We start from the raw sequence: 135,695 nt of genomic DNA on the forward strand, positions 1-135,695 counted from the left end.
TTGTTAAAAAAACGAAGGTCTGATGAGGTGAAAATTTCGGTCTGAATTTTGGAGTATAAACTGTGCTTTTGTGTTTTAGATTAACAGTTGGTGGGAGGCGGTGCTGACCTTGAGCTGCAGGTCAAACATACAATCAATCATTCACAAAAGGACATAAAGTCACATTCAGCCTTATATTCTCCCCCTTCCTCTTCATCTTCTCATCTCCATGCGCTTTTGATCTTTTCAGTTTCATACCTCTACTTTGCTTCTTTTTCATCTTGATCCATCCATATTTATGATCGGACTCTCTTGACCAAACTGTATTTATTTAATGCCGACACCGCGGCATAGTATAGATTTGATGATTAAAAAGGTGACCGTCCACCATGACGCCGATAAATTGAACGCCCTTAAAATGACAGACGATGATAAATTACGGTGAGTGGCCAGAGACTGAGCAGCACTCCCGCTCATGAACACATGGTGAAATATAAAGTCGCTTCTCACCCTTCTGGGTTCGTTAGCATAAATAACATTTCAATGGCGCGTCTCTGACACACTAGTAGACCATCAGAATTCGACACAGACGCAAAGCCAGTAAAGGTTCATAGCCAATGTTAGCGGCGACGAGCAGCTGAGCAGAGGTTATCTTTAGAGTCTCACCATATCACAAGATCAATCACAGTGGGCGAGCCGGGGTTTGTGCAGTGATGCTTTGAGCTAAGCGTTGACGTTGGCATGCTAACAGGCTCATGATGTCAAGGTGTTAATGTTGAGAGGCTTTAATGTCTACCATGTTCAGCATCTCAGTTTAATCCGCTAGCATGCTAACATTTACAACGCCGTTAGCTTCACAGGTATTTGGTCGCAATTCGAAGTTTTGTGGGAATTTTAATATTGAACTCAAGCGCGTCCTTTGGGGACCATGCATGTCTATCACGATGATCTATCCAGTAGTTGTTGGGGCATTTCACTCCAAATCACAAACGCCAATCTGTTGGTGGCGCTAAAGCAAAAGTCAGAGGATCTTCAAAATCAATAGGAATTATCCTCTGGAGGACATGACCTGTATTGACGATCCATTTTATAGTTGTCGAGGTACTTAACCCTAAACCAAAGAGGTGAATCCACAGATCGCTCGATGCTACTAGCTGCACGGTTAGATAGCGCATACTTTTTGTCCTTTGGGTGAATGACCCTTTAAAGTGCATTGAGACTGAACCCACCTGTCATTATTTATTCACCCCAAAGGGATATCGTCATCCTCCCTTTTGGTACAGAAACAAATCATTTCCCTCCACATATTTTCAGCCTAACAACTTGCTCTTAGTTCACATTGCCGCTTCCTCGTTTTGATGAGTTCACGCCGCAGCCAACTTCTTCTTTTTCTAATCGCATTGTTTTGTTTCGTGTTCGCTTCTCCCCAGGCTGAGGCTCACAAGCATAGTGTACACTATCTCAAAGTCTTTAGACTTTGTTTGCATCAATCTACAATCTAACTTTTGTGCTTTTGACAAGCACAAATATTTAGTAGAAACTGTTCCTGTGAGTACGATTAGGAGATGACTGCGTTGCATTCCTGAATGTTATCATCATTTATTTAAAAAACTAACAGATAAGGGAGGGTTGTTGTGGTCAGAGTAGGAGACAAAATAATTGATAAGTAGCTTATTCAGGCGGGCGAGGACACCAAGCTCAAGTGTGATTCTCCTCTCCGAGTGTGTGAAGTCAGAGAATCGGAGGATGAAAGCAGCGGCTGCTTATCAGAACTCCACTTGTCCAGTTCACGGTGAAGACCACATAAAAATGTCTAAATTGAGGAATATTGGTGTACTTTTTCCTTAAAATCAGTGTGACTGCTGAGCTTTCTCAGTGTGCGTGTGTGCGCGCGCGTGTGTGTGTGTGTGTGTGTGTGTGTTTGTGTGTGTGTATGTGTGTGTGGTGACTGAAGCAGTGACAACATCCCAGATACAGGAAGTGGCAGGGCTATCTGGTGAAGTTGGTTTCCTGTTGTGGTTTGTCACTTCTGCTTCTGATGTCAAACGACTTCTGCGACAACTCTCACATCTTCTCATCTCGTGAAAATACAAATAATGTAAATGTAAAAAATACTCTAACACTAGGTCCTGCAGTGAAAAAAAGTGCAGACATATGCAAACATGTACTTAATGGCTGAAAAGTGTTTGTTCTGATCTATTTCTATATGTGATAATTTGATTATTACTACTAATGCATCAATGTGTTAGTGGCATTTTACTTTTACTTTCTATACGTATTTTAGTTCAGTGGTTCCCAACCTAAGGGTCAGGGTGCTCCACAGTGTCACAATAGTTATCTGAGGGGTTGTGAGATGATTGAAGAGAAGAGTGAGTTTTCATGATATGTGCCCTTTAAATGAAATCATCTAAGGAGTTTAGAAATAAACTCCCTTTTTGATTGAGCTGTTAACAAAATATTTTTAACAATGTCTTATATCAAGATTATTAACATGTTATCTTAATATGAAAATAGTAATCTGTAAAGTATATAAACTACACCCGGCAGATAAATAGAGTATAATCTAATTTGCCTTTTTTTTTTTAAACAATGTTAATGTGTAAGATATTAAGTGCATTTTAAGTGTAATTTAAGAAGTATTTCGATTAATTTGTTGTTGTTTAGGTTTTGCAAAAAAACAACCAAACACACACACACACTATTAGATCAGCTGCTCTGATAAAAAAAAGAGCTTATTTTTCGTTCATTACTCACACATGATGTCAGCGCTTGCATTTATCCATTTACACCAACACCCACAAATTCAGTCGCGGTGACTAATGTGTTATAAGAAGCTGAGGCTACTGTTCTTCACCCTGTCTGCCCACATGACTAACCACTCCTGTACCAGAGCTATTTCTGTAGATGACATCACGCTGTATTCCTGACATTTCACATGTATCTGCTTCCCTCGTATTTTGTGACCTTTCAGAGTCACTGACAGTTGTGTCTTAATAAAGAGCTGGTGTTTGCATAGATGGAGCACTGTGTCGCTCATTTACACACAATTACTTAGACACACACACACACACACATCATTACTCCTACCCACACAGGAAACCAGCATTTGCTGATTATGTTATGTCGTGTCCACAGGAAGGAAGAAATCCTGCAGCGACACATGTTATCAGTTGGTATGACTGCAGACAATGGCTCATCCATCCCATGCATATAGATGGGATGTGTGTGTGTGTGTGTGTGTGTGTGTGTGTGTGTGTGTGTGTGTGTGTGTGTGTGTGTGTGTTTGGTTATTGCCTTAAAAGGTCACTATTGTATTTTGGTGTATTGCCTTATTTTTCTTGAAACAAGGAGTAAATAATCTGTCGCTGGGGTGAGTAACTTCCTGTTGATCAACACAGAATTTCCTGTGTTTTACTCCTTTTCCCAAAAATGCCAAGAATGCAGACTGCTGCTTTTGTATTATGAAAAGTCCAGAAATATCAATTGATTTTCCAAAGCTCTTTATATAAGTTGATTTCTGTTGGGGAGGGTAATTTCATTCCATTGGCTGATTTATTTTGCTAATTTTGCATTGGTGAAATGTTGGACTCATGCTGTGACACAATTAGTCTCTAATTTGGGATTCCGCACACATCATTGCAGTTTGTGGAGTTGGTGCTTGTCTCCTTATAAAACGACAAAATGGATCACTGGTACATTTTTATTTATACGGCCATATTATAAACAAACTGTCTCCTTATCTACATTCTCTGTCTCCTAAAACTGTGTTTACTTCCTAAACCTAGTATGACTTTGTACAGTGAGTTTGTGTGTGTGTCTGTGTATGTGCATGCGTGTGTGTGTGTGTGTGTGTGTGTGTGTGTGTGTGTGTGTGTTGTTGAACAGCGGGACTTGGCAGTGCTGTGTGGTATTCAGCACTTCCAGGCTAGGACTGAATTAGGAGACAAAGTGACAACAGAAAACACAAAGAATGCTCCTCTCCCAGTGTTTGAGAGAGAAACATTTCAGATAGATAACTAAAAGAAGTTACATTTTCTTGGGGACAACAACTGCAGTGTTTTATTTAGAATAACATGCTCCAGCTTCAACTATATATATATCTTACATTTTTAATGTAATGAGCTTTAAACAGTGAATGTGGTCCGTGATAACATTATTTGCTATTCTCTGGAGGGGAAATATGAAAGGAATACATTTATTCTAAAACAATAATCCAAAAGCCAACAACCATTCATACACTGGTGGCAGAAGCTACCATGCAAGGTGCCACCTGCCATCTGAACTAATTCACATTCACACCCTTCTACGGTTTATGATTCACACACATTCACACACCAATGGCACAACCTATGGTTTGACCTCTGAGCCACAGCCGTCTTCATACGAAGGCTATGCTTTTCAACTTATTCAAATACAGTTACAAATTATGACTGTTAGGTTGATTTCTATGCATTTTCATTTTTACAATTGAATGTATCTCTGTTCAGCGTTTAGAAGTCTTTATATAAGCTTGTATCGAAATACTGAATACCTCTCCTGCACAAGCTTTTCACACACACACACACACACACACACACACACACACACACACACACACACACACACACACACACATAATACATGTTCATAATAATTGTCTGTCGCATGTGCAAACACATACATGTATCTAATGATTTTCTTAAAATAAAACCATTGGTTTATTGAGCGTTAATGTGGTACAATTATTAAAATAAATCGTGTCGGAGCTTAAATAAAAAATGAGGCCCTTAATTAGCACACATTGACGTAATCCTTCTTACTACACTAAGTACTTATCATTAACCCTATATACCAAAGCTCATTTAGTAGAGCAGCGTCGTGAATCACGTTTCTGGGCTTCAAACAGTTAACAGGTTTGCGCGTGCACGACCATGCATCCAACGTGTATCGGGAGCGCGCAGAGGCGCACCGGGAACGCGAAGCAGAAACAGATCAGGCAGCAGGTCGGTCGGTGAGCGGAGAGACGGATCACTGAAAGTACCGGCGTTGAAACGGCAGACCTGAGCGTTTCGGTTTCTGTGGCGGCGGTTGCTTCTCTTGTGGACTAACCTGACGGAAAGTTTTATTCAACAGTTCGGACGGAGGGAGAGGGTCAGAAAATCTGTCCACCATGTCGGGGAGCAGGGAGGAGGAGAGGAGGAAACTGGCCGACATCATCAACCACTGGAACGCCAACCGGCTCGACCTGTTCGAGATCAGCCGGCCCACAGAGGTAGGGGACCACCCCAAAGTGGCAAGAGAGGCCGCGGACCCACGGGCCCTCTCCTGGGCGAATGGGAGACCGTGAAAGCGTCACTGGCCAAGACTTGGCTTGAACGTGTTGAAAGCCGAGCTGTTGTGGACAGCGTGGTTCACTTGGTTTGCTCGGTGTAAGTCCCCGGTACGTGCATGGAGAGAATGAATGCCAAACTCCATTGAAAAATCTGGCGATTTACTATATTGGCATATGTACAGCATACGGCCTTTTGACATGAAATACACGTTTGACCGTTCATGGCAATTAAACAGACACATTGGCTATTTGTCTACAGATCCGCGCCATGTTTCTGTAAAATGTCCTTCTTTAAGAAACACTTTACACTAACGTAACGTGAGCTAGCGACTAGCTACCGCCCACAGCTGTGTTTAGCTTGTAACTTAGCCACAGCAAGCTAACGTTATATAGTAGGAATAATTCTCAAAGTTGACAGTTGAGAGAACCAGTTCCTGCTTTGTACGTAATAAATACACCGAATTTGAAGTGACTTCCTGCAATTGATTGAAGATCTTCATGTGTATTTTTGGCTATGTGTACAAGTGCGATACGAGTGGCAACACTGAATTGCCACTGATTTTGAATGGAGTTTGGTGTGTTGTTATCTCCAGTACAAGAGGGAACGGCACGTATGGGAGGAGGAGGGGTGGGGGGGGCTAGCTAGCTAGTTAGCGAGCACATTACCTGTAGAGCAAACGTGAACCCAGCCGGTGTGTCAAACGAAGGAACGCGAGGAAGTGTTATTTTGTACAACGCACATAATTACTATTTAAATGACGAACCAAAACTTGTGACGTCTCGAGCTGTGCCAGTGTGCACCGGTCGTGGAGCGGGGGCTCAGCAGTGGTGCCCGCAATGGCTGACAAACCCAGTTAACACGGCGAGGTTGTTTGATACGCAGGGCAAAATAGATAAAAGCTTAAAGTATTAGCAACACGCCGGGCGGTAAATGAATGCACCAGGTAGGGCACTCGAAGTGCGGATGCTACCAGCACTTCTACACACCACAACACCATCGCCAGACCATCATGTCATGTTGCTCTGCATTGTCCTCACACTAGCTAGCTTGGTGCGAGCTGCTCGCTTGACCAGCAATGATTTGACCCTGCAACATATCGAGGGACGGTGCTTTAATTAAAAGGCCAGTCTAGACTCAGGGTTGGGGTTGTTTACTAATAACATGCCGGGATAAGAAACTCCTCCCTGCAGGATGCAGGGTTCAGATACGGCTAGCAAAACCCAGAGGAAGGCACAAGGGGGCATGGTGATGTTTCTAGTCTTTAAGGAGTTAGTCAATAACGATCCATCCTTGCTCTTTCACTGGTACATCTCACGCCTAAGTAGTTTTGATTTATCGCTGTGACTGATTGCTTCAGCGGGTTTTTTTTAGGCGGGCAGCTCCCCCCACCTCATCTTGGATAAGGGTGCAGGGGGGGGCACGGGGTCCTCTCTTCTTGAGCCGATTAATTTATCAGGGTTGAAGCTGGCCAGCCGTTGGGCAGGGATGTGTGACACACGCACACCCACACACACATGCACACAACCACTATGTCGCCATTCTTGCAAGGAACGATTAACCCAGTCCAGAAGTTCTCCAGGCTGTAATTCTCTCGCTGGACAAGGAGCCTTGCTGCTCAGAGTTGAGTCCAGCAGAACATGATTAAATGTAAGCAGATGCATGGCCTTCCCTGCCACGCCACACCCTAACCCATATGTCAGCTGGGGGAGCCCCTCAAGCTGCACAAGTGTCCTTCACACCGTCTAGCCTACTCAAGAGTGAAGCTGGGCATGAAGCACACCACATTTGTAATACTACTTTACCGTGTGATCTGTGATTCACAATGACTTTAGATTTAAACTACCGCACACGCAATCAGCGTTTTCTGATAATTTGACAATGTTTAATTTCTGTAGTTCTGACCAAACTGCCTCGGGGAGCGGTTAGATCATTCGTGTGATTAGATTAGCCATGGATGGGTGATTAGTCTGGAGCAAAGGTTCACAAACTTTTTAATCTTCCAACCCAAACTGAATAAATCCTGCTGTGGGACTTATGCTGGGCCTTGTTATAACATAACAGGTACTCGTGTCACGTGGGAACTCACCATAGGCAGACACATGGGGCTTATTGTTGCAGAATGAAATAAACATTACAAATTCAGATGCAATCACACCAACCGTTTGTTTTATTTGGATACGAAAAATTGTGGGAATGTTTACTTTTTGCTGCAGTTTTGTATTTAGGCTGTCCAGGTTCACACTGCACTATTGTAAGTCAATGTGCGTAAACACGGAGAGTTGTTCATTTATAATTCTCCTAGGTTTCTATTGTATGAGGAAGATGGACGTTGTTCAGAACAAAAACACAACATTCATAGTTGTCCTCGTATGCGTTAATGCTAATGCAGCCTCTGGTTTAATGCTTTGCACAGTCTGCAGCAGTCCTCCCAAAATACTCACGGTTTGATGTGTATTATAGTTTAAATGTTCCTGAGCTCGGAAAGCTGTTCACAATGGAAACATTGTTGTCTAGATTGCCCTGAATATAACCTGTGATATAGAGTGAAGTATCGAAAAGCAAGTTTCTGGCTTAATACATTTGGAACAAGTACTTGTACTAGTATGTGTGCACTTGTTTGTTCTAATTTACAAGCTCTAATGCACTGTCAGCTTGAGCCCAAACAAGCATTAAACCAGAGTGTTTGGGGCACATATCTAAAACAGTATGAGTCCACACTGAATCAAATTGTTCAGGACAAGCAGACCTTGTATACCGAGCAAGATTAATGTTTAGAGTAGATAATTCATATCACCATACATAAGTACTTTCAGCATTCACTCACTGTGCACTCAGGCGGTATGTAAATTAAGCGATACAATTGGGCATTATGAAGTGGCTGTGACAGTGTGCTAATGAGCAGAGAGCACTATACGACATTGTTATCCGGCACGTCCGACATATATTATGTTGACATTTTCCTTGACCGGGGCAGTTAAATGAGTTCACATACGACCTGTATGAAAGTGTGATTTGCCTTGGATAAGTGCTGACTCATGTAATCTGTATCTCTTATCAGGAAAATTTAGGCAGATCCATTGACCTCTACCATTTTATATGCTTGATGCAGGTACGACTGTTTGTAAAGCTCCTGGATTTGTCCTGAGTGCTGACCTAAGACATTACCCTCCCACCCCCCACACACACACTCAGTTTCTTTTCTGAGCAACTCAAGAGAGGCTTATTGTTCAAAACGAAAACAGCAGCTTTTTTGTCGTCCGTGCAGTGCCCGATCGATCCTGCCTGGGAATAAGGCCTTCTTCACCACCAAATAAACTACACTGGCCTCTAAAAACCTCCTAGGCTGCCACATATTATACAATATTACACTTTTAGTGACTAGTTTTGCCGACACTGTGGCTTGATTGCTTGTCAGCATGTAGATCCCACATCAAGAGGATCTTAGAAATAGCATTGGATCTAAATGTAAGACTTATAAACAAACAATAGACTTTATAGAACTTTTAAGGTGTAGGAGGGCTGGACATCTTGGTGTTGATTACAGAGTCAACGCAGTATGATCGATATTTTATCAAGTCCACTCAGCTGAACGGATCCAAACGTTTTGTATTTAAAAGTACACTGTCCTGATATAACTCCTTAACTGTATGTTGCTGATTAATAGATTCATAACCTTCATTATGCAAAAATATGCCACGTTTGTCTCCTGCTCGTTGATATTGTCGTAAAATGCGAGCAGCTCAGCCTCCAGTCTTAATTGTCTTGAATTGGTCTCTGAAAGCTGCAGATGACAAGACTATAACAGTGAAAGTAGGCTTTGCCTGGTGTGACAAAAGACTTATGATTATTGAAGTGTAGCAGCTCATGTAACCTCCTTGCACACGGCTGTGCTGCACAACATGCTGACAGGCGTGGAGGACGATAGTATCTTGAGGAAAGGGTTGATTTAAAAATGATAATAATTTCAGGAAAAGATGCTTTGAAAAGACAGTCTTTAGCAGCAGAAAACTCTGGCTTAAAATACAATCGGTGTGTCTTCGTATGGCTCTCAATACATTCCTCAACTCCACTGTGTATTGCGTGGCTGTAGGATGTCAATGTGTTAATGTACTGCGATATCCAGTGAAGGATCCTCACTGTGGCTCAAGGAGGAAAGACTGAGAAACGGGAGTTGTTTGTAACATTTTCAGGAGCCTAAAGGGTACAAATTTATGGCAAGAGTAACCACCGTCAATGGTTTCCTCACAGCTTAATTGAAAATCTTAGTGGAGTATTATAGTACTGTATTGGACCATGTACGTGTTATTGGTTTCTTGTGTGCTTAAGTTGTCATAACGTACTAAACCACAAACCTTTGACACAGTAACCTTTGACACTCAATGAAAATTTGGATAAATAGTATTTTCTGATAGTGCTGACCGGCTGAGTTTGGGGTCAAAGGCATTAACAAGGAGCTTAGCTCGTGGTCCACCTTCTTTCCCTTTGGGATGTGAATGCGGCATGTCGGCAGACTCGCTGTGACATCAGCGGCCACTCCCTCCTTTTTCCCCTGTTGCACAGGAAGCAGGAAGCCGACAGGAAGTGTGTTGTGCGTGGAGATAGTGGGTTTCCTGTGGTCTGGTTAGAATGACTGGGTTGTTTTCAGAGGGATGCGTGATCAGATTTTATTTTATCAGCTATTTCCATAGTTCAGGAATAACTCTTTAGATAGCTATGTTTTGGTGTAGCAGCCCTTATCCTGCTTGTGGATATATATTTAGTTATATTTAGTTTTTGGTTGACATTGTTCATAGACTAATACTTAAGCTTGGGTTATTTCATCGGCGCCGAAGTAACATAAAAATCAAAAATGGATATAAAGCCAACCTGTGCATTTATTTGCAACATTGCCCACAAATGCAAGGGGATACATAGTTCAACGTGAACGGTATGGCAAAGTCGTTGATGGTAGGGCTGCAACCATCGAGTGTTTGAGTGATGTTTGGTGAGAAATATCTGTCACAGTGACACTGACATCCTTGAACATCTTGTTTTGCCTGACCGACAAGACGCCAAGATTCTGTTTACTTGAATGTATGACTGGAAAAAAGCAGTGAATCCTCACATTTGAGAAGCTAGAACTATCGATCAAGCATTGTTTGGAAAAATGACTTGGCACGGGACCATCATCAGAGACGATCAATCTTCGATTACAGTTCCTCTGTCAACGATTTGTATCTCAATGTACCGCATCCTCAAATTTCCATATTACTGGAGATGGCTACTTTGGCATCAATTATGACAAGTTGTCTGATAAATCTGAATTATTTTTAACGAGAAAGTGCTTTTAAAAAGCAGACTACAGTCCATATAAAAGTAGAGGCTGCATCCTTTCAATACCACTATCTGTGTGGCACACCAAGTCTTTCTTTAAGTGCCGAGTAATCTACTTAAATGTAGGTTTATAATAAGGTTTTCACATGGCACCTCTGGCATTTTACGCTGCATGAATTAGTCCAGGAGCTGGCAGACTTTTCTATACTGATGGCTCTTCTGCTGCTGGTTTATATTATTGGTGAACAAGTCCACGGCTGGTGTTTGACTTTGACTAAAAGGTCAGTGTTGGCCTGGCGTGTACCTGTTAGCAGCAGCTGGTGATAGTAGCTGCATGTTTGGCAGCATCACAGTGGAGGCTTGGTTAACAGATTTGCTGGCCTCAGCCACAACTACAATACCATGAGGACACACACACACACACACACAGAGTAGCTGGCTGCTCTGTGCATTTATCTCTATTTGCATTGTCCCTCTGTGTGTTCATCGGCCATGCCATCTCTCCATCCCTCCCTCCCTCCCTTTTTCTGTCTATCTCTCATCATGTCATGTAGCCGCTAGCTGGCTCTGTCACTATGGTAACGCAGTGGCTGCGATGAGCTCACCAAAAGAGGCCTTTCTTTCTCACAACCACACATATTCTGTAGTTGACAGGCTTATTAAAAAAAAGTGTGTGTGAAATATTTTTGTTGTTCCGGTTTAAGGTATTCCTAATACAGGTCAAAGAGACCCTCATCAGTTAGCGTCATGGTTGGATTTACTAGACGTGGAGTGAACATGCAGTAATCTGCTCAGTTTGCTGCTGTTTGAGTCGCAGGTGGGCGGGTTGCCTGTGTGTGTATGTGTGTGTGAGCCAAAAGCTAAACTATGCGTCTTCCTCAAAGGTGCTGCAGTCCTAGATTCTATGTGGAGGATCGCACTAAAGCTAAGGCTCCATTTATATCCAGCTGACAACCACGTGCGATTTAAGACACTTCTGTTTGTACATTGTCATAAATGCAATGGTCAGATCAAACATTTAAAATTGAAGTCCCTCTAGTTTTTTCTGGGCTGTGTAAAAATTAGGCGCCGGCATACTGCAGTTCAGAGGGTCGTGGTAGGAGGCACCGGAAGCTTTTTGTTCACTGCAAAAAAATGCCAGAAGAACAACAGTTCAGTTACAGTAACTACTTACTCACCGGATGTAGACAGTGCATGTAAGTCTGCCATCGGTTGCCTATATCAGCCGGCATTCTTCTCCCCATTTCTGCCATCTGGGCAATCTATTTTGCAAGTGCACCGTCGCTGCGTCCCGTGCTTTGGGCTCAGACCATTCTTTAGTGCCGACCCAGCATCGTGGCGATGGGTTTGGCCAATGCGAGAAAGTCTATAAACTAACACAAACATGTTTGGACTACAAGCGAGGCAAAACTTAAAATCGTCCTCACCGGGTCTTGCTCGCCCATCCAGATCATTCAGCTTGAAGTGACCAGGGATCAGATAAACGCCGCAACAGCTCTGTGCAGGCGAGATGGCTGATTTCAGTGTAATTTCAGTGAGTGGCTATTACCACTGAACGCTTACTGATGTAGTTCCACTTGGGAGCAGTAAAGATTACGTTTGCGTCTTGGCGACATCTTGCAAGAACAAATCGCCTCCTGAGATGCAACAAGTGCAAATTGGGTCCGACATGACCCTCCCCCAAAATGTGGTTTTATGGAGACCACACAACTTATGATTAGACTGCTTATGCTGCTTTGTTTTTTGGTCTTTTTGATGTTTCCATATTTGCCGGCAGAGTTTGTTCACAGGCGAGACAACAGGGAAACGAATCTCTGGACTGATGAATGTAGTCTGAAAAGGTGAATGAACAACAACTCGCTGTGTGAAGTGAAAAGGGGTGAAGGCTTAGTAGGAAAGGAGCATGGACCCTTATCAGCTCTCTGGATAAATGTAAGCACACACATTGGCAGGCGTGAAAGCTAGCCTTTTCCCTGCTTCATTTAACCTTCCCCTCTTTATACTTGTATTGTTCTTAACTTGTTTGGACAATTCTTCACTGTTGTATTGCAGTGCTTGCCTTTTTCTAATCCAACTCACCACATTAAAACCTCTTGAATTCATAGGACGACATTTGTGGCACTCATTTTTTGAACTTCTAGAAGGGATCGATATATAAACACACAGTACACAGAATTAAAAAAACGCGTGTGGATATCGTGTTCTTTTTTTAGGGGGCGGGGGTGGGTGGGTAAAATTATATTCAGTTTTATCGATTTGATTCCGATAAAACATTCAATAACCAGCTATTTACATGAATACATGTTAAAAATTAAAAAGGATTTCCCAGATGTGCAGACGAAATTCCATCCCGGTCCCCTGGAAAAAGGGCAAAGAACACACAAACATCCCCAAACAAATCATAAGATAATTGATTGGCTGTAGAGCTACTAGAGTTTTCAAGAAAATCAAAGACATGAACTGGTCTTGGTGAGTTGTTATGGAATGACCCGTATTTACCCTCAACTTGACCCTGTGTAGCCCAAGTTTTCTTCCCACCAGCGTCAGCATCGTGGCTGCAATTCCAGCCTCACTAACCCTCCGTAGGCTTCAGATAACTTGAGCACCACTTGTGTCTGAGAGTCCATGTCCACAAGTGTCCGCCTCACCAGTCCAATCAGTTGCAGCTGCAAATGTCACATTCCGTGGGCAATCGGTGCGTTCGTGGTGCGTGTGTGAGCGCAATCGCTCCGCAGCGCTTCATTACGAAGTAGGGCAAAAGATCACGACCGCAAGTCTTATAGCCTGTGCAGCAGAGTTATGGCCCGTCTCAATCTCTCACACGCATGTACACACACACACGCACTCACACACACGTATGAGTGCACACATAAATACACGCACGCACGGACAGACGGACTGTCATGATTGAATGAGTGACCTTGCAGCTCACTCCCATAAGCCAACCGCTACATTCATGTTGAGTTTGGTTCAGTGGTGTTTCTCATCAGTTTGGGTGTTTTATGGTTTAAACATTAGGTTGGCTGTAATTCCACTGGTTGCAAGTTGTCATATGCTAGAACGCCGCTGTGGTACACCTAATTCTGACAGCATGGATGTCTTTATTTATAAATTCCTACTCCCCTTGATATTCCTGCTCTTGTCCAGCCACATCGCTCACCGTAGCGGCTGTAATTAATGCAGCTGGCCTCGGCCTATTGGCTGCTGCCCATTAAAAAAGAAGGATGGGGGTCACACGGGACAGCCGGGATATTTATCACCGCTGTTTATGTTCAGAACGTTAGGAAGTCCACTTCAGCCTCCCGTGGAGGGATTTAGGCTGCGTGACGGTTTCGGGCGAAAAGGGTTTCTATCAAGACGTGTTCATGAAAATGTAACTCATGCAAAATGAGGAGAGGGTAAGAAATGATAAGAAAAATGAATCCTACTGCAGCCTTTGGTAAAGTGTCTTTCTCCGAACCACTGCAGCCTGTGCTTTCAGTTTTAAAGAGATGAGGCTCTTTTTAGATTAGAAGCTGTAGCAGTCAAATGTACAACTAATTACAGGTCGTTTTTCTTTTTCAGTATGTACCATCAAGCCCAACTTTAGCTACCTCAGTCACTTTGTATTTAGACACAATTTAGAGAAAACAACAAGGTAAGATTTAGATGGCAGACTCAAAGAAACGATACAATTTTTATGTTGCGCAGAGTTTCCAATGAGAAGTTATTCCAGTTACATTCCACTGTTTTTATTTACACATTGGGATAGGTGGCAAAATACATCAGATAATCAATTCTTACTTTAATGCACAGGTTCTTTAAACCTAAATTTACACCTGGCCAATCTTGCAGAAACCTCGCTCTACTTTAGAGGCCGTTAATTTTCCCTGATGGGAACTCTGATCAATAGATGTGAAGCGCTCCTTAAAGAGGCTTACTAAGCAGCCCAGGATAACACATCAGCGTGGCCTCTGTCCGAGTGGTTGAGGAGTTGTGTAGGGATCCAAATGGGTGATATGTCATCGATTTCAGGGATCATGCTGGTCCTGGAATTCCTGGAATGCAAACCGGGTTCTTTTGAGCGGTGAATTCCAGACGAGGAAGGTCAGGTAACAGAGGATAGACTCTCTGTGGACGCTGAAGAATGTGAGGGGGGATTTTACAGACCGAAATGAATGTATCCCTCAGCTAGTTTCAGACGGCTTCCAGTGGAACCTGGTTTGAGTCCAGACGTTTCTCACTCCTCAATAAACTGGAGAAGAAGGAACATTGGGAAAATCATGGAATTTGCATTAGGACCACTGAGGGAGTTTCTCACCATGGGAGCACCTGTGGTTCATAATCTCACTCTCGCTTTGCCCTCTCTCCCTCTGTCAAACACACATTCCTTCTCTGTGATTTGGCCTCTCTCTTATCTATCTTTTCTCTCTTTCCCCTTGTTCTAAAACAAGCAGTGTATTGTGTGTGCTCAGCAGAGCAGCCCGCCCTTAAAAGCTGTGTGTCTGTGTGTCTGTGTGTCTGTGTGTCTGTGTGTGTGTGTGTGTGTGTGTGTGTGTGTGTGTCCCAGCCAGCCTGTCAGACCATGTTAATCCCCTCAGAGGCCTGGCTCACCTCCTCCCGCCTTGCCTCTTATTTTTTTTTCTCTCCACCGGGCCTCCGTTTGGTCCTTGCAGTCCTCTCAGCCAGCTGATATGCTCCCCCTACCTGTCAGTCAGAGGACGTCTGCCTCCCTCTGGGCCAATCACATGGGAGGTAACCCCCCCCTGGTTGACCTCACAGGATCAGACAGCAATCAAGACCAATGACTGTGAGTGTTTTGTAGCACCGCTCGCTACCAGCTCCCATGGTGCTTTGCTGCAGATCAATGTCTAAGTCGTGGACCAGAAGGAGGGAAAACGAGGAGGAACGGTGTCATGACTGGAAGTAAAACCTATTGTTTGCTGCATGTTGGCAGTTCAAGGGGGAGGTTTCAGCAGGGCTGCAACCAAAGTATTGATTTGGCTGGTAATTAGAAATCCACATAAAAACAAAGGCGAATAAAAACAACTAAACTCATGTTGTGTATTTTTACAATAAATCGTTGAAGTCGTTTTTAAAGCAACAATGTCAAATGGTTCGACTCATTTGCGATTTGCTGCATTTCTTATGCATCTTTTTTGTGACTGTAAACTCAACCCTTGTTGGTTTTTGGGCAGTTGGTCATACAAAACTAGAGATTTGAAGGAGTCACTTTGGGCTTTTGGAAATGTTTCTTGGTGAATTCGCCTATGAAACAACTATTTGGGGAGAACGTTCTGCAAAGTCACACTGAAAATGATCTGTTGCAATCCTATTAGCATGATCTGAAGGGCTGCTTGAAAAAGAATATATGAAGATTATATGTGATGCCCTATACGTGCAGACACGAGTGGTCAAATTTTAAACCTTCTGCGAGTAATATATATATATATATATATATATATATATATATATATATATATATATATATAATCCCAGTGTGGCTTTAGTTTCAGCATTTTAAAAATTGGCCAAAAGCAAGTAGCTGTTCAAATAAAAAATTGTGATGACCAAAGTTTTCAATGAGTTGCTCGGTGAAATGAGAATCTTCCTTCGGGTGTGAAATAGTTATTGATTGGTTCAACTTATTACCAGCCTACCAAACCCTCACAAATACTCACTGCACACAGAGCTTTGACCAACAACACGGAACACGTGACATTCCACAACTTTTAAGATGGGGACCACAACATTTCTGGCGTTGCTGGTTTGGTGCTGTTGGTTCTGTAAAAAGTATCCGCTGCAACACACTTGTGATAGCAGGTGGTCCAAATGGACCCAGCTGGAGACTTTTTTAATTTTTTTTTACTATGCAGACAATCAGCATCCCTTCAACTAGTGGTGCTTTCCACGTCGTGGAGAGAAAAAACCTTTTTGCTTGCATGATTTCCCTCAGGTAGCCAGCTAGTAAGCGGGCGGGTAACGTGAAGCAAAGTATCGAGGGATAAAGTAAGCAACAGGAAAAAGATTAACGTTTGCCGTATTGTAGATTTAACATGTTTTTACTCTATGCAGTCATTCATGAAAAGACCCCAAATGACCACTTTAAGCGGACTTCCTGGCTACTACTCTACCTCAAAGCATTTGGAGCCACATAAGCAGTTGATCACTATAAGTCGTTTCCGCTGTGTATCAGATGTATTTTCAACTTGTTCTGCTGTCCTCAAGTGACCACAGATAACAACTGATGCTTCGTCAACTGCATGGCATTTGTCCAAGCAAGCACTTACGGATTGAGTGTCTTATCAGATAACGGTGTGTTTTTATTTATTTTTTAACATGCATTTCCTACATCACTTACCCGATCTGAACATAAATCCCTTGATTTGATGATTAAATGAAAGCACAGCTCGTATTAAGTTGAGCCGAGCAGTACAAATGCATGGTAACGCATCAAACATGCGCCAGCATTGTCGATGGAATGTAACTTTTATTGACCGCTTGGCAGCAAAATAGTTCACGAGGACATGAAGGGATGAGCCAAGACAGGCGGCCTGAAGTAACATACCGACTGCGTCCCTGATGTGTTTGTTCTAATTCCACTCCTCTCATCTGCTGGTTGTTAGAAGCCCCTCCTCCCCCACATGGTGCTGCACCCCGTCCTCACCCTGTCCCAGCACAGCACCACCCACCCGCTTGCTTGGTGGATAATTTGAACAGAAAAATACAATAATACCGTGTGGGTGACCTCAGTGTGCCGGGGACTTCCCTCCACGTTGCTCCACCCGCTCCTATTTGTTGTTCTTAGCTGTCCACTCACTTTCAGAAGAATGGCTTTCACAAACACGCAGTAGGACAGTGGGGATGCGTGAACACGCAAGAGCAAGCAAGCCCAAAATGTGTGTGTGTGCATGAGTTCTTGTATCTGTGTGTACCTTGGAGATTAGGGTTTGGGAGTAAATCTCTCTCGGAAGTGAAAGAACAAAATAATTTGTCCGTAACATCCTTCGCAAAATGTGTTTTGAGTTAACATGCAGGTCTGTCTGGACAATATTATATGTGGCCTGAGTGAGTGTGTTTAAAACAGGAGAGGCTGCAGTCAAAGCTACTGTTCCTGGTCAGTTGTTTGTCTAAGGAGGCAGAGACCATATGCAAATGCATTACATCACCCATCAGCACAGTGGCAGAGTTGATACCGGGCATTTTATTGAACCAACCAGTGGAAAGTATTTGAAACTTTCCTGCGACGTGACTGCCAGACCTTGCTGGTGCACTAAATCCTGCACATGTGGGGAATTGCACTCAGACCAGAGCTTCTGCCGCTTTGAACCGGGTCTCTGGTGAAGGCCAGATGATGTCATCTACTAATTTGAATGCTGGCGGCATCAATTGCATTAGTTTCAGCATATCTGCAGCTTTCATCAAGACATTACTAATGCCAGTTAAAATATTCCCCGTGCCTCATGATGATCCACTTCAGACCCTGTAAACAAGTTTTATCTATTTACAGATGACAATGTATTTGTTGTGTTGTTATAGTGCGACATTATTTGAAGTCTATAGGTTTGTAGGAATATAGACATTGGTCCAGGACTGCCCACACAAACGAAACGTTTCGTCAGTCTAACTGCCAACTATTTTCATCAATCATGCATTGAGCAAAAATTATCTGCTTCCAGCTAATTGGATGTGAGTTTTCTGCAGATTTTCTGTTTTATATCACGGCAAATGTAATATCTTTCTGTTTTTTCTTTTGATTTCGGGTAGTTTGCGGTTCAATTTTTCACTATTTGCAAATGTCAACAGACTAATTAATTAACCATCAGATTCATGAAAAAAAAAAAGTTAGGTACAACACTTTCCCTGAAGCAATACAACTTGTTACGAGAGCGGCTGGTTCAACGTCACTTCATGTGTTATGTCGAGTTTTCTTTGTGGCACAACTGTGATCCTTAATATTCCCTCTTCAGCAGTGCCGTGTAATTCTGAGCTCCAAATGAGGCACATGGGTCGACCTCCACATTACTGACTGCGGCGACACCCGGGTAGAAATAGTTTGAAACCCATCAGTGGAATACGTGCGGGTGTGATAACGGAGCCACCACACTGATCCTCGTTCGCATCCCATTTTCATCATGAGGGCCGTGAGATTCAGGTCAGGAAAAGGAGGATGAGGAGGGCTTACTTTTCTTCTATCTCACAGAGTTTGAATTGATTTCCAGTATTAGCGTCAATTTTCGGTCTTGAAATTCTTTCTGCTTGTAGAGGTCTGCTCTTTTGGTTTATCTTGTTCCGCTTGGACCAGTTTTTCTGCGGCAGCACATTTGGCTCCCTCCTTTCTTGTTTGTCCACATGTCACCTGAGAACGAGGCATGGCCCGCCTACCAGCGCCATGGCAACATGACACCCCAGCTGCGAGGTGGTTGCCATAGCAGCATTCGGTACCTTTTTCAGTGTTGGGTTCCGTCGGTGCCAACAGGGGTGTCAGCTGTTCGTGGACAGGCACCCATCGGTGTCATGGGATTTGTACCTCAGTGTCATGCATACACTAGACTAGAACAATTCTAGACTTTGAATGGGCATCGTTCACTAACACGGAGAAATGTGCTTATTTGACTATTTGGAGCTTTTTTTTTTCTTCTTCTCGGAAAACGACCAGACTGCACTGCGACGACCATTGCTATAACGTTACTGCCGACTGTACACCTATCATCACACACACTCACACTCTCGACCTGGAGTCTGGACCCTGGCTGACATTACAGCTAGCGTGCGATACACTGGTGGACACGCAGGGTACTTCAGGCAGATACAGCAGACACCTTTGCAGCTAAACTAATTGATGTGGCGGAGACCTACTGGGAAAGTAGCCAACGCACCCAACAGCGTGGCCGCTAAATGTACCGGACGGGTGAACTTTGGGGCCGGCCTGTTTTGGGCATGAACTTTAACTGGTGTCAAATGATGGATTTAACTTGTTTGTGCATCGGTTATCGTTGCAGCGGGGTCATCGGGCTCAACTGACGAGAGGGTAACGCCCTGTTGCCATTGTGATATCGGGTTTGGTATTATCAGAGTAGTTGTACAAGAACACTGTACCTGGTATCTGGTTGTTATGGTACTTTAAGTATCTGCGTCTATAGTCATAAGATGGCTTTAATCAAAAGCTTCATAGAATAATGAAAAAACTTAAGTGGAGGAAAGAGATTTTGTCAACAACAGAATCTCCGTATCATTTCAGTTAAGTGATTTACAGGTTTCAGATTGCACTTTCTTCACATTGGTACAATGCTGAGCAGCTAAATACTTATACAGAATTTGTGCACAAAATCTCATCAATTTTCAAAGCAATCTAAATAACCCTCAATCTTATGAGGAAAACAATAAAACATCCCTGAAAAGGACCCATTTGACTGGGAGACACTTTCACACGGGACTAACATTATCAGATGACCTCCAAATTTGATCGAATTTGCGGCAGAATTTTGACTTTGCAGATTACCGACGCAGCAGATTCCCCCAGGATTAAGCGCTCACATGACCTCTGTGGTTATTAAGAATGGTAAAAGGACTCCAGATAATATGGGTCCTGTGTGAATTTGGCTTTAAAGGCACACACGGCAGTTAATTACTCTCCAGGTCTTTTGATATCCGGATGTCTACAGTATATCAGACGGGTTTACTGCATGACTGTTTTGCTCTGGTGGTCCGCCTCATAGTTTTCACCCAAAGTCTATGGCTGTGAGAGAGATGTGGGCCGACCTGCATAATGCAACGCCTCATCCCAAGCGAGCGCGCATGTATGTATGTGTGGGTGAGTCGTGTGTCTGTGCGTGCTCGTGCCTGTGTGTGCACGCCGACCTCTGATGGGTGATTCTCTATTCCATGCACGTTATTTGGGACCTTGAAAAATGCCTGGTAAGGTCACAGTTGTGCTCACGTCTGCGTGTGTGTGTGTGCGCGTGCGCACACATATGTGTTGTATGTAACTCTATAGCCCTGATCACAAGGTGCCGTGTTTAACCAACCCCACGCCCCCACCTCCGTAAACCACTGCAGACCGTTATTGATCTTTCTTGTTCATACATACACACTCAGATACACACAAACACGCCCAGGAGCATGTGTGACCTTTCTGGTCTCTATGTTCTTTCTCTCTCGCTCTAACCCTTCCCTTTTGTAGTTACTGAGAATGAGAGCGAAAATATCAGTAAATGGAGCAGAAGCGAATGCTTCCTCTCATTATCTAGTTATTTTCTGACTCTCGCTTTTGAATCTTTCAACCAGAGTTTAACCGGCTGATTCAAATACCTATGCTGATATTTTTTGGTTATTTGAGTACCATCCTATTTTAGTAAGAGTTCTCCCTGATGATGATAATTGTTATTGCTGTCTTGTGATACAATCTGGATACAGTGCATTTCCAAACAAACAATTTCATTTACATGCTAGCATAATTTTGCGTGCGTTGTTGTTTTTTTTACCCGTGTTAAGCTGTTGTCAATGAAACTCTTTCTTGGAGCCCCAAAGAAGCATAAACGCCAACTGAAAAGATCTTTTTTGAATAAGACCAAAACAACCACTTAGTAAATGAATTGACCAAGAGGTGGCAGCCCTGTTGGTTTTCTAGGTTATGGCCCATTCAGAGTGAAATAGATGATAAAGCAGGGGGTGCTTTGGGACATGGCTAAATTGTGATTTACGGGTCTCTTCTACTGCGTTGTCCGTGTGGTGTTTGTCTGTGTTTCATCTGAGACCTCTAACCCCTTTCACGGTGTGTTTTTAGGTGAAAGTTGATTGTAACATTTCGGTCGCCTGAAACATGTCTCGCTCGGTGTTTGGATGGCGACAGACAAACACGAAGATAACAAAGGCCAAAACGTCAAAACTCGAGGCTTCGAGTGCTTGTGGTTGCATCATTTGAAGTCTGTGCTCCTATAAGCTACAACAAAGACTGTCGCACATTCTGTATTTCTGCACAATCCAACTCGTAATAGCATAATCACACAGTGTCTCTTTACTTTGAGGCAAACCAGTGATGTCCATTGGAGAACAATGGCCGCTCTGTGAAGGGCAGCAGCATGGGCCTCTACTTAACGGGTTGTTTGTGTGCCATGTCAACATGGTTAATGGGAATTTGTCTCAATGCATCTCTTAAATCTCTTCAAAACAGACACACATGTTAATATGTTATAAAGCAAACATTTACTACTATCAGCTCCATGTATGTAGCCTGGAGATCGCACATTGCCGCTACTGCTATCAATATGGCTATAGTCACTGTGACATGTATTGTTTATTAATATCAGGAGCCATCGGGAGTTGTTTTGATTTGGAGCTGAACGATCAGTTAACATTTATTGACACATCTTGGATCATCAATTAGATGCAGTCAACCCAAAAAAGAAAACAAGCAAGTAAAGACGTGGTGCTTTTCTGTATTTTTTTTAAATTGTAACTTGAATATCTTTTGTTGGACAAAACAAGAGATTTGAAGATGTTTTACTTGGTCTCTTGGGTCCATCTTAAGATGATATATTAGACATTTTGTGTGTTTTATAACTCATGGTTTAGTTTCAGTGGACAGATTGTCTCATGGCATAAAGATTGTGGGTCAACACAGTGCATTATTAGAACATTCTTGAGATTATATAACTGATAAGAGGAGTCTCTCATGGTGTTTCACGTTTTTAGGATTGAAACATGTTGGGTGGCGCTGAAGTTGGCGGCCACGTTGGGTACACATCATGTCTCGTATGAGCTGTGGGGTTTACTCTGCGTCTGTGTATGTAAGACCGGACAAAAGATCAGTCCACCTCGCACATGCACATGCACACACAGCCGTTAGCTGCTAGCCTTGATCCCTGTGGGTTGCCTATGGAGGCGTTGAGACAGCGAGCAGGTTCTGATTTGTGGCCAGGAGTCACCACTGGGTCCAGACGATTTATACCATGCCTTCCCACAATGCCTTGCTCTGTCAGGATGACGAGGTGAGCTGGATGGAGAGGGGGGAGGTGGCTGGTGACTGGACGGCTCGATACCGAAGCAGAAACTCACCTGAAACAAAGAGGCTTTTCTTTGCAGCCACAGAGGAAATGTGTGCATTTAGTCATTTCATTCAGGCCGGACAACAGGCCTCCGCTGCCTCCCTTTTGTTTTTGCTGGTGGCTCAGGTTGTTTTTGTTCTGCGGGATATTCGGTCAAACAACAGATTGGCCTGGTCACCATGTTCAGTACTAACTTTAAAGACGTTGTTAGGAGACTGGACTGCTTTGTTGTAACATTTGTCACATTTGTCCCCTTCACTCGGCCAAAGCGTCCTTGGTCAAAAACGATGATGAATGGAACTCTCTGGTGTACACGATCAAAAGTAGCACAGCTTGTTTGTTCATAGGTGACAGTTGAAGTTACCCAACCCGATTTGACCAAACACTAATATGTCATAATCATTCATATCTTGTAGTCATTTTCTTCATCATTATGAATGCAAGTCTTTTATGGATTTTCAGGAAATTCTACAACCTGTCGATAGTCTGAAGTTTGTTTCTACACTTTTCTATGGCTTTTGTTTCCAGCCTTTTGTTTTACTTGAGGCCATGTCATCAACCCTTTTTAAAATCTAAGACGGGAAGCAGACTTGAGATTCTGATGATACATCTGCAATCCTTCCACCAAGACATCCAATACTGTGGATAATGTGCCGTAAGCCTGGCATCCGTTGGCTATTTAAAGCAAGAGGTAAAGTAATTCTCTCGCTTCATGCGATGGGATCCTTTGTCTTCGCCCGTCTCCTCCTCCTCCTCTTTTAATTTTTTCTCCATCTGTTGGTGCGTCTGATGTCTATGAAACGCCTTCGCTTGGATCTGATGTGGGATAAAATTCCCCTCCCAACATCTGAGTTCAAAACCTCGGCCCAGCTGACCTTGGACACAGGCTTAGGGAGGAATCCCCCCATGTTACTGCAGGTGGGGCTGCAACAATATTGACTCAGGAACTCAGTTCATTTTATTAGTCTCATGTTCCCGTGTGTGTGTGTGTGTGTGTGTGTGTGTGTGTGGATGAGACTAAGATGACGCACAGCAGCTGGAATCTATTCTCATTTTCAAACAGCCATCAACCAGAAAGCCCCTCTCCTCCCTTCTCTTGATGTTCATCTTTTCAATGCAAAATCCAAATTCAAGTATTCAGTGTCTCCATGGAAACTAGGGTGTAACCTTTTTTGGGGTTTGCCAGTATTTGTCTTTTAATGAAACCCGGGGCTGCAGTATCCGTTCAATTGATGCCACATGCGCAAGTGGCAATCCAATATTATTACTGAATTAAATGTCTCTTAAGTCTATTGCTGAAGGAGTTGACACCAGGGTGATCGACACTATGGCCCATGGAAAGTACTGCAATATTTAGAGATTTGCTGTAGTACAAACTGTCTGTGGTGACATTCCTGTGGTGGCGAAATGCTGCATTTCCAAATTCCCAAAAAATCAAACTATGATCTTCGTATAACAACGATCGAATGGTTCCCAGTAGTCAATGAATAGTATTTCTGTTTGAAATGCCCATCGGCAGCAGAAACGGGACCCTGCTTACTGTTGCAGATGTGTAACAAAGAACCACGAGTGTTTCAAAGTCCAGCTCTTACTATCTGAAATAGTTGCCTATTTTTTATTCCCAGGCAAAAATTGTAAAAGCTGCCCAAACTAATAGTGTGATCGCATTGTCCACATTGAAATGTTGAGGCCTTCAGATTGTAACCCGGGATACGCTTGAGTTTAAAGTGTCCGTTTGTTGAGCTGCCCACGGTTTGAAACCAGCTGGGGATCTTTGTTGCATGTCTCTCTGTCCCTTCATTTCCTGTCACTCTCTATAACGACAAATGCTGCCAAAAAGCTGCATATTTGTATGAAGTGTTTGTCAAAGCAGCACTTCTTAATACTGGCATTTCAGACGTTTAAATGACTATATTTCTTCAGAACGAAGAGCAGAACTACATTATTATTAAATCTGTAACCTACAAATAAAGTGGTGCTATTTAATTGAATTATGTACAATAGCTAAATCAAATAGGTTTTGATTTGATTAACCTAGTTCTGTACACAAAACACTCAGGCGCTGCACATATAGCACATTCATTTAAAGCCGCACCAGGATTAAATATTAAGATATTTGTTCCACGTTTCATTTTACAGCAACGGCACTTTATTGAGAAAGTTAATACTATTGACCTTCTCATTTAGATCTCAGTCTGTCTCAAGCTGATGGATTCATCACAGTATTCGGAGACGGTTAGCCGGGCTGTTGAGTGTTTGTCCGGCCCAGTTGTTTACACCTCATCCTGAATACTTAACAACGTCTTATTTTTGGACCAGAAAGCACTCAAGACACGCAGCGACGCTCGGTCTCCGCACAGAAGCGTCACAGCAGAGGCCGAAAGTGGTTTACATGCTCGGAAATGGAGCGCTGGTTAGTTTCCTGAAACACCTGATAACCCCCCCCTTTGAGCACTCCCTGACTTTCTTACACACACACACACACACACACACCGATATACCCACGCTGTGTGAAAGCGGCTCTGGAGGCGCTGCTGCGTTTACTCGTGAGACGCAGACGTGGGAGTGTGGAGATGGTGACGGATAACTCTGAAGCCATAACTGTTTGTGATGAATGGCTCTGGTCGGCCAAGTGGACTCTCCTTCCAAGCAGGTTTTATTTATTTTTTTAATCACAAAAGTGCTTAAATTAAGATTAAATTAAGTTTTTGCAGAATGTCGCTCTTTGAGGTTTCTTCAGTTCCAAAAAAAAAAAGAGATTCAAAACGCTGAGAGCGTGGCGGTCAGTGAATGTTGTGCCGCTGGAACTTTGTCTCTGGCTCAGAATGTTTTCAGGAGCAAATTATACCTCTGCCTTTCTGTAATCGCCATAAACACCAACCTGGACAAACAACACAATCGGGAGAAACTCCTCGCTCGCGAAAAACATTTCTTGGAGGAGGATGCGTCAACAGAAGTGCAAACGGAGCAAAAGACAAACACTAGGAAAGATCCAACACAACAGGCTGATGAGAGGCAGGCGACGTGTTTTGAGCTCAGTGCTCCTCGGGCACAATGTCCTTCTCGTGTGTGCACATCTGAAGCCTAAATAAATATTTTTCCTTTTTGCAAGCAAGCAGCTTCCTAATGTTGTTTCTCCCAGTTCCCTTTTCCTCGCTGCATTCCACAAAGGTGGACTCAACGTTTAAAAATAGGGACAGCATTGAAGTAATAAAACACAGTTTAAGTATGTAATGTTATGTCATGTTGATAGACAAGCACAGATTTAATAGCTCACGACAGCCTGTGGTTTGTTGTGATGTTGTTGAACTATTTCTGTGATAAAACAACCATCAATTATGGCAGTATGAACGTTATAGAGATGTTTCAATTAAAATACTTTTTATTTTGTATTAATAAATGATATTCAAATCAAAATTGGCCCTCATAGCATATTTCTCCTTTAATTTTAAAAAATATTTTATCACAGGCTGGTGTTTATTTATAACGGCCAGGCTCTTCTCTTGGTTAGAGATGTTGTCCCTCTTTCTCCCGTCCCCGACTCTTCCTTTTGTGCATCGTCCCGGAGGGAAGTCTCACGTGTGTGGCCACTAACGACCATAATCTCCCTCATGTCACGACCCCGCTGGATAAAGTAACCTGACTGAACTGTCTGTGTTTCTGTGGCTTATCCAGTTGTTGAATTCCTATCAGATTAGGTTACTTATAACACAACCGAATGCATCCATAGATATATCTGACAGTTATCACCTCACAGAGTACACAGTCATTTCCCCCATTATTATGTACATGACTACATCAAACATACATGTTACTTTCATGTAGTAATGTTTTAACCAACGTCGTTTCACCATCATTGCGCTGCAGTAATTCCAGTAGCGTAATGTCTGTACATTATCACCAAGTGATTTATCTGACAGTTGGCACTTTTACTCCTGTGGGTCATGTGGAAAGTATTAAAAAGTATTATTATTTCATAACCGGCACCTTTTTAATGGTGGGTTTCCAGCTCCTTCCCATGTCTATTTTCACACTTGCAGTCTACCGTTAAGAGGCGTGACGTTTCTGACGTAAAATTTGAAATTATATATTTTTTAACCTCAAATTCCCATCCGGTCTTGACATTACAAGCAGGAAAACTAAAGACTCCTTAAAGACTAATCCACTTCTTACACACACACGCACACGCACGCACACACTTACACTTTGACCTCTCCTCTCGGTGACCTTTGACTCGGAGGTGTAAGTCAGAGAGCACGCTGGCTCTCGGATTTTGAGGTCGGGTTATCTGTGACGCGGTGCACTTTCTCTACACCGAGTCTCGCACACATTCACATGCACTTTTATGGCTAAAATGGCATGTGCGAGATCAAAGGTTTTGTTTTTTGGAGACCATAAAAGGGAACGTGGGCAGTGTCTGCTACGGATGATTCGATATGGGATTTCCAGTAGCAGTTATGCCATACCGTATTATCTGATCTTTTAGATGAGATCATTTTATTTAGTTTGCAAAGAGTGATCACCTTTTCTGGAATGACTAATATAAACACACAACACCGAAAAAACATTTTACTTCAAGTCCTACAGTTTAGCTTTAATTATACACAGACATACACCATCCAGCTGTCACACATACATGTCTCTTAATTAAACTGTTATTCTATAAGTACCTGTAGTAAAAAATAGGGTATCAGACTAGATATTCCAGTATCCAGTATCAATATACTGTGTAACACTACTTTATTGTATTATGTTGTCGTCATCTGTGTGTACAGCAGCCTCATTAGTGCCAACAGGAGGAGCTTTAGCTGTTGACAAATACATGACCGCTTATAAACCACTTATACTTGGATGTATTGTGCTTATAAATGCCAAATAGAGAGAACTTGGAGTAAATTGACACAAAATTATACAAAAACCCTACTATAGCAAAACTGTAGTTTGAGCATGATGTCAAAATTGATATTCCAGTGTTTGAAATAAAGGTATATTTGCCAATAATACTTTTATTGAAGGAACCCTCATATTTGTACATTCAAGAGTTGTGACTTACGTACTGAGTGTGATGAAAAATATACCTGCCAGTGCTCTCAGATGGACAAACTGTTTGACGTAATGGAGACTAAAACCACCTCAACCATATCTTTTACATTTCTGTATTATAATAACTTCATTAAGCAAACAACAACTGACACATCAGCTCGGCCGATTCACTGACTGTCTCGGATGGAAGTCGTTTCCATTCAGGGTTATAAAAAGAGTAAATCGCTGAAACTTTTACTGGCGGAGGTTGATTTTTGCCAATGAATGTATCTATAAATGGATAATCGGTTTACCGCTAATGTGTACAGTGACTCCAACAGGCATGAATACAAACACTAAAAGAAATGCATCACCTTCTCCCTCCCTGGACTCAATCAGGTTTGATCAGAGATTATAACATCCGTCCATTGTGTGCCCTTCTTAATGTGTGTGACAAACAGTCCTGTCAAGTTTAGTCACGGGTATGTGTGTCACAAATATGTGTGTGTGTGTGAGAGAGAGAGAGAGAATTCCTTTGCTGATGTCTCTGCCTGGCATAGTGACAAGGTAGGATTACAACTTGACACACACACACGCTACACTACCATATAGGTGTAATATGCATACAGTAATTACACATTAGTTAATGTGCATTTCATTTCGAGGTGTGTACGTGCACTTCCTGTTTACTCATTATATAAACACATTCCCACAGTGACAGAAGTAGTCCAACATCAAATGCTTCCCTGAACCTCAGTTGATGATTGTGTGTGTGTGTGTGTGTGTGTGTGTGTGTGTGTGTGTGTGTGTGTGTGTGTGTGTGTGTGTGTGTGTGTGAGTGTTTGACAGACGGCGTGTAGCGGGGCCTTATCTGGGCTGCTGTTGTGTTCAGTGACATACTGCTGCATTAGCATTTCCTGTCAGCCTGTGTGCCGTTTGCGAAATAATAAAAGCTGTTAGGGATTATCAGAGTGAAAGCTGCAGAAAGGATAAACTGAACAGTTTGTTCTTGTTTTTGCCAGATGACATTTTGAACATTTCGCTGAGACGCTCAAATAAGTTTGAAGGAACTGTGGCATCTGAGGTCGGGCTTTTGCCCCATTTAAAAAAATATATATATTTTCCCTTTTGTGAAAAACTATAAAGCATTAAGGTTTTTCATTTGTGAAATGAAGCCAACATCCATTGAAGAAAAAATAAAAGCTCTAAAGTCATGTTTGTGCATGCCCCATCACCTCATGTATTATTCAGCGACTTACTCTCCTTTTATAGCACACCTTTCACAATCCTATTTGTAGGTTCCGCATGTGTGGCCTTCATCGAAATACGACGTGGTTTCATCGTGTTAGTGGTTGTTGTAGTTGTTCCTTTATAATCTATCCACTACACCACTACTACTCCAAGACTACACCTCCCATGATTCACCCAAGCAGCCTTGTCAGATGACATTTTCATAGTGGCATAGACTGAGAGGTTTGATCTATTCAGTATAATAGTGATATATTGTTATTTGGGGCGTTAGCAAAAGGCCACACAAATAGCGAGAGCTTGAAAGTGTAATGTACATCTCCGGGAAGGCTACCGCAGTTTGACGTTTCTTGAGGGTATGAGGGAACCAGGCTCTGGACTGTTCTGGACTTGAATTCCAGTAAATTAGTTTGCAGTTTTTTTTTTTATCCAGACAATTTGAGGTATGCGAGTGTAGGATTGGACCATGACCTTGATACATGGTGGTTTAGCCCTGGACTTTGGCCGAGACATGCAGGAAAAGTTAGACCAGACGATTTTACTAGAGGGATAGAAGTGTAGAATTGCAAGATTGTGTTGAGGTGTGCGATCTCAGGAGTTGGCCTGCGGTGGTCTGCAAATATGTGCTCGCAAAACTGAACCATGGTCGTGAACATGGAGGTGTTGCTCTAGACAATAACCTGGAGGCACGGGTCTGTCGGACTGTGCCATTTCCTTGAGGACGGGGGGGGGAGAAGGATCGCTGCACCGGACCAGAACGACATGTGGTTGCTGTAGTCCATTCTCAGTTGCTGAAAGGCCGCGGTTGTACCAGACAGTGTGTTAATTATCCACCGTTGTCTCTTAGCTGGGCTTTGTTTGAACCCAAGTGGACTCGTGTCTCCACAGTTACCAACGGTTGCGCAAGCTCTACAACGGCAACCATCAATGACCCACATTCCAGCAGTAAATCACAACTCGCTCACATTCCCAACTCCACCCTTGCCTATCGAAACTATTCTCAGTGTTTCCACTCTGCCTGTCTGTGTCCCTATCAGACGTGGGAGGGAAAATGGAGGGAGGCAACGGGTGAGAAAGAGATGGAGAGAGGGAAACGTTTTGTCTTTCCTTGAAAGAAAGAAGAAGAAAACGTTTTCATCAGCAATCCTGTCTTTTCAGTCCTCGCATCCTCTTACAGCGTTCTACTAACTGGGTTACTATGTGTCAGAGGGAGGCCACAAACAGAATGTAACAGTGTGAAATGAATCTAGTTAAATTGTGTAAATCATTGCCTCAAATCACGCTGCGCACACACACACTCGTTTGGCCGTTTGTCTATTTAGCTGTAATCCTCTAAAGGACGCTCTTTCAAATTCAAAATTGCTTTGTTGGCATCCTGACAGGAAAGATACCTTCGTTGTAGAGGAACCGCAGTCGGGGGATTTCCACTTCCGAAGGCGCAGCATCCTCTTCTCACATCATGAATAGGCGTTTCATTAAGTTTGTAAGCAATGACGCCTTAAAGAAACGTAAAGCTCAGAGTGCATCCTTTACTTGAGAAAAACACTCATTTAAAATCATAGAATAACTTTGAAATCCTTCAGGGGAATACCATCTACACAATCCTCTGTGATTATTTTACAGATTTGCACGTTTCAAGACTGCATATTGTGGTTTTCGTGTCTCCACTCGTCTTTTTTATTGTGTTTTACATTGTTTTCCTCACGTTTGCTCTCATATTACTGCGATACTTTGCCATCAAGTTTGACTTCACTGGAATGGCACAGGATCATTTCCGTCCTAGTTCAGTTTTTTTTCTTTTTTTATCGCTGAGAGCAAGAATATAACGCCTATTAGTTTTGAGCACACGCTCGCTTTGTAATGTCCACAAGCTCCCTCAGAGATCTAAGGCTTTCTGAGACGACTCTAATGGCAGTTACAATGAAATATGAGACCAGTTTTACGGCTGAACCTTAACGTATGCACACACACATGCTGTGTCAGCACTGTGTTACATATGATTATACCAGAACTGGCTGCGTTTATATTTGTTAACACATTCTTGTTCCGCAGTAGAAGTCTGTGCAAAGGGAAACGTCAACATCTCCGCAATACATTTGCACCTACATGCGCGTACAGCGTCGATAGCCCTGGGCGTCTAGTTCAGCCTGCTGTTTCACATCCAGCACTGGCTGTGCTGGAGCCTGTGCATTGTGTGTTTGTGTAAGAGAGAGTGGTTTCCTTAGGCCAGCAACCGTGAGAGAAGCCTAAAACACAATAAGGGGCAGAGCGTTATTCATGAGCCAGGAAGTAGGCACGTTTCCTGGAAAAAAACGTATGCCTTTTGGTGATTATTATCGGGGGGAAAAAGAACTTCCTCAAAAATAAGCTGCATTTAAAACCAGGTAAATGAAAATAATGACCTGCAAGTTTATGAATTGAATATCTTTTCGAGAACGGACTCCGCACACAGTCATCTTTCAACGAACGTTTTTAGGAAATGGTGTTATTGAAGTCGTTAGCAGTGCACAAAAGTACGAGAAAGCGGTTTGAACGGCAGGTCAGCGAATGACAAAGCAAGCCCCTTTTCTTGTCGTCACACAACCTGCTGACACACTGCACTTCCTGGCTCTCAGCCAGTGTTGCTTCTGTTCTCCCGTGACAGTCAAGGCTGCTGAACACCTTACTGCACAGGCTTTGGTTGCTAATGACTGCTTTCAGTTTTTTAATTTTTTACTCTAATTATAATCATAAAGGAGCATTTGAATCTGTTGGCTCGACATGAATGAACTGTCTTCTTCAATGCCAAACATATTCACAGTGAACAGGTTTTTGTACGCATGTAAACATTAACACACTGACGGTAGAATATTATGCACTGCAACCATCCACCTCGGGTCAACAGTTTTTAAAACACTCGTTATTGACTCATTGTCATTTCTCTGTCTTGAACAGGACTTGGAGTTCCACGGCGTGATGCGGTTCTACTTCCAGGACCGCGTTGCCGGCAACTTTGCCACCAAGTGCATCAGAGTGTCCAGCACAGCGACAACGCAGGACGTCATCGAGACGCTCGCCGAGAAGTTCAGACCCGACATGAGGATGCTTTCCTCGCCGAAATACTCCCTGTATGAGGTCCACGTCAGTGGCGGTGAGTCCAGTGGGCTCGGGATGAGACGGAGCTATCTTACCAATTCAATGAATAATAATAATAATATGACAAAGTTGACTCTGAGAACAACTAGTGTCTGTGATTGTGTGTTTTAGAAGAGCGTCAGCTGGACCTGGACGAGAAGCCTCTTGTTGTTCAGCTGAACTGGAACAAAGACGACAGGGAAGGGCGCTTCGTCCTGAAGAACGAGAACGACATCCTCCTTAAGGTCGGCTGCTCGCTCTGTTGTTGTCCTTGCCTGTCGGTATTTGCAGACATCTTTGTGTACTTCATCAGGATGATTGGACAAACTTATTAAGTTGCGATGCTTCTGGTCCATTGTGGTAGAAATGACAAGCTATATGTTTCTATTATACAAATTATTACACAAATTCCCCTTTTCATCATATTGTGTCTGTATTTTCATCTCAAGTCTGTCAAAAAGCCTTCTACTATCATGCCTCACTGCATACGTATATAAATAAGGTTTAAAACCAAATGAAAACGCTTCATTAGACTTGACTTAATCAGATGTTATTTTGAGAGATGATTGATGGGAAAACCCATCTTGTCCTCCTCCAGTTTGTTCCCTCATTTATACATTCAGAAATGAGTACGTCATCAGAACTGAAGTCGGCTTCTCCTCGGAGTCGCTTGGAGCACTTCATTGACTCTTCTTCCCCTCTCTACCAGAAGAGTCAGAGTAATGGTCCAGAGAAGGAGAAGGATGGCGTGATCCAGAACTTCAAGAGGACTTTATCCAAAAAGGAGAAGAAGAAGGAAAAGAAGAGGGAGAAGGAGTTCGCCCGGATCCCCGATGGAGACGAGCAGGCGCTCCCCCGGGAAGACGGGTAGGACACGCGCGCTCATCCATCTTTCTGTCTTCCCCTTATACATCCTCTCAGCCCTTGGAGAGGATCTAGTTTTTTGTGTTTTTTTTTAATGCCAAGAAAAGCACAGAAAGCTCCAAAAGTGGAAAGAATCAACTTAGACCTTTCTGTTCCTCTATCTATCTTATTTTTTCCCCCTCACTCATTCTGTCACTTCCCACACGTCATTTGTCTCCCTCGTTCCATGGTTTAGGGAAAACAGTCGCCTGGCGGCAGAGGTTTACAAAGACATGCCGGAGACCAGCTTCACCAGGACGATCTCCAACCCAGAGGTGGTGATGAAGAGGAGGCGCCAGCAGAAACTGGAGAAACGCATGCAGGAGTTCATGAGCAGTGATGGGAGGCCCGACTCAGGTACTTGAACCGTTTGTGGAGCTTTGCATGACCCCTTAAAAAAAATAATATATACACACACACACACCCGTGTGTCCAGACAATTTCCTTCCCAACCCAGCTTGAGCTCTGAACAGCCATCATGCATGTCTGTCAGACGGGGGAAAAACTAGCCAATGACATCACCGTACCCCTCTGAGACAGAACCGCGTCGAGGCACAGATCCAGATAAGGGTATGAAGAAACTTTCGCTGGAGCTTGATTGGATTCTTTATGATGAAATAGAGGGAGTTTCAAACCACTTTTCCCTACAGCTGGCTGTGTGCCCAGATTCAGCACGTCGGCCGTAGTCGAAGGAGTGATGAAGAGCTTGACGATTCCTTTCCTCCAGAGCTTCCCTGCAAGAGATTGGTGAACTTGTTATAAGGACAACCATCTCTGCAGCACCTCCAAGTTAAAGACATATAATGGCCTGCCAAAACAAAAGAGCACTTAAGCATTCTGAGACAAATGGGAGTACAATTATTTTGTTAGATGAGGCTAAAAATGTAACTCTTTGGCCTGGTTCCAGACCTTTGAACAAACGCCCACAGCTTAAAAAGATTTGGCGGTGTGCTCGCTCGGACAGTTAGGTCCTGGGGTTAGAGGAACAGTTGACCAGAGAAAGGATGTCACAAATGAAAGGTAGCAGAAGGTGCAGACATGCTTGAATGACAATGATGCTGTTGTAAGAAGAGTAACTAAAAAGGAACGAGGTCTTCGTGCTGAACCTGATGTTGTTAGCGCCCAGCTAATAACATCCCTACTATGTAGCACGGATGTTATTAGCACCCAGCTAATAACATCCCTGCTATGTAGCACGGCTTTGGTGGAAAGTGCAGGGATGCCTCACAGTAGCCGGAGCCAAAAAAGACTCATCAGGATTTAGGGAACAACAAGTAGGGCCAAATCTAAAAACCTCCAGAGTGAGTATGACATCATGCAAAGATTCAGACTCGGTTTGGCTTTGGAAACAGGTCCCGATGTCCTCGTGTGACTTCAAGAAAATCCAGCCATGGACCGCAGCCAAAGTCAGCAGAGCGACTCGAACGTCACAGCTCGCTGACGCTTTTTGTCCGGCATTCTGCAGCTGTAATCGCCACCAGTGGTACTTGCGTACATTCAGTTTGCGTCGGCTGGTCCACAGAATGTTGACCCACACCAAAAGAAGCGTGCACGCGTTGAATGAATGAAACAAACACGCTGGCTGGTCTCGTGACTCACACATCAACCAATCACTCTGCCAGACAGACAGATGGACAAGTGAACCCGACTCTAAAAACTGCTTTAACTGCTGTCCACACGGTGGGACAGGGTGGCTTGTGGTTAGACAATGACGTTGTTGCAGCAGTAACTAGCTATTTTAAACAAGCTCCTTTTATGTAATGCTTCTCGAAAACCCCGCTCTGCTTTTGCTGAAGACTCCCATGTGGGTTTTACGAAGGCGATCATTTCTCGTTGACACATCACGGTCACACGGCTACGCGTGTCTCCGGATGAAAGTGCGGTACGTTAAATATATTTTATGAGCGCCACAGTGACTCTCCCTCCATCTGCAGACTCCATCTTTGTTGAAGGAAAATGTAATTCAGCACTTTACATTTCCTGTTCTGTGTATTCATGTCATACGTTCACGTCAGCGTGGCTGCACAGAAACATGGTGGTTTCTATGTTCCTGAAGAACCGATCATTACCTTTATTGATCGGCGTGGATGGTGTTGGAGCTAAAGAAGACGTATTATTATCGAGTGTTGGGTGTATCACCTCGAGGCGGTCGACACGCTGCCGGCTTGGAGAAGCAGACCTAAGACACGGGAGCAAAGCAATGCTTTGGATGGGGATGACAGCAAACCATACACGCCACCTGAAGACAAAGAAATCAATATCATTTCAAGTGTATGCTATATTTACAATGTTTTCACAGCTTTACCCTGCTGTCAGACAGCCGATTCCCCCCACTCGTAGAGGAATAAAGCAGCACAGGCATTTTATCAGAAAGGTGCAATTACTAGCAAAATGTGTGTTTCGTTCTTTCCTGCAGGAGGCACTTTGCGGATATACGCCGACAGTCTGAAGCCCAACATCCCATACAAGACCATCTTACTCTCCACGAGAGACGCGGCAGACTTTGCCGTGGTGGAGGCGCTGGAGAAGTACGGGCTGGAGAAGGAGAACCCCGGAGAGTACTGCATCGCCCGGGTAACCACACTCATCCGTCTCACTGCAGCTCCGTCACCTTTTATCTGTGATGAACTAATCTTTAAAAAAAACAAAACACTTCCACCACAGCACAAATCAAAACCATCAAGTCTGTTCTGTTCCAGTACGACTTTGAGGAAAACTTGGCTTTGGTAATATGCAAGTTGTTTGTGATTCACAAGCTTCTCCAGCTGCAGTGGATATTGTTCAACAGATGTTGAGCCGTATTGAGTATATCTATTTGATCGCAGCTTATTTGTCATGATTCGACATGCAAATTTGACATTGAAAAACGGAGTGTACTGCCGACCACTGCCCACTTCTTAACACCTACACCCTCTTAGCTCTCCGCTACACACAACCTCTATCTTCCTGTGTCGTCAATAAACACATCTCCATCATCCATCTTCCTTTTGAGAGTGTCTTTGCAGAGAACGGCCAAGGACACACACGCACTCGCACTCACACACACACACACACGCACACTTCACCGGACGGTCAGATTGAAACAGAATGCTGCTTGGCACTAAAACCTTTGGGAGGAATGCAATTGCTTTCAGACTGAGTGCTGTAGCAGCAGCAGCAGCAGCAGCAGCAGCAGCAGATGCTCTATGTCTGCGTTTGTATGTGTCTGTCTTTTGGTGTGTGTGTGGGTTTGGGTGCGTGTGTGCGTGCGTACCGGTGAACTTGGCTGCCCTCTCGACAGCCTCTCCCATATCCATCTTCTCGGATGGACTGTGGCTATGGCCAATCATATGAAATAACTGCTGCTCCCACAGCCAATACACGGAAAGACACTCCTGGGACTACACACGCACACGCACATGACCAGCATACGCACACATACACACGCACACATACACACACTTGATAGTCAGTAGCAATTTGCTGAAGAGAGTAAAGCGCAGGGAAAGTCCATTAGGTTAGTGAGCATGAGGAATAAGCACGAGTATTCTAGCTAGTAGCATGTCAGCTTGTGTGTGTTTCTGGAGGATGTTAACTGAGACGAGGCTGAACTGGATGAAGGGCTGTAGGACTTCAGTCAGCGCTGCAAAGGAATGCAGATCAACTGCCATATTACAGCATAATTTTATTAGGGAGGGAGAACCTACATCTCTGGTCTTTGTTCTCAAAACCGGTTTACACTGTTTGTAATGACTCATCATGCTGACTTAAAAATGTGTCTTCTAAGATCAAGGAGTCATCTCCATTTATATCCAGTGTACACGGTATACCAGACAACCTAATGCATTGAATAAAGTTTCGTCATGTTTAATTTTCTAATCAAATCACGACACATGAAATACATTAACTAAGACTCTTTATCCTTAAATTATGAATTCTTTTGGAGACATTATTTAACTTAATGGTTTGGTCATAGCCTGAGAAACAAACTTCATTGTTGCCACTTGTTAAAATAGCACTGCGAACATTTGCATACACAATCTTTTTTTGGCTCCCTTGTTTGTGTTTTATAAGGGAAACGAATTTCAATTTTCCCGCAATATTTGCAAACTCCGATACTGCATAGTCACACAGAGTCACTGGCAGAATTGGGTGCATTTAATTGCTTAAGTGACTGATTTGTTTTCTGTGTTTTCTTCGCAGCAAGATGATAAGTCGGGCAAGGAGGTGATTCTGGACGATTCTGAGTGTCCATTGCAGATCTTCAGGGACTGGCCTGCTGACAGAGGTCACACACACACACACACACACACGCACACGCATGCACGAACATGCTTTCTCTCACACACACCTCACAAACATTTTTTTGAGCTTAGTTCTCTGATACTCAGCTACTCTTCTCTTGGCCTCTACCGCCCCCTCCTGCTGCCTTACGGCCACTACAGCTGTGTTTGTCGCTTCTCACCTCCGTACCTCCACTCTTATAGGACATTTCAGTGTGACATGCTGAAGCTTTTATTGTGTTGTGTATCAGGAGCACTGGTGTTCCAGCTGAAGAAGAGGCCGCCCGACTACCAAGGGAGGAAGGGAAGGAAAGTGGACGACAAAGGCCTGCGAGGAAAGGACGGCAGCAGCAGCTCACTGCCGCCTGAGAAACTGCCTTACTTGGTGGAGCTGAGTCCAGGTAGAACCTCCACACACAACACCCTCAATGTCTGCTGCTGCATCTGTGACATCTTAGCTCTGGTATCCCGTCCGTCGCTTCTCGGATGAGCACTGCTGCTGTGACAGACAGCAGGGCAGCTGCAGTAGATGACATTCAGGGTTACTCAAAGGTTACACGTGCTAATGTGAGTAAATCACGTGTGTTCTGTTCCCTCCAGCCTGGGATTTCCACTCCCTGTATGAAAATGACAGCAGAGGGTTAAGACTTGCTGCAGTATATTTTGTAGGCAGCTCTTAAAATGAGCTCAGTTCACCTGTAGGTGATGCTGTATGCTACCGCTGCTTAAAATAGCTGCAGCTACATTCCTTGATGCTGCCAGAGCAGATGCTATTTTAATATTATACGCCACAAAAAATGCATTATTTATTTTGTAAATTATACTTATTCTTGAAAGCATCTTTTAACTCAAATACTAGTATTACGTTTAATCAAACATAAAAATGTGAGCTTATACCTGATCCAATTTGGAGGGAAATATTAGACATTTCCTCAATATTTAAATAATGTCTATGGATCTAGTTTTGTGCAGTTTTTTTTAGCTTCATCGACGGATGTATTAACAATCCAATGCAGAGTTCAACTGAATTTGAATCTGCATTAAAAATCCTGCACCAGAAGTGTAAATATAGTGACCCAGTTCAACAAGAAGAATATGCCAGAATCATGGAGCTACAGTTGATATCAGACTGTTTTATGAACACCCACTGAATAAAAAGCTTAATCAAAACGTACTCTGAACCCCAAGAAGCTTTGAAGTGTTTAAAAAATACAAAAAAAAACAAAAAAAAACTCCGGTCACATTTTACTCACTGTGGCCTCGTTTTTCTCTGCAATATATAAGTCGGTACAATCATTGCTGGAAGTGGGTAGAACTAAACTAAACTCTCTTGTCATTGATCATTTATTTATACAAAAATGTAAGAATTCACTCGTGGCCTCCCAGTTGCGCCAAGGACCCCAGAATTGATTTGTTTAAACAGGACCTGGTTGGTGTTAGCTGATTCATTTATGGTGAGATTTTAATTGAGAGATGTAGAATAGTGATTTCTTAACACACACACATTAGGTTTGTGCTATTTGTACGCCCATACGCCTCTGTGAGAAAAGGAGGGATATTGATATCTGAATTAGAAGCAGACTTGGTAGGTTGAGAGGCTTCGAGGACAACAAAAGGTAAGTCGCAACAACAAAAAACTCCTGAAACATGTGGAGAAATTACTGTGATGATTAAAGAAGGGAGGGGGTGGGGGGGATGCGGCATCTTGGGGAAACGACAACTTAACCTTGCTAAATGTGACCAGCCCTAACAGCTTGTTTCTTGCTACTGATCCCTCTCTCTTTCGCTTCCTCTTTGTCTGCCATGCGCATCACATCATTCACTTATTCTGGGCCGATAGCGACTCAAACACTTCTCAGTCCAGTCTAAGAATATACTAACACATCTACATCGTTCCCTGTCAGGTTGATGGTGGGGGGGTTGTTCATAGTCTCTGGAAAAGATGGAAAATTGATTTGGTGGCTCTAATAAATAATGGGTGTATGTGACGATGAGTGAGTGAGGGAGTGTGTGTCCTGCGTCCTTGATAACCAATTTAGATCAAAACCAAATGGCTTTGATTCATGTGTGTGTGTGTGTGTGTGTGTGTGTGTGTGTGTGTGTGTGTGTGTGTGTGAGAGAGGCTGTGGAGGAATAATTGCAGCTGCGGTTACCTGCAGCTGAAATATATGTAGGTCATCCTTTTAAAGTTAATTTAGCGTTAGAGCATACTGTCTGGTAACATAGTATTGCATTAAATCGCAAAAGTAGACAGTGAAAGGTGCTCAGACACTGTGTGTGTGTGTGTGTGTCTTTGTGTGTTTGTGTGTGCGCGCTTGTATGCCTCCATCCAAATAATGGGTTAACAAGGTATTGCTGCATTTTTCCTCCTTGCTGCGTTTTCACCCTCTGCTATGTGTCTTTCTTTCCCACCTTCTTATGGCATGGGGTGTTTGTCTGTATGTTTGTGTGTGTGCGCGCGTGCGTGTGGGGCCTTGTGCATGTGTCCTTCTACCTCCGCACCTGCCTGCCTGTTTGCCTAGGGCGAGGGAATCACTATGCCTACTACGCCTATCGGCACCACGAAGGTAAAAACACCACACCGCCTCTGTGTCTGTTGGAATGGCTGATGGGATTGTTGCGAGGGGGTGCAGTGACTCCCCAGTTGGAAGTCGGCATCGCCCTGGTTCCCTCGACAAAACGCCAATGGGGCTTTCTTTTGGCTTTGGGCTTATTTTGAAACAAGCTCTGTGGCATAGCAAGTCTCTTCACGAGCATCATTTTATTTTTTGGGATGCGTGAACACAATTGCCAGAAATTCAAAGCTAACGCGAGGCTATAAGTGAACTACATCACGGTCACATGACCTCACGTCACCACCGCTAAGGTAAAGGCAGACTTTTAATTGTCAGATTTGGCCACGCCTTCTTTGAGACCCACGATGGGTATTTAGTACAACAATAATTCTAATGATTATTAATAATTCTCAAGCGTGTGTTAACTACAGAGCTTATTTCAGGCATCAAACCAAAAACACATTCAAGAAAACACATTGACCTTGAGACGAGGGAACCTGAAGCATTAAAAAAAAAATGCAATACAGCGATTAGCAATTTAAAGTCTTCAGTTCATTTATTTTGTCAGTTTAAAGTACTTCTTTGACATTTTGCAATAAATGTGCTGAGAGATAGATGAGAGGACGATAAATATAAAGCCACTGCTAATTAACTTAGCATAAAGACTGGGAACGGGGGAAAATAGCTAGCCTGGCTCTGTCCAAGGGCCGCTACATCCACCTATGCTAAGCTCGAACGAGCCAAGTTTTATCTTTATCGTACGGGTATGAGAGTCGTATCAATGTCGCCGCCTAACTCGCAGCGAGAAAGTAAATGAGTGAATTTTCCCCCAATTGACAAATTAGACTTTTAGAATACACATCTGTGCTTAAAAAAACGTTTTTAAGACATAGTAAAAGTAGTTATTGGAAACTTCATATTCCTTTTTTTGATAGCTGTACTAAAATTATACTGAAACACAAATCATTTTTAAATGCTTTTAAGATTTCAAACCTCACACTCAACTGTCTCTGCTAGTAAAGTGCACTCTTAAACAAGAATGTTTGAGAAAGATTTGATGTAGAAAGCTAGAAATCAAGCAGTGCTTTTAGAGTAGTACACTTAAGTGTGAACATGAAGCGTGTTGTTGAACCTCAACGGTGCTCTCACAGATGCATAGTTGCCTCATTAAATCACTGCGAAGGCCACGCTGTCCTGGTAGCCTTTTTTTAGATGCTATTATGGTATGTTTTTATGATACCCTTTTATGTTCTCCTTCCCACAGAGCAGCCAATGTTTCCCTTTTTTCTTTGGTGAACTAATATGCTGCTTTGCTTTCTTACTAAACTTCTGTTTTTACTAATAATCAACAATTGCTCTGCAGCCCAACCACCGCCCCCTGTTTATTTTGCCACATTAGCAGCGTATAGCCCACTGTACTGCCATCTGGTTTCGGCTCTTTCCTCTCAGCTGTGTGGACCGTCGACGCGAGTGTGCGAGGCTGATCGTGTAAACCGCAGTTTTCTTGTGACGTGAGGAGATGCCCAGTGCTAAATGTTTGAATGTGTTTTGTGCGCGCGTCTAGACGGGTCCGACTCCCGGGACAAACCAAAGCTGTACCGGCTTCAGCACAGCATCACCGAGGTCGGCTCGGACTGCACAGATGACGGAGCCATCCAGGTAACCACGTCACACGAAACGCTTGTTGTGTCAATGTGGGTGAATAAAGAGTGTGTTCGCCTGCCTTTTTGGGTGGGGAAATGCACTTTTTGGGTTCATATTTACATTTCTTAATACTGGAGGTTAGAGTGAGTATACAAGCAAATCCTCAGCATTTACAGACATGTATTACTGGACATGGATCATTAGTTTACAAAGTTTTATTGTTTATCCATGTATATTGTGACTTTCACCATCTGCCTGACAAAGGGCTCTTATTTGCCCTTCCAGTCTTTGAAAAACCCCCTCCTCCTTTCCCCCACCCCAGATGGCACATGGGTAAGACAACCAAACAAAACAACAAACGCCATACTTAATAAATGATAACGTTAGATCCCCGTAGAGCGCTCAAATTAGTGTCAATAGTAGATGCGATGCTAACCACCATTCAACTAAGAAGTGGGGCCGCCGTCACTGGAGAAAAAATAAACACTGCTTACATATTTTTTTTAATCTTTTTGGTAAGTGCACAAGTCAAAAACAACACAGAGGACATGTAATCCGATTTCCCAGCAAAACTAAACTCACATTTTCCGTGAAGTGCTGTATGTCGTTAACGCATGAGCTTCTTCCTGGTGACATACCTGCCATTCTTTTGTTGTTTTTTTTTGTCTCCAGCTGCTCGGCCAGGGGATCCTGCCCCACCACTGCAACCTCATGCACAGTGAAGGCATGGTGACCGTGACGCCTCACGGCCCGGACGCCGACACCTTTGTCGACGGGCAACGAGTCAACGAGACCACGGTGCTGCGTTCGGGCTCCACCCTCCAGTTTGGTTCCGCGCACGTCTTTAAGTTTGTGGACCCCATGTTCGACCAGGGAGGGAAGAGAGAGCCAGCCGCCATGATGAGGAGCCGACACAAGTCTGGGTGAGGAGAAGGGGAGGGAGGGGGGTGGTCTTCACCTCTAAAGCACCGCCACTCTTGTTCTTCCACACCCCCCTTTTATTCTGCCTCTCATCCTTCTTACTCACTGTTTCTCTGAACATAAAAGAAGAGGGTGTTGTTGTAGATGAAGGGAGGAGAGTATGAGGTTTGGAGTTGGCGGGCAGAGCGAGAGAGATGAAGGGAAGGAAAAGAGGGAGGAGGGAAGTCTTGGGGTTGGACCGACAGGGGAGAGTGAGGAAATGAGAGGAGAGGAAGAGCGGAGGTCTAGGGTTATGGCAGGCGGGCTGCCCTCTAATCTGATCAGCATGGCGTTGGGTGTGGCCTCCTGCTCGCTGTCGTTTCACACACTTCACAGGAGAAAGAAAGAGGGAGCACACCAGATAAGCAGGGAAGAGCGTACGTGAGCTGGCTGGGGATGAGGGAAAGACAAGAAAGAGAGGTTTTGAATTGGAAGTGAATGGCCCTCTAATTACTCAATGGATGACTAACACCGCAAGAGAGAGAGAGGTGTGTACTGTAAGTAGCTGACGCTGTAACTCACCGCTCTGTGTGTGTTTCTGCATGAATTGGTTCTTTCAAATGATCCAAGACTAGAAGTATTCTGGTTTCTCTGGTGTAACCTGTCCTGTGTAGTTTTTAATCCCACCATGTAACTTTCTGAAGGGTTTAACATATTTAGAGCTGATGGCAGAGTGTACATTGTCTTTTTAGATGCTTTATTGCACCAGAAAGCGATACACACGTGAAATATTTTGAAGACAAAACAAGTACAAAACATTAATTGTCTTGAATATTATGTTTGCTTGTCTGCGTGTTCAGTGGTGATTTGGATGGACACAAAATAACACAACATTGTTGCGTTCACATAGAGAGAATATTTGACTGAGAGAATTGAAGAGTGACACGACGTTAATCACATATTTAGCCGTGCGGTCTGTAATGGGGCCCCTCCCCCCTCGGCGTCTGTTGTACAGGTTTGCATTCCAGCCAAAAACCTCGTCAGGTGACTTTGATTAACACCTTCAGCAGCCGTTTCCAGTGGACTTACGTTTTGTGTTAGGTCTTCGTTTGTTACTAATATGTAATATTCAGGCCATCAATTTCAATTACACCATCACCTTTTTTTTCTGTTTCAGCACGAGGTGCTGATTGGCCCGTGGGGCTCTTTAAGGCTAGTCGTCTACTTAGTATGCAATCTGATTAGTTACTACTCTATTTTGATTTGAAATAGTTAGCTCTTAACTTTTTTTTAATGCATATTTGATATATTCTGATGACCATGTATGTGAAATGGCCCTTTTTTTGCTTTGATGAAGGCACAGATACATAAAGTGATAATATGCCGGTGTTTACAGCTGGTCTCATGGCTAAAATGTGATTAAAACGGCAAACGGCATACTCAGCAACTTCAGGGAGGAGCTGCTCTTACTGTCACAGACCTCTATGAGTTGAGGCATTTATGAGTTTTTCTTGACTCTGTTTAAGTGGGAGGCATTTTACTATTCCCTATAAAAGTCTTTATATATCTGGCGAGTAACATTAACGCCGGCCTCCGTTTGTCAAGCCTTATGTGGTGGACGTGGATCCCTGTGGTTGTCTGGGCCGCTTTCCAATGTTCTGCTGTGTAAACTTACAAGGGTACCTATTGCACTTGAGCTGGAGACGCATCATGATGTTTGGAACGATTAGAGCCACGGTTTGGCGCAAACGGCAGATTTATTTTCTTTTTTTGTTGTAAGAACGCAGCTATTTGGCATCAGGTGCTGCTGGCAGTGGAACAGATGATCTTGTAGCATCTGAGCGTTTCGAACTTTAATCTACCAGATGTCTGTAAAGAAACATAATCTGCCCGCGGCGTTTGTTTTGATTGGACGTTGCCAGCTTCCCCTTATCTGGGATGTTTTTGAAGCTAAATATTTCTCAAACATTCTAAAGTCTAGTCAATAAACATGGCGCTTCGGTTTGCTCGTTGGTTTGACTTGGCTGTGATTGACAGAACAATCAGGCTTTAGCTGTGTGTGTGTGTGTGTGTGTGTGTGTGTGTGTGTGTGTGTGTTGATGTTGTACTGTTTATCTGACATTGATGACCTCATGGCATGTGGGGCGTGAAAAGCCGAAGCTTGTCTTTTTAACGTAACTGCTGTCAAACTCAATTACTGTCACTTAAACACACACACACACACACACACACACACACACACACAAACACAAACTTGTCGTGCTAGCTTTGATGCAAATAGTGCTCAGTCAGGTCTGCCAACTTGGCCTCTGTACATCTAATTAGACTGTTAAATAAGTGTGTGTTTTTATTAAGCAAACACTTCTATCTGCATGTGTTAGTGAGCCGTTCATTTTCTGCATCTCTGATCCAGCTTTCCTCCTCCCAGACGAAAAGTTAGATAAGTGAGGGTGTGTGTGTGTGTGTGTGTGTGTCTGGATTAAGTCTGAGCTCTTGTCGTTGTCAGTAATGAAAAGTCAGATGTGGAGAGTACAGCTCCGCAACTAAACCGCTGCATTTCTGTGTTTCTGCTGCAGCAGCGTGCCAGAAACCACCTTCGACCTTCACGGAGACGTCCACAGCGGAGCTGCACTGCCCACCAGCAAGGTAACACATAAACACACACACGTGTATATAACAGATTTAAATTAGTATTGTATTGTAGCATTAGTTGGATGGTCAAAATCAGAAGATGGAAAGAATCCCAAGTTGTGAAAATTATATATTTTTACGAAGATAAATTGAGCATGCGCTTGCTATAGTAATGCCCTTAATTATTTACCATATTGACTAATCTGTTTATTACTTTCCTGATTAATCAGTTCACTGTCGCCTGTTTGTATGTTCGCAATGTGTTAAAAGCTGTTTTATACATGTACTAATTGTAGATTTTATTGAACAAATAGACCAGAAAACTGTAAAAACAGTGTCTTTTGCATGTTGCGTAAGCTACTTGTTCGTAGTTCTGAGAGTGTGACTGAAGCTTCTACATTGTATTTATACTGTACAGTAAAATTAAACGTTGGTGAAGCTGCTTGACAGTGTGTGTGTGTGTGTGTGTGTGTGTGTGTGTGTGTGTGTGTGTGTGCGCGCAGAGCTCAGGGAAGCTGGAGATGGAGCGCGGCATGGTCAAACCCATGATCAGAGGAGAGCAGCAGGACAGCAGGTGAGACGCTCTTCTTCGTCCATCTTCGTCCTCTCTCCAGGCCTCTTCTCAGTCTCTGCGTTTAGTGTTATTTTTCCTTCTCATGGTGTTATTTCGTCTCATCAGGTCTCAGGACATTTCAGTAGACAGAACCGAGCTGACTCTGCCAGCCGGCATCGAATTCAGAGACAACTGTAAGTATTAGTGTTTCTGTTCCGCTGTGTTAGTGAAACAGTCAATAGCTGGAAACTATTGAACCCTCTTTACAATGCTGGACTGATTCTGTTGACCTGACTGCTCGTCTGCAGTGGCATGGCATTAATGTCTTATACATGTGTGTGTGTGTGTATATATATATATCTATATATATATATATAGATATAGATATATATCTATCTGTATGTGCGTATATGTATACGGTAAAAATAATAATGTAGTAAATGTGGGTCACATTTCCCCTCACCCTGCTGGCGGTATACATTTCCAATGCAGAGTAAGTGTTTTGTTCCTTCTTACAGCTCTGCTTGATGACTTCAGGAAGACATTATTCATTTTCAGACATTAATACGACTTCCATAAACAGACGGCGAGAAAATGAGCAACGAGTCTCAGTCTCTAGATTGTATTTTTACGTTATAACGTGCCAGTCGTATTTGGCAGAAAATCAGCTGGATCAGTTTAAAGCCCCCAGGCTTTTGTTTCCTGTAATTGCACCATAATAACACAGTGAATATTTTCATTTTTAAAGATGATAAATTATGCACTTAGAGTATGGGGAAACCCATGCTCAATTTGACTTGTTTTCAGAAGAGCTGTTTTGGGGGATAAACGGTTAAAGCCAGTGTAGACATTTCTTTTTTTGAATCAGCTTTATTGGCCATGTGTCTTTACGCATGCATGGAATTTGCCTCTGCTTTCACGTAGCTCTCATTGTACATATATACACATTATATACAATAAACAAGTTAAATATAAAAAGACAACAAAGACAACCAATTAGTGCAGATGGAGGTGTCTGATTAATTATTCATCAGTGACGGCCAGTGGAAGGAAGTTGTTCCTGTGTTTGGTGGTTTTGGGTTGCATTCAAATCCGAATATGTGGTAGTGTCACTGAAATGGTCCGAGGCCTCTCAAAACGGTTCAAAACTGGTGCATGAGGCCAAATCGAGGGCCTACAAGTGCAACATGACTTGTACACTGTATTGTGTTTCGGCCGTTCACGCGGCTTCAACCGGTTCCGATCGCCGGTTACGGGATTGGTGTTTCTCCAAAAGTTGATTCTGTCAGACAACTGATTTTTTTAGTGTCTGAGAACGTCATCTGTTGATGTTGGTGGTCTGAAGGTCTGATCCTCTTGTGTGCCCGTCCAGCTGAAGACACCTTCCTGTCGGCCATCATCAACTACACCAACAGCTCCACGGTGCACTTCAAACTCTCGCCCACCTACGTCCTGTACATGGCCTGCCGCTTCGTCCTGTCGCCCTCTTACCGGCCCGACATGTCGCCGTCCGAGAGGACGCACAAGGTCATTGCCATCGTGAACAAGATGGTGAGCATGATGGAGGGCGTCATTCAGGTCAGTAACACATCTTTACAAATCTTATTTTTGCGTGTCTGTGTGTGCTGTGATATTTGGAGGTGATATTGCGTATTCATTTTGTGCATTACCTCAGTGTGTTCTGCTCCTTAATTAGTGCTGTTTTTTTTAAAGATTGTGTGCGCTTATTCTCCCCCAACACTGTTTTCTTACAAACTACACTGCCTGTAGTTGTGTTAGGTGTGTGTACGTGTATGCTTCTTGCAGCTTTCCCTCCACAGTTTGTCTACTTGTCTGTTTGGAAAGCTTGTGATGTGAAGCCTGCTATGAAGAAACAGAGTCTCTGAGAAACTTCAGTGAGCATGGCGCTGTCTCTGATCATTAGTAAGAAATCAGTTCAAAATCTTTGACACTGGCGCTAATAGGATAGCGGAGTTTTTACGGCAACACGTGCATAAACCTTTTAGAACAAAATAAAACTTACAAGTAATAGAACACAATTAAAAATAAAAATCTAAATCAGAGAATATGAAACGTATGAAACTGGTGGAATAGTTATTCTTTGCTTAAGGTTACAGTGAGGAACTCTTACACAGTATTAGGACTCATTTATGGAAATGACACATTTCAGAACAATATGTTTTATTTGTCTGGACTATAATTTATAATAAAGTTCATCACTTTAATGTTGCAGCTGTAAAGTTAGATCGCATTTTAATATAAATATAATAATATACACATTTAAAAAATATATTAAAAAAAGAGTCATTGGGGGTTCTTCTAAGAATCCATGTAGGTTAATTTATAGTTTGTAGTATGAATCATAATTTGCAAAGAATCTGGAGTAAAAATTACAACATTAGCTTAAAAAGGGATCAGAAGTATTAAAAGCATTAAATGAAAATGGTAAAGGACCTCATAATTATACATATGTACAATACTTGAGTAATGTAGTTACATTCATGACTGGAAATGAGACTAAGTATCTATTACCAGCTTTAATACTAGTTTTTCATCCAGTTTCTTTTTCTTTCTTCTTCATAAGAGTTGAAGCCCGATGCACAGCCCCACTTCACATGGTGCTTGCTGAGAATGCTAGCATTAAGACCAAAAAAAAAGCTTGTTTGTAGATCAGAGGATCGTTGAAAAATGTTTTTACACACACTCCTTAAGTTTGAGGCTCAGTAATTGCCAATTCTTCTTGCATTAGTACAATTCACTTCTATTTGTTCAGCTGGCAGCTATTCATTGCCGTTGGTATGCAGCGAAGTTGTGAGAGAAAATGCACTCAGACTTAATCTATTTCTGTCTGCATGTAGCAGGATTTCAGTCTTAGAGAGTTTCGGGGAAATATTTTTAGCTTCTGAGAAATATGGGAGCGTTCAACCATCCTGCTTCAGGATTTAAAACTGTATTTCTGTGAGATCCTGGAGAACATAATCCTGAATAATAGAGTGATTGTGACCAGCTTGAGTGTGCGATGTGCTGGAGATGGACGCGCTCGTCCAGTGCTTTGCATCCTGAAACGTCTTAACTGCATTACCTTGTTAATGTCTTCCCTAACGGATTGCAACGCGGCGTCTTTTAAACATTAGTGTGTGATTATCAAATGAAGTGTTTTGACTTTGTATCATCACAGAGAACGAGGAACAGCATCGTCTGATAGCGCCGGTCCTCTTTATAGTGAGACCACATTTCCCCATAAACTCTGCAGCTCGAGGGTGTCGCTCTCACTAGTTACTCAAACTGGGAGTTGAGGCAGATTTTCCCGTAACATTCCTGCTTCGTGCTGTGAAGCACTCCAACAGATTGAGTGCAGCGCTTGAATTTATTTTTGTTGTCAGTCACACTTTCTGGTAATTATACCGCTGTCTCAGAAATGTTCACTGTTGAAATGTTAATGACTTCATTCAATGATTCATTTTCCTTTTTTCGCTTTTTTTTTTCTTCCCCTTAGTCTGCACATTTAAACACCTTCACACTCGTTAAGTTCCTTGTGAGCTCTTTTACTCCCAGTTTTTCGAACTGAAGCTCCAGTTCTTAAAATGAATTCAGTTTTAATATGAAGCATTGTTTGCAGTTAGGGTTGGGTGATCAGTTAATTTTTCAAAGTATACTTTGTTGCCTGTTTTGATGATGAACTTCATTCTACAGTTGGGATGTTTTGAAGTGGGATTGTATGAGGTACTCATCAATAGTCGGTGCATTACACACAATAGATGACGGTCGGCACGCCTCCGGTTTAGAAACGAGCCAGAGTACCAGCACGGGAGCGAAGCACTGCTGTGGACGGGGCCTCAGCAAGTGTCTTAGACATGCGCGCTATATTTAGAATGTTTTCACCACTTAACCTTCAGGCCTTTCCAACAGGCAGCTGAACCGCCGTCTCTATGCTCTCTTCAAAGCCACAAGACTCCATAAACAAAAACAGTACTTTTTCCTTTCAGAACACAGAAGATGTTGTTCTACCGCTGCCTCGATCAGATAGCTAGTGTTATTGTGTGTTCTTGCTGTTTTTAAAGAGTTGGTTAGGATTCAGTCTGATGACAATGAAGCGGTGTAACTATTGTAAATGGAGCGTGCACTTTAACCGATGGACTGATGTACGTACCTCATACAACCCCACCTCAAAATCTCCTTTATAAGCGGTTCTTATAGAGATCTTGAAAAGCTTCAAACCGTATGTGATATATTTCACAAACACCCTGTGCGATGTTTTCTTGAGCAGATGTGGTTTTCCACTGACCTCCTTCTGTTATGTTCTCTAACTGAATCAAGATGTCTTCACATTGTAAACCATGACCACGTCTGTGTCAAAGTGTGTGCGTGTGTAGTATGTGTGTTACATGGCCGTGTCCATACTGTAGCTGTTGACGTGTTTTCTCTCTGTCCTGTGAACGTGTCCTCCTCCTCTTCCTCCTCCTTCCTCTTCCTTCCATCCAGGAGATTCCTGAAGGGGATCAGGTAGGATAGCACACCATGATACGGCTGCTACAGACTCCTCTACCTCACTCGCTCACACTCTCTCCTTCTCCATCTTTCCTTCTCTCTCTCTCTTTATCTCGGTGTGGGCGACATAGATAAAATACCTCAAGCTCCACAATGCATCTCAATGTCTTTCATGTATCTCAAAATCTGTAACCCAGCTTGTAGATGTGAACTAGATAGATATGTACTTTATTAATCCTTAAGGGGAAATTTTTTTTGTCAGAGTAGCGTCCCACACTTACAGACATCAACATCAATGGAATAAACTAAACGATCTGCCTTTAAAGAAACTTAAAATAATATATATAAAATACTTTTCTCCTTCTCTGTTTCAGTGCAATGTGTCAAACGAATCATCCACCTTAAGAAATATAGAATGACTGAATTAATGTAAATAGAGTAAAACATGGATTTTAAGTTTGTCTTATAAAGAACTGTTGCTTAATACTTACAGCTGGAGCTGAAACAATTCATTCATTATTTGATTGACAGAAAATTACAGAACAAAAAAGCAATTTCAATTCGCTCTTTCAGGCTTTTGGAAATCGTTTTGCGCATTTTTGTTATTTCTTTCTGACATTTGATGAAGTAAACAGTTAATTGATTAATCAGAACATTATTAGGAAAATTAACTTATAAATAAAATACTTATAGATTGCTGCCTAACAAAGATAATGGAAATGCAAAGGTGACTTTAATGTCATCCAATAATATAATATTCTTTTATATTTAATAATATAAGACAAATAACATATGTAACCTATTTAATACATTATTTCAACCATTGTTTTCAATGACATTTCTATTCTCTTTGTGTATTATAATCCTTGAATCTTTAAACAATTGGACCGATTCAACCATTAGTTGCTTTGTGCACATTTGTTGCTCTGAACACTTTGACTCACTGAGATTTCTGGTCACAAGGAAATAGTTTCATCGTCATCAATATCTGACGCTCCTTTTGAAGGCCAACCAGATCCCACGTTAACGATAAAATATGTAAAACCATGTCGCCCAACCTCATCAACCTCTTGGCTCCTCTGAGAATCTCTGCCTCTCTCTTCAATCTGTACCTTTCTCTTTACTTTTGTCTGCTTTTTTTGTTTTTTTGACCAGCCCTTCATTGTTGCTGCTGCTTCTTTTTCTCCATTTTTTTTTAACAGAAATGTAAAATACAGCCATAATTATGCGTCCTCCCACAGCTGGAAAACTAAGCAACAACAGCAACATCCTACCCAACTAATTCCATTCAACTTCCTGCTGGACCTGCCTCGTACTAAAAAACAAACAAACAAACCAAAAAACAAACAAATGGCAAAACCAAAGCAACCACTCTTTCCACCGTTGCTGCACCTGTAAATTCTGGCATCCATCTTGTGTGACAACACGTCTTGCTTCTACTACTCAGCCGTGTGGATGAGAGACGAGTCCCTCCGACCTCCTCCACCTCCTCTGCTTCATTTGTCTATTTGGAAGTTCATTTAACATGTTCATCCATCTGTCCGTGTTTTAAGCGTTTCCTAAATGTTTTATTGTCTCGTTTTTGATGCACTTGGCTCCATCTCTCATTCTCTGGCTGTTCTGAATGAAGGGATTTTTTTATTTGAATTTTCTTTGTTTTGTTTGATTTGCGTTTTTCAAGGTGGGGATAGATGAGTGCAGGGGAGCGAGCCTCGCACAGTCCTCCCTCTCTGAGTGGCGGAGATATTAACCAATCAGCTCCTCACACACCGAGCTCTGTCCTCCCCGTTGATCTCTGAAAACAAACTGTCCGTTAGACTGTAGGCTGACACATGGAGCATCGTCCACTCAGCTTTGGTCATATTGTAATCCTGGTTTATGGGATTGCTTCTGCAAGCTACTTGATTGATAGCCTACGCTGCAATACTAGAGCTTCTGCTAAAAAATAAATTGCAGCGATATGCATATATATGCATTGTTTTTATGACATTTTAAAAACAACATTTTAGAAGTAGATGAGTCATTCGTATCCGCTCATGTCCGTGGGATAGATATGCTAAAGTAGGCAGTTAAACCACTTGAGCAAAGGGCGTTAGTTTGATTTTGTATAAAAACGGGTAATCTGACTCTACCCAAATGTTGCAAAAATCATCATAGGTGAAAAATTGTTGTTTGAATCGTTATTAGCATTAAACAGAGCCAGGATATCTTTCGCCCTGTTTCCTGTCTCTATGCTAAGCTAAGCTAACCGGCTGCTGACTATATACTTGTATTTAATAGACGGACATGAGGATGCTATCAATCTTCTCGTCTAAGTTTTGGCAAGGTGCAGTGTTGATTAGATTGTATGAATCAGAAAATATTACCATAAAGATTAATATCTATTGTCATAATAAAAAGATGTCTTAAAATCAAATGTGAATGGCTCAAATCTGACTGGTTGACCACACAAATGTCCTTGTATGTCATTCTGATTGATTGGAAATTAATGGACTTCTAATCACTTTTGATCCTCTTACTCTGATGCTTTCTTTAGTGTAAGACTACGGTCTAACGGTCTTTAGTTTTGTCAAAAAGAAACGTGTACAACCAACTGGTTAGTCGAGGTGGCTGGTGTTTGGTGACCTGGTAAATGGAGTGTGTGTCTAAAAGGAGTGGTCACTAATGTCCCTCATAAAGTCAGAGAGGAAAATGTTTTCGAGCTCACATTCAAATGGGAAAGAAATGAAGGCCGTTTAATTGAGCGTCGTCTTCAGAGTGACAGTGGTGACCACTCTTCCTCTCGGCACCGGGTTGGCTTACAGTGAGGGGTGGGCGGGGCATGAGTCTATCCCTGAGGTAACAACTGCTCCTTCTGGCTGCCGCTCAAACAGAAACCCCTCTACTACCTTCTGTTCTAACGCTCCAGTCTGTCCTTGATCCTGCTGCTCTAACAACTTCCTCCGTATGTGTTTTTTTTCTGTGTGTGTGTGTGTGTGTGTGTGGCTTTGGTTGGTACGTTACAGAAGCAGAAGAACATCGCCGGAGCGCTGGCTTTCTGGATGGCCAACGCTTCAGAGCTGCTCAACTTCATCAAGCAGGACCGAGACCTGAGCCGCGTCACGTTGGACGCCCAGGACGTCCTCGCCCATCTGGTCCAGATGGCATTTAAGTCAGTCTGTGTGTGTGCTTGTGTGTGTGTGTGTGGATGTGGGGTGGTAATCTGGAATGTCATGGACGCTTCAGGGATGTGTACCAGACCGGGGAAAGGCGGGGAATATGGTCGGTTCTCCATGGAGATCAAGAAATATGAGTTTGCAAATGAGTCACTCAACTGGAATGCGTTAAAATGTTATTTTAAAAACATGAGAGAATTACCTGCACATAGCTCTCTTTTTCCATGCTCTTCTTTTTCCCGCTTTTGTCCGCATTAGTTAGTAGTCTCCCTCACGTAGATGTGAGGGTGTGAACACACCTGTATTGTTACAGTAGATCATCATATAGGAATCTAGGAAAAGGACGGTATGCGCAGGAGTCGCATGATAACCATGTTTGTTTAAAATTAACATCGCATTAAAAGCTCAAGATTAGTAGCTTACACACAGGGGAGGAAAAAAAGTAAATATATTCTCAGGGTGCTGTGCTATATTTGCACATTTATTTTTTCAAATAAAGACCAAAAAAAAAGCTTAAAATACTCACAGAAGGAAACCTTGGTTGAAACTTTGTGTCCATGCATAATAAAAGAAGAAATGGGAACACGACGGCAGTGTGAAGCTATTTTCTCTCCGGGTTTTCTGTCGAGAGGTTTTTTTTCACGGCTCGTTTGAAAAAGTTACTCGTCAAGATGAAAAGATTCTCTTTAAGACAGACGATTGAAGAAGAGCTTCTCTGTGGTTTGGTGGGGAAGTCTTGATGTCTCTGACGCGCTGTAATGTGTGCGTGCAGGTACTTGGTCCACTGTCTCCAGGCTGATCTCAACAACTACATGCCCGCCTTCCTGGACGACCCAGAGGAACATACTCCACAGAGACCCAAGATCGGTAAGACACACACACTCACTCTTTAGGTCGTTAATGTCTCTGAACTTTGAGCTGAATCCTGTTTAAAGGTATAAAGAGGTAAAACATTTGAGAAAAGTCTGAAGATCAGCCGTTATTGCTGCAGTGGTGCATCCCAAAACCCATGGTGGGAAACTGTTGTGGTTACTTCCAGTGACTTCTTTGAGTCAACATACAAATTATGATGTCCATTCTGACCATAACCATGTCAAATCTGTGGCTTTAAACAGACACTTGTGTGAGTAAAAAGGGAAATGTTAGTAACCGAGGCTTCAGGGCACCGGAAGATGACTAGATAACTCGTTTTCAGCTTCATGTGAAGCAACCTCATGTCAGTGACCTGTAACAGTGTTGCTCAAAGTAACAGTGTTACTCAAAGTAACAGTGTTGCTCAAAGTAACAGTGTTGCTCAAAGTAACAGTGTTGCTCAAAGTAACAGTGTTGCTCAAAGTAACAGTGTTGCTCAAAGTAACAATGTTGCTCAAAGTAACAGTGTTCGAATCTTTAGTGGCATCTGGTGGTAAATTGCAGATTGCAACCAACTAAATACTCCTTTGTCTCAGCCAGCAGAGAAGTTTACAAGAACAAAGTAAGATAAACAGACTCAAACAGACAGCTTCTGTTTTAGCTTGCTTGTTTAAAAAGAAAAAGCTTTTGGCCAATCTTCTGTGCTGAGCTTGTGTAAATTAAGCAGCGGTAGATGAGAGACTGAGACAAGGCCGATTGAAGTGGGTTTCACGTTTGTTGACATGTTGGTGCTTGTTGAACAGATGTGTTAATAAAGTATTGTTTGTTTTTTACTCACAACTGTTACAAAAATACTAAGACTCTAAGCTTCAGATGATTACACACTGATTTTAAAACAACTTAAATCCCCCTAAATGTTACACACAGTTCCTTTTCAAAGTATTGTAATCCCAGTTTATCGCTGCCACAAACCTGCCACTGTGAATTGAATGCTTGTCAGTCATTGAGCGTATATAATCTGATGTCTCTTCTCCTTTCCAGAGGACGTCCTGCACACACTGACTGGGGCGATGTCGTTGCTGCGGCGGTGTCGGGTCAACGCCGCCCTGACCATCCAGCTCTTCTCGCAGCTCTTCCACTTCATCAACATGTGGCTCTTCAACAAGCTGGTGACGGACACCGAATCGGGGCTGTGCTGCCACTACTGGGGGGCAATCCTCAGGCAGCAGCTCAGCCACATCGAGGCCTGGGCAGAGAAACAGGGTCTGGAGCTCGCCGCCGACTGCCACCTCAGTCGAATCGTTCAGGTAAGGGGGCGGGGACACACGCAGATGCTCAGACTGAGAGGGTCGTGGAGTTTGTTGAATTCACAAGTTGTTGTTTTCCCCTGTTTTTAGTGAATTACTGCCAGTTGGTTCTTTCCTTTTTTTATTTGCTGTTGAAATCACAGGATCTTTAATGGTCTTTGTCAGTCAGTGGCACTTAAGCTCATGCTTGGCTTACCACTGGGACATTTCTCTCAAAAAGCTTAACAAGCAAAGATACATCAAGGTAATTTACTTGTAAGGTGCAAGAATTGACTAAAGTGAAGTGTAGAAAGAGGCTATTAGCGATAAGAGAAGTAAATTGTCCAAACAGTAACGTGTGTTAGAGAAGCCGGGAGCCCACAGACAGCGAGGATACGATATACAAGGAATGTGGCTCATTGACATGTTTGTTTTTCTGTGCGTCCACCAGGCCACCACCCTGCTGACTATGGACAAGTACTCCATGCAGGACGTGCAGAACATCCACAACACCTGCTTTAAGCTCAACTCCCTGCAGCTCCACGCTCTCATGACCAACTACCATTGTGCTCCGGACGAGCCTTACATCCCGCCTGTAAGTCAGAAGCGCAATAGAGAGCATTCATAATGATGCACACGCAGTTTTCTGTTTGATAAGCCCAGCTTTATGTAAATCACAGATGTTGAAAATAGCCGCTACTATTAAGTGAGCTTTTAGATGAAATGAACCGGCCCGTTGACTCATTTTTGTTTGTTTGTTTGCGTACAGGAGCTGATAGACCACGTGGTGGCAGTGGCAGAGAACACAGCAGATGAGCTGGCGAGGAGCGATGGCAGAGAGGTTCAGCTGGAGGAGGATCCAGACCTTCAGCTGCCCTTCCTCCTTCCTGAGGACGGCTACTCCTGCGACGTGGTGCGCAGCCTCCCCAACGGCTTGCAGGACTTCCTGGAGCCGCTGCTGCAGAGAGGTAAACTCACCGGGACCAATATTTAACAATAACAAGATTCTGTTAAGTTATCAACGAGTTCGAATGCTCGAGCTTTTGTGCAAGAGTGTTCTGTGTCTTATCGTTGATACATTCAGTTAAATTCAGGGTCGAGTGATTATGGGCACCGATAATAATCGTGCAACAAGTTGATGTTTGAAGTCCTTATCCACTCAAAATTATGTTTTGCTCATTGTTATGTAATGTGGATGTTTGACCTTCATTGAGTTTGACACTTGCAAAGAAGAAAGGACCAGGTAAAGGGGAAACTTTTGTTCCCCTTTACCTGAACCTTTGTTCCCCCTCCTGGTTTTTGTGTCTGAGTGACGAATGGGCGCAAATGCCTACCATCAATATGTTAGTAGCTTCACTCAAAGTGCTTGTTTTTGCCAGTTCAGCAAAAACAAGCACTTTGAGTGAAGGTAAAGCTACCCAATATTGCCCAATTACGTTCCATTCTGTTTAGAGTCTACCGTCTATACTTCCTTAATACTGGACCAATATCCAACACATTTTCTGTATATTTTTCACGATCTTTAACGAAATTGTTTTTCAAGAACTGTAACAATTGATTTGGTAAAACAATTTTGTTTCTATTCCGGTTATTCATGTCCTGTAGCTGTTATTTGAACACATATAATTTACATCCATGAACTACTCTTAAGTGTGTGTGTGTGTGTTTCTTCTGACAGGTTTCTGTAGGTTAGTGCCCCACGCCCGATCGCCGGGTACCTGGACCGTCCACTTTGAAGGAGCTGACTGCGACAGCCACTTCTCTGCTGCTGACAGTTCTGAGATGGTAGGACCATAACACACATACACAGAGTGTGTCTGTCTGTGTGTGTGTGTGTGTGTGTGTGTGTGTGTGTGTGTGTGTGTGTGTGTGTGTGTGTGTGTGTGTGTGTGTGTGTGTGTGTGTGTGTGTGTGTGTGTGTGTGTGTGTGTGTGTGTGTGTGGGCATTGGGGCAGCTCGGGTAAAGTGGGGCCACAGAGGGCTTTGAGCTTTCGAGAGTTGGTAATGCTGACGCATAGAAGCTGTGGAGACTGAGTGTACAGTAGATCTGACATCTAAGACAAGGACTTAAAATAACTTGCGGAGACGGCAAACTTCAAGCTGGTTTTCTTTTTCGAAACAATAATCTCCATATTGCGCTAGGGGTGGGAAAAAAATCGATAAAGCATAGTATCGCAATATTTGGCGTGGCAACATTTTATCGATACACGGAAGCCAAGTATTTTATTTAATCAATTCTAAACGTTTTGGTCTTAGAATAATAAAATCAATTTATTTTTTGTTGACAAAGTTTCCCTTTGGGAACAATTTGCAGTTGAAAAAAGGTAATAAAATGCATTATATCGCAAAACTTAATGTATCTCGATAATATCGTATCGGGACTTAAGTATCGTGACGATATTGTATTGGTAAATCCCACCCCTATACTGCTCTCAGATTACTTTTCATTGGGATTACTCAAAATAATTTATACAGAGGAATAAAGATCAAGCTTCACTTATATTAATAGTATTTGTACAATTAAATTCCAGCTGCTGCTTCCGACCATTGTTTCCAATTTGTGTTATCTGTATTTTTTCATGTAAGATCCATAAGTTAAAATATATTTATCTTTCCAAAACAACATTTTCACTCAAAGGGACGCATCACTGATGAGCTATACTCATTAAATAAAATTAAGATAATAAAAAATGAACAATTATTTAATCCAACCAATTATGTAAACGGGCCCTCGCACCTTTGCGCACCCCGGTTCAGGCAGCCGACAATGTCTGCGTCAACGTTTCCATGCGTTAGACATTTTTGTTTCTTGCATGGTGTGCCGCTTGAAATTATTATTTGCAAACAGTCGACAACTTCCTGTATCCACTGTGTGGCGCTCGACAACATGCATCATACTGCTCTATATCAAGTGGAGACAACATCATGTAAACCAGATGCCGATTGTCACATAACACTGACTTCCTGTTGCCAGTAGGTGGCGCCATGACTGAATAATACGTTTTGAATGTAAAATATGTCATTTGCGACTGCCCTTTTGTTGACATATTTTCAATAAACAGTACTGGCATTGAGTGGTTGATTTGTAGTTAAAACTTAGCTGAAGTCTCCAGCGTTGGCTCATATGGATAACATAAACTGAAGGCACGCATTATATAAGCTGTCTTCAGGTGCTTTTGTTGACCTTTTCTGGCTAAGCTTGTATATCCACAGTTCTGGATAATTCAGGTAAATTATGCTGGATTTACTGGGTTTAAGGGAGATTTAAGAGGAGATTCAGTAGGCAAGACGTGACTAAATGAACTCGTAGATCAGTTCCAGCTGAATTTAAGACTAAAAAAGGTAAAAACCCTGAACAGAAACTGAGCGGGAGACGATACGACGGCGCAACTCACATAGTTTGACTATTTTTAGAAAAGTTTAAACCTGGAAGTCGCTTTGATTCGAGCCCAGAGTGTGTACGTGTGCACGTGTGTGGTCTCCCAGTTGAATAGCATTGATTACAGTGACTTCAGAAGAGGCAATTAACTTTTCATAACAGCATACACACAGACACACAATTTATAAAAACACACACACACAATTTAGTCAACACACTGCTCAAGGCGGTTTTTAAATGATAGACCTCACACAAGTACACACACACACACACACACACACACACACACACACACACACACACACACACACACACACACACACACACACACATCCACTTCCTCTGTAATTGTTCTGTTTATCCCTGCTCTATTTCATGACTGTAGTCTCAATATAATGCAGCCGTTTTTGACACACACAAACACACACACACACACACACACACACACACACACACACACACACACACACACACACACACACACACACACACACACACACACAGAGCCTTTGGTTAATGGTGTGTGTTCAAGCAAACTGGGGGGGCGGTGCGTGGGTTTTGTGGTGATATGACGTAGCGTGTTTACACCGTTTAGATGGGATCGGCGTTGCAAGCAGAGCATTTAGAATATGAACATAATGTATTGAAATTGGGCGCCAAATCTTCAGCAACACCCTTTAGTCTGTGCCAAGAGCCACACTTAAAGCAGAAGTAGCATCATTCTCACTGTTTGAACAGCACCGTGCCCACTAAATATTTGTTTATTTACAGATGTTTTGGATTCCTGCACTATAAAAGCTAAAGGTGTCACTTAACCTTGGTGCGTGTTGGAAGTTTGACCAGCCGGCGTCCACATAACTGCTCACGTCTATCTTCTTTCACCGTTCCTCCCCCTGCATGATGGAAAACTGGCCTGCTAAGATACCAAATGTCTGAAAATGTCCACGTCTTTATGTAGACCACCTCCTTTTACGCAATAGAGGGGTCACTGACCTGTGCTGGCATGAAGCTGTACCTGCTTCGCAGTAAAAGCCTTACATAAGACGGCCCAGTGAAAGCTTTACGATGTCTCCAGTATTTCCAGATGAGAGAACCTTTCATTATTTACATAGAAGTCATATGATGAAGGGATTTCTTTAAGTCCAGTACAGACAACATGAACCAAACAGAGCAAACGATTGCCCATTTAAATGTTTCAATGCTGTTTTAAGTTTGCTACTGGCCGTCTTATGTAAGGCTTCTACTCTGAAAGCAGGTTCAGCTTTAGGCCTTCAGCCGAACTCGCTCGGAGACTTTTAACTCTCTGTTGCATAAAAGGACTGTGGAACTGTGTTTTGCTACACCTCTGGAGTGTTACCTAAATGTTGGTGGACATGAGGGGATACTTGTCTGGTTGATTGTCTTCAACCAGTCGCACCTTAAGTTAGCCGAAATAACATCTGATTAAACAGTTTATAAACAGCATTAATCTGTTCAAGCGATAGAATACACAGTTTGTACTCTGAGTGTTAGAGTTGTAGCTGTGATGTCACTGGTGTGTACTTGTACTGACGGTGCGGTCTTGTTCTGATTGTAGTCTGTTTTTGTCTTTTTGTGTAGATTGCATGTTGTCGTAGCAGTAGCTGTTGTGCGGTTTTTGTTGTTGTTGTTTTTGGGTGGGTGTTCCTGATGATTGCACAATAATCAACTTGCTACCACTGCATTTATGCTGCTGGCCACGCACGCTCTCTCTCACTCTCTGAAACAAAAACCCACCGGGATGCAGACATACTTTTGTATAAATCTGACATGATCGTATTTATTTTGGAGTACCCTTTGTCAGAATATTTTCCTTCATGATGTGGGAAACCTCTGCAGCTCCCTCTCTTTCTTTGTTTCTGTCTGTCTCCCCACCCAGCCCTGCTTCTCAAATGAGCCTGTGTGTGTAGCAATGATGTGGTTTTCATTCTGGACTTGAATCCAGAGACCGCAGGTTCCTTTGTGGTCTTTTCCTTTTTCCCCTTTTAACCCTCCCTCGTTTCTTCCCTCCCTTTTCTCATGCTTCCCTCTTTCTATTTTATTCCGGCTGCAGTGGCAGACACAGCGAACATTAGAGGACACTCGCTGAAATCCCCCCGAGGCTTTTACAGACAACAACTCAAGAGGTTTCATCCTCACTCAACCTTTGTCCTTCCTGTGCATCTCTCTTTTCAGCCAATGAGGAAAGATCCGGAGGTTGTCACGGTGACCCTGAAGAAGCACAACGGCATGGGCCTCAGCATCGTTGCTGCGAAGGTAGGAAACACCACCTGGAAGGGCATTGAAGTGTGTGTGTGTGTGTGTGTGTGTGTGTGTGTGTGTGTGTGTGTGTGTGTGTGTGTGTGTGTGTGTGTGTGTGTGTGTGTGAAATCCAAACTCCGGCAGATCTGAGATGTGTCTGAGCTTGTTCACGAAACTTTTCTTTTGCTGGAGAACTTCTCTTTGAAGGCAGAAGTCATATATTTTTCAAATATCTGCAGAAGTGTGAAGGCTTTGCATGAATTTGACAGGAAATCCCAAAATAGCTGTTTTTATCTTGGCTGTCGAGACGGAGTGCGTTGTGCGTGTGTGTGTCTGTGTGTCTGAGCAACATAGTGCTGCCAGCAAAGGCTGCAGTTTTAAATAGACGGCTTTCATTGTTGAGTCTGACAGCAGTGCAGAGACTAAACAGTGACATGGCAAAGAAAGTTCTGGATGAATCCCAGACATTTTGGTCTTTTGTTTGGGAGTGGGCGTTAAGGGCGGGTTAAGGTGCCGCTGTCTGTCCACATTATTTATTTGTTCATGTATCGACAAAACACTGTGAAATTATACTAAATTCATGTTAAAATAAAGTTCTTCACCTCAAGTGAAGTGAGGAAAGATGAAAGCGGTTTCACTCCGCCCACTTTGGGGTCATTTAAATTCCTGCAACTAGTGAGCCTTAAAGCCGCTTCAGTTTACTTACTTGACTATCACGTGAGACAAAGAAACACATCCTCTTGATTTAGAAGCCGTAAACCGTGAGTGATTAATCATCAAGACACTTGCTGATACATTTTCTGACTCGATTAATCGCTTCAGCTCTACTCAACTTTATTATTACCAATTATGGTCTTACAGTCGTGTGACACAGGGAACACACACACACACACACATAATGAAAATGTGTCAAACAAACGCTGAAAGCCAAACAATGTCCCCCGAGTGAGAGAAGATGAAACCTCGCATAAATCCAGCTGTCAGCCTCCAACCTAATGATCAGGGGTTAAAACAAACATCCCCGTCATCACACTCCAATTTTATTAGACCGTTCCGGGCGTCTGTCGACTCTTCCGGAGCTCTTGGCAGTTTGACTGCGTCACGGAGGATTCGTTAATCACCATCGTCCTGGTTGTTATGTAACATTCATAAGACCAATGCGGACCACCTGGTGTTTCAGTGGCGTTTGACATTTCCTGGGAGCGTTCTGCGAGGAGTCACAAAGGTGCGTGGGGCCGGGATGTTCCATATTGCTTCGATTCGAATAAAACAAAAAGAAAAAGGAAATAGCTCAGGAACATGCAGCACAGTTGGGGGTCCGCTTTGACTAACAAATTTCCTGTGGGGGAAACCCTGCACTTGAAAGCTGGTGGCTTTACGTCCCCCTGCGCTGAGGCCCAGATGGAGTCCCACACAGTGACGTATCTTGTCTTATTTGCACTTTTAGTGTTGTTTCAATGTGATTATTCTTCAGCTTGCACGTGTTGTCTATTGATTGATTGATTGATTGATTGATTTGAATACATTCTATTGCAAAAGGCTGAAGGAGCCTTCTCTGCCTACTCTTGAAGACTCCGGTTTCTAATTTTTAGAAACTAATTTTAATATCGAGCCGATATTGACTCAAATAACCGGATTGGATCTAACTGCTCTTTTACCGAAGTACAGATAAAAGGTGCCGTTTAAGTTTGTCGCCAGCCAGCATGAGTCTTGTTGTGTCGTTTTTTTTGTGTGCTTTGCCAATACTTTTCACCGATAAAGTGCTTGAGGCAGACCGATAGTATCAAACATGAGGTCTCTCTCTTTTTAGAGTGACATTCCTACCAAAGGCGAGAGCTTTCCTGTGTGTGTGTGCGTGTGTGTGTGCGTGTGTGTGTGCGTGTGTGTGTGTGTGTGTGTGTGTGTGTGTGTGTGAAGGATGTATTGAGGAAACCTCCTTGCTCTGTTTATTGTCAAAGCTGTGTGGACGTACGAGGACAAGAACAGGCAGCGAGGCGTCTGTGGGATGGGAAAGTCAGGTAGAGAGGATTTTGTCGAACAGCTGCTTTAATTCTCGGTGAACTGGGCTGAGCTCTGTCCTGTTATATAACTGTGTGTTTGTGAGTGTGTGTGTGTGTGTGTATCTGCCTGGTGGAGCTGCAGGAGCGCTCCACCTCACTCTGACCAGCCGGTGTCCCAGCCGACACTTCACCTCTGGATTGCCACCTGGATTCACCGTTTCTTAACAAACACGCTGCAATGCGATTTTTTTCTTCTTCTTTTTCTCGCAACTTGTTTTTAAATATTTTTCCCCCCACTTAACTTTAAAAAAGAAAAAAAGAAAATGACCTGCACTAAACTTCTTCTACTACTTTTTGCCACACAGTTCATCCACTTTACCGTTGTTGTCCCACCTTCCCGGGCGTAACTAGTGATTTTAAACGTGGACGCTCAGCTGAATGGATTACTCCCAGCCGGTGTAATTGAGAGCTTTTGAACTTGTCGGTGCAAGTTGGGAAGCCGAAGCGTGTGCGCTCGCAGTAGAGGAAGTCGGTGTGCGTGTGTGTGTGTGAGAGTTTGTGTCGCAGTCTGTGTGGTGAGCTGGTCTGGACGGCGCTGCCGAGCGGCTGCAACATGTGGTTTTCTGTGGTGGGAAAGAAAGATCAGGTAACTGCAGCTTCCTTTGAGTCTCTTTCATATTGATGTTCTCTTCTTTGTTGTTGTGGCTCCACGAACACTGCGACTTTTTTATTGAAAAGTACCCCGTGAACAACGGCAGACCCAATGTGGGTTTCTCGTGCACTCACCGCTGCGGTGGCCGCGTTTGTCCCTTGTCACTGTTTGCTTTCAGGGACGTTCTGATAATGTTTAAACTAAAGTACACACATGAGACACCGATAGTAAAAGCTTGCACACATTTTGGTCAACGTGCTCGATAACGGTTGAGCTATTTCGTCACATATTATTGATATCTTAAAAAAATAATAATAATCAGATTAGTCACTGTTTTTCACTTGCATGTTTTGAGCTTTTTAATGTGTGTTTAATCTAATGAGTCGTGTTTTATAGCTCTTAGTGTTCTTATTCTGGGCTTAGAGTAAGACTGGTTGGAGAGAAGCGCTTTACGTTGCGATCAGATCCGACTACTTACTATTATCATAATTGGGGAACAAAACAACTGCATTAAATTGTCTGCCGAGTTATTAACTATTAACAGCCTATGAACACACAGTAGTAAATCCAGTTTGTCAAGCAGGTGCTGCAGTGATTGATCTATAGCGGCGTATTAAACTTGATACATGATATTCTAGTTGTTTAGTCTCTCTGGAACAAATGAGCGGAGTTTATTACGAGTTAAAACAAGATTTGTGTGTGTGTGTGTGTGTGTGTGCGTGTGCGTGTGCGTGTGTGTGTGTGTGTGTGTGTGATTTTGTTGCTCAGCTCCCAGCTGTCTTGAGGACAAAGCTCCTCCCCCGTGTTGGTACGTTAACTCATTTATTCATCGCAGCAGAGAGCAAAACATTTACTCCGTACAGATTAACTCTTTAACATCTTCAGTGCCGCTTTAGTTTTAAAACAGTACAAGATGCTCTTCATTGAGTTAAATTGCTTTTTGAACAATTTACTTCGCCAAAAGCACCTTGAAAGGAAACGAGTGCAGTGTGATTTAAGATAGTTATTAAACAATCATTTTGTAGAGTTCTGGGGTAATTGCTGTACCTTTTGTGTGCATACACAGACAATATAGTGTGATGCTGCTGACATTTTTCGAGGTTTGTTTGCTTTATGTAACCATGGATAAAATAGGAATCTAATCAGGAGCCGATGCACCAAGACATGAATGACTTTGGAAAGTTGCTCCGTTTATTTCCACTGCGTGTTTGAAGTATTGTCTTGTGTGAGTTTGTTTATTTGCTTACTGAATTGTACAAGAAGTGGAACAACGGTATGAGAGGGTTACCCCCTGTGAGGGCTGACACAATGGGAGGATGTAACACACGCACGCTTTCCTGTAAAGCTGCAGGCAGGAGGTGTGTGGAAGAGAACGTTTGGACATCTTGGTCGCTCGTTACGAAAACCACTTTTAGTCTTGTGGTCGGATCATAATCTGGCAAGTTTGTCAGGGAGTAGTTGTGCACGTTGCTTTCCAGCTGAATCAATTCCTGCCTTAACGCAGCAACTTCCGCCTCATGTTCAGCTCATCTCTGGTTGTCACCGCTGAAATCTGAATGGCCTCCGAGGTTATCAGAGGACACGATGAAACAGCGTTTGACTCGTGCAGTTTCCTAGTTTGTTCCCACACGAAGCCGATACTCAAATATAGCAATCTACAGTTCCAAAGAGAGTGGACTTTATTTTTTAAGCTGATGCTAATGTCAATATCTGGGAGTTAAAAGATATTTCGACCATGGTGATCCTGATACAAATCCTTTTATTGTGTCTTCTAATGAATTGCGACCAAAATACATTTTACAGTCATATCTGTGTGAAAACAAACAAACAAACAAGTAAATCCTACACTGTCCCATTTTCATTCCCTCGTTGAAGGGACCCGTGTTGCTTCATCTCGGCTGTTTTCTTTTGGTACCGTCAGAACACATACGCGTACACACACACACACACACACACACACACACACACACACACACACACACACACACACACACACACACACACACACACACACATACGTACACACACGGCTTTGTCAGTTTGTAGTATTTTAGCTGATGCGGCATCTTCTCAGGTTAAAATTGGGTGTGGTTATGAACTACAAATTGCTGAAGTCGTGAAATTGTATTTACTAAGCACCATGAAGGTGTAACCTGATACAAATGGGAGAACTAAGGCGCTGTTGATGCACCACAGCCTGAACAGACCCCGAGAAAAAGGTCTTTTAAACGGCCTCTCTCTGGATGAGTGGTTTATGACCGCAGACGGCAGGTGGGCGTGTCATTAACGCTGTAGTCTCGGTGTGTCGCCAGCTAGCATTAGCGGCGGTTTCTTGATGCGCTTTCGAGGTCATTTGTCTCGGCCGCAGAAGAAAAGTGTCACATCACTCTGACTCTGCTGTCCAGACAGAAACACTCTGTTGTATAATTCATACTTCTCAGACTTTTGGTTCATTTACTGACACGGGCTGTGTCTCCGGGACTGTGCAGAGGGACTACAGTGGGTCCTCGCTTGTTTGGAGATAGTTTGTGATAAATATTTGATTTAGAAACATAAGAAGTGAAACAATTAATCCATTCTTCGATCAGGAATTCACGCAGACTTTTCTGACGTTATGTTGTATCACGTTCTGTGATGGACGTTTCAATACAAAGAACAACTAATTATTAATCATGAAACTAATCATCAGTGAGGATAATCTATGAGTTGCACATTATGTGAAGGTGGTTCTCGGAAAACTTTTACTTTCTCCTAACTTAAACTTCTTGTTCACATGGAGGACATATTTTAATCTCATGTATTGTGGCCCTTTATTGAAATGAAACTGACTTTAAAGATGTCGTATCAGGGTCACTGGAACTATTCGTCCTGTTAAATTATTTGACACGTTCCTGAGCTGGAAAACACCAACGAAGAAGGAATAACATCATTCTTCAAAGACAGTCATCCTGTTTTTTCCTCAGTGCAGCCTCCTCCTCTCGGGTAAGAGGGGAGGATATTTAGCTTTTTTCTCTGTAGAGTTGGTGAAGACAACGAAAAAGACTTTCTTTGTGCTCAGAGGGAGGTTTTGAGAGTGCAGCCAGTCAGGCTTACCTCAGGAAATTGGTACAATTGTGTCCACACCAACGTTATATCAAAATATAATTAAAGCTCCACCGCTTCAGGACGCGAGGGAGATTTGACCAGAGCATAAAGGTCTGACTGTAAGTGTATTCTGACGTGAGAGGAGATGTGCTGAATTTGTAACCCCCCCCACCTATACGAAGCTTTGGTCCTCAACTTTTAAAGCAGCCGGCTCCTTCGGGCCATTCCCTTCATACAGACCTGGCAGCTTTAAGGCGCACTTGATTTGTTGCGTCAGGGCACTTTTGAAGAAGCAGAGCAGTCCATTAAAACAAAATAAATCAAAGAGTAAAGCGCTCCCTCAGGTATTCCAGCTATACTTATAGACTCTAACCTCGGCTACAAGTTTTAAAGCTTCACTATCGCGATAAACCTGCTGTGTGTCTCCATGTTACACACGTTTCAACATGCCCAACAGCCTTCAGGTCCACCTATACATCCTCTTCTGTGTTTACATGGCAGAAAAGTCTCTACATTTTACAATACATGTCGAGAGTTAGATTGAGCTTGTCATGATTAGATCAAGCTGCACTTTGTTGCTGCTTATCAGGGCGATAGGCACAAAGAAATGTAAAACACGCTAAATAGCACACATATAGATCAGACTTCAGTTTTTGGTATGTATGCTATTGACTTTTGCTCCACACACAGTTCTAGTTCCACTTACTGTTTGGGCTTTAACTTTCACGTAAAGGTTAAAGTTACTAACTCCTGATCCAAGGCACAGATTTTTTTCCCTCGACCTCTTATGCAAGGCGTTTGTGAAGCAGCAAGGAGGACATCTACTAATATCCATGTCTCTACATGCAAAATCCAACACAAGACCAGATGATCTATTTTATGCTTCCCACACCAGCGACAACCGTGACCAGAGGCATTAGGTTTTAGGTCCATCTGGTACGTTCGTCCCAATTCTTGTGATATCTCAATTACAACACGATCCCTCAGAAAAGCACCTGGAGGAAATGTCATCGCGTCTGGCTCAAACGTCCACGAGGATGAAGCGATTTAAATTTGGTGGTCAAAGGTCACTGCCATCTGACAAAACATGTTATTGTCCGTAACTCGACAACTCATATATGCTAATTATGACACTTTGGACCGACATGGGTGTAAACTGCACAGAAGCAGTATTTTGATTATTCACTTTCCCTTCTCTTAAAAAGGTTATTTCAACATATGTTTCTGCCTCATGCAGACATCCCATCTCATAGGCAAGACAATGGCTTTCAATTGGTCTTTTCCTAAAACGATTATCTCAAGTTGTGTGTGTACTCGTATATTACTCTTTTTGATAAAGTGTTAGCGCTGTTCAACTTAAAGCTATTGTACCTTAATCCCTGTTAACATGTGTGCTGAATGCTAGGGCCCCTCTGAACTCCCTCTAGGACCCCTTAAACTTGCTAAAAGCCCCTCTGAACGTCCTCAGAGGATTCTAGGAAATTCCCTCCGAGTGTCTCTGGAGCCTGATTTGGCGCCCCGGTCCCCCATTCTGGATAAGTGCAGGAAACTGTGGCTCCATCTGAAACAAGGGGCTCTTTTAACGTCTTCTGTAATGTACAACAGACTTTAAACTGTCAGAATGATTTAGTGTTCTTCTCTCATCTTAATGTCACTCGCAGGAATTTTGTGCCGGCATGAATCCAGCCTCATTACTCCAAGCGGACAGAGAGCCGAAACACTGAGGGTCAAATAGTTTTGAAGGCCGGGTGTCTGCCGTCTTTTTGTGCTGATGAAACTGGGTCCCTCTGTGGATGATGGAGGCAGATTGTGTCTCTATTCACTCAATTTGCTATAGTTAAAAAACATAAATGAGTGAGGAACCCTGTTTGGAGAATAAGGCAGAGCAACAGAAAGTCATTTTTGGTCATTTTGACTGATAATTGTAAATCGGTTCAGAGGAGTTCAATTATATCGTAGCGCCAATCAAAATGCAAGAGATCAAAACAGATTTGGCTGGAGTGTAGGAGGGAAAGCTCAGGAATGCATTTGTCTCATTTCGATGAGGGCAACACAAAGCTCATTGTTGTTTTTAAACAAACTGATCGGTTTGAACCTTTTTAGAACCCAAATTTGTTTTCAAAAGTAGTTTCCTGCTGCGGGGAAGCAAACATCATGAAACAAAGCCCGTGATTTGTTACATACAGCTGAGAAATACTGGAACAATATCAGTCTGGTTTTCTGCCATCCTTTGACCAGTGTAAAGATGCTATGTGACGGTAAAGAAGGTCTTTTAAAAAAAAGTCGAGAATTTAACTCTGAGAGCTCTGCAGAAACCTGCATCTTGTACCAGGAGCCTCATCTTCTGCACCACCGCTGATAAAACAGTTAATGCATGTGACCTTCAAAAAGTAAGAGCTATTAACCTAAGTGCAACACACACACACACACACACACACACACACCCTCGTTGCAAGTTCGGACGAATGGGAGCAATTAGAAGTGTTTTTAATCCAATCCACAGTTTTATGAGCGAGTTTATAGACATGCTGAGATTGGTCATGTTGAGGTTGTTTGTGCGTTGCACCTGAACTTGATCCTGTGGCGTTTACTCTGTAAACTTTTACATTGTTGAACGCTGCTTTAAAAATAGAAACGCGTCTGAATGTAATCAAGAGTTTGTTTTTTTCTTCAGTCCAGTCTTTAAGCCAAATCGTTAAAGTCTTGGAAGTGTTGAAGCGAAACGACAGTTTCCCATTCAGCACAGCGGTGTGTGTGTTTATCTGGTTCTGCTGTGTCCCAAACTCTGAGGATAAACATGGCAAGATGGCAACGAAAGCGTGTGATTTGTCAGATAACATGCCAGCACTTTGCTTCACTGCAAACCCACTACACACACACACACACACACACTCCCCTTTTTATCTCGGTTGCTTCTTGCTGGAGAAAGGATTTTGGAGAGAGAACATAAACAGATTCCTGTGGGGTGATTCGATTGTTTCAGTTCAGCAGCAAATATTACCAGAATACTGCAAAGAAAACTGCAACAAGAGCAACAACAGGGAGGCTAAGAGCAGCGTGACTGTTCGACGTTTGCTGCCGGAGCTCGAAAACTGTCTTGACATGTCAGTTTGACATGTCGATGAGCTTTCAGTGTTCAGGACACGATGGTTCTCTGATTCGTCCCGGTTCTGGTCAGTGTCTGCGATCGTGAATGGCTGTGTACAAGATAGTTTGTTTTTTCCTGGTTGTGGTGGACCAGATTATTCAGTCAGAGCTTCTGGTTCTGTATTAATTAAACTAGTCATGTCTTGAAATGGTCATCATGTCAGATTTGGTGCTTTCATGTTCTGTCTGGCTGGAGAAGACGCACCTACAGGACCAAGTTCCTTCATTTACACACACACAGTAGTGTGATTCCCACTGCTCTACGTGTGTGGGATTTTTTTTTTTTTAGGGAGACACATTGTGTTTGTGTTCAATCAAGTGCTGGCGTAACTTTTGAGGCTTCCGTGCCTTGCTCAAGGGCTTGTTGAGGAAGCCACATGAAAAAAAAGAATCCTTTTGATCTCAAGTGTTTTATTCTCATTCATTTTGGATTATGAGAACATGTTCTGAGTTTAGTGTCTTATAACTGTCTGTCTTGATACAGTCTATGTACGGTCTTTTGTCCACCCATGTTTTCTCCAGATGTATGTTTGTGACATGCTTTTTGTTGTGTGATTAGTTAATCGCTCCTTCTCTCTACCCCCCCTCTCTCTCCCTGTAGGGTGCCGGTCAGGAGAAGCTGGGCATCTACATCAAGTCCGTTGTCAAAGGAGGAGCGGCTGATGTGGTTAGTGTACACACAGAAACCAGAAACATCACAAAAGTTTAAGTAAAAACATACTCTGACTCGTGTGCGTGTGTTCATACAGGACGGGCGTTTGGCCGCAGGTGACCAGCTGTTGAGCGTGGACGGGCGCAGCTTGGTTGGCCTATCACAAGAGAGGTAAGGACGTGGCTCTAATAATCGGTGCTGATGTTGTGCGTTGGCTTCAGAGTTCAGACATCATGCCACCAGATTGTCGTCTTATGCCGATTTCCATTTGAACCATTGGAAATGGAAAAAATCCCAGCTGACGTGCTTAAACTATTATCAAACCCTCATGACGTCTGTCTCTCTTTAAAAAACACACACACACACACACACACACACACACACACACACACACACACACACACACACACACACACACTGAACCACCTACCGCACCGTATTGACGTATTTATGGTCACGCTGACGAAACTTTAATGTATTTCTATTTTCAGAATTGAAAACATTTGAAAGATTAAAATAAACTGTTGGCTTGACGTCAGATACCAAGCACATCGTCGCAGAAACCTCAGCGTTGAGACATCTCGAGGCATTTTTTCCCCAAACGTCGTGCAGAACAAGGGTGTGTATGTTCTGGTAACAGCTGTGAGGTGCTCGGTGTTTAACGCCCCACCCAGATGAATCCAGTTATTCCTCTCTCCCTCAGCATATGTACATGCTTGGTGCTCGGCGCTGTCTCTTACCGTTTGTCCCCCGAAGCCAAACTGGATTTACAAATCATTTGCTTGATTGCTTGCTTTAGCGTGCAGGTGGGAGGCGGCAGGGATTCATTTGAATCAGGCCATTTACGGTCAACTACGAGTTCAAATGAGGCATTTCGTGTACATTTCTGACCTTTCCGTTCATCATGCTGCGCTCGTCTCCTTTCCTGTAGGTTAGGACTAAGTATGATTTGTAGCCTTTACATCTGTAAACGGAGGGTTCAGAGTCGGTTCTCAGCTCTGCATCAAGCTGAGTTAGTGTGTGTGTGTGTGTGCGTGTGTGTGTGTGTGCGTGTGCGTGTGTGTGTGTGTGTGTCAATTAGAGGGAAGTGAGTCTCTGGCAATGGCAAATATAATCCCTGGCTCTTATTAAATGTGTTCCAGTGAATTCTTCTGCCAATTGTGAAGCTATGGAATAACAAAGCTTTACTCGCGTTATCCTATATTGACACAAAAAAAATAAAAAGTTCCATTCTATAAATGATAGTTGTGCTGAGTTCATCGACTCGAGTTCATCGACTCTTTTGATGAGTTTGTCACTTTCAAAGCTTTTCTCTGTTTTATTTCATTATAAATTAAATATATTTGGGTTTTTTAATTGTTTTTGGGAACAATCAGGTAATCTGAAGAAACCCCTGTGGAACTTTGTGATGGACATTATTTGACATTTTATAGAGAAAGCGATGAATTAATTAATTGTGAAAATTCTTCTTACTTGCAACCCTTCACAACCTGTCACATCAGAACTAAGTATCCTGAGACTTGTCCTTAGAAAACTCTTGTTTCAAGTTTCTGATCGCTGTGATGCACCTCAAAGCTCATTGCAGCTAAACGGGAGATTGAAGTATTGATGGAGTATTATATTAATAAAATAATTAATATATGTGTATATATGTGTATATGTGTTACAAGTTCCATACTTATGCTCTCGCTCTCTCTTTCTTGCTCTCTCTCGCTCTCTTGCTCGCTCTCTCTTGCTCTCTCTTTCTCCCTCCCTCTCCCTCGCTCCGCTTCTCTCTGTGTGTTTCAGGGCAGCGGAGCTGATGACGAGGACGGGCTCAGTTGTGACTCTGGAGGTCGCCAAGCAGGGAGCCATTTACCACGGCCTGGCTACTCTCCTCAACCAGCCCAGCCCCTTGATGCCAAGAGGTGAGCACATGCAAGATGTTTAGAGAGGCGTCTAAAAGAGTTGAGTTGACTTAAATATACGGAGCATTACGCAACTCTAAAATGAGTAGAAACTTAAGAGTTCATTTGAGTTAATTTAGGGAACAACTCAATTATTGCTGTTTTATTTTTTGGTCTTTTGTATGTTATGATTTTTAAGGATCTTTCTCATCTTTTTTTTAATGATCATTAATAAAAGCTTAAAACCTTGAATTAATTGAAACCCCCAAAGACTGAACATTCACCTGCAATAACTTTCATAATCAAGCAACTGTTTAAATAATTTTTCAAGCCTTATAAATACAATATTTCTGGTCAGTCTGGCAAAACTGTTCATTTAAATATGTCAACTTCTCCTGAAAAACATTACGATGTGCATTTTCTGCTGTTTTCTAGCCTAAACCATTAAACAAATAATACAAAGTAACACATCATTTGACTTTACTTCCACTACTATTTTCACTTTGATATATTGTACACCTTTTTATATTCAGTTATGTTTCCCCTCCTTGAAAATTCAGGAACATTATAAAGTCTCAAGTTACAGCCACTTAAAAACAGCACAAGTCATACGTTTGACTTTCTAAAACCTTCAGATTGTTGCTGTTTAGTCGTCAAAATGAATGGACTACTGTCAGTCCTGCCATTAGTTGATGGCAGTGATGTGGATGAAAGAGGAGAAGCAGACTCGTCCAGACAGAGTGTCCTTGTTGTCTTCTCTCTAGTGCTGTTAAAAAAAAAAAGGAAAAAAAAAAAACTGCTTGCAGACTGAAGGATATAATGAGTGTTTGTGGCCAGAGCCAGATATGTGTGAGTGTCTGAGACAAGCTGCATGCGTGTCCACACACACACACACACGCACACACACAGTTTACTGGGTTGTCTGGCTGTGTGCTGGTCTTTGTCTGATGGAATGTGACCCGAGATTCATTAAGGAAGTCTTCTGGCCGGTGCGGCCGGCGGTCCAGGATGACGCTAAATGGGCGTTTCTCCTCCCGAATTCCCTCGACCACAGTGTGTTTTCCAGAGCAGACAGTGAAATCTGACCGCAGGGCCGTCAAGGACGCTGGTCATTCTCTAGTGAACTTAATGGTAGGAAACTGGACAAGGCAAAGTGTCGATTCTCACGGACCCGGGGAAACACAACTAGATACGCAGCAGGGAAATACATTGGTGCACTTAAAGGGATAGATAGGCCAGATGTTTTGAAATAGGGTTGCATGAGGTACTTATACATAGTTTGTGTATTACCGTCAGTACAGCGGATCACAGTTGACACGCCCCCAGTTTGTACCAGCACGGGTGCAAAGCGATGTACTGCTGTAGTAGAGGGAGCAGCTAAATGTATTTTAGCCACCAAAAGCTACTAAAACAACATTTCTTTTAAACCTGTCAACCACTCACTCGCTCTCCTTCATCCCTCCAGCATCAGACCGAGGCCGCGACAAGAACGGGAAACTGCGACCAAAGAGCGAAGGCTTTGAGTTGTACAACAACTCGGTGCAGAACGGCTCACCAGAGAGTCCGCAGGCTGGCTGGGACTCTTACCCCGAACCAAAGAAGATGAGCGGAGAAGAGCGACTTCTCAAGAACCGAGCCGACCACCGCTCCAGCCCCAACGTCGCCAGTAAGCCCCACTACTTACCGAGAGTGTGTTCTGCTCACACAGGTGGAACTGCTGACGCTGTCTAGTCTGTCTTCTGCTTGCAGCTCCATTTTGTTTTGTCAACTGAGCATGAAATGGCTTTAAAGCCAACTTGAATTGTACCTACTTAAGATAACCAGCTAAATTATGTATGTTCCCTTATTACGTCTTTTCCTCACAATTTGAATGTCATACTATGTAGGATTTAGGCGTTTTTCTTACTGCTTTTTGACTGAACTTTACCTGTTTAATGAATTGGACCTTCATCACAAGGATGTAGTTGAGACATAAGTGTGATAACACATCACGTTATCACATGTGCATAATATTTACACCCATATTGGTAGTAAATTTAGCTGAAAATCTGAATGCAAAAACTTTGTTTGGATAAAAGAAATATCTATGTCAACAAAAAAAACACTCCTTTTTTTTGGAAATGTGGAAATACAGTGCTGGTGTTTTTCTTAGAGTACTCCACCCTGATACTGAAAACACTGTCTGCAAAAACAACAACCTCACAAACCACTTTCAGTAACCTTTTGGGGTAATTTGGGATTTGTTGATGACTCCTTTGCACCTCCAGTTCATTGCTTAATTGCTTTAAAGTGTTGGTGAAGCTTCTAACTGGATGATAATTAAGCGTTTTCTTAACCGTAAAAACAGACGACGTGTGTGTGTGTGTGTGTGTGTGTGCGTGTGTGTGTGTGTGTGTGTGTGTGTGTGTGTGTGTGTGTGTGTGTGTGTGTGTGTGTGTGTGTGTGTTATAGAGAGAGCAACATGTTGACATGCTGTGGGATCAGTCTTGTGCGCAGAATATCCACTCAGATAGTACCGAGTAACGGTCTGATAACTTTTTCACCAGTAGCTTTTTAATAAAATTAAAAACAAATGTTTATATTTCTTTTAACTGAAAGTAGTGTTTGGTCTGTTCACGGTTAAAAGGTTAGTTTTTTTTAACATCCCTACTAAAAAGACTGTCTCTCCTGCTCCATCGTCAGACCAGAGCCAGAGTCCTGCAGGGAAGGCGGTGTACCCCGGAGGACCTGGCACTAAGATCACCTCCGTCTCCACCGGCAACCTGTGTGCAGACGTGAGTAAACGTCGGCCTGAAGGCGCTGGCGTCTTTATGTTGAATGTGCCACCAGACAGAGATGATGAATTATTTCCCCCCGACAATGTGCTGCCTGTCTAGTGCTGGGAAGGTGTCCCAAATATCTTCTTTGCAAACACTCATGTATTTCTTTTTTGCTTGACTTCGACAGGATGAGCCCTCCCCTCCCCGCCAAGAGGCCTACCCCATCCCCACCCAGACCTATCCCAGGGAGTACTTCACCATCCCGGCCTCCAAGAGCCAGGATCGGGTGGTGGTTCCCGGGCAGGGGCCCTCACAGCACTGGCAGGGCATGGAGGACAGAGAACGCCTCCCGGTGGTCGACAACATTCACAACAACAGCATGCAGGTAGAGCAGCAGCGGACCCGCCTCTTCATTGTCAGAATTCCTAAAATAGCATCATAAATGTTTAAGTTGATCAATAATTCAGTACCTTCACTGGGAGTATTTTGTGAATGTACCATCTGAAAGTAGCAGGCATGTAGAACTGTATTCTCCTACTCGTTCGCTTCATCTGTTTTGTAAGTCAATAGATGGTTACACAAATGCTTTCAGGGAATGTTTGAATTCTTCAACTAAACATGTTGGATGGTCCAGATGTCTTGTCCCTTTCTCTCTCTTCATTTCCCGCTCAACTCTCCACCCCATTTTTTCTTCTCTTTCATCTCATAGTCTGCCCCTTTTTCCTCCCGTCTCTTACTCAATGTCTTCATCTCTTCCCAGCGCATAAACCACTCCCAGGAGGAGTTGTACCCCCCACCAGGAGGTCTGAGGCCAGACGAGCGCATGCAGCAGCACTACCAGCAGGACTACCAGCACCGGGACATGGACTACCAACACAGAGAGCTCGACTACCAGAGAGGTCCACCTGGAGGTAGGAAAAAAGACCTCGGATGAAAAAAAAGGGACCGTAGCACCCGATAGTGTATCAACTGCAACATTATGGAACAATTTAGTGGTTTTCAGCACCCAAAATGTTCCTCTAAAATTTATTTTAATGTGATATCATTGTTTACGGTTATGTAATACTCCCAGTATTTTATTCAGAGTGACTCAACAATTATAATTGTCATATTTAAAAATGAATCTGTGAGATGAGAAATCCTGCATACGGTCACGTCACTTGTAGTCCGTTCACTTGGCTGTTGCAGTCAGTTCATTAGTTTGGATTGACACTCCATTAATGCGGTTGCCTTTTTCCAAATATCTCGTGGGTTTACTTGATTTAAATACAACGCTACGACCTTGAGTGCTGAGGTTAGGAGGGTGAGGCCAACTGAGGAAAAAACAAAACAACCACAACTCTGCAGCTCTGATGGGAAATCTGTCTTTCAAACCGCTGTCTTCCTTCCATGACCACAGCACTCCATGGTCTCTGCTGTGCAGGCAGTGGCAGAGCCAGTCGCAGACGGGAAATAGTGGATTTCAATGTTTGATCGGAGATTCGTGGCGTCACAAAAAAATACTTTTAATGCTACAACTCATTGTTTTATAACAAGGAACACCTCGCCACCAAGTCCCAGATTTACATCGGGCGCTGACTGTGTTTCTGCCTGTCTCCAGGTGTCGGAGGTCCTGACCACTGGGCCCCACAGCCGCAGGTGTCCTCCTCGTTGGAGTCATCCACGTCGAGCCAGGAGCACCTCAACTTTTCGGCGTCCTCCTCCTCCTCCAACAAGGGCCTGAACCAGAAGACCGGGCCGGGCCGATGGAAGACGCCCAACGCTCCGCACTCCGGGCCGCCGCCGCCGCATCCGGCCCAGACGCCGTCCCGCTCGGACCTGCCCCCTCCTCCGCCCCCGCCCCCGGCCCCTTACCCCGACGCCTTTGAGCCCTATGAACCCCAACCCGAGTTACCGCTTCCGCCGCCTCCCGCCGCCATTAATCCCGTCACAGCCCAGCAGGCTGCGGACCGCAAGAAACGCGAAGAGCAGCAACGCTGGTATGAGAAGGAGAAGGCTCGACTAGAGGAAGAGAGGTGGGGGTTCGTTTATTTTTGTTTTTTATTCATGTTTTATTAGATTTATCAAAATAGTTGTCACACACAAAACGACAATTTGATTTTCACTGTAGGCTGAAAAAAAACAACAGAAAACCAGCACATCCAAATAGACAGAATATAACATACAATTTTATGTTTTTAATGATGCTGATGATTTCCCAGGGAGAGGAAGAGGAGAGAGCAAGAGAGGAAGCTGGGTCAGATCCGGGCCAACCCCGTCATGCCCGTCCAACCTCACAACAACGGAGGATCGATGCCTCCTCCGCACCACCAGCCCCCTCTTCCCTCCGTGGCCCCGCCCCAGCCCTACATCCCCCCTCAGCCTCAGCCCCCGCCTCCTCCAGCCCGACCGGAGAAGCTGTCCAGCTTGCCGCGATCAGCTGTTCCTCCGCCTGCTAGTGCCTCCAACCCTGGTAACTCCTTCTTATCTCTGTTTTGTATACGCAAATAAGAATCCTATTTAAATTATAGAAGATAATAATAATAATTTAATTTACTTGTAGGCATGGACACGGTGATCAGGGATCTGTTACCGCAGCAGCAGCCACGGACCATCGAGAGGCGAGACTTGCAGTACATCACCATCAGCAAGGAGGAGCTCACGTCCAGCGACAGTCTGTCTCCAGACCCCTGGAAACGAGACGCCCGCGAGAAGGCCGAGAAGCAGCAGCAGCTTCACATCGTCGACCTGCTGGACAAAGAGATCCAGGAACTCCAGGTAGACTCAATTTCAGCTCCATTCAGAGGAAGGAAGGACTTATCACACACAACGCACATACGCACACGCATACAAGGATGGATTTGCAAATAACGGGTGCACACATTGTTTTCCAGTCGAAGCCGGAGCGAACGGCGGAGGAAAGCGACCGTTTGAGGAAGCTGATGCTGGAGTGGCAGTTCCAGAAACGACTGCAGGAGTCCAAGCACAGCGACGAGGACGAGGAGGAGGAGGACGACGAGGACGTGGACACCATGATGATCATGCAGAGGCTGGAAGCTGAGAAGAGAGCCAGGGTAAGATGGGGTCGGTGGTGATGGAAAAGGATAGCGTAGGGGAAAGAGAGAGTAAAAAAAAGAAAATACTGAATGAAGTGGAGGGAGAGTTGAAGCTTAAGAGACCAATATGCAGCAGAGGAGAGTAAAGGGAACGTTTAAAAGGACAGGAAATCTTAATATGTCTGTTTTAGGAGAAATTAAACACTCAGACGTTTAGTAATAATTAACTTACAGTTTAGAAAATATATGTGTAGCTCAGCAGACAATGAAGGGCGAACCACACAAAGTCAGACTAATGCAGAGAGAAGAAGCTTTCAAACGTTGGAGGGGGAAATGGATTCTTCTGTGGCTCCCACTATGAATGTTCTGCAGTGTGCATCTGCAACATGCTTCTGTCATCGCTTTGCCATGCTGAGCTGCTTAAACCTGATTTGCTGGAGGGTGGACGGGGGCTCCGGGCAGGCAGGTGAGGGTGTCGTTACTGCGGCATCCACATCATGTGGCTCTAACTGTGACTTCCAGTGTGACAGGTGGTGTGTCTGAACACGTGGTGATTTACGTTTCCTGTAGATTCTGGTTCCTTCGCTCAGCACTTGGTTCTGGATTTATAGCAAACAGCTGCGTCCTGTTGTGCAAAGACACAGCAACTAGTGTCACAGCTAGTTTAAAGGGGATATTATTTTACTTACTTGTCTCTGGCATCCTCCGGATTGGATTTTTGAATTTATAATTGAACATCACTGTTCCAGCACTAAAATGGCTGTCAAATGTCCAAAAGCCAGCAAATTCCTCTTACTTCAGAAGATACTTTTTTATTTGTTATCCTTGCGCAGCATTATTTCCTTAATCTTTCTGTGTGACTGGCTGTGATGGACGTGGGAGGGTGCTGGAGGATGCAGCTGCCCGTGTGGCTGAGTGTGTGATTGTATGTTGGTTCATGTGGTTGGGTCGGTCGGTCCAGTTCTTTTAAGTAATAACGTACTTTTAAACAGATCTTCTGGATTTCATGTGCCGCTGTACAAAAAAACAAGCATTTAAACGACTTCTAAATACAAAAATTGTGTTTATTTCTATAACTCAAAATCCCAACTCTGTCCCAGGGCAGAGCTTCAACATCTGTACACCATGCAGTCCTTGGTTTACATGATTGGGTTAATACAAATTTGGACATTTGGATTTAATTATTTAGTTTATATTCAGACGGTCCTTTTTCTTCATCAAATCCCTCCAAACTGATAGAAATTAAGGAAAGAAGGAGCCCTAATATGCCCCTTGGGCAGGAGGTTACCCTTCACTATGATAAGATAGGACCAAACTGTTTATCTTGCTGGAAATTGTTGCAGTGCAAATGAAACAAGGTACAAACAATAAAGTTGATGAAGTAGCCGCAGAACACTAAAGGCAATGGCACTTGATTTTAAAAAACAAAAAGTAGAAAATGGTGAAGAAGTGGAAGAAACGGAGCTGCCAAAGTCCCTTGACATAATTACATGTAATAGTGAGTTATATTGAATTAGTGCTGAGGTGGTGCGGCGGTTATATGGATTTAGATGGTGGTGGATTCAGAAGCTCTGAGTCACCAACCAGCACAGTGGAGAAAAACAATGTTTTCACTTTACTGTATTTCCTCCCCCTCCTTTCTTTTAATTCCTATTTTACTCCTCAGTTTCTCCTTCCTCCTCCCTGCCTTCCCCTCCTCTTTGTTTTTTTTTACGAACCTAAGTTAAATTGATACCTCCACCTTCCCTTTTCAGTACATGGTCCTTCCCCTCTACCCCCTCCCTCCCTGTATGTCCCCCGTTTCACACTCTTATTGTCTTCTTCTTCAGCAGCAGCAGAATGCTGTCCCAGCTATCTCTGTGCTAGACTTGGTATGTTCTTCCTGTTAATGACGAGTATCCTCTCCCTGCCCTAACATCACTTCCTGTTTCCTGTCTGGGCTGCCCACCTGCCCCCGTGTTTCCTATCTGTCTCTCCCTACCCATCTGGAGTACTGTTGTCGTGTCGTTGGGGGTTGGAGGCAGGGCTTGTGCCACAATTAGTCAGAGAGCCGCCGGTCATGGAAAGGCCGTCCTGGGACGCTTGATGTTGTTTGGCTGGGGGAAGCTGTCCATCTCTTTGTCCACTCAAAACAACTGCTGGGCTGGGAGGGGGAGCGGCGAGTGAAGCTGCAGCTTATGAATGATGAAATACTGGCGTTTCCAAATCCTAAAAAAAACCCAACCTTTACGTGCTTCTCGAGTAGCAGAGCTGAGGCTGCTGTGGTTCCTACGAGCAGTGACGTTTTGAGTGCATATGGAGGTGGTGCCTGCATGGCTGATCGCATCACAGGAGGCCGTCCAGATGGAGACCCATGCATGATAGTCCTGTGTGCGCAGGGCCACATCAAGATGTTGTGTTGCCCTTGAATGCATCCATTCATCCATCCATCTGTGTGTGACCGGCTGAGCCTCTTTATGTTCTCTTTTTAAAGGGTCTGTTCAACCAAAACATAAACACATATTTTTCTCACTTTCTTTTTGATGTTTATCCGTTAGATGGAGATGGTTGTGCTTCTGTCGCTGAGATTTCAGCTTCTACAACGAGACAGTAAAATGAAAAAAGTCCACTGACTTCGCACAGTTAGAACTTACACATTTTCTTATCTTTTTCTTTTTTTAGAAAATAATAAATACAATTATTCGTATATAATATTATCAATATTAAGTAAAAATGGTAATTATGATGATGATAATTATTATATTAATCGCCTAATGACTTAGTATATTTAAATTAAATGAAAGAGTTCAACAAAATATAGATAAATTCAATAGAAAATTTAAAAAAAATGGAAATTAGAATATAAACAAATTTGGATAAAAGTTTAAAAAAAATAGATAAACAAATTCAAACTAAGAATAAAATAACTGTATTTATTTCAAAAAATAAACCAAAATATATATTACATCTATCCTATCCTCTCGGAGGAGGTGGCAAAATATGTAGTTTTGTGATGTTGAACTGACCTTTTAGCCACCGCCCAGAGTGAGGGTCTGTTTGTTTTGTGTGTCAGCGTATCCCGCTGGGTTTGTGTTGGGATGGTTATCAGAACGTTTCTGCAGCCCACTTGGCTTGCAGTTACTTCAGGTATGCTTGATTTATTCTTCCTCTCCCCCTCAGAAGAGCCTTTTAATGTTTTACAATCAAACACCTCAAGTATCTGCCTTTTGCTTTTGTTGCATGTCGTTGCTGTCCGCATGTTCCGCTGTGTGTGTGTGTGTGTGTGTGTGTGTGTGTGTGTGTGTGTGTGTGTGTGTGTGTGTGTGTGTGAGAGTGTGTGTGCCTCTACCTGCCTATGCTGTGTTTGCAGTGCACACTGCTCCTACCCTTTTGGAGCAGTCCTGTGAGACAAATCCAACCTGCCTCACGTTACACATGTTGGTGTACATTAGTGTCCAAGCTATTTGATGTGGAAAGGCTTTCAGAGTTTGTGTATGAATGACGCGGCATTCATGTTGTACTAATTAATTCCTTGTTTGCATGTGTGCCTTTTGGCATGTCGCTCTGTGTGTGTGTTTTCATCTGTGTGTGTGGTTGTGGGATCAGTTGCAGGACGAAGAGCGACGGCGTAAGCAGCAGCTGGAGGAGATTCGTAAGCGGGAGGCAGAAGAGCGAGCAAAGCAGGAGGAGGAGAGGAGGTGGAGGGAGGAGGCCAAGCGAGAGGCAGGAGAGAAGGTCGGTTTGTTTATCTGTGAAACTACAGGATTTAATGAATTCATGTGCATTCGTCTGAAGAATGCTCAGGATGTTTTTTATTATGATTCTGTGAGTTAACCAATCCATATAAGAGAATGTCAGGATTGGACCACAACAAGTTTTTACATCTTTCAGCATCTTCAAAATGTCCTTAATAACCCTTAAAGTATCATTCACACCATCATGCAACACTGCAGTTAGGTTATCTGTGTGAAGTAAAATATGAAAAGTTAAATATTTACCTCATTTAGTGTTTTGTACAGATGAAACAAACCAAATATATTGTGTGTATTAGTTTGTTTTAGAGGTGCTGCTGGATGTTTGTTTTTGTTTTTTACTGTCGACAGGCCCAGGCTAGCTGTTTCCTGTCTTTGTTCTAAGCGAAGCTAACTAGCTGCTTAGCTTTATATTTACAGTAGAGATGTGAGAGTGCCATCAATCTTCTCCTCTGACTCCACTAGAAAGCAGATAAGCGTTATTCTCAAAAGGCTGAGTTACTCCCTTCAAAGGAAATGGTGTTAATTACTTCCTTGTCAGAGAAATAATCTGCACATTTGTATAAAATCCGAAATTACAACCTCACATTGATCATATCAGAGTTAGATTTACTGGCTCATGTAACAATTTCAATATATCAGCCCAAAGCATCAGTCCAACGTTAGGCTCCACAGTGACTTTGTCATGTCTTTAGACTCTTTCACTTGTGCACACTTTATTGTGTTATTAATTTAAAATATTTACATGTGTTACATTTGACATTATGTTGTACTTTGGGTGTTTTTAAATGACCAGTTGTCTGATCTGGTGTCTACCCGCCCATCCTCGTCTCAAACATATTCAGTGTTTTTTTTTATCATTGTGTCCTATGACGTGTTTGTCCTGTGAACTGCAGACCGCTGATGACACCACTGGTCTTTTAAAAACCTCACATGCAATTCAAATGTACCTTTTATGACATTACTCACATGTGTAGCTCTGATAACGTGATTTGATGACTTGACGAGGTTAAAAAAATGGTAGTCAGAAGTATGTCTGAGATATTTGTTTAATTCAGTTTATGTGATAATCCATTTCAAACTTCTGTCTTTGAGGATGATATGTTGTTTTTAAGATGTTTTAACTGTTAATCTGATGCTGTTTATTGTAAAGATGTCCAACTGCATGACCTCATCTTATGCACCCCCCACCCTATGTGACGTGTTGCTGTCATGTTATGTGCTCCCACCCACCTCAAGCATGGGACTCCCATCTCGTTGTTGTAGTTGTTGTTGTTGTCGGTGTGTCAGGGAGTTCAGTTATTTCAGTTGTTTTGGGGGGAAGCCGTTATGATTTTGTGAGTTTATAATTTATCTTTTTTTGTTATCATTTCCATTCATCATCGCTTCAGAAACTATGTTCAGGGAATGCCGCCCACTTTTCCTAAAAAAAAAATATTAAAAAAACCACATGCTTTATATTCAGTACACACACACACACACACACACACACACACACACACACACACACACACACACACACACACACACACACACACACACAAACATCTGTACCCACTCATGTGCCTCATTCCCACCCTCAGCCATCCATACTGTACATATTCAGAAACCCAGCCAGTCATTCAAACCCACACATCCACTAATCCCTCCCAGTTTCTTCAGATTCCAACTGGGCAGATCCGACCACCAAAAGCAGCTCGGATACATCCACAGCACTAGATGTTTTTGAAGAATTATAACATCTGAACTACATGAAACGGACCAAGAAAAAAAAGATAATCTGACATCAGAAGCATCAAGATTGAGCACATGTGACCCAGAGCAGCTGGTCGAGCTCCAAACCCAGAAATCTAAACACATTCCTCCAGCAGTAGATTCATGTGTAGCATCATCACAGGCTAGTGGAGACAGGGTGGGCCTACCCACAACCCAATAGTATACATTGAGGATACACAGGCACATATGGACACACACACACGCACACACACACACACAAGCTGTGTTGAAGGAAACGGGAGATGGCGGTAGACAGGGTGGTCCAGGAAGACGGTTTGCTGTACGGCCAGAAACGGTTGCCAAACGTCAGATGAGGTTTTTAGATGCTGTGGGCCGGTTGAAACGGGTTCTTCTACCAGTTTTGTGTCTGACTGGTAGAGTTGTTAAACCCAGTTGATTGACAATATACTATTTATGAATATATTAGACTTTGTCAGGGATGAAACGATAAAGGCTTTATTTACATAGCCAGGTGATCGGGTCATGTGCCAGAGGACCAGATCGTATCGGTGGCAAACCAGTGAGGTCGAATCCAATACGACCAATAATTCCTCCAACCTATAACTAATAATGCCATCTTTATGTATTGATTGAGGGTCTGTTTAAACAAGCCGAGCCCTGACATACCCATGAAGGTAAAAGCTGGAAGGTCTTAGAGTATGCAGTAATTAATGTGACCGATACACAGGTTTTGTGAAATATTAAATAATTTAGTGAGTTCTATAATAAGCGACTTGACTGTATGTTTCAAGTTTAGGAACAGAGAATACTCGGCTGTTAGATGCACAAACGCCTTTCCAAACCTCAATATAACCAACAGGAAATGCATGCTCCAGACGTTTTGTTAATACAAGTTAATCTATATATATATATTCTAAGTTACATTGTGGTATCTTTCTGCTTAAAGTCATTGCTTGAGATGGAATTTTACTGTTGGACTATTTTATAAATGAGGCCCCTTATCTTTGACTGGTATGGTTCATTGGTGTCAAACTGGTAGACATAGTGTACTTGTGTTTGTCCTGCAACAGATGGTTGTGTATTGTACGGCGTCCCAGTTGGAGAAACTGTAGTTAGACCCAGAAGACTCTAGATGGTAGATGGATGTGGTTTTCCCCGCAGTAGAAGCAGGGCGGTGGAGCTTTTGGACGAGTTGAATATTCCCCCAGCTGAGGCGAGAGCCAATCAGGGTGGAGCTTACTAACAGGTTGTCCCTCCCTTAGAGGAGACAGGAGGAGGAGTACTACACTCGCCTGGAGGCCGAGCGGCGGCGGAAGCAGGACGAGGCCGAGAGAAAGCTGCTGACTCCTGACGACCCGGCCGGTCTGTATCGGCCCCCGCTGCCCCGGGATTACCAACCCCCCGACCCCCACAACCCTACTAACACGCCCCCGCCCCCCCCACAGAGAAACACCTCCTACCTCAAAACCCAGATCGCCTCCCCCGACACGCTCTACACCGCCAAGTTTGTCTCCTACGCGGGAGATGAGGAAGACGAGGAGGAAGCCACCAAAGCAGGGAGTGGCGGCGGCGGCAGTCAATCAGGTCAGGTGAAGCTGTCGGCGACCAGGAAGTCGTACGGCGACCTCCCGGCCTCCGCCTCGCCCAATCACAGCAGGCCTCAGCCGCCGCCCACTGCGCGCAAGCCCCGCCCTCTTTCTGACGGCATCTTCCTGTCTGGCTCGTTCCAGCCACCATACAACAACTCCAACAGTACAGGTCCCCCCCTTCCTGCCAAACCCAGCTCCGTGCCCCCAGGAGGCTTTAAAGGTAGACCCGGAGAGAGGAGGGAGGAGTCAGGCTCGCCACGGCGCCCTCCACAGCTCCCATACCTCCCTCTCATTCGCTCATCTCTTCATTTACTACCCACTCCTTCATAGTTTAGTGCTACTTTTTGTCTTTATTTTCCCCCTTCAGTAGAGAGGAGTTCTGCCTTTTTCATTTCCACCGTCTACTTTTTCCTTCTTTACGTGTTTGTCCAAATTATTTTTTTGTCGTCCCTCAGTCCCCTCCGCTCATCACTTTGTTCCTTATTTTATATATTTATATGTGGAAATTTCCCTCGCTCTCTGCGAACAAATCCGATTGTATCTGTAATTTTTTTTATGTTGATTTGTTTGAACACCTCCACCCAGTAATTATTTCCCCCTCCACATGTTCCTCTACACAACCCCCCTCTCCCCCCCGCCCCCCTCCTTCAATCAGCACTAGCAAACAGAAAAAGCAATCGATAATCACGCCACCACTTATTTGATGCCGATTGGGACCCATCAAAGCCAATCATAGTACTGTTGGTGTTGTCGCTCGCCGTCTCCTTTGTGTCTGGTCTGTCGCTGCTTGGGACGAGGGGGCGGGGCCAGCCGTCAGCCCGCCTGCCCCCTTCCTGCCCCGTGGCTCTGCTTAGCGGTGTTGGCTTTAAAGGGAAGGAGACACTATTGGCTTCACACAACCATCAATCACCTCAAGGACTCGGCTCTCTTTCATTAACATGACCGAACGCACACGGCAGCAGTGTGTCGAGTGGAGGGCCGCTTGCTTTGTCTGCGGCTGTTTCGAAGACGTCCAAATCTTCTTGGCGTCAAACTCTGAGCTTCTGTGTAACTCGGTCTGCTCAGACTGCAGCGCCTCCTAGTGGCAGTTCAGTCATGACAGCGGCTTATGTTAAAGACTTTAAAGGTCACGCGGAGGCCACAGGGCCCTCTTAAAGACACACATTCATCTTAACATAGATCAAACATTAAACAGATGTTTTTCTTGGTTTGTCCTTGTCTAATGTTGTGTCAAGATATCTATCGTTGCTTTTCTTCAAAAGGCCTCGTTGTTGGAAAGCGATATCTCACCGTGGGAGGAGGTGACCTGCAGCCAGTTGGCAGCTGTCTGAATTCTTTCCTCCCATGATTTTATCTGAAATATAATTTCTGAGCAAACTGGTCTTTTTTTTTTTTTATTATTTTTTTTAGGTATATGACCCAAAAAACCTTGAACATTTGATTGAAGATGATTCAAGTTTTATTTCAGTTCTTTAGACAAACTAATTAGTTAACATGGGGGTCGTGACCCCGCCCCTCAAAAAGGTCATAAGTCATAATTTCTAATATACAAAATTGTGCGTTTTACAAGCTTTACTGTAATATTTGTATTTGTAAATTATTAGGGGTCTATCAAATTATGTAAATAAAACAAGGACAAATACACAAATTAATGAATATTTCTCCAACATTGTGAAATGTGCTGTTTTTTTTTTACCGCTCGCAGTGCATAAATACACAACTCGAGCCTCCAAGCTCTTGCTGTCGACCAGAATTAATCACGTACAACAAAGAAACAAGAACTAAAAGCTCATTTAGGTTAAATAATAAGTCCCAAGTCATTTTTTGTGAAAAAATGTGAACCGCTGCAGAGTTACATTCACTCATAAACCGACGCGACTGAAGCGATCTGAGCATCCGCAGACAAACGGAGCAACCGATGCCGCACCGCCTGAATGTTACCGCCCCCTGAGGTCCAGGAAGCGCCCTTCAAAATAAAGCTCCTCCATCCCTGCTGCTTATTGAACACTAAAACACACCAAGACCTCATGGAGACCTTCGTGTTGCATATTCACTCGAATCCACAAAAAAAAAAAAAAAAGATCTTACTAATGCGCCACCACCCATCCCACCCCACCCCTCAGAAATAAAATCTGCATGTCCCAACCCCCTGAGCATCACACCACACACCCATGCAGCATAAACACACACACACTGCACTCTGGCTGCCAGCAGCTCACCCCAGTAACCGGCTTGAAGTCTATTGCTTTCACTGCCTGTACGTAGCTTCCACCAGGCCGCTGCCTTCTTTATTTATTCTCTATTTCTGCGTTTGTGCTTCCTTTTCCTCACTGTTGCCCGTGTCTGTGTCGGTCTGTCTGTTAACCTGCCTTTCCAATAGTTCAAAATCCTTGTGCGTGCTTTGTTGCCGGGCGGCTTCAGCGCTCTCAGCTGATCCGGCTCGTCCTTCATTTGTCCTGTCCGTCTGTGTCCCCGCTGTCTAACGCTGCAGCTTTACTAAACCTTACTACAACTCCCAAAGGGCATTGCGGCAGGTTCAGGTGACCAAACGGCACCTGAGTCTCTGGCTTCCCTGACACATGAATCTCCAAAATGTATTGAAATGAGGTGTGATTTGAGCTGGCAGCTCCCAAAGCAACAACGAGTGGGTTCGCAGATGTTCATGTAATCTGAATAAAACCACGGGAGAAAACAATGTGGCTGAAAGGGCTCGGGAATAAAGACTGCAAAATAAAATCCAACTCAAATCATCATAAACGGCCCATTGGTGCGGAAGGAATTTGAGTTTTGGTCGACTCAACTCATGAAGAATCAAAAAAAAAACTTTCACAGCTTTTTAAGAATCTGAAAAGCAAGTGAAAGCCTTTTTTTTGTGAATCTGGAGATTTTTTTTTCCATTGCAGTGCCAGAAGTATCATTTCCATCTCTTTTGGCTCCACAGAGGAATGCCACTGGCCCCGAGCGAGGCTTGTTTCTCTGTGGTCACTTTGTTCTCGGCCAGTTTGTGTTCTCGTGGTTTCGGGGCTGAAGTGGGACTTGATCCCCGTCCCAAACGAAAACTTCAGATCTCTCCCTGCTTTCGTGCTGTGAAACCCAAAGTAAAGGGCTTAGGAGCTGCCAGCTGGAGGAATCCATCGGGGTTTGCACCCTGTCACCGTGTCTGCATCCCAACTGTACCAACTTCCATTTCATCTGAAACACCAGACCCAACATGCCTTTGGACTCCCAAGTTGCGTTGTTTTGAAACGCAGAGTGGAGTTGAGATGTTTAGTGGCTAAAGTCCCGGGTGGTTCCCGGGTCACTCATCTGGTAGGATTCAACCGCTGCTTTTTAACAGTTTGCACAACAATGGAGAAGATCTTTAATTAGCTGTTTGGATGCAGTGTTTCCTCTCAGCCTGTGGCGTGAGACATTGTGCCGTGAACGAAATCCGCAGCCTCCGTTTTTTATTCAAAAGCTTAAACGCATCATTTTGCTTAGTTCCTGCTCGCTGACATTGTCCTTTTATTTTGTCTGCCAACAAATCCCATGAAAAGACCAAAAGCTAGAACGTGTCGGCCCGTTCCTCAGTACTGACCGAGCTCACGGTCATTCAAAGACCTGAATATATATCAAAGATTTACCAATAAGTAGTTCAATAAGTAGTTTCAACCATAAACACAGATTCTGCTTTCACGTGTAGAGTCTGTTGGAAGTGTTCTGGTCTCCGTTTGCACACACAGAGCGAGGATGTGTGTTTTGGCCCTGTGGTCACCTGCTGCAGTGCAGGATCAGGTGACACAAACAGACCTCAACGGACACGAGAATGACAAAAAGAGCAGATTTTCGGAGCTTTTTCACGCTATCAACATTATATTTCTCTGTCATACTCTGTAGGTAAAGCTCTATGGACCCCAAAACTAAGAAGCATGGAAATGTTTTCTCATAAATAGGAAATAAATGGCGCTCCATTAGTGTTCTGGTTCCTAAATGCATCCATTTATTACCCTTATTGTACGTTTGGTCTTTTCATGGTTTTTGTGTTTCTGACAAGCAAAAGTATTCTGTAGATTATTGCTCGGCTTATAGTTTATTAGCGCATTTGTTTGTAAATGAAACTGCGCTGCTGGGCCACATAGTAGTGATCCACTGGGCTTCAGGCTGGACGTTGCTCTGGGTTGTGAAAGACACTGTGACTCACGATGAGACGACTGATCAATGCTCTTCTTTGGGGTCAAAGGTCGCGGGTCACCCTCCTTGTGTTAGCGCCTCCAGACTGTAAGCGAGCTCGAGTTACAGAGTTCCTTACGTTCATACGGGAGCTTTTTGTTCTTCACTCCTTGGCTTGATTTCAATGTTAAACATTCAATCCAAATAGTCTATACATCCTACTGTAACCCATCAATTCAATGGTTTTCATTCATTCAATGAAAAGTCAAAGCGGTTGGAAATAAAATGGTGTTTTTTTTTGGATGATTCAGGGCTCCAGATCATGACATGCGTGACGGTGACCTTGGCCTCAGATCCCATCGACTCTTCCACAGACCATTTCCGCTGCTTTGGAATGGCCCTTTAACAGCTTTCTAACTCCCTCTTTCTCTCTTCGTGGCTTGCCGCTCTTCTTTTAATGACATCTAACGGTTTCTGCCTTAACGCTTCTCCAGTTCCCTCTCTTTCTTCCCGCCGCTCAGGCTGGTCTGTGGGAAATGAAGTGACGACGACAGAAGGAAGCTGCTGGTCGCCGGAGCCCCCGGGGTCTCTGCTCGATGAACACTATGAATGGGGGAAAATGTATTTGTACGATTTTTGAAATACGCAAACGCCCGTAATTCGGTGTTGGTGACGGGGAGTAAGAGGGAGGCGGAGACCTCCACATCTAGCAGCCAGCAGCTTCCATCTCAGAAATGCATTCATGATGACAAACGCTGTAATATGAAGGATGCTGACTCGTGTCTCACTGCTCTGTCTGTCTGCTGTGTGGCCCCTGAACCTCGGACAGGATTTAACTCGTACACTGGAAACTCAGCAGGAGTTGTAGGATCGGGAGAAGTCTACAACGACCCGCGAGACAAATGGACGAAAGGGTGAGACTTTTTATTCTTTTTTTACCCCCCTGGTTTCTGATTTGCTGGGCTGATCATGTTGTATCAACATTATGTCCAATGTTAAGTTGCCAGTTTATGATTCTGTAATATTATAATTCACCTTCATGACTCCTTAAATATAGCGTTGGATGCAATGTATTGTACTATAATACAGTATTTATATGTATGATCAGGAAAATGGACTCAATCAGAGGGGTTACTTTAAAAAGTCTTCCTATACAAATATTGAGTTCCTGTTAAAAATAATGTAGCCCAACACAATATTAGAGGAAAACATCTTGATTCCTTTCCGTCCATTTTGGATCACTTTAATACCAAACATGCAAATCCAGTTGAGACAACAGAAAACTGCTAGAATTTCTACATTATTTTATACGCAGGGCGTCACAAGTTCTGCCTTCCAGCTGTGAAGATCACAGTTCATCAGAGTTAAAACGATTGGTCGGGCTGAAGTGGAGCCACTTCAGTGCGGCTACTAACGAAGGATTACTTCCACCGTGTATGAACCCGCCTGTTAAAAAAACAAACTGGACTGTTTCAACCGTAACAAATGATGTAATAAAACGCCTTTTTGCATGAAAAAAAATTGTCTTCGGCAGTCAGGAGCAGGAGAACTCGATCCCCGGCGGCGCTCCCGAGAGTATGACCTTCAAGGAGCGCCAGCGTCTCTTCTCTCAGGGGAAGGAGGTTTCCAACAAGGTCAAGGCTTCACGCAAACTCATGGAGCTGGAGAACGAGCTCAACACCAAGTAGTCGCCCCGAGCCTTTCCCTCCACTACGACCTCTCCGGTCACATCAAGGTCGCGGGTCGAGAGAGCCGGCGCTCGCTTACAACCACTGACCATCTCCTGTTTGTGTTGCCCCACCCCCTTTTTTTAATTTTTTTATTTTAATCGTTCGATAACTGGACCATTCACTTTTTTTCCCCCGACGTAGCTCCATCGTTGCAACAGGAGAGACATTCATGGCTTAAAACATTGTTCTTCCCCCTATTGAGGTCTGTTGGAGTTATATAATGATAAAGCACTGTAAAAAAAGTTTTAATTGTATTTAGTGAGAATTTGAGAATCACACGACAAAGGGTGATATATTTTTGTTTATAAAATGGTTCTTTGGGCGAGGGGATGGAGAAAGGTCTATTCTCATTTTAATTCTTTCTCCTTCTTCTTTTTTTTTAAATAGCTCACTGAAATATGAACAATTTTATGGTGTTATTATACTTCAAGCTCTTTTTCTGCATCATGTTGTTTTCACACTTTTAATTGCCAGCAGAAATGCCGGGTTTGAGCTCCAGACCAATCTGTATTTGCTTCTTTTTTTTAGTTTTTTTTTTATTAAATTAAATTCTTAGTAAGTGGAAACACTGTTAATTCATTCCGTAGCGAGAAAGCATTGGGATTTTGTTTTATTTGTGATGTTTTAGATGAACTCTGAAGGATCATACAGTCCGGAGAAAGATCTTTAAGTGCACAACATTACTGTAAATATTTGGGTCCACAACTGTCTCACTCTTTTACTACTGTAGAAACCTGCCAGGCGACTAAAAGGTGCAACACTAACGTGGTTGAACAGCATTTTGGTCACAGGACAAATGTGTCAGGACGTACTTCTAAAACTGGACTGTCTCCGCGCTGCATCTTCCCGTCAGTGGAGTTAATGTTTTAAATGTTCTGCCCCAATCTGAGGTCACTCTAATTTTATTTTTAATCTAATAGTCTTTTTTTGTTTTGCAGAGTTGTGTGTGATTCATTTGATTGATTGTACCTGAAATTCAAGCCAGAAAACGGATTTCTTCTACTCACAATGTGATTGTTGGTTTTCACAATAAAAAAACAAAGGAATTACTCTTTAAGTCCTCTTTTGCTTTAGAGATATTTATTTCAAACGTTGTGGGGAGGAAGAAAAAAAACAAAACATTCTTGCACAAAAACTTGTTTTTAATATTAACGATGTATCTTCAAACTGTTTTGAGAAGCGGATTGCAGTCGGGACCCCTCGTACTGTGATAATAATCTGTGTTTTCTGCGTTCGACGGAAGGTTGTCTGTTCTTCACACCGGCTGTAGGTCAGGAGATCCACGTGGTTTATTTTAGGACTGGAGTCAAAGTGACAACACTGAAGTAGAGCGAGAACCTTCAGTTCTTATAAAAAACAGTCATGTTTGAAATGTATCTGTCGTCTGCAGTTTAACTCCATCCTGTGTGGCTTCATTTCATTTCTTTCTCTCCAGGAGCCTTCACTAAAAGACTATCCTCCGTGGTGAGATAAGATGCAGTTAAATAACTGACCCGTAAAACACGACACGCTCGCCGCTCCTCCAAAACAACAAGAGCAACTCCTTTTTAAGTTTGAAATGAACTGAATCATCTTAACGGTTTCATGTTTAGTCTTTTTGTAAATCATTAATAAATACAGAGTTTTCAACAGTGCAGGCTCAAAGTGTGGTATTTTGTCTATGGCGAGATATTAATATTGTTTCTCTGATATTTTCTTTTTTTTCTCTTTATGACACCTATACTTCAGTTGACCTTTTAGATTTAAAGTTGAATACTTTACAGATGGAGTGTCTATAAAGCTTTTCCTCGAGCAACTACAAAGTGTAACTTGTAAATGCTTTTATAATATAACGGGCATTCAGAGTATTTTTGTTACTTCAAGAATACGTTAATATTACTGTAAATAAGTAATACACAGTTCAAACTAAACAATGAGCAGCTGATCAGCTGTAACACCCGTCATATTTAATTAACTTCAATTTCAATAACGGTTCAAAGTCTCATTTGGTAAATGCCCGTTGCCTCCCTCTCTCCCTGTGAGAGACGAAGGATGCATCCCAAGTCTCCTAAGTTTCCCTCACTTGCATCTTTACCATGCGAGGAGAAAGGAAACGAGTTAATAGGCTTTCTGGAAAGCATCACATGAAGCGATGTCTGTTTCAAATGACAGCGGATCAGCTGATCACAGCTGGCAGTCGGATTTAACAGCTGGAGAGACTTTTGACAGAGTACATGAAGAGGCGAGGAAAGGAACCGAGGAGCCACAACGTCGGGAAACGAGACAGCCACTTTGTTTTCAGATGTAAACTGCACATCTATTTACATCTCCTGTTTGTACTAACCTGCCTGATCATAATTCAACTATGAAAAATACTGTTCCATAGATAAAGTGTAATGAATAAATGATAATTTACTATTAACAGCATTGGCACCTCCTTGAATACGCCTGCAGTAAACGGGGGGATTTGTGTACGCTCATAGATGTTGAAACGTGTCATTACTTTACACACAAAGTGAAGAACATAATGGGGTTTGGTTTTTACATTTATGATTTTTGTTTTTTAAATTTAGGCTATCATAATATTGTGGCTACATAACCTTTTGCTTATTTTATCCTCATTGTTCAGTTTCACATGGTTAACAGTGACCATGTGTAAAAACAAACACGCAGGCTGTGAAACACACACTGCTTGTGACAAATCACAAATAAATAACCTTCTGGCACACAAGTCAGGATGGCCGAGCGGTCTAAGGCGCTGCGTTCAGGTCGCAGTCTCCCCTGGAGGCGTGGGTTCGAATCCCACTTCTGACATAACCTTTTCATGAACCCATTTTAAGTTAACAAAGACCAACAGTGGCAACATATTACCGGAAATTCGCAATTATTTGTCTGAGGTTATGATATCCTGATACACATTCCAGTGGAAGCTGCAGAGCAGTTTGCGGTTCAGACACTGAAAACTTCTGTCATTTGTGTGAAAAGGTCAATGAGGAGGTCATTGTTAAAACTGCTACGTTACAGTTCCTCACATCCTGTGATGCACGTTTCCACTCACTAAAACTCATGTAAACAGACAGCACTACGGATGTTATAGCGTCAACAGCAGCGTCAACCAGCCGTGACTCAACATCGCCACCTAGTGGAGAAACAAACTGGACTTTCCTCAAGGAGATATCAGGACGTTTCAGTTTCCCCACATAACTAAATGAACCGTACGACCAGAACAAAGAGCAAAGTAAGTGCTTGATGTTGCACCTGAAAAGTATTTTCCCAAATAAAACATGAATTTAACAGGAGGCAAGTTCAAACCAAACTTTTTTTTATTAATCTGGAAAAAATATTTCCTGTCAAAAGTGACAAACTCAAAATGAACAAAGACCAATATAAAAATGTCCTATAGAAACAGTTAAATTAGAATGAATTACACTAAATGTCTGCTTGGCTACTTTTTTTTTGTTTGTTCACCTTGCCAAAAGCAACACAGTTCTCACGGTCCGACTCCATGTCTTTTTTCAAATAATAAAAACACTCTTTGAACAGTTGGAAGTAGACACAAAGTCAACAAATAAAACAAAGTTGTTCCACCATGAATAGCTTTACATAATACAGTGCTGAGGCTTAACGTTTAGCCAACAAGTATTGTCTCACTCAGTCGCAGCTCATTTTAGTGACGACATACAACCAGACTGCCTTCACATCAGAAAACCTGTTGGCAGAAGGAAACAAAACAATATTACTGGACGTTACTGTAAGGTCAATGTGCATAACTAAGCATTTTCTAGGATTTGCTAGAAATACACGTTTAATAAAAAACATCATACCTACAGCACACGTGTGATGAAAAGTGTTACTGTTCAAAAGTGTTGATTTGATGTTGTGGTTGCAGCTCTTTCTGCTAACAGATGGCAGAGATGTCCAATTACAGACAGCTGTTTGAATCACACATCACGCAGGATGGGGTCAGAGTGACTTCACCTAGCGTAAATCAGCCAGCGATGACATCATCTACGAACGGCAACAACCGAATTGGTCATTGTTTCTTGCCGACTCCGTCAATCATCGGTCGCACCCCTTCCTACCTCTGACCAGCAAGCGGAAGTTCCACCTTGGACATTTATCAAAACTAACAATATTTTCATCTGCATGTTTATGCAACAATAATGCTACATTTACAACAACAAAAATCAAAGGTTAAATGTTCTTCTGGCAATCTGCATTGATCAACTTACACATTCACTTGATGGCAAATAACAAATTGTATGTAAAATATCACCCTACATTGACTAGATTCAGAGAGAGGCATCTCCTCCTCGGCTTCATCAGCAGACTCAACAAAGAGATCCGTCGTCCCGTTGAAGCCTTCATCTTCCTGGCCACACTCTTCCTCACTGTCAGGGTCACGAGGAGCTGCCTCACGGAGGCGCTGTTCCTGGAACCTAAATGCATCAGAAATGATGTCAAGATTTATGAATTAAGCTTAAAAAAAGTTTGCGAAAGTTATTTTTTTGTCAGCAACGTTGATGCTTTTCTTTTCTGATTTTACAGATTTTTGATGAAAATACACAGATTTTAAAGAGTTCAAACTGACTTCAAATGTATTAACAATGATTTTCTGGTGCAAGAAGTCATTGGTCAAGTTTTCAGTCGATAGTGTCCTGACACTGAAAATATGAGTTTAATAAAATCTCAAGTAAGGATGTAAAAAAAAATTTAAAAAAAAGGAAAAGTGGGGTTTTGTATTTTGTACTATCTTGTCATTGACAAGTGACTTCATAATATTGAGTGTTATTTGTAAAGAGAAATGTTAATTTGTAAAAATAGAGGGTCACATGTTGAAGGATCACAGTTCATTATTTTTTCATCAGAACCAATTTGTAATTTTGTATCCTACTCGTTTTATTCAACATTGATTACAGATTTTCTTTTTTTAAACAATGTCTATTTCTTTTGTACTGCCTCACATCTCGCACAATAAAGGTGTTGCATATAATTAAAATGAATTGTGAAAATGTTAGATCAAATTTGAAAAAGAAGAGCGAAGGGGCTTCAATTCAAATGTAATGAAAACATAAATACAAAGTGATGAGAGCCTACCTCAGTCCGACCATGACGTCTACGTAGTCGGCGTGTCCAGCATCCACCAGCTCCTGGGCAACATGGACGCCTTCTGCCAGAATGTCCGCCTTCCAGTGTGTGTTTGATACGAAATCCCTGAAGAAGATCTGGAGGTTCTTCTGGTACAAACACTGCTGGAAGAAGATTGCTGCTCCATCGGTCCACTGTCCATCCGCTCCAACCGGCTTCACCCCTCTCAGAATGCAAGGGTACGTCACCTTTGGGAGATTCCTTATTTCCTCAGGAAACCTCTTCAGCTTGGAGCAGTCTTCGTATGGGATGGCTACGCAATGGCCGTAATCGACCAGGTTTAGGACCGCTCTGGTGTTCGTGTCGCCGTTGATGTCTGCGATTTCGCCGTCTGAGATTTCGGCCCGGCACCACTTATTCTTTGTGTCTGACTTAAACAAACAGCCGGTGCCAGAGACAAGGTGGGCTTCAGGAAGAGGAGACATTTCCTCAGGGAGGTCGTCCAATATTAAGGACACTTTGTCAATGACAAGAAGTAAGTCCTCCGGAACGATGCAAAACTCAAAGGGAGTAGTCACTGCAGCAGCAAACCCAGAATACGATTTATCCATCTCAATAGGAGCAAAGAAAAGCTGCTGAGCGGGGCTTGTGTCCAAGTTGAATTCCACATCCTCAATTCGGGTTTCGGCAGTTGATGGGACCATCTCTTCGTTTTGCTGCGGTGAGGTTGCGATTGGACGTAAAACTAACAGTCCATCCTGGACTATTTCAACCTTCCATAGTTGTTCAGCTTCTACATAACACACAAACACCAGTTGGACTTCTTTGCCAATCATTGGTTTGAGTGTTTCAAACCACAATTCAGGGGCAGCTTCCACCTCACTGAACCCAAGACAGTTCATCTTGCACAAAACTGCAAGGTGCGGGTATTTTGTTAGCTCGCTGCACGGGTGTCTGGTTGAGCCATTCGGGATTTTTACAGTTGTTCCATGATCCACGAGGAGAACCTGGCATGTTTCCAAGCCTACATGTTGAACAGCCGCCCTGTGCCACCGTTTGTCCACTTGAACTAAGCACTTAATGCCTTGTTTGACATCTTTGTCTGCCACCATCTTGCAGTTGTACAGGTTGTCAGCAATACGACTTTCCACTGCAGTAAGCAGTTCACTTGTCCTATTTAGTCTGGCGTAAAAAGTGCCATTACTCAGGACCGACAGAACTGTACTAGCCTCTGTGTCTCTAACCTGAATAGAAGGAGGCATGTTTGCATCGGCACAATCACTACTCGCTTTGACAGAGGATTTTAAGATCATTCTTTGAGTCTCAATAGAATCTCCTTTGTTTATGCAGCGTGCTGCCCTATGTTTTTCTAGTTTATGTAACAGTGGGGCAGGTGTTGGCTTCAGCCCCAAGTTATCATAATCAACAGTGGTTTCTTCGTATTCTGCAGTTTTTTTCTCACTCACTTCTTTTGTAAGGACGTTCTGCTCACAGGATCTCGGCTTCTCGTCTCTTTCAAATGACCCCGCAGGAGACTTTTCTACCCTTTCAACGGCTGCTTCCAGTGCTGCTGGAACACAAACTGCTCCATCAAGAATCTCAACCTTGACTGCCCAATGAACTTTGTGATGGACAAAATCAACCATGAGTGGTTTCTCCATTACAGCATCGGTGAAGGAAGCATCACTTTTGTACATGCTTGTGTCCAACAGGGAGCATGCGATGCTGAATCTTGGGAGAGAAAGATACTCCTGTGGCATGGAGTAGATCTTTTCCTTGCTCGTGACTGCTGAGTTTCCATAGTCCACAAACTCAACTTTGAAACGGGAGCTACCTTCACAGTCCTTCACGGCAGAACGATACAGACCTCCGTCCTCCTCATACTCAGCCAAAACAAGGTCATTTATTCCCAAAGATGTAGCAATCTTCAAGGAATCTCTGAAGATACTTGAGTTGAGAGTTTCTCCCAATTTCAAAATGGCAGGTTCATCATCTGACAGTTGAACAAAAAAACTGTTGACAGAGTTAATGTGGGAGACGAAACACACCGCCCTAAAACCTGAGCTCACTTTTATGTCCCGCAAACACGAGAGCTGAGGGATCTTTGTGTCCTCTGTATTTTGAGGTGGTTCACCGTGAACATCTTTTTTTGTGGGAGTTTTCTTTTTGTGAAGTGCTCTCCCCATTTGAGTGCATTTAGAGGCGTTCAATGTCGGGGACTTTGAAGGCCCCTCTTTGCATTGACTCCTGCTCTTAACTGAAGGCGTTGTGTCTCCTGTATGGAGAGGTTTCGTCTTTGTATCGCTTGTGTTTAAACTCACAACTGTCTTTGGGTCTGGTGAAAACTTGAGAACGAGTTCCTTTACCTTCTCATTGATCTTAAGGTCTCCGTCAAACAGTTCAACATCAAATGAACCGTCTTCTCTCTTTCCAACTACTATGGCTCTCAATAACTTGTTGAAGATTGCGCCATCAAGCCATTGTTTTACGTCTGAACAGACCCCTTCCTTGGGCACTGAAGCAAGGTGGCATTTCACAGCCTGCATGGGTGTGTACAACAAAGCAGCAGAGTCTCTGGGGATAGACATGACATGAGTCTTCTCAGATATGTTTGTGTTTCCGTAATCCACAAAAAACACACCGAGATGCAAAGGGGACTGAACAGGATATGCCAAGCCTCTGTACCAATTGCCATCAAAGTACTTTGCCAGGGACAACTTCCTTACAACGGCTGTCGTACTGTCTTGCATCAGTTTTTCACTCACATCTGAGATTTTTTTTTGGAGCTCTTCAATCATTTCAGTGTTTCTCTCAAGGTGGCAGTAGATCTCCAAGTGACTGCTAATGTGAGTGATGTAGACTTGTTCCTTATTTCCAGGACTTAGATCATGTGAAGAGTAGACAAAAGACTCAGGAATCACGGTTGACGGTTGCTTTGCTGAGATTGGCCCTTCTCTTGGCACGCCCCGCTCAAAGAGCCAATTTGCTAGGCTCTGTTGGGTTTGGGTGTTGTAGAGTTCCACGAGATTGTAGGTCCCTTTGTTTTTCACATGCAACTGTGAGACAACTTCACATCTTAAGCCATTCCTTCTTTTGAGGAGTAAATCTTTCAGTGCCTTACACAACTCCGGACTCCAAGCCCCACTGTTCTTGCGGTCAGTAGGTTCGATCAGGTTGGTAAGGCTGCACCTGAAAGACTGAGCTTCCAAATAAAGATATTCAGGCATTATCGCCTCAAGATTGTGCTGCTTGGTTTGGATGGTAAAGCCATAGTCAACTAACACTACTCTGACATAACCGTTCTCTATCTCTGTGATAAGGGCCCTGTACCATCGACCGTCATGAGGTGACTTGGTGATACAACATGAATCCCCTGAATTGAGGGGAACCTTGTGCGTTGAGTAATATTGATCAATGTCATCCATCAGTTCCTCCAAAGCTGGACAATTATCTCGAGGCTGGCACCAGATTTCCGATGGTGACTTGACGGAGGAGCAAACCACAGCCAAATTACACCCTGGCTCGATGCTTAAGGGTTTGAAGTTAGCAGGTGCTTTGGCCTTCTCAGTTTGAATGTTGCATGTTTTTTCTTCCTTCTCACAGTCCACTTGCTCTATTGCTGTATACCCATTGATGTCTGATGTCACACCATATCTTGGGGACTGTGTTTTTCCTGTCAAATCTGTGTTGTGTTGCACCACAGGCTTTATGGCAACGTTGTTCCAGTATTGAGCTTGTGTGGAAGAGATCAGGAGCTCAGTGATACTTTGAATGTCATCACTTTCCATGTCATGGAGATCAACCACATATTTGTTTTTTGTCATTTGGACCACATGGACTTGCAGGCGTTTGTTTGACACAGCTCGCCTGAAAAAGTCAGAGGTGGTGCAGGTCCAGACATCATCCGATGGAAAAACATTAACAAGAGTGCAACAGAAGGCATATGCTGATTTGTTTGCAAATGTCTCTGGCATCTTCTTGATCAACTTGTGTGGCACTTTCTCAATGTTGCCAAAATCAATGAAAAGAACTTCAGATCCATGCTTGAGAGTGTCCGTCACTACACCTCTGTAGAAATGCATGTCTTCCTCATACAATGCACAACACAATGTCCCAAGCTCGGGCTTCAACAGCACGTCTTCATCCAGCTTCACTTGACTAAAGTTATCGGCCATTTCCATCATCATTTCTTCAAACTCATCATTACGTTTTTGCGTTCTGATCCAGAAGTGGCTTGGATTCAGGACATGCACGACATAGCCCACAAAGACAGAGTTTACATGGACCCCTTCTGCTTCCAGTGTTTTACGCATGGCTTTGCCCATGGTTGCCTCATAATATGAATAGCCACAATGAGGTGACAAGTCTTCCTTTGAAACTGCCTCAATCATCATGCTAGGAAGCTGTTGAATAGGCTCTGGTTCCTTCACCTTATTATCGTCAACACCAATTACTGTGATAGAGTACAGGTGCTGTTCTTTGTCAAAACCTCTGATCTCAACATCTAATACTCTTCCAAGCAAGCCTGCCTTTAGAAAATTCAACTGCTGAGTTTTGACCGCCTCATCCTGATCACTCAGTGAGGAGAGCGAGCATGGGAACGCCATAATGGTTGTTGAAAAAAGGTCAGGTGGCAACCCATGGACGTCCTCAACTTTGACAGATTCAAAGAATCCGTAGTCAATGAACAAAACTCGAAGTTGAGAGTTGACTGGGAGAAACTGCACATAGCCTCTGTACCATCTCCCATCTTTGCCTTTGACAGAGCACAGTAAACCCAGGTTTTCTGGAGTCTTCTGGTTGCGTTCTTTTATTTGGCACTCATTGACTGTAGCCAGCATCTTTGACATTTCCCAAAGATCTGTTTCCATGCTGGTCTTCTGACAGTAGAACAGCCCAGGATTAACAGCAGCAGTTACACGCACTTTCACACGTGTACCACAACTCAATCTGGGCCCACAGAGAGACAGGATGTCTTTGTATCCCTGCAAACCGGTTGGTTTGAGGCAGAATTCTTGCCCAAATGGCTTTTTAATGAGCAAGTCAGGAACTGGCTCTATGTTTTGTTTGAGCGGCGTCTCTGTGAGCATCCCAACCAAGAGGAGGAAAGTATCTGTGTCCACATGCCTCCCAAACCCATTTCTAACGAGGTCAATGTTAATGTCAATGGCTTCCAACAAGAGCACTTTGTGGGGCAGGAGCGCTTGGATGTAACCGGTGACATGTCTTTCAATGAGATTTGAGAAGTACTTATCTACTACAGAATGAGAACAACCCTGAAGAAGCAAAACATTTGCAAGAAAACCACAAACTAGCTTGGGAGGCAGGATGAAGAGGTCGTTTGAACAGGAAGATATGTGACTGATGTCGACACTCAAAAGGTTACCGTGATCTATGAGGAAAACATCGAACAAGTCCTTTTTCCGGTTCTGAACTCTTCCTCTGTACCAGCGGCATGAATCCAAATCTTCCACAAGGCAAAACTCTCCGATATCCACTGCAGCTTCAGTCTTTGGTATGTTCTGTATTTCCCCTTGCAAGATGTTATAGTCAAGATCACATTCGGTAAGGTATCGTCCCTGGAAGTGAATCAAGTTTGCTTCAGGGTTCCAGTCCAAGTGAGTTAACTTGAGGTCCACTGCCCAAAGGGCACATGATCCAGATGGACCAGATCTGTGAATTAAAGTGACTTGTATTAATTACCTTCAAAAAGTGTTAATCATTTGGTGGGTTTATGACTTCATACATTTATTGTATTTTAACTAAGGGCTGGGCAAATGAATGCGTTAACGTAGGGTTAATCCGGCAATCCTTTAATGGCATTAATTATTTGATCATGCGTTAACTGCATTTTTTCTTATTTCTTATTACTGACGCACACAAGTGCTGCACTTTAAATCTCTCCCAGACTGCGTAGTTCAGACCTGGGCCTCTTACAGCTCCACCAGTCCGGCCGGTCAGCATTATCAAAGCTGCCGCTGATCAGTGAGAGATCCGCTCACTGATTCCTCTCACTGATACCTGTCAGCTGTAATTTACATCTCCACCTCATTCAACCAGACTTCAGTGCACTTGTTCAAGGCAACGCAGATTGGACTAAGAAAGAAAGCGTAAGAAAAACTGAATTGAACTGGAAAACATAAAAAGCACTTATTGCTTTTGTATGAAGTTAATCAATTGCTGGTCTTTAACATGCATCTTTAAAAAAGGTAAGCAACAGACTGAACATGGACAAAAGAAGGAGAGCTTGTCCCTCACAGGGACCCTTACTACTGAACACACTGTTTATGTTATTACCTAAAAAAAAAAAATCTTCTGGTACCTGTTCAGAAAAAAAAGAAAACTGATTTATATACATATATGTATGGATGTTAACTTGCCTGTTATATTGTTCTGATAACATTAATTTAAAATAAATGTGTGCAATACACTAGTTTTTACTTCATTATTGGATTTGGCGCATAATGCAATTAATCAGTTAAGTTTTTTTCAACTTTGCCTAGCCCTATATATATATACATACACACACACACACACACACACACACACACACACACACACACACACACACACACACACACACACACACACACACACACACACACACACACACAACCATGAGGAAGAATTTGACAGAACCATTTTTTTTTTTTCACATTGATTTACTTACTTTGGATGTTTGGAGCCCAGCACTGACAGCATGGCTGCAGAATCAGTGACGGTCACATCCTAAACAGAACCTGAAAGATACATTTTTGGAGATCATTAATAAACAAAATTTAAAAAAAAAAAAAACAGACGTTAACCTGTACATACTCTGGCTATGTTATTTATTTATTCCCTTTAAAGTGGTATCTTTGGAAAGTTCTTCCTATCCAAATTGAGGGTCTAAGAGTGCGTCATATAATGAAATGATTCCTGTGAGGCAAATTTTATACTAAGTATGTTACGTCATGCCTCGTATAATTAGTATGTTTGTATGCTAAATTTGAGAGGTGTTGTTGTTCTCCACAGCCTTGAAGAGCAGCTATACATTTTACAAGCAACCAGATGTTGACCTTGACCTTGTTTGAGCATTTCATCTTTTTTGACACAAATAGAAACAAATCCAAAAAGCTAAATCACTAATCATATTTTAAAAAATTATGGCGGTGATCGTCTTGAACCTTCCTCTACATAAACTCATATGTGGCGAGATTTTGTGTTTGAGGCACATGCACATAATGCGATCTGCGGTCAAACATTACCCAGGATTAAGTATCCTAAGAGAAATATATTTGGTGAAGGATTACATTTGTGTTTTTTTTCTTTATGTCATCTTCTTATATTGGCGACATTAAAAGAGGATTCAGAAAGGTTCCACCTTATCTCTACCCATCCAAGTTAGCTATGTGGTGTAAAAATCGCCTGCAGTTGTTACTCATGTTCTCTCCTATCGGGCACAGCTGCAACATCTGTTATTTTTGCTCATCCCAGTGAAGCACTTAGGATAAGGAACAACTACAGATGGCTACTGTCAGCAGCATTGGTGGCTGTGGGGGGCAAAGTCCCTCAAGAATATCCTGTTATTGTCACATGTTTAACATTTCCAAAAGCAAAAACAGCATTCAAAAATATGTGAGTAGCCAGGATGTTACGAACAATTGTTTAAAGTGTAATGTTTGCATTTCACAGGGTAGATTTAACAGTGTTTCAGCTGCCTTGAATATTTAGCAGTTTTCAGCCAGAAAGATGCTGCTGTTGACATTTATATCAACCAATCCAGAACCAAAGCGTGCTGGGGGAGCTTTATTTGGTTTTTGTCAAGTTTGACAGACGTGCATTTTACCATGAGTTCAAACACACTAATTAAGCCAGACTTTAGTTAGGTGTAAGGGACAAACTTGAATTCAGAGGGTGTGCAGTTTTTTCAGTGCAGGTTTAAAAACACTTCCAACATTAAAATTTGTAAGTTATCTTTGTTTATTTATCAACCGTTGCGAAATCACAGGTCGCGATATAGCACTATATCCTGGGCATTTATTTCATTATAGACCATCAGCACTAATTGGAGATCCACATATAAAAGTGGCAGATTTCCTTTAAGCGAAGCATCTAACACATGTTTCTTGAATTAGTATATAATGGTATGGTAAGGTGTGGTTTTTGATGGTTATTGTTGGGAAGGCAGACATAATAAGTATACTTATTATTGTTAGATAACATACACTGTATTTAGGAACACCACAAAGTGATGTTAATATAATAGCAATATTAGGAACATTTCTGCAAAAAAATCATCTGAAAAGGACTCCTTGTGGATCAGTCTGTGACTTTACAGTTTGGTTTAGGTCAGTTCATTTTGGTCGGCTGGCTTATATTACCGAGACAAAAACACAATTATAAAACGTGGATATGTGGCAAACACCCTTTCCCTTAAATCCTCAGGGGGCATAAGGACGTCCAGCGTTCAACCAAACGTGACTCTCCCGAGTTTTTTCATGGCGACGTAAAATGACATTCAGCAGGAGTTAGCGGCAAAAACTAGCAAAGCACAGCTATTGCTATGCTAACGCCGCGCGCGCTGAAGCTAACTTACTAGTTTGTCCCAATGGTTATTTTACATCACGGTCAGTTTTATATCCTAGCCGTCAATGAATGGAAATGCATATTTCTATTCAAAGTCACCTGGCTCGGATCCCTACCTGCTGTACAGCCTCTGGCGTGCGACCTGTCAGTTAACCTCCTCCAGACGCTGCACGTGTCTGACCTCACTTCCGGGTTCTCCTCGAATAACAACGGTCAGAAATGAATTTTTTCATGAAAAGTTTGAAATTGTAATGTTGACAATCTCAAAATGATCTGTCATGCTAATATGACGCGGACTGATAATGTGGCTCATTTGACGTGCATTTTAATGTATTAAAGATTGTGTGATTTAAATCAGAATTTTAGTTTTGTATAACATCGTAATTTAAACCCTATTTGTGTCCCATTACAGGTTTACGCACAGCGGTGGAAAGTGACTAAGTGCGTTCACAATTTTGAGGTACTTGTGCTTAACTTGAATACTTCCAGTTTATACTTCTGCTTCACAACTTTCAAGAAGAAGTTATTGTTGTACTCTTTGTCAAACTGCCTTCATTTCACAACGTTTGTTAGCTACTTTGCGCATTCGGATAAACAATGTAAGCTATTGTATTGTGTATTTGGGCGCCGCTGCGCGTGCAGATGATCGTACAAGTCAGAGATTCCGTGCTTCGTCTGCGGGGAGACATCTCAAATGTCATGGCCTTAGTTTTGACGGAAAGAGAAGACAAAGCTTCCCCTGCTGGGTCAGACAGTGTGAAGGGGCCGCAAGGCGCTGCATGGCGGCCTTGGAGGACGAGAAGCCACCCGAGGGCCTCTGAGGTTCAGGAGCCAATGATCGCTGGCGACACGGTACCGTTTTAGCTGACTCACTCTTTATCAATTATAGTTAACTGATCTGTGAGTGTTGGATGTGTGACTATGCTGTTAACGTGTGTTTCCTATTGTGGCAGCACATGCTTTGCTTGCTGTGTATCAGCTATATGTCTGGTGTGCGTTGACCAGCGGGGCGTACTTACTGGAGTTGTAGGATGGGGACATGTTTACTGGTCTATGTTGTGTTATTAATACATGTTTTATTTATTGTGGCAGCACATGCTTTATGTGTATGGTGTGTCCTTGGCGCTATGTATGTGTGGTGTGCATCGGGATTAGCGGGGTTTCCCATAGAGGCTGTGCAGTTGGGTGAGGAGGACGTGTATACTGTTTACTGGTAAACTTTGTGTATTAAGACAAGTCGTTACTGAAGTTTCAGGAGGAGTATATAAACTTGTATTGTGTATTTGGTCGGCGATCTAGGAAGCAGTGTTCGAGTGTATGTTTCTGGGGCTTTTATTCTGAAGGGGAAACCGGAAACAGAGGAGAGGAGGATTTGTTCAAGTGAAGAGACACGAGAAAAAAGTGGTTGCCGTCTTTGCTAAACTATCGGAGCATCTAGTTGTTTTATTATTATTTCACAGTATAGGCGCAAGAGAAATACTCGGCTACAATAACGAAAACTATATTCAACAGATACATTGTGATGATGTATTATTTATAGGTCAAGATATGATACAACGTTATTGATCTCTGCATTTACCAGCTAAAACGTTATCATGAGGAGTAGACATTAATTCATCAATAATTCTCATCCAACTGTGTGATAAATGACATTCTGAATTTTGTCATTCTGCATATTCAATACCCCCAAAGAAATCAATAATTTCATGTATTGATGATGAAAATAGTTAGTTTCAGTTAGTGTGGCGGGTGCAGCTTCCTTTGAGTAACATTGACTTAGAGCAATAGCCCCCTGTAAGTATTTTAAAACTATTACAACAATGAAGTGAAAGCAAACTAAACCATTGCTTTCTATACATAAGGAACTTAGTGTAAAGGGCCAGCTGAGTGTGCGGAGGCAGGATGGATGGATGGACAGATGGATGAGGGTTGCTCTGTTAATCATTAATAACCTGGATTAGCCCCAGTCCTCTGTAAATATGATGAATGCATCCACGGGTTCATTAGCGCTGCCTTTCCACAGCACGGCTTTATTAGTCTGATGTTGCTCTGGCAGGTTGTTTCCACTTTGCTTTAGCTTCAGAATCGTTGGTGGACCAAAAAAAAAAATAATGCTGGACGTGGCGTTTTGTAATCATTTTTGATCTTTTCCTGGATTTGAGTGAATTTGGGATTGACCAACAGTGCTTGAAGATTCATTCTTAAGGACAAATGAGTTGCAGTGGAGTGTTGTTGTTGTTGTTGTTTTTTTACAACAGGCCTACTTCAGTTTTCTTTTTCTTTGTCTTCGGTTAATTTGTTTATTAACATTTATTTCATCTGACTATGCCAATGAAACGCAGCAGTGAGAGTTCAGCCAGAGATGGAGTGTTTCTTATACACTCTCTGACCAAGACCTTGTGCAGCTCACCAGAGGAAACGCACACAGACTTTAACGGACGGACGCGTTTTCATCAAGAGGATGATTCTGGGATTAAATCAGGTATGAAACAAGCGTCCTCTATTGCTGCTGGAAGTCTAGTTCATTAAAGCTGAAGTGTTACTGTTTTGTATCATATCCTTCTGAAGTCTTCATCATCATCATCTCCTGTTTTCTTGACTTAAGCTTAACTCAAAGTCTTTAAATCTCAACATTGTGTTTTACATTTTAAACCTGCGCAGGTGAGAAAACATTAAAATAAGTGACACAAACTGACCACATGGTGGTGCTTACAACAAAAAGGTGCCAAACTTTTTGGGCCCCACACATTAGAATGATGATGAAGATGAAGAAGACACAAAAACAGGAGGACATATGTGATTAGTACACAACGTGAGAGGAATCAGTCAGCGGGTAAAGAGTTGATAAATGAAATAGTCAGATTTGTGTTTTGATTCTGATTCTGAAATGTAGCTTTACATTCAGAAAGACATCTGTTTATGATATCGCTCAATATCAATACATTTTATATTTTAATACATGCAGCAAAATGGAATTAGAAAAATGACTTTTCCTCTGCAAGGTTTTCACGATTGTCAACAATATTTAGACATGCAAAAAAAGGACAGTCAAAGGCAGACTTTTGTTACTGTTTCATTAAAAAGGTCCCAACTTGAAGTGGTGAAACCTTTTCACGACAGAGGATCAGATGTTTCATCGACACCTTTTTGCTCTGAAAGCTTCGGCTCTGCTCATGTGTTGATTATTACTGCATGGAGTCAGGATTAAAATAGTAACGGTCCAATTAAAAAAATATATATATATACATATATATTTATTCAGCTTTACTTTCACCCTTCACGCCCCCCATTGTGTCTTTGATTTCAATTCAGCAGCTACCTTTTGAAATTGTTGCAGAAAGTTTGGAAAGATATGCAAAGATATTGTTGAGCTGCCAAGAGTCACATACAATTTTGCATTTCTTTTATAGTTTAAATAATAAGTTTACAAACTCCTTCTTCTCTGACTGCCGGCTCCAATAACTTTGATTATTCTGGAATGATTTTGGCGCATACGAGCTCTTGATCACAACACAAAATGTCCTCAAATCCTCAAAGCAGATGTTTTAATGAAACGGGTTAAGCTGCAGATCTTGGCAGCGCTTGAGGCACATGGTGGAAATACTGAACCAGAAATATATGTTAAAAATGACATCTAAGAGGTTCCATTGGTGCAGCGACAGAAAGATCAGAACGAATCCAAGAAGAAGAATGTATTAGTTAAAATTACGCAAAAGAAGAAGAAGCTGTCTCTCTCTTAGACCGTGATGTGGAGCTGAAACTGAAAAGTCAAGTCATTTTGAAAGTAAACCTCTCGTCAGCTATGTATTATATTTGTCTGTGTTGTTCTCTCAGAAGCAGAGGACAGTAATGAGACGCCGTCCTCTGAGGAAGACCAGGACCTGGTGGACCTGAACTCGGACCTGACCATCAAACAGAGCATCTCGTCCTCCAGGAAGACCATCAGCCAGATCATCAAGGACAAGAAGAAACAGACACAACTCACGCTGCAGTGGTAAGCGCTCCAAAGATGTGCTGTTTCCTGCTCCGGTAGAGGGACAGTAGCGCCCATACTGACAGCATTGTTTTGCATCTCAGATACTTTTCTCTCTCCGACCCACGAGGTGCTAGAGGGTGAAAACACGACAAGAGAAGCATAAAAACTGCTGTGAAGTAACTTTTGGATACATGGTGACATAAACACTTTGGACAAACCCTGCAGGTCATTTGTTAACGTTTATTTTTGACGAATACATTTCCAGACTCCAAAAAGACAAAGAGGATTCAGTGGTATGCAAAGAAAAGGATATTTTTTCAATTGGTTACTGAGTCTTAAACCGAGCAAAAATGGCAACCGGAAGTGACGTTTTCCTCCTCTTTTAAACCTTAAAAGATTTTTCTGCACCTTGAAGATTGTTTGCGACACCTTCCCAAAGCTGTAGTTATCGATTCTATAGTTTTTATTCAGTTTTATGGATGTTAATATTATGATTTGTGTATTGTTCTTTTCAAACTTGTTATTGCTGAGTTTTTTTAATTTGCTTTAAACACACTTTTCTATTTTGTTTGTTTGTTTTGTCTTCTGAAATGTAAACGTAAATCTGTCCATTAATTGTTTCTTTGATGTGGACATCTGCATTTCCTGCATTCGTGTTTTTGTCTCAACAGGCTGGAGGAGAATTACATTGTGTGTGAAGGAGTGTGTCTGCCTCGATGCATCCTCTACGCTCACTACCTGGACTTCTGCAGGAAGGAGAAACTAGAGCCGGCCTGCGCTGCCACGTTTGGAAAGGTGTGTGTGTGTGTGTGTGTGTGTGATTTTAGTCTGAAAAAGGTATATATCTGCACATTTAATTCACTTCTTTATATAATTTATTTCAGTTGAGGGTGCAGTGCTTTCACTTACATGTCTCTTTGTTGTTATTGGTATGAGTTTAGTCTTAAACATTTGTTGCTTCTGTCCATCCGGGAAGAGAGATCCTCCTCTGTTGCTCTCCCTCAGGTTCCTTCACTTTTCCCTGTTAAAGGAGTTTTATTATCTTTATTTGGAGACTTTTTCCTGATCCGATGTGAGGTCCCGGGACAGGGATGTCATGTGTACAGATTGTTATCTCTTGTATTTGTGATTTTGGTCTAGACAAAATAAACAGAATTGAATTAAAATGTCTTCCAAAGTTTATACATTATCACTTTCTGTTAAAACTGGAATGTAAGTATCACATATTGTTCATTAAAGTGCTGTATATTCATCATACGGATCCATTGGCAATGATTTGATGACTGAATGATAAAACTTTATACAATCTTTTCTCACCAGACAATTCGACAGAAGTTTCCTCTTTTGACGACGAGACGACTCGGCACCAGAGGACACTCCAAGTAAACGCAAAACAATAATCCTTCCCTCATTCTCTCCTATTTTCAATGTTTGCAAAGAAGTTGTCGTGTAACCTCAGGCTCCAAAATGTTGTCGTACTTATTGGATGTTAATACTTTTACAACCTACAGATATCATTACTATGGAATTGGCATCAAAGAGAGCAGCGCTTACTATCACTCTGTGTATTCTGGGAAAGGTTTGACGAGGTAACAAGACATTTATTATGATTTATATTCGTGCATATTATACGGGACCTTCTTATGTTTTTGCAAGATGACCCTTATGTCGTATTGTTTGTATTGTGTGTGTTGTTTGTATCTTTAATGTCTTTGCACATGACTGGTGTTCTGTTTCTTGATGGATTTATATTTTAAAATATAAAATCTGTTTGTCTTTGATCACAGATTTTCAGGAAGCAAGCTGAAGAATGAGGTTAGTTTGAAAATACTTTGTAAAATACTTTGTGGAGTTCTGTTGCAGCTGTAACCACAGCCAGTGGTGAGGTCACAGAGTCCTACGAGACACTTCTTCATCACTGCTTCTGACAACACACATCGAGTTATAACACGTGGGAAAACTAGATGTAATACATTTCATTAATAATCACTAGATTATCTTTCATTGACCACATCAAGATGACAATAACTATTTTGTTTGGTTATAATATGATTGCAGTTTCATAAAAATTGTAACTTCTGTAAAGTAAATTTTATTAAAAAAAAATGTATTCAATATTGCATTGAAGCTTCATCAAATCCTGGGGAGAAAATGTTGGACATTTTGTTGAGTATAGTGTGTTTTTATCACATCATGCGTTATTAAACTGCCGTTGGGTCGTTAGAGCTCATAAAAAACACAACATTTCCAGAGGGTGATAACATTTATTGAGGTCAACTGAAGGTGAAAGACTCCTCACTTAGTTGTATTTTTCAGGGAGGTTTCACCAGGAAATATTCTTTGAGCTCTAAAACTGGCACGTTGCTCCCAGACTTCCCCAACGCTCAGCACCTGCTGCTGCAGGGAAGCGTCTCCAGAGAAAAGGTGAGCGAAAGACTTTCATTATGAGGGAAATGTTCAGCATAACGGCGGCGTGGTCGACTTGTTGCACAAAAGAGAACACGCCTTCTAATGGGAAAGTGCATTTTCAAGCTAATGGTGTATTTTTACGTCCAAACCTTAAATACTACACGGTTCAGATGTATTAACTCTTAACAAGCCGTTCTTTAATGGGCTGCCTGTGAGCCTTTACATTGTAGTTTAAGTTGATGTCAGATCTTCATTCGCTCCTCGCAGGTCGACACGCTGATCATGATGTATAAAACTCACTGCCAGTGCATCCTGGACAATGCCATTAACGTCAGCTTTGAGGAGGTGATTATTGCTCTCGTACTATGAAGAGAGTAAAACCTGCACAAGCATCCATGCAAACGAGATATAACCCTTTAAATGCTTTGTTTCAGATCCAGAATTTTCTGCTCCATTTCTGGCAGGGAATGCCCGACCACCTGCTGCCGCTGCTGGAAAACCCTGTTATAGTGGACATCTTCTGCGTCTGTGACTCCATCCTCTATAAGGTTGTTATGAAACACTCGGTTTGCATTCATACAGACAAACAGCAGGAGTGCCTGAAAGTCAGGCCTTTACATCGTAAGTTACTCCAAATACTTGCACCAGCACTTGTTAATGGGAAAAGTTTGAAGTCTTTCACTTTTTCAGTTCATGGCCTGGCTGGCGTCTCTTAGTTAATAGTGAAGTTTGCTTCAACTACTCCAGCAGCCGCCATGAAAACATTTGTATCAATGTGATGAAGACACATTCTTGTGAGTCTGAAGGTGTAAGTTCAGTTGCCAAGTGTCTTTTTAGCCGGAAAAACTTAAATTCCTGCCAGTAACCTCATGGAAATGGGAAGATGCACCTGCATTTATCTGGTTGAAGAGAGTATCACGCCGCACAAAATAATGAAAATAATACAAGTTGTGATGCACTGCTGGTCTTTTAATATGGATACACACTCCTGTTGTCTCTCTCTGAGTCACTAATAAGATAACCATCTGGATTAAAAGAGTATTCTTTGTCTTTTTGTCAGGTTTTAACAGATGTCCTGATTCCTGCCACAATGCAGGAAATGCCTGAGAGGTTTGTCACTTCATCCTCTTGTGTCATGATCTAAATCACGTGATACACAAACAAAACTATGAGACAATCTAAGACTCTTTGTGACACCAGTGGTATTCATGTTGCTGTTAAGTATAAAAACCTTTCCCTTTCCTGGAAAAGGAGAAGCATGTTAGAAGGAATTTTCCTGGCTGCTTTAGTGCAGTTGGTGATGCCTGAATCTCAATATTTGATTTTTGACCATCATTCCTATCAAATATTGCACAATTTCACTCTCTTTCTTTACTCTAGAGACGAGGACGCAGGTTTTAAGAAGTCTAGTGTAACCCAAAAGCTGTTATTTGGAACGTCAATGTGGTCTGAAGATATTCAAAGCAAATCTTCACAGTGATTCATTAATACATTTGTTTCACCAGTCTTTTGGCAGATATCCGTAACTTTGCCAAACACTGGGAGCACTGGCTCGTCTCCTCCCTGGAGAACCTCCCAGAATGCCTTGCAGCCAAGAAGCTCCCCATCGCGCGGCACTTTGTTTCCTCCCTGAAGAGACAGACGTCGTTCTTGCACCTGGCACAGGTACGTGTACTGAAGCACAGAGCAGATTACATCACTCTCTCATGTCTCAACAAAGCAAAAGCGCAGCCATGATTTTGATTCTCCTTCTCTTCGTTCAGATAGCCCGCCCGGCGCTGTTCGACCAGGCCGTCGTGAGCGGCATGGTGCTGGATATCGACAACGTGGACCTCAGCAGCATCAGCTCGCAGCCGCTGCTCAGCATCAGCTCGACCGGAGACCAGGACACAGACATCTACTCTGAGTGTGAGGAGCGGTGGTGGGAGAGTTACTCTGACCTTTACTGAGGGCCGAGGAGAATTACTCCATGTGCAAAAGACGCTGTTTCAAGTGGAAGTCCTGCAATAAAAATTGCACGTAAAAGTACATAAGTATTAGCATTTAAGTATGCGGAATCATATATATGATGCATGAATAAACAGATGTATATGTGTATATGTGTGTGTATACATATAATTTATTAGTTTATTTATTCTTTTTGTATTATTGAAAAAATAGCTGGAAACTAGGGTCAGATAATTGTCGTAGAGTAAAAAGTAGATTATTGGTACATTATTTATGCCTGCATCATTTCAAGTGTTGATTGTAAAAAAATGAATAAATAAAATGTTATTAAGTATAAATGAGCATGAAATGGAAATACTCAAGTAAAGTAGAAGTACCTCAAAATTTTACTTGAGTGAAGTACTTAGGGAAATGTCTTTATTGCGCACTCCTCGTTTACTCATATGTTCTCAAATCAACCCGAAGAGAATGAAATATATACATATTCACATGAATAGAATACAAAATGAAGTATATATATAAGATTTGTATGTTTTACAACCAGCAGCTTTGACTGTTGCTCTGATATACACATGAGAATGTGTTGTATTGATGATGAAGCGACTTCCCTCGTCCTGTTATCTTATTCTCTTTCATCCAGATGACTCCATCACAGTCTTCCAGGAGCTGAAGGAGCTGCTGAGGAAGAACGCCACAGTGGAGTCCTTCATCGAGTGGCTGGACTCTGTCGTGGAGCATAAAGTCATCAAGGTAACAGCTGCTCCGCCGGCTGCTGTGTGGACTCGTGTTTGTCCCGCAAAGGGTCCTGTTGTGCAACCAAGCTTCTTCTCTTTTCCGTCTTTCTGTCTTCCGATCAGCCCGGTAAGCAGAGCGGCCGGTCAGTGAAGAAGCGAGCTCAGGATTTCCTCCTCAGGTGGAGTTTCTTTGGTGCCAGAGTGATGCACAACCTCACGCTCAACAATGCCTCCAGCTTTGGTAAGAGCCTTTTAAAAGTGACAAATTCTTCACTTTTGAAAATGTTTTATTGAGGTACATTTCCTTGAGAGAGAAGCTGTCTTTACCAGGAACACCGTGATCACACTCCCACAGCTCTAAGCAGTGAAATAATTCAAAAAATGCTCTTATTCGACTGAAAGTCCTGCACACAAAATGTTATTTAAGCAAAACAACAAGTATTAGTCTCCTTCAAAAAGTCATATGATATACATGACCATCAATGAGAAGATTGGCAGGATCAAATACATTCTTTATATTTCATCCTGGTCAGATTCGTTGTGAACTGATCTGAAAAAAAGTTGTTTTTTTTCTTTCAGAACAAACAGAGCTCAAACAGATATATCAGATACTGAGATTCAATGTGTGACTTTCAACTCAAAGATACCAGAAAGGGGGACAGGAAGCCACAGAGGTTTTGGGACATGTGGTCTCACTGGTGGCAACAACGCTGTTAGTCAAGTCAACATTAAAGAACTATTTGCAAAAGCTAACTATATGGACATAATGACAACATGGCTGTTTGTGAAATTAATAACTGTCACTCAGCTAATTCATTTTTGTGTTCCTTTCTTCTCCATCATTTAGTCTTCACACACACACACGCACGCGCATGAACACACACACACACACACGCACACACACACGTGTAAGGCTAACGCAGTGCCAGCCAGCTCAGAGCAGATTGCTACAATAGCGCTATAAATTGTAATGGCCAGGCTCGCCTTGATTAAACAAAGTCTTATCTGCGGGTCGCGTGCTCTCTGTTCAAACACATGCGCGCACGCACACACACACACACACACACACACACACACACACACACACACACAGACTACATGTACGTGAATAAACACTAACCATTTGGGCTGAAGAGTCCCAGTGGAGCTCAAACACACACAGAAGGTTTTAAAGCTGCGAGCCAGCAGGTCAAACAAAGAGCAGCTTGATCCTAAAGGTCAAACTGTGGATGAAGAAGAAAATACCAGTCACATGGCTCTGGAAATGTGAAATAGCTTCTTCGCTGGTGTTTTTAGGTTTTATTCTCTTTTTTTTTTTCATTTGCTTTTTATACATTGCCAGGTTCCTTCCACCTGATCAGGATGCTGTTAGATGAATACATCCTGTTGGCCCTCGAGACACAGTTCAACAACGACAAGGAGCAGGACCTGCAGAACATGCTGGACAAATACATGAAAAATGCAGGTATGAAGCATCAAAACAGACACTGATGTTCAGCTGCTGACGTGCATGAACCCGAGTTAATCTACGGCCGCTCTACAGTCAGTGTAAGGTCTTTCTTTTATGATCAAGGACACGCCGACACCAGTTTACAGACGTCACGAACGTTGTGGGAGGATGATGGTTATATTAATACAGCACTTCAATTTGACATGACCTGCTTTACAAAAATACATGAAACCCAAGGTGATGGCGAAATGAAATACAAATGAGAAAAGGATTATAAAAAATACCATAACCTATCATTCTTATTTCACATTATAGTACGGGTATCGGCACTATTACTGGGTTAAGAAATATACAGAACAGATGGTGTATTGAAGAAGAATTAAAGATGAGTGCAGTTTTATAACATGAAGAGATATTAAAACAAAATTTAAAAAAAAAACACATAATGTGAAAGAATGATAGATTTTTTTTTTTAAATTACATCCCCGTGGTCATCTCAATGGATGCTGCAATAGTGAAACTGGTTGAGTGAGTTTCACCAGATGTCGTTGTTGGTGATGTGATGTCCACTTTGCCGCTTTCAGATGCGAGTAAAGCGGCGTTCATGGCCTCTCCTAGTTCCTGCTTCCTGGCAAATCGCAACAAAGCCAGCGCTCCCATCGACCAATCAGTGAAGAACGAGTCTCTGGGAGAACACGCCTACATGTCTCTGTCCACCAATCAGCAGCAAAGTCTGGAACCAAGCGCCGCCATCTACCAGGGGGCGGAGTCGGCTGGGTTTACGGTGTCAGGTAAAACGGAGTTAAAGCACCATGGTTTTGCTCAATAACCCCTTTAACATACCAGATTAAATGATCACCGTATGAAGTTATATATGGCCGAATGAACCGACGAATGTAAGCTGCTGGAAATGAAGCGGAAGCGTGGGAACCAACACAGTTCATTTGAGGGCCTTAAAACTGAAACTATGAACAAAAAGATGCTAAAATGCTTCATTTAGCTGCAGAGAATATTGACTAGAGCTGCTTTAAATAACCCAATCCTGTCATGGGATCACTTCCCTTCCCTGTTTGTCCTCTTCTCAGGTGGTCAGATGCACTACTCGCAGGTCAGCGGCCCCCTCATGACGCCCCCCATCTCCCCAGCGGCGTTAGTGCATCGAGGCTCCGTCATCAACCAGGGGCCCATGACGGGGAGACCCCTCACTACCTCTTCTTCCTCCACCTGCTCCTCCTCCTCTTCCTCCTGCCTGTCCTCTCTCAGCACTATGACGCAACCCAGCCCCTGCTCTTCATACCCAGAGACCCTGTACCACTGCTTACCTCAGACCAGCTCCAGTTACTTCCCACAAACTGGCAACTCCTCGGCCTCAAACTACCAACCTGCCCTCAGGTCAGCTTCGTTTAGTGCTGCGCATCTCCAGTGTGACCTATGACCCTGAACTGACCATCTCCAGTGTGACCTATGACCCTGAACTGACCATCTACAGTGTGACCTATGACCCTGAACTCACCATCTCCAGTGTGACCTATGACCCTGAACTCACCATCGACAGTGTGACCTATGACCCTGAACTCACCATCTACAGTGTGACCTGTGACCCTGAACTCACCATCTCCAGTGTGACCTATGACCCTGAACTCACCATCGACAGTGTGACCTACGACCATGAACTGACATCTACAGTGTGACCTATGACCCTGAACTGACATCTACAGTGTGACCTATGACCCTGAACTGACCATCTACAGTGTGACCTATGACCCTGAACTGACATCTACAGTGTGACCTATGACCCTGAACTGACATCTACAGTGTGACCTATGACCCTGAACTCACCATCTCCAGTGTGACCTATGACCCTGAACTGACATCTACAGTGTGACCTATGACCCTGAACTCACCATCTCCAGTGTGACCTATGACCCTGAACTGACATCTACAGTGTGACATATGACCCTGAACTGACATCTCCAGTGTGACCTATGACCCTGAACTGACATCTACAGTGTGACCTATGACCCTGAACTCACCATCTACAGTGTGACCTATGACCCTGACCTGAGCGTTGACTTCATCATTATTTTATTGTTGTTTAATAGATAGCTCTTACTCTGATACTTTTAGAGTTTCAGTATATAAAAACACAGATGTTTCTCTTTGCTGCATTTTCTCATTGTTACCTTCGTTGGTTCATTTTGTCACATTGTTGTGAGAATTTAATTTTTGCAGGAATTCAGTCAAATTCAGGCCATTTAATCTGGACCATAGCAGTGTTATATTAAAATGTGATTCTTCTGAATTTGGTCAAAATAAAACTAAAATTGGAGTTTGCGTAATATTAAAAAAAAAACATTCTCGCAGGAGAGAAATACAGTGTGTGGTTGTTTTATTCTGCAAATATGGAACTGGCTACCGAGCCGTTGGGTTCCCGTCCATCATTGCGTCTGACTGTCAGATGAAAGTTTTTTTGTCGTTTAATCTGTTTCAGGCCTCAGAATCAGAGTCAGTGTCTGGCCCCGGGTCAGTCTCAGGCTTCATCCCTGGCCTACCATCTCTCCCGGTACCCCTCCTTCAACGAGCAACACCTCACCAAAGACGTCCTCTACGGCCTCCACCACCCGTCTAGCAGCACGAACTGCTCCCTGGCGCCTTACGGCTCTGGGGTCCGGCCCGCGTCCAACTACGCCTCGGGATCAAATCCAGTTCAGACGGAGCAGGGACTGGATGCTCAGACAGCGGCTCAGATCCTGGACTCGGGGGAGGGGTTCGGCTTCGTGGGGTCTGGACTTAACTCTGCGGGCGGTGGGTGCCAGGGACAGACGTACTCTGCTGCAGGACACGGCGGTAAGGACCGATCAGACTCCGGCACTAACGTCGTCATCTGGTGGATCTCGCGGAACTTTATTTTCAATGCAGGAAAATAAATGTGAAACTTGAGAGAGCTCGAATATTTCCATTTGATGTTACGGTCTTATCTTTAAATGTTTTACTCTGCGACATATTTGGCCTCAGGGGGAGAGTCTGAAGAAGCAGATACAGGATATTTTCCCAATCAAATGACACTTAATGACATTTTACACACACTTTAGCTGCACTTCTCTGCTTATCGTCAACTTCTTCTGACATCAAATTGACACATTAGACTGAAAGTCTGTTCATGGCTGAAAACCTGTGAAAAGCAAACTAAACAGTGCTGAATAGTAGAGTTTGAGCGTTTTTCAGGACACTTGGACTGAAATGAAATCCTGGCTTGATGACACGCGGGGCCCATCCTAAGCATGACCCCCTTCCTCTGTATAGGAGTCCACGGTTCAGCTGCACCCACAGCCTCCAGTGTGCTAGCTGAACCGTGGACTCACCGTCTGGCTTACCGGGACAAATCCTCTTGGGGCCTCCACATCCCTTGGCCGTCATGAAATTCATGAAGTTAATGATGCTGCGTGCGCTCTGGGGGCTTTCGAACATGACTGTCACACGTATTTTACTGATAGAAGCACTGTTAATTAATTGGTTCGAGGGTTAAAGAAAGAAAGCCAATTCCTTTTTTTAAAAGCTTTAGAAAGCAGAGATTATGCAGTCTACATTTGAGTCAACATTTTAAAGGCTATTCAACCTTTTGGATGAGTTGTTTAGTGAGTTAGTGTATTTCTTCACAAGGCTTGTGTAAAGGCAATAATGTAGTCCATGAATATAATAAATACATTTACAGTTTTATTTCATTTGGCTGGGTGATAAAAACAAGTTTCTGAGGTGTGACCAACTCAGAACACATTTATTTTGGCTTTAAATGGACTAAAAGTGTACAATTGTAAAAAAAAAAATATATGAATTTGAATCTTATTTAATTACATGACAGTGTGACTGTTAGACCTGAGGAGCTGTTTAGAACAGCAAATTCAAAATAATGTCATGAATGAACGAATCACTATTATTGCCGTATAATGTTGCACATTAGATCACACAAAAACAAACTGTTTACAAAAGCCACACTTTGCCTGAGACTGATATCATCAGCAGTTCCCAACCTTGACTTTCATTTTGACACAACATTCTTCAAGTATAAAAGGTTCGAATAAAAAAGGAGCGTAAAACCTTTTTGGGCGTGTGACCCCTTGAAATGAAGGTCAAGGTGATGTTTTTTCTCCTTCTGACTGTCTCACTTGAGGGCTTTTAAAAATGAGCAGAGCTGAAAGAAAACATTTTTTTTGATTCCTTTAATCATCCGCCGACCTTCAAGGTTTTTTTCGTGACCCTTTCCTGTGAAGGGGTCCTGACCCCTGCTCTGTGTTTTGCACCAAATCATTAACGCGGTTGAAACGCGCAAAACTCAAACTCAACGGCAGACTTTCGTCCTGTGGCAGGTTACTACGGCAACAGCACTTACCTGGACAGCCAGCGCATGACATCACTGGTCGACCAGCACGTGTCCGTCATCAGCACCATCAGCAGCCTGCGCCCGTTCCCGTCCACGTACTCCGAAGTCCACGATCCGCTCAACATCCTGGACGAGCCGGGAAGAAAAACCACCGGAGCATATTTCACTGAGGCCGACGCCGGAGCAGGTCTGTATTAAATTCATTTATTATTCAGCACGTTCATAACGGCGAAAGGAAGGAAGAGGACGAGAGGACCAGAGCTGTAAAAAGCAATTCAAAGTCAACCATTTGTGTTGATTCTTCTCAGATCATTCTCACCCCTCGTCACGATCTGCTCCCTGCATGTTTGGAGTCGCCTCTCCCTTCTCCTCCCAGGATGCATTGCTCTCTCAGCAGCACGTGCCGTCGTCGTCAGACGTGCAGGACCTGGTGTCTTCGCTTCCTCCCATCAATACCGTCTTCATGGGAGCAGGAGGAGTACAATGACGGCGGGAAAACACTGATGTGAGGAGTGTCCGGGTGTTTGGAGTCCAGTCCGCGTCACAGCAGCGCAGATCCAGAACGTACACGATATACAAGTGCAGGTCCATGCGCGTGCACTGTGACATGAGGGGATTTGTGCGGTGCAGCCAAAATCCAACCCAGAATATCCAAAGTGTGAGGTGCAGTATGAACATGGAGCCAGGGCCGTCCTCCATCAAGAGATGCTGCAGGAAGACGCTCATGTCCTGCCACGTGTTTGTATCCCCGACTGTATTATGAACCAGTTGGAGAGGAGCAAAGGGAAGATATTTATTTGTGTGAAAATGTGGATTGTACCTTTTTTAAAAATAAATATAACAGTCACTCTGATGCAGATATTTGTCCACAACTGTATTTTTCTGTTGCAATATATAGGATGCCTGAGGACTTCCACTTCTTCTGTGTGCAAATTGTTGTAAATAAATCTTCTTTAGTCAAAACGGTGTGCCATTTTGTTGGACCTGCCGTCACCGGACCGAGTGCTTTTCATCCCGCAGTCTCAGATCTGAGAATGATCTCAATGTATTGAGCCGTCAGAGGGTTCACGCTCTGCTTTACATGTTTGGTGATGAAACTATTTATTTTTGAGGGGTTTTAGAAACGTCTTCTTGAATTTGTATTAAAATTTGAACAAATATTTTCTATTCAAAACTGTCCTCCCTTAAAAGTTCATTTGTACAAGTTTATTACGACCAATATTTACATTCACTGTTCGGCTGCGATCTCTCTGGAGGCCATTGAATGAATGACTGCGTCCATGTAGTTTCAGGGACGATGGAAGGGTCACACAATCATAGCACTTTATTTGACTTTAGTTATTCGCATTGTTCTACTTCTCTGCAGAGACCCAGTCCTTTCTTATTTTTATTTAGCAGTTTTTGGGGCATTTCTGGGTGTCAACCTCTGTTAAAACGTCGCGACCCAGCAATGGCTTAGAGCCGTAGAGCAGCCAGGACCTCCCAATAGAAAAGGACGCAGATCTTGTGCAGTTTTTGTTCATAACTTTACTCACCATACTTCTTAAGGATGAGCACAAGTTCCTCATTGTTGTGATAGAGCGGTATCACGGATCTAAATCTATGGCGATGCATTCGTTACGCCTCACGTGTCGTAGAGTTCACGCCGCCTGTAATCTGTGAATGTGATGATATTTGGCCCCTGAGTCCAGGCTGTCGAATGAGCAGTGATGAGCTTAAGGCTTGGGCCGCTGTCCATGGTGCTGATCAATGGCTGGTTTGCAAGATGATCCTCTCTTGGCGTAGCCATTTGCAATAGTCTGGAGTGGTTGTGTGTTTCCATGCGTGCGCACAAGCGTGCGCTTGTGTTACGGCAAGGGCCCAGGAAATGATTGATGACGAGGACCCGGACACAGCGCCGGAAAAAACGCTAATAAAGCTCAGTGAAAAACCAAGCGGGCAAAACTCGTCACAGAACAAGAATGACTTCAAATGATGGCTTTACAAACTGCAACCAACAAATCCTATTCTCTTCAACATTTGCCCAGGTGGTTGTGCTTGATGACAAATAAAAAAGGATCACCAGAGTTATTACAACTCCACCTGAAAGGAACATGAATGTCTCATACAACTTGTCATGGGCAACCCATGACAAGACAGCTGTTGTTGAGACATTTCACTCTGAGGCAACATGTCAACCTCGTGGTGGCAGCGGAGGGAAAAGTCAGAGGCTCACCGAAGTCTGTGAGCCGCCAGCTGGGAATCACGAATGTCTGGGCGAAATCTTACGACCATCCATTCAGTCATTTCAGTCTGGACGCCGCTGGGACATTGATGGTGAACATAAATTAACAGCAGCTCTATTGACCAAATTAAATGTTACGGTGTTGCTTCTGGTTGCGTGTTTGTCCATTTATTTATCAGCTGTAATAATGGAGATATGAGCAGAACAGCACGGGGAACAGTTTGTGTCCTTGCTTTTGTCTGCCTCTGCAGCAGATTGCCTTGCAGTCAACAGCAGACCCCAATAGAGGCCTTATCTCCTCTGCTTCAAAGACCGCATGTCAAAGCTGCAAACGCATGACTCTTTAATGGCTGAACGCTGAGATTACAGGACGGGATCACAATTGAAGACCGCGGATCAAAGTTGGGAGCTTTTTATTTGTAATTATTTGCTTTGTCTGCGGCACAATGGAGGGGAGATACGGGTCAGATAAAAGTGTTTACCAAAATGTTACGAGAAGCAACACAGAGGGAGGGCCGGGGGATGAGAGTAAAGCTGTTAATATCACACCACGGTGACCTCACTAGAACATGGAAACATGCCTCCTCTTGAGTTTGTCTGTATGCCGGAGCAGATGGGACGTCGTAAAACCACGAGTTCAAAGGAGGCTGACACAGGACCGGCTGTTTCCTCGGCCAAAACATGCTTCGGCAAAGAACGACAAAACTCAGCATTTACCGGAAATATCTTTTGAAGCCACGAAATGAAGATGGAATTTTACTAAGCTCACCTGCATTTGATGATTTTCAGACCAAGAAAATGTCTTCAAATGAAATTCCAGTTTGAAAATACTGTAATTTTGGTAGAAATTGACGCAGGACTTGTATGTCATCAATATGTTTCTCCTCCTACTGAAGAGACAAGCATTCACTGTAGAGGATGTATGGGATAGGAATGTCCTAATCATTTCCCTGGAAAGAACAAAGCATTAGTATACTAATTATAGTAGAAATGTTGATTTAATTGAAAGAAAATACCATTAAAGCAATTAATGTATTGACCATTTATGATTGTAAACTTTACACTCCACATATTTTGCATTGTATAATTGACTTTCTTTGTTCACTATATTTTCGACCTTTTCTTTTCATTAAATGTAGCGTTACCAAACATGTTCTGTTTATGTGAGCTAAAAGAAATGGAGAGTTCAAAGCACTTGTTTGTGTACGTCGGTCATTTTTTATATCATGACCTCAGGAAGAGGTTATTTAATCAAATTAATGAAATATGATGGTTGTTTGCTTTTTATTTAGAGCCATTCTATACAATTAATTACTTACTTTTAATCATCATTTCATTTCGTTTATGTGTGAAAACATATTTTATATTCTTAGAGAATGGGTTGTTTTTCATTAGAAAGTAGATATTAATGTTGAATATCTAATTAAAAAATTCAATGAATCCACACGAGCCAGACGGTTTTAGATGAATGGCGGTGACGTGGCCGCGCTCCCTCCTCCCTTCTTGATTGGTTTTTATATGTTATCTACTCAGGAGGAAAAATCCATTTCAGGTGCTCATGCAGCGGCGCAGGGACAGATGGCGGCATATGTAATGATTACAGAATCCCCACGTTAAAATACTTTAATTACTAAGTCAATAATGGCTGCAACAATTGCTGGACCTTTAGTGTAAAAACAACAGAAGGCTGAAGGCAAACTTTGGGCCAATGTTTAACCAGAACTTTGCATTAGAGCGATCCAGACAGCCTCCATACCTCACACAGACTGCAGCGGTGACAATTTTACAACATTTTCAGCCTTAAAAATACAAAAATATTAAAAAGGATTCATGTTTAAAAATATATATTTTTTTATTGTATTGTTCCAAGAGACTCAGGGCTCATGGATGTTACATTTAATTCTCACTTTTGCATATATGTTTGTTTTGTTAAATTTTTATCAGCTTGTAAAGTTTTTGCAAATGAAATATTGAAGTTTAAACGCAAATGCAATGTAAAGATGAAGATAAATCAATTGTTTAATGGAATACAGCTGCTAATATAACCAAGAATCAGAAAATCGAACAAAAGAAAGTAACGACTTAAAGCATTTTGCTATTCATTTTGTTTTTTATATGTAACTTAAATTTCAATTTAAAAGACAATATAAAGGAAATGGAATGATTAATTGACCAATTTGATTAAATTAATTATATTTCATTGTTATTTTTTTGTGTGGCTTTTTTAATGTATTAAATAATTAAATAAAACATGAAAAACCACACAAGTCTGTGATTGTTCCATTGGTTCACTCCAGACTCAATGATCTGCACTGTTTAGGCTTTTTTTTTTTACATTTTAAATAATTTTTCTATTGATACAGGCGATGGACAATGCAACATGATATATATACTACAACATGTACAGTCAACCCAAAGTATACAATATTTACTGTGTGGAGAGATCAAAGAGTTGGTTTAGTTATGTATAATCATTTATGCTGCTTTATTTTACTGAATAATGTTAAATATGAGAATAAGCTTGTGTAGTGAAAGGCTGAACTGACATATCCTGAAAGGAACAGCTAATGCAGGTCATTTACCTGACATGCAACAGTTCCTATGGGTCTTTTCCATGGGTGAAGCATTAGATGTAGTTCTCCAACATCCCACTAGAGGGCAACACACTCACACATTTCACTGTTTTAGTTGTTTCAGTGCTGAAGGCGTCTGCGTTTGCTCAGAAGAGAAAGGGGGAGCAGCAGATTCAAACAAAAGTTCATTGATTTCCTTCAAAGAAAAGTCTCTGAAAATGTCTTTCAGAGCAGAAAATCCAAGGTCTCCATCCACATAAATAAATAAATGTGCTGAAATCATGTGAGGACTGCACGGCGGTGTCGTGGCTCCACTGCCGCCTCACAGCAAGAGGGACAATGTCCCGCCCGATGCCGGCGGGGGTCCGCTCCGGTTCCTCCCACTGCCCAAAGACATGAAGTTTATGGTGATCTGGTTTACTGAGGTTTACACCGTAAAGGCTTCCTGCGAGGAGATGTCACGGAACACTAATTTACTAATTACATAAAATAAGTATTCAATATTAACTAATAAGAGTCCAAATAATCCACAACTCTCTCTGACTGTAAGTATAATATTACTATTGGCTTTTACAAATGTGTGTGTGTGTATATATATATATATATATATATATATATATATATATATATATATATATATATATATATTTAATACAATTTTTGCATTTAGTAGAAGTTCAAGATCTAGTTTATCCATACAGAAAAGTATAGATATGCTCTCTGAACCCCTAAGAAATGTAGGCGTTTAACACGATTGTTTCTGTCTCTGAAAAGTCTTTTAAGCCTTTTTTAAATACATAATAGTTATAGATTCAGACCTCAACCTGAACAGCCATGTCAAGACATTTACAAAGTCGGCCCTGAAGAATCTATCAAGGGTTAGAGGACTCATGTCTCAACAGGATTAGAGAAACTCGTCCACGCATTTATCTTCAGTCGACTGGACTACTGTAACGGTGCGTTCACGGGCCTCAGTAAAAAGCCAATCAGGACGCTGCAGCTCGAGTTCCCACTGAGAGGAAAGTGGATCACATCACTCCAAAATAGCACGATGTGTAAACAATATCTCGGCAAAGTTTGACTTTGATTAAGTGAAGTTAAATATTTTTGAAGTAATTAATTTAGTTCAGATTTGGTGTACCGTAGGTTTAGGTCAGCCCTAACTTTCTTCCTGGACCTTGGACGCCTCTGGTTCCACAACAGAGGGGCTCGGCTCAAGCAGATGCACCAAAACAGACCAAGCAAGTTTCATTTATTCCATAAGTAAGTCATGTTTTAGTTTTTTGGCTGCAACGTGGTGGATATCTTGAGGATCGTCCGGCAGTGGTTTTGGCGCAATTGGCGGATCCCGTAGGCCGTAAGTTTTCCGGAAAGGTGCGGTAACCATGTGTGGCATAACGCTCGGGATATAAAAATCTATATTTTCATAACTTGGGGAGCTCTTTCGAGTCACTTTCGAGTCCTTTGAGTCACATCATTTTTTTGGGCTTTATGTTAATACTTACGGTTATAAACATGTAAAATGGACTTATGTGTTCTTGTGAGTCACAGGCTTTGCAGTTTCTTTTTGTTGCTACGTCACATCAGAGGCTTTGGTATCGATTCATAGGAGTACGAGGTCTTGGAGAGTGAGGAAGAGCCCCTGATGAAGAATTCAGTCCCCATTTCTGGGGGGTTATAACTATTTACTTAAATACATGCAGTGCGACAGAGCTGATGAAGCTGCACCTCTCTGGTGCAACATACGTTTGTACAGAGTTGCACATGACATTACTCAACTACTTGGGGAGGTTTATGAACATATTGTTGTTTAGGTTCAAAATAAGCGCAGAAGTGGCTTTCCTTAATGTACGGAAGGTCGCGTTACTTAACGTTAAGTCATAACTTGCAGGCAGCAGCTTCAGCTCACACGTTTAACTGAGAGCTGCACAACTTCAACACATCTTCTCCCTCTTTTTTTATCACAACCCTCAATACAACAGGCTGTCCTCAAACGGCCATGATTACTGCAGCAACTACAGCCGTGACCCTACATCCGCCCACCCTCATAGGAAGCCACAGAAACAACGACACAAAGAGGAAACAGGGTGGTGCCAGGTAACAAGACAACAACACAGCCACATAAACCGTCCCACGCTGATCACCTCCCATCACCAGCGTTGTCACTCGTTACATTACGTCACCCGTCGAGGCCAACGCTTACCTGGATTATATATTGGATTACGTATTGTTTATGCGTCATATGCAAATTATCGTGCAATCCTTTTCGTAGGTGTAGCCAACAACAGTGTATGAGCGCATCCTGCAGTGGGACATTGTATTGATTAGTTATGAGTATTATCGTATTAATATCTGGCACTTCAGTTTTGCAGCTGCTCAACAAGGTACATTTTAACACTTTAACGGCTTTAATGTTTCTATCACAATGTATTTTATTAAGATGATGTGGATTGTGTGCAAAATAATAAGCTGTAATTCATAGTTATATAGCTGTTCAGATTGTAATGAAGTAAATGTACTTTGCCTAAATACCTCGAATTTTTAATTATATGCAGTGCTTGAGTAATTCTTACTTATAACCACAGATTGAAAATAAATTCCCCCGTCCTACCTCAGGCATCTCGCGTCTGTAAGCTGCTGTGATTCCAACAGCAGCTTTGTTCACGACAACCAACGATATTAACGCTCCATTAGTGTATTCACTGGTGGAATATTGCTTTAAAACCAGGGAGCTTCCTTCATTTGTCTCCAAAATCAGGCAGAAGCTTCAACTGGAATTTTAGGTCAAATATTAATATTTTCATTCTATAAAGCTTTTAATTAAACAAAATAATTTGCATCGCTAAAGTGAGTCGTTGAGACAGTCTGCAACAGTTTAACAAAGTAAAATAATCCCCCAGACTGGAGCATATAATTAAGGATAGCTGACAAACTGCAGCACTTGTTTTTGTAATTGTCATGTATAGTACGAGCCAGCATGAATGAGTCGTTGTGTGAGGGCCACTCAGAAGTCGGGACCATTCTACATAACAAAGTACTCAGTTATTAAAACATGACCCGCGCACCCCTCTGCGGAAATCTTTCATCCATTTCATACAACACAACGGAGGCAGGAATTTCCCCAAATGAATTAGAAACAGACATTAAAGGAAGGTCAGAAAGTATTACAAGTTTTACAGGTGAACATATTGTTGGATTTGGTCTTTTCATTAGATTTTGAATATAAGAAAAATATAGTTGAACACAAGCTTCATCATTTACTGATCCATTCAAACCAAATGATTTTTTAGACTCTCCCAGAGATTCACTTTGTGAAGGAGGACGAGAGTCTTCTTACACATATTTCTGAACTGTATGTGTGTGTGTGTGTGTGTGTGTGTGTGTGTGTGTGCGTGTGTGTGTGTGTGTGTGTGTGTGTGTGTGCGTGTGTGTGTGTATGTTAACCCTACAATAGCCAGTGCACAGGTATTTCTCTCCCTGGTGGTGAATATCTGGGAGGACTATGCAAACACCCAGTGTGTGTGTGTCCACAGTGTGTGTGTCCTCAGTATGTGTGTATGTGTAGCTGTGTGTAGCTCATGTTGTGGGGACATACATTTGATCACACAGTGACATTGTGGGGACTCGCTTTACTTTTGGGGAAAAACTGAGAGTCTCCATAAAGTAAATTATTACATTTAGGAAGAGGACTTGGTTTAAATTGAGGGTAAGGTTGAGGTTGAGGTACGGACAAGTGTGTGTGTGTGTGTGTGTGTGTGTGTGTGTGTGTGTGTGTGTGTACAGGAGGAGAGTTTATGCGTGCATTTTCAGTGCCATATTTGATGAACTTGTACTCTTTGTCTTGATCAAATGATGTTTTCATTGAATTATTTTTTTATTCTCAAAAAAGATGAGCTTCATTGCGAAGCATGTAATTGTTTTTATTTATGGTCCAGCAGCACAAAAACAAATACAATATATTCAAAGACTTGGTCTTTTAAATGTTGGATGATGTGGGATTAAAACCAATACACTTTCACTGGAATGACGGTGAAAAATTCAAACGGTAACTGTTTTGTCAGCTATGCCCCCATTCTGCCACGAATGAAGCAAATGATGCAAATTAACCGTCGAGTGAAAGTTTGCAAAGCTTTACTTGCGAAAATTTGCAACACTTTTGGTGTGAAAGTAGACTCCCCTCAGGAGAGCGTAGAGACCAAACCCACAGCTAAGAGAGAGTCAGAGTACTGACGTACATTCATGAGTTTTGCATGAACACAACTCCAAATAAATGATCATGTTGCTCCACAGCTGCTGGATTTGTGAGTAGGTGAAATATAGATGTTTGCCACAATAATTTATGAAGACATAACTTGTCAGTTGTGTTCACAACGAGCTTCTGCTACCCGAAAGAGGCTAAACAAATCAATTGTTTGCTTCGAGAAGAAATCCCCCTTATAAACATTTTAATACTCAGTTTTCTTGGATGAAATGTGTAAAAAGCGCATGATCGATTTATTTAAAGCTACTGTAAGGAACTACGACTGACACCAAAGTCACAAAACAAAAGTCCCTCGTAGTTTTAGGGTCAATCAGACAAAGATTTATATTTTGAAAGAATTTCTTTTCGAGTAAAGAGAAGAAAGAAAATCAAGTTTCCTATGAATTATTAATGTTTTATATGTTTGTTGAAAGGGAGATGTTTTGTCTTCCATACTTGATTGTTTCTTGGTAGCTGGTTAGTTTGTTGTGTGTGTTTGTGACTTTGGTGTGTGTACATGGCTTCATGTGTCTGGACCTGCAGGAAGAATAGCCGATGGTTGTGTTTCTGCTAATGTGGATCCTTAAAAAACTAAATAAATAAAAAGAATGTGAACAACAATGTGTTATCCATTTCTGTGTGTGTTTATGGTAATGATGGACAGTGTGTACTCGAGGCTCTTTCATGTGTATTTAAGAGTTTTTGGACAAGAATGGAGCTTTATCAAATATGATATCAGATTTGATACACATATAAATCTTGTAGGAATAATGTATTGTTGGTTTTAGATTATTTTTCATTTCATGATTATTTTTTATATACAACATTGCCAGATTAATTAACACAACTTGACCTCCAGCTCGATTTCTGCCCTGGATAGCGCTTTTGTATTGTCCATATTTCGTATTCATGTACAAAAAAAAACCTAATTTCATCGTTTATTTTTATTAAGTGATATGTTGTTGGTTTTTTTTAAAGTCTGACAACAGCTTTCTCATAGTTTGAGTTAAAGCAACGAGGGCTTGAGTTCGACAAAGAGAAGATACACTTGAGTGTGAGTGAAAACTCAGATACAATTTTTTCATCCTCTCTCACACAAAAAAAACATTCTCACTGTATAAAAGAAACAAACCATTTACCAGAGTGGAGCCCTACGAGCCGCTCATAGAAAGATATAGAAAAGACAACATAAAAGACTCCAGTGGCTTCTGCTCCGATGAGACTCTTCCCTGACTCGACTCACCTTGGCAAGACCAACAGACACAAATAAGACCTAATAGCTTCATCCTAATAGGCTCCATCACATCGACGTTGAATTTAATTTCCAAGTTTATATTGTGAGACTTGGATTTCTCAATTTTGGCCTTGTCATTTTGTATTGTAATTTTCCACCAGCGTCTTTCACATCTTCAAGTGTGCATTTAGACCCAGAGCTGCTATTGATAAAGCCGTGCATTTTCTGACTCAATAAGGAGATGCAATATGGAATTGAAGTGTTCTTGTAAACTTAAAACAGTGCAAACATCATGTCAGGCACACAGCAACCAGTATAAATAACACAATGCAACAGCCTGCACTACATTTAATGCACTTTCTAAAGTCAATGGATTTCTTCATTCTCTCACGTGGCACAAAACAGAAAGGACACGAATACCACATTGAGTTAAAAATCTCTCTGAGACAGTGAGAAGTAAAAGTTACAGAAAGAAAGGAGAGGAATTATTCTTTGTGCCATTTATACCCCTTAAAACGTCCAAGGTAAAAGCTCTTTGTGGATGTAATGCTTCTTTTCTTCAGTCGTCTGAATGAAGCTGGGAAGTCTTTGCTACACGTGTCAGAACTTTGGTCCAGCGGTGTATTCACAGGTCAGTAGGTGTCATGTCGCAAAGCTATTTAATGGAAAACATGGCAAAAACTACTGGCTGGAAGTCTGACTTCTCCTTTAAAATGATGATGACTCTATGGTGGCCCTGAGAGACCAGTTTTCTTAAATACTTACATTCATGTGCTTAGAGATAACCAAACCACTGCTTGGTTATAGTTACTATAACTCATCTATATCAACAATAAATGGAGACATTCACTGAGATTATTTTTCATCTCATCAAATCATATTGGATTCTCCAAACAAAAGAATGGATGACCCGCTGAAGGATTTACAAGCCCTCTAAACAAGTATCCCAGATGACCTGAAACCTGCCCGGTGGCAGCCGGCTGTTTGCAATAGTAGGCAGCAGAACATTCATGATGAGGGAAAACATCCGGGCCTAAAAAAGCTTCATTAAGTGAGCCGGCCTCGGAGGAATAACCAGGTTATTGATGGAATGGTGAAAACCTAGAAGTAAGTGCTCCGAATGCTGCCGGAGAAACTGCAGCTCGGGAGAAACCGTGAGTGTGCGCATCAAACGGAGCAGGAAGCACGAGCTGGTCTCACAGAGATGCGTGAAATGAGTATGACCTGTTACGCCGGGGTAGCTCGTAATGTGTTGGATTGACAGTAGTCTGACGGCACTGGACGCAACGCCAGAGGAACGCCAAGTACGACTCTTTATCTTGTTTTGCCTCAACTCATATAAAATAACTGATAGCTGATTCCCACCAGTGGAGAAGTGTTTCCACGCACTCGCCGCTGTCATGGTTATGTTTTCATCTGTGCATAATGGCCGAGAACTAAGAATCGTTGTCTTATTGTAATCTTAGAAGAAGCGTTTTACATCTTCATGGGGGTCAGTCCTCTTTCAAGAATTCTGCTATCTTCGAGTAAAAACACGACTACTGTACCTTGAATAAAGAAATAAGCACTTTAGTGGCACTTTAATGACACTTATAGCACTTTGTAGTTTGGCTTTCTTGAAGAAATGGTTGTTGTTCTGACTTTGTACTCATGGTTGAATGCACTTATTGTAAGTCGCTTTGGATAAAAGCGTCAGCTAAATAAATAATAAAAAATAATAATGATTGGCGTATTGATAGTCCTCGAGGTTACTAGTACTGTGTATTAGTACTTTTTAATGTTTTAGTATATTGTATTATGCTGCTGCAGAGAGCATCTCCTTTCTTTAGCCGATCTGAACGACACCGCAGTTCTGCAACTCACTTGAAAAGCAAAGTGTGAGCGGAGACTAATACACGATGAACAACAACAAAAAAAAAAAAAAAAAAATTAACTTCAACATAAAGTTGGTCAACACCTCTAGTAATTTTCTCAGTTGTTTTCGAATAGAAATTGAATCAAACACATTCGAGACCTCTGTACGATCCTCTTGAAGTTTGGGGGTCTCCTTTCGTTCGTCACCTAACAGGTAGGTCAACCAGGCCGAGCTCTGAAAATTCAAAGTGATCCTTTAAAGATAATCCACCACAAAAGCTAAAAGTAACTGAAGGACTGACGTGACACTTCCACCATAAAGCGTTATGATCATATGAATGCAATCATGGAAAATGAAAGCAAATTCACTTTAGAGAATATTTTGTCCAAGGGCACAGAGTCCTGTTGTTTACTGGGCTTTCACATGAATGGCAGACAATCATTTTGGTGAAGCCTTGTCCCTTGAACCTTGAGCAAATTGTTTCCAATTCTGAATGCCACCAAATGCATCAAAAATACATTTCAGCTTTGCCCTGCTAATGGACATAGGAAAATTAGAAAAATGTAAGTTTTTCAAAAACCTATATCCCATAGAAAGGATTCCCTTTTGACTACAACAGTCACATAGGGAAAAAGTATGTTTTTGTCCTTGAATGAATAACGGCCATGGTTTCCTCACGTTTAAGAGGAATAGGGCACTTGTTGCCAGACACTTAAGGGAGATGCATTATCTCTGAGTTTTAGTGAAGAAAGATTTGAAAACAACCAGCTCGTCTACAACGAGTGCAGAACAGTATTCTAAATCCATCTTTTTTTATTTAATAAAAGCTGATGAAAACCATCGAGTCCGGTCGTATCATTACGCGTGAAGCTGCAACCATGAAGCGCTTTAAATAATCGACTAATCCTTTTGCTCTACTTGTACAAACTGTGGAGAAGTTAAATTTATAACAAAACATCCTGTTTTATAAGCTGTCCATCGGTCTGAATGGGAAAAAATGGCAGCTGTCAAATAAATAATGTAACAAAAAGCATTTCCCCTTAAAATTAGATGAGCTAATAGTGCTAACTGCGCAAACAACGTCAGCAGCGCTAACACAGCTAATAGGTTTTACCTGAGGGGGGTACCGGCGGGGGTGCCACTCCTCCACAATGCCCTCGAGCAGCGGCCATGGGCTTTACAGTGGTGCACGACAGAGAGACTCACATGCATTAAAAAGCCCTGCGACGTCAAGAAATCACAGAGAAACTCAGATAGCAACACACATCGAGGGAGAGAGACTTCACTCTCTGCTCAGGAAGACATTACTCCACTATATCTTTACATTGCTACTAGTTGTTCGCTGCTACGTTCACGTTAATCTCTTATAAAGAGCCTTTATGTACAGTACTTGGGTACATTTACTTGGTGACTTTCCACCATTGCAGTGCTGTACACCTCTGATTTGATTGTGAAGATTCTTTTTTTTTTTTTTAATAACTGTGTTGGGTGGTTCCTTTATCTCTATAATTACACACCTTTGCACTCCTTGGGTAAGGTCCTTGAGTATATTTTTTTGTCTTTTTGATGAATGTCCTTTGTGAATTCCCCCTTCTTTGGGAAAAGAAAATTCAAGGCTCACCGCAGCACCGAGACTGCTTCACTCCAGCTGGTTAAAGCTGCTTTAGTCAGCCGGCTGCTGACAAATGTGACAGCTTGTCCTCAAATTAAATAGAAGTGTGAAACCCACACGTGTTTTTAATCAATCAGAGAGCGACTCTTATTTAAACCATAGTTGTCATTAAGGAAGCACAGGGACTAGATTAAATACGTTGGATTGGTTGGTATAGGTAAGTACATGGGGATTTGTTTTGAGATAAACCTATAAAAAGTAAATTATTCAATTCCATGTAATGTCAGCGGCATATAAAAACAATTCCAGGTTGGATGCTCCATTATATAACAAATACTGTGACAAGAACATCATATATGTATTGCAGTCTTGCCTGAAAAATGATGTCTGGTACTTTTAATGTGGTTGATTTTTTGTATTTCTTATGTTCCATATTCAAGTTAACCCCATCTTCAGACCCTCATCAGTCATTGACAGACACAGGAAAAAAACCCCAATTACAAATTCTGGATGTGAATTTCTACTCAAGAGATATTTTATTCAACTTTGTGGTTAATGCCAGACCTGGTCCAACACACACACGTTGAGTATGTGTGTGTGTGTGTGTGTTTGTTGTGCCTACCTGTCCGTCTACGGATGAATAAAGGAGTATTCTGTATTTCCGTACTGTCGTCTCCCTCCCCTTCTTCTTCTCTGACCTTCTATTGTGAGTTGCTTGGAGACTGACAGAAAAGAAGCGCTGTCCGACCCTTTATATACTCCCCCCCGCTCCCTTCCCCTCCATACACCCATCATCCATCCCCCCAATTTACCTCCATTTCTCAAACCCTCTAGCCCCTTGTGTCTGACCGTCTTTGTTTCTGACTGTCCCTTCAGATATCCGACCAGCTCTCACTGTCCTCTATATTCACAGCACAGAGTCGTCCTCCCATACAATGTTGGTGGTGTCTGGGTAATAGGGTGCGCACACACACACACACACACACACTCTTTCTTCACAGCTTCTCATTGTCCCCATTCTCTCATTCACACCGTGTGAGACGTTGGCCTTGGGATGGATGTGAGTTAGGCCCTCTTTGCCCTGTGAAACGTTGGATTTCTACCGTCTGCCCTCTGCCTACATGTGTTTATGCACATGTGGCAATCACTTGAGTTGAATCTATACAACTCAAAATTGAATTGATCAACCCCCCCGCTGAGTGGCCGTCGGCGTTTGTAAACCAATACAAGCACCAGCTATCGCGCGTTTTGATTGATTCCCATTTGTCTGTTGTCTGTTTTGCACCTGTGTTGCTGGGAGTGAATGGGAGGAATATGCCACATAGTGATCTTTCTCCTCTTAACAAGCCAATTTATCAGGTGGCTCCTAGGTCCTTGGTGACGGAGGTCTTTTCATTACCCAGCCTCTCCCTCTTCTCCTCTCCCTCTTTATCTGCCAATTCAAAGAAAACCTTCGACAGAAAAAGAAGAAAAAAAAATCTTATCATAAAGAAAATAGGAGTAAATGACGAGAAAGGCAACGCTGCTTTTCTTCAAAGCTGGACAATGGAAAGCGGGTGAAGATGATTCTCCTTAATTAAGGAGCCATGAAGATATCGCTAACAAGGCGGTTCTAATTAAAAGCATCCTGCATGGCGACGAGGTGACGCTGAGAAGCCGGACTCGGGAGAAACAAAAACATTTTTTTCCAGTTAAGCATACCAGACTGCAGAAGCTGAAATGCCAGAAATGTTCATCAAATGCTTTGCTTGTGCTTTGCATGATTACCAGTTGTGTGCCGTTTGAATGGTCTGCATGACTCCTGAGCGCCGGCTGCCAGAGCAGGACTCCCGGGTGATGGAATATATTTCCCCCAACAAGTGTTGAGCCGGTTTCTTCTCCCGCCAAAGCCCCCAGAGCCTGACACCTAGGAAGAAGAATGTAGCTGCTGCCCCTTCTGCCTTTATCCTCCAGACCCATTCAGCTAATCAACGGCAGGTAGACGGGCATGAAAGCAAGAAAAGACAGGAGCGGGCTGAGGAGATGTAGAGCAGGAGGAATACTTAACATTCATGCAATCAGGAATCTACAAAAAAAGAAAAGAGAGCATCCTCATTAGCCTAATTAGTTTGTTTAATGTATTCACAGCGTTTTTTTTGACTGTAACAGCTTTTAGTTATATGGATGTCACTTTATAATGACATAGGTTTAAGAAATAGCTGTTATGTTTGAAAAATAAAGTTACATTTGGATTTGGATGAAGGCAAAGCATTAAAAAAAAAAACAGATGAAAAGAACAAATTGTAAAATAGTATAAGAATCACAGAGAGATAAAAACATGGCGTTCACGTTCATCTTTTGGGAAATGGATGTTTTTCAATTCAGTTCAGTTTATTTTGTATAGCCCAAAATCACAA

General features: G+C 42.5%; 3 protein-coding genes and 1 non-coding gene across 20 annotated transcripts; 3 read left to right on the forward strand and 1 right to left on the reverse strand.

Annotated features, from left to right (window-relative positions):
- Window positions 1-4,944: 4,944 nt before the first annotated feature.
- afdna (afadin, adherens junction formation factor a) lies at window positions 4,945-92,663 on the forward strand. Of its 14 annotated transcripts, none has more exons than XM_068577005.1 (39): window positions 4,945-5,230; window positions 31,835-32,030; window positions 32,147-32,259; window positions 32,724-32,881; window positions 33,114-33,274; window positions 35,334-35,491; window positions 37,100-37,184; window positions 37,431-37,580; window positions 39,702-39,746; window positions 41,299-41,393; window positions 42,051-42,301; window positions 44,855-44,924; window positions 45,413-45,483; window positions 45,589-45,656; window positions 46,835-47,040; window positions 49,945-49,965; window positions 52,956-53,101; window positions 53,878-53,972; window positions 54,999-55,264; window positions 55,695-55,838; window positions 56,013-56,211; window positions 56,922-57,028; window positions 60,816-60,896; window positions 70,366-70,431; window positions 70,514-70,587; window positions 72,205-72,323; window positions 73,768-73,968; window positions 74,985-75,076; window positions 75,249-75,446; window positions 75,822-75,972; window positions 76,662-77,082; window positions 77,263-77,513; window positions 77,604-77,818; window positions 77,935-78,114; window positions 79,926-79,967; window positions 81,682-81,810; window positions 84,827-85,373; window positions 90,132-90,216; window positions 90,837-92,663. In XM_068577005.1, the coding sequence occupies exons 1-39, from the start codon at window positions 5,129-5,131 to the stop codon at window positions 90,988-90,990; spliced, it is 5,913 nt and encodes a 1,970-aa protein (XP_068433106.1). In that variant the 5' UTR covers window positions 4,945-5,128; the 3' UTR covers window positions 90,991-92,663. The 14 variants fall into 14 exon arrangements, with proteins under 14 accessions (XP_068433106.1, XP_068433113.1, XP_068433115.1 ...); XM_068577012.1 differs by having other exon boundaries at window positions 84,827-85,148; XM_068577014.1 differs by having other exon boundaries at window positions 84,827-84,926.
- Window positions 92,664-93,742: 1,079 nt separating this feature from the next.
- On the forward strand, window positions 93,743-93,825 carry trnal-cag (transfer RNA leucine (anticodon CAG)). The gene has a single exon. It is a non-coding gene; the product is annotated as a tRNA-Leu (tRNA).
- A 491-nt stretch (window positions 93,826-94,316) lies between these two features.
- On the reverse strand, window positions 94,317-104,859 carry tdrd15 (tudor domain containing 15). Of its 3 annotated transcripts, none has more exons than XM_068577287.1 (6): window positions 104,784-104,859; window positions 102,770-102,839; window positions 96,109-101,772; window positions 95,293-95,450; window positions 94,840-94,909; window positions 94,317-94,720 (listed from the first exon to the last, which is right to left on the reverse strand). In XM_068577287.1, exons 2-5 carry the CDS (start codon window positions 102,799-102,801, stop codon window positions 94,869-94,871), a joined length of 5,895 nt encoding a protein of 1,964 aa, XP_068433388.1. In that variant the 5' UTR covers window positions 102,802-102,839; window positions 104,784-104,859; the 3' UTR covers window positions 94,317-94,720; window positions 94,840-94,868. The 3 variants fall into 3 exon arrangements, with proteins under 3 accessions (XP_068433388.1, XP_068433387.1, XP_068433389.1); XM_068577286.1 differs by having other exon boundaries at window positions 94,836-94,909; XM_068577288.1 differs by lacking the exon at window positions 94,840-94,909.
- A 687-nt stretch (window positions 104,860-105,546) lies between these two features.
- rfx6 (regulatory factor X, 6) lies at window positions 105,547-120,524 on the forward strand. Of its 2 annotated transcripts, none has more exons than XM_068577289.1 (20): window positions 105,547-107,149; window positions 108,502-108,661; window positions 109,315-109,438; window positions 109,964-110,025; window positions 110,155-110,232; window positions 110,431-110,458; window positions 110,960-111,067; window positions 111,320-111,397; window positions 111,487-111,600; window positions 112,113-112,162; window positions 112,558-112,717; window positions 112,816-112,960; window positions 113,640-113,749; window positions 113,857-113,974; window positions 115,076-115,198; window positions 115,768-115,974; window positions 116,269-116,575; window positions 117,675-118,030; window positions 119,548-119,748; window positions 119,870-120,524. In XM_068577289.1, exons 1-20 carry the CDS (start codon window positions 106,993-106,995, stop codon window positions 120,046-120,048), a joined length of 2,865 nt encoding a protein of 954 aa, XP_068433390.1. In that variant the 5' UTR covers window positions 105,547-106,992; the 3' UTR covers window positions 120,049-120,524. The 2 variants fall into 2 exon arrangements, with proteins under 2 accessions (XP_068433390.1, XP_068433391.1); XM_068577290.1 differs by having other exon boundaries at window positions 108,505-108,661.
- The last annotated feature ends 15,171 nt before the right edge of the window (window positions 120,525-135,695 follow it).

This window comes from Clinocottus analis, unplaced genomic scaffold, assembly GCF_023055335.1.
Source record: "Clinocottus analis isolate CAN_PGR_092001 unplaced genomic scaffold, fCliAna1.0.p SCAF_15, whole genome shotgun sequence".
Classification (NCBI taxonomy): Eukaryota; Metazoa; Chordata; class Actinopteri; order Perciformes; family Cottidae; genus Clinocottus; species Clinocottus analis.

Excerpts from the sequence above, each read along its gene's own strand:
- afdna (XM_068577005.1), top strand. The coding sequence starts at position 5,129 with ATGTCGGGGAGCAGGGAGGAGGAGAGGAGGAAACTGGCCGACATCATC. Across the intron at positions 53,102-53,877 it reads CTGGTCCAGATGGCATTTAA|GTACTTGGTCCACTGTCTCC; the intron begins GTCAGTCTGTGT and ends GTGTGCGTGCAG. Across the intron at positions 70,432-70,513 it reads AAGGAGGAGCGGCTGATGTG|GACGGGCGTTTGGCCGCAGG; the intron begins GTTAGTGTACAC and ends GTGTTCATACAG.
- tdrd15 (XM_068577287.1), bottom strand. The coding sequence starts at position 102,801 with ATGCTGTCAGTGCTGGGCTCCAAACATCCAAA. Across the intron at positions 101,773-102,769 it reads CTGGGCTCCAAACATCCAAA|ATCTGGTCCATCTGGATCAT; the intron begins GTAAGTAAATCA and ends TTTAATTCACAG. Across the intron at positions 95,451-96,108 it reads GACGTCATGGTCGGACTGAG|GTTCCAGGAACAGCGCCTCC; the intron begins GTAGGCTCTCAT and ends TGATGCATTTAG.
- rfx6 (XM_068577289.1), top strand. The coding sequence starts at position 106,993 with ATGCCAATGAAACGCAGCAGTGAGAGTTCAGCCAGAGATGGAGTGTTT. Across the intron at positions 112,961-113,639 it reads CACAGACATCTACTCTGAGT|ATGACTCCATCACAGTCTTC; the intron begins GTGAGGAGCGGT and ends TCTTTCATCCAG. Across the intron at positions 113,750-113,856 it reads TGGAGCATAAAGTCATCAAG|CCCGGTAAGCAGAGCGGCCG; the intron begins GTAACAGCTGCT and ends TCTTCCGATCAG.